Source organism: Panthera pardus, unplaced genomic scaffold, assembly GCF_024362965.1.
Source record: "Panthera pardus isolate Hobbes unplaced genomic scaffold, ASM2436296v1 HiC_scaffold_11, whole genome shotgun sequence".
Taxonomy (NCBI): domain Eukaryota; kingdom Metazoa; phylum Chordata; class Mammalia; order Carnivora; family Felidae; genus Panthera; species Panthera pardus.
Window position 1 is genome coordinate 99,844,599 of NW_026526666.1, and position 139,966 is coordinate 99,984,564.

Consider the following 139,966-nt stretch of genomic DNA (forward strand, 5'->3'; position numbering starts at 1 on the left):
CCGGGCACATTTCCCTTTAGAGACCGCACCGAAGGACTTCTCTCCTTCGGTGCCTGTAGTGCCGGGAGATTCAGGCCGACTGTAACCCCAAGCACAGTCGTCGCTAGATAGACTTGCCTCCCGCCTTCCTCTCTATGGTTTCTGATCTCTCTTTTCTTATTTTATTTTTAACTATTGTCCGGTGCATTTGGAGGAAGCTACTTGACGTTCCCTTTGAACCGTAAACAAAAGAGACCCAGCCATAGTGGGGGATTTATCACAGTCCTAGGAGAAAAGAAGCCTCTTAGCGGCAACTAAGTCCTTGCCTTACTCCTCATGTGACCTCCTGACGGGGAAGTCCTTTGGCCTCATTTTATGGAAGGGAAAAGAGGTCTCAGTTATTAAAGGGGTGCTGGTCAGCGGGGAGCAGGCTCGGGCAGACAGAGGTGCCCTGCAGGCCAGAGGAACACACGGAACTCTTGGGGCCTGCTTCTTTCTACCTCCTTTCCTGCAGAACTTCCCCCCTCCAGAGCCTTCCAGCCTCCGCGGCCTCTCACGGATGCAGTAAAAGCATCGCTGTGCGACCTCGAGTGGCTTCACCGCTGACACCCACACATGCCCACAAGCAGGGTTATCTCAGGGCAGCCAGAGCCAAGCTGAGAACCCCGGGTGCAGGGGTGCAAGGATGGGGAGCCCACTTCCTCAGCCCCTCCGCAAAGGGCTCCGGGCATCTGCCTCCCTGCCCCATCCTGCCCGCTTGGCTGCGGCTCCTTTCCTTCCAAGCAGGGCAGACGTTATCCAGCTCGAACCCTTGCCGTTTTGCCTTGGAGAAACGTGTGGGGGAAGCTTCTCAGAGTACCTGTCCTAGAGCCAGACTCAGCCGTGGAGCTGTGTGACCTCAGGCAAGTGATTTACCTTTTCTGTGCCTCCAGTTCCTCATCTGAAACACAGGGATGCCGATCTTGGCTTTCAGCATTTAGACCTGTTCGGAGAATCGCCTGAGGTGCTACATGTAAAGTGCTTCCAACAGTACTGAGCACAGTGAACCAGCCCCACCCCCCGCCCCCCAAAACGTTACTGAGCTATCCTAGAACACAGTCTCTGTGCTTGGCTCTCCAACAGTATTTCCCCATAGCAGCCGCAGGTTGTGACCTATTAACACATTCGTGTACTGGAAACCCGTTCGGTGGGTCAAGGTTAAAAAACGGAACAGGATAGAAACGGTCAGATTTTAGGTATGTGTGAGTGTGCATTCGGTCAAGATGTAAAATGCATTTCTCACCGTAGGCCTCTTGGACGAGGTCACAGTGGTGGTGATGGAAGGGCCCTGCAGACCGTGAGGGAACGAGGTCAAGGTCAGAACTGATTCCTGGAAAGGCTGACTTCTGAGGACTCGGGCTTGGAGGAGCCTGAGGAAAAGAAGGCAGGGGTCCTTGCAGCCCCCATCCCCAGCCTGTGCCTTGTGGATGATGACTCACAGCTGGACTGAATGATCCAGAAAGACCCAGATCAGCTCAGAGGTGGCCCAGGTGAACCAGGCTTTTCTGGGATGGAGGTTGAGTGTCTGGGCCCAACTAAATACGGGCTCCAGACAGAAATCGAGTTATCCTTTTTGGAAAACACAAACAACTCTACACTCAGGATGCCTCGGGTTCGAATCCCAGCTCAACCACCTACCAGCCGTGCAAAGGCTGGGAGGACCACTCCAGCCCTGCTGACCCGGGGCTGGGGGAGGGTCCTGCCCCTGGTACAAAGTCAGTGTTCCAGAAAGGGCAGTTGGCTTTTCCACATATCTTCTGATGCTGTGGAGGGATTGGGGAAAGAAGGGCACCAGGGTGTGGGGTCATGAGGCTGGATCCGACCTCCTGCCTCCATAAACTGGGGATGACCCAGGTTTTGTAACACTGACTCATTTGGCCCCCATGCCTGCCTGCTACAGTCTGGGCCCTGGGATAGAGCATTGTACAAGCCAAAGACCCGCCCTCCCCGGGCTTATCCTCTGCGGGAAGAGAAACTATGAAGAATAAAACTAAGCTACAGTGTCTTAAAGTAGTAAAGCCCTGCGAAGAAATAGGAGGCAGGGGAGGAGGGGAGAGAGAGGTGCAGGAGAGACAGCGGGGTCTACAAAGATACCTGCCCAGTCCTCGAGACTGTCAAGGTCATCAAAGACCAGGGAAACTGGAGCAGCCATCAGAGCCCAGAAGAACCTAAGGAGTCATGTGTCATGGCAATGTCACTTGGTGACCTGGCTGGGCTCCTGGCACAGAAAGAGGACAGGAGGTAGGAACGAAGGCAGCACGGGTTGAGTTAAGAATAACGTCTCGACGTTGGTTCATTAGTTGTGACAAATGTGCCGTAGTCACGTAAGATATTAGCAAGAGAAGACACTAGGTGTGGGGTATGTGAGAACTCTCTATCCTCTGAGCAGCTTCCCTGTACATCTGAAACTCTTCTAAAATTAAACATTTATTTAAAGAAAAAAATAATAGAACGGGGAGGTGTGGGAGGGGGAGAAGGCGTTGTGTTACAGCGTGGGATACGATGGTTTGGGGCGGGGGTCAGAGTCCCCGGGGGGGGGGGGCGGTTGCAGAAAGTGAGAAGGCGTGGCCCTGGAGCCTGTTGGGGTGGAGAGAGTATTTTTGAACCTTCCCTGGGGACCCTGAGACCCAGCCCTGCCCCACCCCACCCCCAGCCTGTCCCCTCCTTCTTAAGATGGGGTTTATTACCCCAGCTTCAGAGAGCTCGTAAGACCGACAAGAGATGTTTCGGTGAAAGTGGTTTGGAGACAGACGCCGCTTTGCAAACAGGGTGCAGACGAGCGGTGCTGGGTTTTGCTCGCGAGCTGAGCCCGGCCATAATGCCACCTGCATTATGCATCTAGACCTGTTCTGTCTAGATAAGTATCCCTCTAGATAGGTATCGATCATTAAAGGCATTGTGTCTGAGGAGCACCCCCAGGTGAAACCCCAAAAACCCCAAATGAGAAGGCATACGTCTGGTGACTTTTTTCCCCAGACAGGAAAATGAGACGCAAAGAGCATAAATGCTGAAGGAGAGAGAGAGGAGTTAGAAGGAGGACAGCCATGTTCTTCCTGGACGGGGCTGAATGGTGGCCTCCGAAAAGGTATGTCCAAACCCCACTCCCTGAGACCTGGGAATGCGACCTTATTTGGAAATAGGGTCTCTGCAGACGTAATTAAGTGAGGGATCTGGGGATGAGGTCATCCTGGATTATCTGAGTGGGTCCTAAATCCGGTGACAAGCATCCGTACGAGAGGAAGACAGAGGGAAAGTGGAGACAGGGGAGAAGGCCATGTGCACTTGGAGGCAGAGGCTGGGGCAAAGCGGCCACCAACCGAGGAACATTGGGAGCCACCAGAAGTTGGAAGAGGCCAGGAAGAATCCCCCCCTAGAGTCTCTGGAGGGAACGGCCCTTGGTTTTGAACTTCTGAACTCTCCCTGAACTGTGAGAGAATAAATATCTGATGGTGTTTTTTTTTTTTTTTTAGTTAGTTAATTTATTTATTTGTTTGTGTATTTATTTATAATCTCTACACCCAACTCAGGGCTTGAACTCACAACCCTGAGGTCGAGCGTCACATGCCTGGGGCGCCCAGGGTGGCTCGGTCGGTTGAGCCTTCAACTTCGGCTCAGGTCATGATCTCACGGTTCACGAGTTCGGGGCCTGCGTCGGGCTCTGTGCTGTCAGCTCAGAGCCCACTTTGGAGCCTCTGTCCCCCCCCCCCCCCCCCGCCCTTCCCCCGCTCGTGAGCTCGCACGCAGGCACGCGCGCTCTCTCTCCCAAAATAAAATAAACATTAAAAAAAAACAAAAAAAAGTGTCACATGCTCTACTGACAGAGCCAGCCAGGCACCCCAAATTTCTGTGTGGTTTTTGTTTTTTAAACCACAGGGCTTGTGGTGCTTTGTTACGGCAGCCACAGGAAACTAATACACACTCGTTTCTTCGGGGGATTGTCATGGAACCGGTAAATCTGGCTACACGGCAAATGAACCGAAGCAGAACGATGGTGAGCGGTCAGCATGATCATGCTTTTCAGGCTGTCCTGTTTCCTCCCCTTGGAGCCCCCTATGGAGCACATGCTGTTATTATCCTGACTTCACAGGCAAACAAACTAAGGCAATGCTGTAGGTAACTCGCCAAGGTCACCGGCGGGCAGGTGGGAGTGCCCTAAGTGGCAGCCTTCCTAGGCCCCCGACGTCAGGTGACGGGAAGAGCGTGAGGTCTATTGGCCGAGCAGCAGCAGGAGGTTGGGCACTGAACCAAAAACGGGAGGACGAAAGCGTGTCACCTTAACCCTGTGAAGGGCCCGCCTTCTCCCCTGGGCCAGAATTGTCCAGAGGAAGCCATGGCACGCCCACCTGACCGAATGGTGTGCACCCATCGAAGACGGCCTTCTGAAGCCTGTAGCATCATGGGAAAGGATGACGTCGCCAAGCGAACAACGCTCCCTGCAGAATTGCCTCTGTGCAGGGTCGCCCCCCTGGCAGTGTGACGTGTGCACGTGGGTGTAGCTGGAGGGGACTCTTGAGCCACGTGGCTCTCCACACCGTCTCTGGTCAGATGTCCTTGCCTTTACACATGCCCAAGTTGATGGCCCGGGGCTGGTCACCTGGCCCCAGGTTCGCCAGCCAGCGGTTCCCTTAGGAATACAGAGTAGTGATTCCTCGGGTGCCTGGAGCTTGGGTGCTGTGCACTCACGCGAGGGAGCTGTGGGTCGCTTACGCTGCTCAAAAGGACTGAAGCCATCAGAGAAGCTGCTGTGCAGAGACAGAGACTGAGAGAGAATCAGGAAGCAGATGTACAGAGAGGAAGAGACAGTCACAGGTGAGAGATACGATTTCAGGCAACTTTTCAGCTCCTTTCCGTGTATCTTGTTGAGGTTCCACTGCATTCTTGCCCTTGAGTTCTTTTTTTTTTAAGGCCGATCTTAGGGGTGCCCCGGTGGCTCAGCTCGTTAAGCATCCGACTCGGGCTCAGGTCACGATCTCGCGGTTCATGAGTTCGAGCCCTGTGTCGGGCTCTGGGCTGACAGCTCAGAGCCTGGAGTCTGCCTCGGATTCCGTGTCCCCCTCTGTCTCTGCCCCTCCCCTGCTCACACTCTGTCTCTCCCTCTCAAAAATAAAATAAGCTTTTCAAAAAATTTTTAACGTTTATTTATTTTTTGAGAGACAGAAAGAGAGCATGAACAGAGTAAGAGCAGAGAGAGAGGGAGACACAGAATCCGAAGCAGGCTCCAGGCTCTGAGCTGTCAGCACAGAGCCCAACACAGGGCTCGAACTCACGAACCGTGAGATCGTGACCTGAGCTAAAGTCAGACACTCAACCGACTGAGCTACCCAGGTGCCTCTGCCCTTGGGTTCTTCTGAAAGTCGCTTACACCCTTAGGTTTTATTCCCTTATTTTGCTTAAAATCTGTATCCATTTCCCAGGACCGCTGTGTCAATTTAGCACAACCTGGGTGGCTTAAAACAACGGGAAGTTATTCTCTTATCGTTCTAGTGGCCAGAAGTCTGAAATTGAGATGTTGGCAGGGCTGGCTCCTTACAGAGGCTCTAGGGAGAATCTGTTCCAGGCCTCTCTCTTATCTTCTGGTGCTGCCTTCTTGGCGTTCAATGCCTTGTTGATGCAACACTCTGATCTCTCCCTCCGTCTTCACTGGCATTCTCCCCATGTGTCTGTGTTTGTGTTCAAATTTCCCTCTTCTTATAAAGATACCCTAATCCAGGATGACCTCATCTTCTTTCATCTGCAAAGACTCTATTTTCAATTAAGGTCACATTCTGAGTTTCCATGTGAGCATGAATCTGGGGTGGGGGGGATAATATTCAACCCAGTACAAACCCTCTTGAGTTGGTTTCTGTTTTTGTTTTTCAAGTAATCTCTACACCTAACGTGGGGCTCGAACTCACAACCCTGAGATCAAGAGTCACGTGTTCTACTGACTGAGCCAGCCAGGTTCCCTGATTTCTGTTTTTTGAAAAAAAAAAAACAACCAACAATCAGAATTAATACAGAAATGGGCATCAGAAATGGAATGGAAAGAAACAGCTTTTTATTTTTTCTCGTTTTTTTAAATGTTTATTTATTGATTGATTTTTAAAATTTTTTTAACGTTTATTTATTTTTGAGACAGAGAGAGACAGAGCATGAACGGCGGAGGGTCAGAGAGAGGGAGACACAGAATCTGAAACAGGCTTCAGGCTTTGAGCTGTCTGCACAGAGCCTGACACGGGGCTCGAACCCACGAGCCGCAAGATCATGACCTGAGCTGAAGTCAGACGCTTAACGGACTGAGCCACCCAGGCACCCCAAGAAGCCGCTTTTTATTTTTATTTTTATTTTTATTTATTTATTTATTTATTTATTTATTTATTATTTATTATTTTTTTCCAATATATGAAATTTATTGTCAAATTCGTTTCCATGCAACACCCAGTGCTCATCCCAAAAGGTGCCCTCCTCAATACCCATCCTCCACCCTCCCCTCCCTCCCACCCCCCATCAACCCTCAGTTTGTTCTCAGTTTTTAAGAGTCTCTTATGCTTTGGCTCTCTCCCACTCTAACCTCTTTTTTTTTTTTTTTTTTTCCTTCCCCTCCCCCATGGGTTTCTGTTAAGTTTCTCAGGATCCACATAAGAGTGAAACCATATGGTATCTGTCTTTCTCTGTATGGCTTATTTCACTTAGCATCACACTCTCCAGTTCCATCCACGTTGCTACAAAGGGCCATATTTCGTTCTTTCTCGTTGCCACGTAGTATTCCATTGTGTATATAAACCACTTCTTTATCCATTCATCAGTTGATGGACATTTAAGGAAGCCGCTTTTTAAAGAAGGTATTGAAACTTGGGTGACTTGAGAGAGACTTGAGAGAGAAGGGTGATGAGGATTCCCGCTCCCTGGACGAACATCAGCAGTTCGTGCCGGTGGTAACAGATCAGTTCATCTGTCTTCAGTGATCTCACGGGACTCAGAACATGTGCCAACCAAGGGGGACGCTTTAAGAAACTTGTCCGGCATATTAGTATGTGAATTCCTTCTAGCAGCCTTCAGAAGGTGCCACAACATGAGCTTTTGTTCAATTCTGCTCAAGATCGGGGGGAAGGGCGGGGCAAATATTTAACTATGTTGGGGGAAGTCCTTTTTTCTATAGCCAGTGACAACCACGCATCAAATAGTCATGAACCTGCCGCATAGCAGGAGCCACATTGTGCGTGACCCTAAGGTTAATGCACCAAACACAAAAGTCTGTGAGCTTGGCAAGTGGAACAGGGATATTTGGGAAGAGCCACAGGAGTGAATAACCCTCAACCTCTGGCCCTTTAGCCTCTCATTGTCAAGTGCCATGAAGGCAGGTAGGGGTAGCATTTCAAGAGAAATTAGGGGTGCCTGGGTGGCTCAGTGGGTTAAGCGTCCGACTTCAGCTCAGGCCATGATCTCACAGTTCATGGGTTTGAGCCCCGCGTCAGGCTCTGTGCTGACAGCTCGGACCCTGGAGCCTGCTTTGGATTCTGTGTGTGTGTGTTTCTCTCTCTCTCTGTCTCTGCCCTTTCCCTGCTCACACGCTGTGTCTCTCTGTCTCTCAAAAATAAACAAACGTTAAAAATTTAAAAAAAAAAAAAAAAAAAAAGAAGAGAAATTAGATAAAAAGCCTGCTTTCCACCCAAGTTAGATGATGATTTCCTCTCCTCACCTTTAGGCTGAAAGAAGAAAACCAGCCACCATGCTTGCTGTTGAGAAACCCCAGCCCTGGGGGATGGCCCAGTCTGCGGCTGAATGTTCTACTGGACAGGATTTCATGGCAGTGGTTGTTGGGTCAATGACATGACCCAAAACAAAACTGACAGCCAATTAACTAAGCTTCTGTGGGAATTGAAACTCCAGGAAACCCTAAAACCTGGCAAACTGGGGCTCGTGACGGCTTACCCTCTGGGTGATTCCTAAGCCCACGTCCCAGCACCAACGTGAAGCAGGTTCCCGGGTAGCTGTGTCCCCTCCTAGAACAAGGTGTCCCAAGAATCTCTCAAGGGCGGGTCTGCAAGACCCCAGAGAAGGGATCCCTTCCCAGTGGGCAGGACCGGGGGCGGCCATGTTTGCCGACGAAGAAGCCGAGGAAGGTAACCAGTAAAGCAAACCCCGTGAATATCTTGTTCCTGAGGTTTAATTTACTCCTCCTGGCTAGAAGACTGGGATGTGTGCTCTGTATCTTCCTTCCCTTTTCTGCTCTAGAGATCAAGCACGGAAGGAGAGGTTAAACTGATCGCTTAGCCTACAGATGGAGACAGATCCAAGGAGCCACCTTAGATGAGACTCCGTAGAAATAGACAGGACCGGGTGTCAGCTGAAGATACCAGCTCTGAGAATGGAGCCCTGGACGCAATAGTTGGACCTGACTTGGATCGCCTCCCATTTGGCAGGGGGACGAGATATTTGCGGTGGACTTTGTGGCATAACGATTAAGCAAGAGCAATCAGAATGGAGATATCTGGGGAAAGCCGAAGGAATTAAGCGTGTGTGTGTGTGTGTGTGTGTGTGTGTGTGTGTGTGTGATGGAGAGTGGATGCTCTTGGCTGTCCATCTGGCCCCCTCTTCTCGTAGCCCTTCCTCGCTTTGTCATGACAGAAGTGTAGCATATAAACTTGACCGCTGGCCATAACCGATTCCTGCTTCCCGGGGTTTGGGACCCGGACACAGTTCTCTCTGGGAGAAGGGATCCAGGCCACATCAGCGTGGCAGGTGTGACGCAGGTGGGCAAATGGGACAGGCAAGCAAGCGGTGCTGAGAAAGAACCCAAGAGCTCTGAGTTCTCGTGCTCCAAACTGGGCTGGGTGTCTGGGCTCCATGAGAACATCCTGTGCCTTTGCTATAGAGTCTCCTTTCCTGCTTGAGCAGTCAGCGACTGATTTCTGATTCTTGGGGTCACTCATTTGCTGGGACAGCGACCTACCCTGGGGCATGCGGCTGGAGAACAAACTTAAGACATCTAATAATCAAGAGAGCCAACTGGACTAGCCCCCCCCCCCCCAGGGTTATCTCCCACCACCTCCTCCTGCCCTTCAAGCTGCACCAAGGGCTGCGACTTGTGGCTCCGGACCACCCCAAGCTCCCTGACTCTGGGCCTTTGCTCAGGCTGTTCCCTTTGCCTGGACTGCCCTTCCCAACTGTTCCTCTTGCCCTCTCCACCTCTTTCCTTGCCTGGCCGGTTGGCACAGGTATCGCCCACTTGGCCCCTGTCTAGAAGGGTCTTTGTTCCAGGCTGCAGCATCCCCCACTGTAGCACTCGGTCTGCTCGGTTCCGACTGCCAGGGTGCTGGCTGCTCCTCAGAGCGGGGCCTCCGCATGGATCGGGCTGGCATCCCGGCGTGAGCTCGGTGTCGGCACCCAGAGTGTTACAAGCGAGTCTGTGGAAGTGTGGGATGAATGAATGAATGACCCAGTCATGGCTGGACAGGCTTTGCCCAGCAGAAGGGTCAGGGGTCTGCAGCCAAGGGAGAGGAAGGACAAAGGTCCTGGTCCTGCCAGCGTGGGAACAGCTCCTTCCTTTCCTTCCAGCAGGCGCCCAACACCCAGGGACTGGGAGCCAGATGCTCAGAGGCTTGACAGCCTCGGGGAGTCCAGACTCACCTTCCAGAGCGGCCCCTCCACCCCTCATATCACCAGACATGGGGGTTCAGCCTGGATCGGTCCATCTGTAGGTTCTGCTCCCACGTCTAGGAAAAACCAGTGCTTCCAGAATGAGGATGGGAAGGAGGGCGCCTCTGCTCCTCCCATCTGGCAGCCGCACCCCCCCACGCCCCCCCCACCACCCCGGTTTCCCCCACCAGCCTCCCAACCTCCGCTGCTGCCTGTGCTCCGAGCTGGAGACCACAGAGCCCAGAGCCTGGCAGCTGGATGGCACAACGCATGGAATACACTGCTCTCCCCAGCTTCCTGAGGCCCCCACCCCTGGGATCCTCCGCCCCCCAGGGTTCCTTCCCCCTGGAGGGCTTGGGCCTTCACCTTCACCTTCACCTCTCCACCCCCCCAGCGTGCGCTGATGAAAGGGCAATGGTGCAAAATTCGTTGGGGAGAAAAACAGGAAGTGGAGCCTGAGAGCAAGGCTACAGAAACGCTCCCCGGGCGTTGGCCGCCCTTCCACCCGCAGCCTTACAGGAAAGTGGCGAGGGGGCAGCCCCAGCCCGGGCTGTGGGGGCGTGGGGTGGGGGTGCTGGTGGGAGAGTCCAGGAAAGACCCTTCCGCTGTATTTTTAGGGGCTGCGTCTTACAGAGCAAACGCTACATCTGTGTTCTGCACTTGACATCTCTCACCTGTTCACAGCGGCTCCTCAAGGTTAGTACGCCCACCCCCGTTTACAGACGGGCCAACAGACTCAGAGAAGTTAAGCGACTCGGCCAAGGCCACACAGCCTTTCCCACGGCCGGGTCATGGCTCCTTGATTCTTTCTCAGACTTTGATTTCTATTTGTGGTGTGTTTTTGTTCTGGGCCTGTGAGCGGACAGGGGGGCGGGGGGAGGGCGGAGGGGGAGCACTGTTTCTGGCTCCTTGGTCTGAGCACATCGGAACGGGTGGTAAGAAAAGGCTGCCGACTGACGGCTCATCCCTTGAGAGCCTGTTTCCTGCAATGTGTGAGCGGGAAGGTCCAAGTGCCCTGGTTCCTTTGTTAGAGACGGGGGTGGCGGTACCAGGGAGGGGGTTCAGCCGGCTGACAGCCCAAAGGACTCAGAACTCCAGATGAGTCCAGAACCCTCTTTCCCTTTCAAGCCGGGGACTCGGGGTAGCCCCAGTCCTCTAGCTTCACACCTGACAGGCATCGTCAGAATGAGAGCAAGGAGAAGAGGTACCCAGGCAGGGGTGAGGTCAAGGAGCAGGGAGACAACGCCCCGAAGGCCCTCCCCCCCACCGGAGCCCTCACTTGGACCCCAGCTCTCCCGGCCCCGGGACACAACGTCCAGGTCCCCGTCATCCCACAGAGTCGTAGATGGAGCCCCCCAGGCCCACGGAACCAACCTGGCCACCGGTACAGAAGGCACCGCGGCCCCCCACCCCCCATCTCTGAGGTCGAAACCACAATGTCGTGCTGTGGCCTTCACTCACCCGTCACGACAGGGGTCCCTTTCCCAGAAGCCTCTGGGGGCTGCCAGACCACAGCAGAAGCCAGGTATGGACAGGCCCGGAGGCACCATCTGCGTCACCGGTCCCTCTGCTGCTCTCTGGGCCGTGGGTGGGCTCTGCCCTCCCCCCCCCCCCCCCCACCGCTGCCTCCACTCCCCATAGGCCGGGCTGCTGGGTTGCAGACTGCAAAAGAGAGAGGCCCTCCAGCCTGCAGCCTCAAAGGCATGCCCGCCCCTTTCTGCCCTCTTTGGATAGCAGCCCCCCCCCAGTACCGAGCAGCACCCCGGGGCCAGCGGGACGCCTCCTTCCCTTTGCAGAGGAGACCCAGCCTCGGGTCACAAGCCGCTCCACGTAGAAGGGAACTATTAACATGAGGTGTTATGGGGGCACCTGGCTGGAGCCTGCAACTCTTGACCTCAGGGCTGTGAGCTCAAGCCCCACATTAGGTGTGGAGCCCACTTAAAATAAATTAAGAAATAAATTAAATAAATAACGTGAGGTGTTCTATGTAAAGCGGTTAGAACAATGCCCCGCCCTTAGGAAGAGCTCAAAACAGGGCACCTACGGGGCTCAGTCCGTTAAGCATCCGGCTCTTGGTTTCACCCAGGTCATGATCTCACTGTTGGTGGATTTGAGCCCCACGTCGGGCTCCGTATTGACAATGCAGAGCCTGCTTGGGATTCTCTCTCCGCCCCCTCTCTGCCCCTCCATGCTCTCTCTCTCAAAATAAATAAACTTAAAAAAAAAAAAAAAGAGCTCACTATATGTATATCACCATCACCATGTGATTTAATCTCTGCAACACCCCTGCGAGGTCGGGATTACGCTGCTATTTGCAGACGAGGAAACTGAGGCAGACGTGAAGCCACATGCCTCTGTTCAGGCAGTATTAAGTGGCTGAGTACGGATAGAAGGCTAAGTCTGCTGGGGGCTCGGGTTGCCAGTGCCCTCTGGTCCGGAGGCCAGCTTTGGGTGAACCCCACCCCCACCCCCACCCCCAAAGGAGCGCAGGGTGGGACGCGAGGCTGCTCCCGACAAAGACGCCGAGGTGGGTCCGGGGCGGGGCCTCCCAGCTGGCCAGTCCCTCCAGTCCTCCCGCGGGGCGCTCAGCTCGGGGGCCTCCCGCTCGGGCTCCAGGAAGGCATGGGCGCCACCTGGTGGCCGTAGGAGGTCAACGCCACCACCGTCCCATCGGCGCTCAGCGGCGTCCCGCACGCGCTCCCGGCGGCGCGTTGGGCGAAGGCGCCCGAAGAGCCCGCGCGCAGGCAATTCCTTTTCCTCCCTGCCCAGGGTCCTCCGGGGGTGGGGACGTGCGCCTCCACCCCGGGGTTGCCATGCTGCTGCTGATTTGGGGGCACGTATTGCAGCAGCGAAGCTCCTTTTGCTGAGAACATATTGTACGTTCCCCCAGACTTCCTATTCCTTTCTCAATTCCTTCACGCAGGAGGCAGATTGTTCCAGAGCCGCTCTCTGCCTGAGCTTGGTGCTGGGCCGCTCCGCCCCGGCCTCTACCTTCTAACTCTCCCAGCAGCTCCTGTGCCCAGAGAGGGGAGCCCTCCGGCGCTTCCCTCCCAGCTCCCCAGCTCCTCCCCAGCAGCCCTGTGGCATCTCCACCTGGACGCTGGCAGTCCCCTCAACGGAATCTGACCCCGGCCCAATTTCCTGCCCAACCTAGCCCGGTCCTTCCCTTCCTTCCTGCCGCCGTGAAAGCGGTCCCTCTTGACACCCTGGCCAAAGCAGAAACCCGCCTCACGGTTCACTTCTCCCCTCTCCCCCGCTGCCCCTTGCAGGTGTCACCAAGCCTCGCAGTCTGGGCCACCACCAAGGGACGAGGCTCCAAGTTTCACTCATCCATTCAACACACGTTGTCAAATGTCACCAGACACGGTCCTGTGCCCTGAGGATACTGCGGTGACAACGACTCTGCCTGCGGGACATTCAGGTGGGGGGCGGGGCAGATTCGGAAATAAACAAGAAACAAACAAACGCATCTGTAATACCTCCCGTGGCAGTTGGTGCTCTGGAGAACGAAGCAGGGGGGTGCCCTCCTCACCCTGCTTGGGCTGCACCCCCCCACATCACGCAGCTGCTGCCCTCACCACACACATTGCCTTCCTCACTCTCTGGGCGATGACCCCATGCAAGGATTCCCCCCCCCCTTCCTCCCCCAGGCTCTGATACCTCCCACCAGGCCACCCTCCCGTGTGGACTCCCCCCTCACCAGACTGTGGGTCCGACACCCCACCCGGCCACCCAGGACAGCTGCCTCTCCCCCCTCCACCGCCCCGCTCCCCCCTCGTGCCCTTTGGACTGAATTGTAAAGGAGGGAAAGGCAAGGAACAGAAGGGGAGCAGGCAGAGAGGGCGGCCCCTGAACGGGATATTAAAAAAAAAAATTCAAACCCTCCAAAAAGCAGAAAGAGTAGCTCAGCGAACCCCATACACCCTGAAGAAAGGTGTTTTCCGGTAGGAGAAGAGCGGCCTGGTGGGAATAAGGGAGGGAAGAGACAACAGCGCCTGCAGGGGGCGCTACCGCTGGATGGGGTCGCGGAGCAGCAGGGAGCGGGAGCGGGTGCCCCGCAGAGGGGCGGGGCCCCGGGTGTCTGGACAGTCCAGCGACAGGCAGGGGGCGCAGGGGCAGGCGCAGCTGTCCGTAGGCTGGTGGCTGCATCGCGCGAGTGGGTGGACTTCTCTCCTGGGTTTTGTGGGTTTTTGTTCTGTGAAGTAGGAAGCGAGCTCGTTGGCTGACAGAGGAGAGGGGAGGAGATGTTGAGAATAGGGGCGGGAAGTGAGGGTGTGGAAAGTCCCCCCAGGGCCCCCCAGGACCCCCCAGGGGTGGGCCTTCGGGGCTGCAGAGGGCCCCTCGAGGTTTTGTGGTCATGCAGCTAAAGTGAGAGCCAACCGCATGGCAGCTCTTTCCCCCCACTTTGGTCTTTGGTCCGAGTGGGTGTGCACCTGCCCTGTCCCCTCCATCTCCTCTTGCTGCCGCCTTGGGCTGCTGCCCCCACCCACCTGCCCTCACCCAAGGAGCACCCAGCCCAGTTACCGGTCCCCTAGCGACAGGGGTCTGGGCTCAGCGGAGAGAGGCGGTAACCGGAGGCCTCCCCGCTGGGCGCTAAGTACAGAGACAAGTGTGTTGCTGCGAGGTCCTGCAGGGGTGGGGGTGGGGGGGCTTCCCATCCTGGCACAACCAAGCTGGATCCTCTCTCCCCCTGCCCAGGGTCTCTGCCGGCTGAAGCTGATCGGAGTTGGTTTCTCCCACTTTGTCGCCCAGAATGTTTCAGCCGGGACTTCTGACCCCAGCCTCTTGTCTCTGGTCACTAGTGGGTCCTCCAGGGCACTTCTGCCCCGCCCGTCCCCCGTCATGCTCACCCAGTAACAAGCAGCGGTTTGTTACCCGTGTTCCCGACCAAGCACCTTCACACCGCGGACTCATTCCATTCGGGCAGCTTTAGGAGGTAGGAAACAATTCCCAGTTTGTTTGCTTATTTGTTTTTCCAGGAGGAGAGACTCTTGGCAGAGTAATTAATTTACCCAAGGTGAGTGGACAGGTAACTAACTCGCTAGAAACAAGAAATCCGCCCAGCTCTGCCCGTTCCCAGCCCACACCCTCTCCACTGGGGGCCTGGATTCTCCCTAAACATCTCCCCTCACGCGCTGGATATACACACATAAGTTACCCACGTTTGAGGGTTTGCAGACATGTATACGGTACAGAAGGTTACGAGAGAATCTTCCTGCTCTCATTCTTCCCCAGGGTTAGGTGTTGCCACCAGTCAGGACCGGCCACATAATTGGGGGGCCTGATGCAAGATGAAAATGTGGGGCCCCAGGTTCAAAAATTATTAAGAATCGGGGCGGCGCCTGGGTGGCTCGGTCGGTTAAGTGTCAGACTCTCGATTTCGGCTCAGGTCACGATCTCGCGGTTCGTGGGGTTGAGCCTCGAGTCCGCACAGAGCCTCCTTGGGATTCTCTCTCTCCCTCTCTCCCGGTGCCTCCCCTGCTCTCTCTCTCTCTCTCAAAGTAAATAAACTTAAAAAAAATATTAAGACTTTCAAGGTGGTACAGGCAGAGCATTAAGTGGCACGTGGGGCCTTTGTGAACACGGGGTGGGGGGAGGGGGCTGTGTCGCTGCGTGGGTCTCATGCCCCTGAAGCCAGCTCTGCCCTCTGGTTTGCGCCTTAAATACACTCATAAATACGTGCAGGCCTTCACTCGTTCATGAACCTCCTGACGTGTTATTCAGCAAATGGCATTTGCTTGTTTATTTCTGAAAAGCCCCAAGTGACCCTAGGTAGCGGGCACTTCACACGCCTGTGTCGCGTTCAGCGCCGCGAGGTAGGCCCTGCGGGATAGGGGAGAAACCGTCATTTATCCCCGTTACACAGTTGAGGGAACTGAGGCACAGAGAGGAGCAGCTCGTCCAAAGCTACGGTAGAAGCGGCGGACGGAGGACTGGAAGTCGGGAAATTTGGTCTGGAGTTTGCGCACCTGATCGTATTTAATCAGTCTCCTGACGACGGACACCAGGTCGCTTCCAGTTTGTCAATGTCACGACCAAACCCGCAGCGGCCCTCCCAGGCTGCTACCTCTGCCTATTTCTGGAGAAAGGATGTTTCCGGGGATGTGGGCCCCCGGAGCTCGCAGTCTGAGCTGAGCCCCAGCCAGGGGGAATGTGCGATCGTCAGGAAAATGAGAGGGCTGTGCCAGGAGAGACACTTGGCCTGGAACAGCCAGGCCGAGGACGAGAGTGTGGAGGGTCCATTCGAGCCCCACTGGGTGGAGAGATTACTTAAATAAACTTAAAAAGGGGGGGTGCTTGTCTCAGAGGAGCACGTGACTCCTGATCTTGGGGTCGTGAGTGTGAGCGCCTTGGCGGGTGTAGAGATGACTCAAACAAATAAAACAGAAAAGGAGTGTGGGGGTGCCTGGGTGGCTCAGTCGGTTTAAACATCCGACTTTGGCTCAGGTTCGTAGGTTCGAGCCCCGCGTCGGGCTCTGTGCTGACGGCTCGGAGCCTGGAGCCCGCTTCAGATTCTGTGTCTCGCTCTCTCTCTGCCCCTCCCCGGCTTGTGCTCTGTCTCTGTCTCTCTCTGTCTCAAAAATAAATAAAACATTAAAAAAATTAAAAAAAAAAAAGACTTAAAAAGAAACCTTTTGGGGGCCCCTGAGTGGCACAGTTGAGCCTCCGACTCTTGATTTCAGCTCAGGTCATGATCCCGGGGTCGTGGGATACAGCTCCACGTGGGGCTCCGTGCTGAGCAAGGAGCCTGCTGGAGATGCTCTCTCTCCTATCTCTGCCCCTCTCCCACTCTCTCTCTCTCTCAAATCAAAACTAATACTAAAATAAAGCTTTTGGAGCCATAACTTAAGACCTGTAAACTCCATTGGCTGAGTTTTGACAAATGTACTCAACCTTGAAACATGGCCTCTATCAGGATAAAGAACATTCCCGTCATTCCTGAAAAGATTCTGTGGGCCTCTTAGTACCAGTCTCATGTAACGACTGATCTGTTTTCTTATTTTATTTTTTTAATATTTGGCTTTTTTTTAAGTTTATTTATTTTGAGAGAGAGAGGGAGAGGGGGAGAGAGAGAGAGAGAGAGACAGTGAAGGAGGGTCAGAGAGGAGAGAGGGAGAGAATCTGAGAGTGCAGAGCCCAACGCAGGGCTAGAACCCATGACCCGCAAGATCGTGACCTGAGCGGAAATCAAGAGTCAGATGCCCAACCGACTGAGCCCCCCGGGGCCCCTAAGGTTTTGGGGTTTTTTTGTTTTTTAATTACAAAACCTGATGTTTATTGAGGACAAAGGAAACCAGTTGGCACAGAGGCCCGATTTCACGTCCTCAAACTTCAGCCGAGGGGGGCGGCCAGCCCCGAAGTCACCCTCCCTGGGAGAGAGGGGCTGTCAGGCCTCAGGGCCGCGTGGGGTCTCTGGCCCAGGAGCATGTGAAGGAGGAGGGCGAGAGAGGACCGAGGGCCCTGGGTGGGGGCTGGGAGCAGCAATGGAGGGGCTGCTGAGGTGGTGACGGTCCAGGGGGGAGGCGGGGAGAGTGTGGTCCACTCTCAGGGATTGACTTGGGGCAGGGAGCTGAGCTCAGGCAGCAGCTGGGGGGGGAGAGAGGGGGGCTTATCTTGTTGTTATTGTTTTTAAATGGTTTACTTATTTTGAGAGAGGGCAAGCAGGGGAGGGGCAGAGAGAGGGGAACACAGAATCGGAAGCAGGCTCCAGGCCCTGAGCTGTCAGCACAGAGCCCGAGGCGGGGCTCGAACCCACGAACCGTGAGATCGTGACCCGAGCCGAAGTCAGTCGCCCAACCGACTAAGCCACCCAGGCACCCCGACAAAACGTGTTTAGAAGCAACATAAGCCTGCGGCACTTGGGTGGCTCAGCTGGTTGAACGTCTGACTCTTGATTTCGGCTCAGGTCGTGATTCCAGGGTCGTGGGATTGACCCTGCGTCGGGCTCTGTGCTGAGTGTGGAGCCTGCTTGGAATTCTCTCTCTCTCTCTCTCTCTCTCTCTCTCTCTGCTCCTCTCCTGCTCTCTTTCTAAAATAAGTATAAATAAATAAACAAACAAACAAATAAATAAATGCAACTTAAGCCTGCTGCTTACTCAGCATAAAGGCAGAACAGGGGACCTGCTAATTTGGTCTCTTTCTAGACTGCTCGATCGTGCCAGGGGTCACCTGGGGACATTTATATCAGCCTTTTTGTCAAGTCATCAGCAAATGCAGTCAGCAATTTGGCCGGTTTGAGTGAAGGGGCCACATAAAAATGAAATATTAATTCAGCTTCCCCTCTTTACTATTTATAAAGTCAAAACAGAGAAGGCTGTTCCTCAAGCCCGACCACAGTGGGTGTGGAAGCTGCAAGTTCATGGCAAATTGTCAGTGTCTCGGCAAAAAGAAAACTAAATCTTTAGACGAAATCCCAGCTCAGCAAACCCCTCAGCAGCTGTGGGGAGGACTCAAGGTCACAAAATGCCTGGACCATAAAATACAGTGACGGCCGCTCTGTACTAGACTTTGCCGTAAGGTCAAGCTCAGAAAACCACCCCGGTCTTCTTCCTGTGTCAGGTGTGCAGCAAGCTAAGAAGGGGAAACCCCGTATCTCCTTGCTGGGACGGAACACCTAGCAGGCCCAGGGGTCTGCAAGTTGGGGCCCCGCAATGTGGATTTGTGCTAATGTGTAGCATTGGCGTGGATTAATCTGGAAAGTTCCACTAATATTAAATTTCTTTTTTTTTTTTAAGAAATTTTGAGAGAGAGAGCGTGAGTGGGGAAGGGCAGAGAGAGAGGTGAGCAGAGGATCAGAAGCGGGCTCCGTGCTGACAGGCTGACAGCAGCGAGCCTGATGCGGGTCTCGAACTCACAAACTGTGAGATCATGACCTGAGGGGATGCTCAACCCCCTGAGCCACTAGGTGTCCCTACATTTTTTTTTTTTAACGTTTATTTATTTTGAGAGAGAGAGAGAGAGCATGCAAGTGAACGGACGGGCAGAGAGAGAGACTCCCAAGCAGTCTCCACACCATTGGTGCTGAGCCCACGTTGGGGCTTGATCCCGTGAACCTGGGAGATCATGAACTGAGCCGAAACCAAGAGTCCGATGCTTAACCAACCGACTGAGCCACCCAGGTGCCCCTCCACTAGTATTAAAAGGAAGAGTTAGATTCGTTTACAGAAATTATTTCTGTAAAAGGCACCGAGTGGCCCCAGAAGCCTGTCCGTGACCCCTGTAATTTCTCGTGTTTACTAGTTTATTAATTTCCACACAAGATTCAAGCTAAGTAAGTGAATGTTTGATTCAGTTCGGCAGAGGAAAACACCAAACACAGAAAATGCTGCTCTGCACGTGGATCTCGGACTCAGACCTTTTTTGGTTCTCCAAAAATTGAACAACTTTTAGTTAAAAAAAAAAAAAAATCAGCACCTGGGGCACCTGGGTGGCTTGGTCGCTTAAGTAGCCGACTCTTGGTTTCGGCTCAGGTCATGATCTCACGGTTCCCGGGTTCGAGCCTGGCATTGGGCTCTGTGCTGACAGCAGGGAGCCTGCTTGGGATTCTCTCTCTCCCTGTCTCTCTGTTCCTCCCCCACTTGTGCTGTCTCAGTCTCTCTCAAGATAAACTTAAAAAAAGATCACCACCTGAAAACCCTTCCCATCTGCAGAATCCGCAGAACGATAAGACCTCCGTGAAATCTCACCTGCACCCCCAGCCCGGAGTTGGGAGACTTTACTGCACTGAGTGGGGCAGAGAAACAAAGCCCTGGGAGTCACCCCCCAGAATTGTTCTCTGTAAACCCAACAGTATAGAAGAGAGACATCACTTCTTCTGTCCCGGGGCACTTTGACATCGTATGTGCTTTTCCTGGGCAGCAATGACTCAGTTCTCCGAGGTTTTCTCCAGGGAAACCTCCAGCCCCGGGGCCTGCGCCGATCCAGTGGGAAACCTGGTCCCCAGCTCAGGAGCTTTGTTGACATTAGCTTCTTATTTGGCTTTAGGGGTTCAGGACAGATACCCCAAGGGTCAACCGAGGCTTCATGCCTGGTTCTGTGCAGGCTCCGCCCACAGCCCGCATGCTCCCTCCCAGGTTGGAGGTCCATCTCTGGGGGTGACCTTGGGACCTCGGAGGGAGGCCATCCCTCTGCCCCTGCTCTCCTCTCTGTGATGGCCTCCCTGCTGGCCAGAAACCCACTGTCCGGTGAGGTCCCGCCCCGCAGCCCCAGATCCAGCCTGTCTCCCTTAATCTTTGTTAGGGTCACAGCAGGCCGGTGGCCAGACCAGTCGGGCCATTCCCAATTGCCTGTCCTCTCTTCCTCCTCCTGAGAGACTCCCCTGTCCCCGACCGGCCGACCCCCAGCCAGTACCGGTGGGTGCCTCACCTCTGAACGGATCCAGGAAGTCGAAACTGCCTAAGTCAGACCCGTCCCCCAGTGACTTCCAGTAGGAGACTGGAGGTGGGTTTCCACCCGCCCTCATGGCTGGGGGACCATGCACCCAGGGGCAGCTTGTGTCACTTAGCTCTTTGCAATCTGAAATGCTACAGATCCTCAGGACCCCTCCCTCAGACCAGCCCCCCCCCCCCCCCCCCGCCAGGGTCATGGGCGTTCAGGGTATGAAGGGGTTTTGGCCCCTCCCCACCTCTGCCATGGAGATAGGATACGTTCGACCCCAAGCCTCCCTGGGGACCTGGTCTCAGCTCAGCCCCCAGCTCACCCCCCTCCTTGTCTGCTCCTGTTCTGTCCTCCAGTTCTGTGAGGGTCCCACCAAAGCAGGTGCTGTTAAGTCTCCGCTGCAGGTAGCATCTGGCAGTCTCCCCTGGCTTCAGAGACCCCCCACCCCGTGTCCCCTGTCCCCTCTCCTCAGAGCGAGACCAGGAAACACCTGCGCACCAGCTTCCTAGTGGACGTTCGTTTGTTCACTCAACAGTATCTTGTGAGCCAAGGTCTCTGCTCTCGTGGAAGTTACTCCTCCGAAGGGAGGCAGCCGCTGCCTGTAACTCAATGGAAGCAGTAGGACGCTGAGGAGGAGAATGACAGGGGAACCCAGACGGCTGCGGAGGCCTCTGAGAGCAGGTGGCCTGTGAGGGGCGCCTGAAGCTTGCGGCTGGGGGAGGAGGGCTCCAGGCAGGGCTCAGCAGGGGCAGGTGCGCATCGGCTGTCTCCAAAGCACCCAATGCAAATGCTCAAAGCTGAATTTTAAAACTCTCCCGTCCCCCGCCCCGTTTCCCCACATCAGGAGGGGCCCTCCATCCAGCCGACGGTGCACGCAAAAAGCCTAGAGGTCAACCTGGAAACCCCTCCGCCCTCACCTCCAATAGCCAAGTCCTGTGGGTTGCCCCTGCTGACTCCTCCTTTCACTCTTTTTTTTTTTAATGTTTATTTTTGAGAGAGAGAGAGACAGAGAGAGAGCGCTTGCGTGCAGGGGAGGGTCAGAGAGAGAGGTACAGAGGATCCGAAGCGGGCCCTAAGCTGACAGTAGATAGCCCGATGCAGGGCTTGAACCCGTGAACCATGAGATCATGACCTGAGCCAAAGTCGGACATTTAACCGACTGAGCCACCCAGGCGCCCCCCTCATTTCATCTTGGGCTCCTCCAACCCAGTCTTCCTTTTCTGCCGAGCGGCCCTTTAAAAATGCACATTTGCTCCTGTGACTCCCTGGCTTGAAATGCAGCATTGGCTTTCCCTCCCTTCTTAGGGTGGAATCTAAATTCCCAGCCGTCTTTCACGGGTGACCTTCTGCTCTCCTCTCTCCTGGACTCTTGCCACACTAACCTTCCAATTCCTTGAAAGCTGGCCCCAGGGCCTTTGCCTTGCACACAGCGATCTCCCTCTTGTCCTTAAGCTTCACGTCCGGCATCCTGACTATTCACACGAGACACCGTGTCCCATTACTTCACAGCCCCTCCGCCGCGAATGCATGGACTGTATGTTTACCCAGGCCCGCCTCTCTGCTCTGGGTGGGCTCCCTGGAGCAGGGGCATCACCATTTTGCCCACCATTGTTGCCCCAGCGCCTGGCGCAGCCGTGCACACGCTAGGAGCACCCTAATACTCATTGAGCAAATCTGGCCAGAGACAGAGGAATGAAGGAAAGAATGTGCCGTGGAAATCCTGGGACCCTCTCTTCCGTCACCGTGACCCAGCTCTCTCACCTAGTGAATGGGGGGGGGGGGTGTGGAGCATAAACAAAGCCAGCAAGTGTGCACCGTCCCACGGTGGCCCCGAAGCCACGCTGGCTGCACCCTGGTGCCATTCCCCACGTCCACCCCCCCAGCAAAATGTCCTCAGAGTTGCTGCCACCTAAAAACACTCTGCAGTGGGGGAACCACTCTGGACCCCCAGCTGTGCCCTCCGTGGTGGCGGCTCTCGCCTCTGGTCACCTCCGGGAAGGGCCAGATGAACTAGGTCCTGCTGCTCGGAAGGGTCCCCGCGTCACACGACTTCTTGGTAAGGGGCGGTGGGACGCCAACGGCGGTTTCCCAAACTTTTTAAAAGATCAGCAGAACTTTTCCTGACGTTAACAACTCAAGTGGAGCCCGGCACCGAAGTGGGGGTGGTGCCGGGCCCCCCGCCCCCCACCCCCATGTTCTCTCTGCACAAACATTACAGAATTCCAACCCGATCCCTTGCCCATCCCGCCACGTAAGCTGTCTGGTGACTGGTGACCAGGGGAGCAGGTTTGCAAAGCAAAGTCAGCTGAGGACTTTTGGAAGGGAGAAAACAAGCACCAGTGCAAAACCCCAGGACGACACCATTTTCTGTCCTTTCTAGGATGCGAGCAGCCAACACATAGAAAAGCCTGAAATACAGAAGCCGCGGGCCCGTACAGAGAGGTTTCTGGCGGCCCCAGTTCTAAAAGCGGGGAGAGCGGACAAGCCTCCGGCTCGGCAGGCGGGGACAATAAGCCAGAGCCGTGCTGCACGGAGACGGCCTCTGGGTGGACGAGAGCTCCCTCGACGGCACGGAAGTGGGCATTTGACGGAGCCGGGAGAGGAGGAAAGTGACAAAGTGTTGGGTACAGAAAGCCCTGTTTCTGTGAAAGTATATGTATGTAGACACAAGTTTGGGGGGGGGTGGTGGAGAGCAGGCCAGTACTTGAGTTGTGGGACTGCGTATGGTCTTTCTTGCTCGCTATTTCCAGATTTTCTACGACGAACAGGTTCCCCTTTCATAAGGAAACAACAGAAGACGTCAGCAAGGACAACGCAAGGGGACTGACCCTCCGGTTCCCTCCTCAGCACAGGCCAGGGGACCTGGGAGCCCCCAGCTCTTCCCCTCCTTGCAGGGTGGTTGGTCAGGGCCTCGGGGCAGGAGGACCCTCGCTGTCAGTGAACTCCGGGGTCTGTTTGAGGTTCCACCTGCCATCCCAGAGGGCCAGTTTCTGGGAAGAGCGACTGGCCCAGGCCAGCCCCCTCCCGAATGCCCCCCGGGGAGCCACCCCACCCCCACTCCCCATCCTCCCCTTGGGGCTGTGCCCCTGCGTTGTGCTGCGGTTTGATCATCCCCTCACCTGTTACTTTGGAGTTAAACTGAGCCCACAGAAACACAGACCCTGTGGTCACCGGGCAGCCCGAACAGAGCTCATACATAGGACACTAAGGAGGCCCACCCCTTGGGCCCTGTCCCCAGTCTCCTGGCTCAGTCTCTGTCCAGCGTGGCACCTTCAACTGCTTTCTCCAGGCCCACCCTGCACCTGCCCAGGCCGGGCCTGAAGCTGGGTCTGCTCACCTGGGGGGCTGTGAAGCCTCAGCGGCCGATGCCGAGCCCCAGCTGCTGGGAGGACCAGGGGGCCATCCCGAAGGGGCTCAGAAAACAAGGTCCGTTGCCCCTGTAGCTCTGGGGTCATGTTGGGGACTGCTGGTTAAGATGGGCTTTTCTGCGGCGACAGTCAGCACTTTCTGCCAGAGCCCTTGCTCATGCGGTCCTTGGCTCCCTGCTCAGCAAGCTTCTGGTTGCCCCTCCTGGGCAGGCCTGCCCTGCACAGCTGGTCTCCCGTTCAAATCCCTGAGCCTTCCAGGGGCGGCACGCTGCACTCACATCCCCGCCAGCAGCCCCAGGACCCCACCCTCAACGCTGTACTGAAGGCAGGAGTGACTGACTTCCAAGGGCAGCCAGGACGCTTCCCCCAGGTCTGAGCCGCCCAGTGAACAGAACAGACGAGACGGACTAAGGTATAGTTCAAAGGTTGGTATCTTTTTTGGTTTCTTTTTTTTTTTTTTTTTTTTTTGCTTTTGTAAAGAAAAATAAGGTTGTGTTTTTTGTTTGAAAGAAAACATAAGTAAGCCCCCCTCCCCACTTGGCCTCTCCCCGGCCCCTGCGGGGTGTGGGGACCGGCGGTCCCGGGCGGGAGGGGCCGAGGAGAGGGCACTCTTGGGGCTTCCTCAGAGCCACAGAGGAAGGGTACTAGGGAATGGAGTTTGGCTTTGTTAGGCAAAAAAGAAAATTTAAAAACTTGGACACACGTGCCCACTATACAAATGGGGGCCAAGAAGCACCATCTTCGAGTTGGAATCATCTCTGGCAGCTGGACTCAGGGTCCTGGTGCGGCCCCTGGCCCCCCCACCCCCCACGTCCTGGGGCGGGGGGCAGGGCGGGACACAGCTCTCAGGACAGGAGCGGGGGGGGGGGAAGAGGAGCGAGGGAAAGTCAGAGCGACTCCTTCCCCACATGATAAAAAAAATCACTAAAAAAGCACCCAAGGCTTAAAAAAACGAAACCTCCCTGGCAGGGAGAACTGGGGGCATCCTGCTTACCAGCAAAATGCCTTACCTGGCAAAAATGTGTAGAAAAATAAAATTAAACTTTATCCCTGAATGATAAAGACCCTTCCTCTTGCCCTCACCACCACCCCCCGCCCCCAAGTCTCAGGATTCACCAAGGCTGCCAATTCCTCCCCGGGGTGCACATGCCTGTGTAAGACACAGGCTGCCGGTACCTGTGTGCGAGGCCCCGGGTGGCAGGGGCTGCGGGGCTCGGACGGCCACATGCACACACACACTCCCTCCTCACAGCAGTGGGGGGGGTTCCCTGTGCCAGACCAAGGGCCCTCCTTCCTCCTCTCGGGGACAGGACAGGACCCCGGCACGGGTGGGGAGGGGAGGGGGCCGGGCTGTAGGAGCAGCGGCAGGGCCTGAGGGGGCGGCGGAGTGGGAAGGAATGAGAGCTCAGGTGGCCTGGAAACCGAGGCCACACGGAGCCCATGGAAACCGAGGCCACACGGAGCAGAACGAAAGGGAGAAAAGTAGGGTCTCAGGGGCTGAGAGGGGCCAGGCTCATGGCGGGGCAGGGGCAGGGCAGGGAGTGGTCTCACTGGAGACTTGCAGGCTGACGGGGCCCGTCCTGCAGTGCAGGCCGGGGGCTTGAGCAAGGCCCCTGTGGGCGGTGCGCGAGGGAGGGGCCCAGAAGCGCAGGCCTGGAAGCGGGGCAGGGTGGGCCCTGGGTAGTGTTCTCGGGGTAACGGGCCGCTGCCCGGGAAGGTCACGAGAGGTAATAAAATAGGGGCACAAGCGGGCAGAAGGGAGGCTGGCCGGGGGCAGCAGGGTGCTTACACTGGAACTCCGAAGGGCCCTGGCCCGGGGACCCCAAGTACCCGCCTGCCCACCCAGGAGAGCCAGGGGGCTGGTAGAACGGGGGGAGACACGGGCAGGTGATGCCCATCCTCAAGGGGGCCTGCCCAAGGGGTCTGTTCTTCACCGGGCAGGGTCGAGAGCAAATGACACAGGGACCATCCCTCCACCCTCCCCCACCCCCCGCCAGGGAAGCCGAGGCAGCCGCAGAGGGACGGGGAGATACAGTACGAGATGCGGGCACAGCCCCGCAGCACAGGGTCCAGAGGCGGCCAGCTCCCGCTGTAGCTACAGTAGTGGCACTCCCGCCGGGCGGGCCGGGTGGCAGGGAGGGGACCGCAGGGCCCCACGGCCCCTCGGGGATCCCTGGCTTCAGGATCAGGGTCAGCACCAAACACAACTGATCTCGGCCAAGGAGACGGGCAGGGAGGAGAGTGACCGCACGGACACGCTCAGCCCTGCGGTCGGCCAGGTGAGGTGCAGGGGTCCCGGAGGCAGGACCGGCCCAGCGAGATCAAAGGCCCTGGCGAGGATGGCGGAGCCCCTCAGGGGGGCTCTGAGGCCGGCAGTGGTGAAAGCAGCGTGCACCTGGGCGTCTCCAGGCCCCTCCGGGCGCTGGGGGCCGCGGACCGCGGGTCAGCGCAGGACCTGGTACAGGTAGGCCGAAGTGAAGAGAACGTTGGCAGCCAAGCTCACGGCCAGGAGGCCCCGGACCAGGGAGGGCCCAACGCGACCTTTGAGAGAGAGAGTGAAGACACCCGGTTAAAGGGTCCCCGTGCAGCAGCCCACCGGCCCAGCCCACCGGCAATGCAGCTGTGGGGCCCGAGGCCCTGCTCCCAGGAGCCTCCCTGCCCAGAAAGACCCCTGAATCTAGGGTCAGTGGGCCTAGTCCTGCCTCCCGGAAGGTACCTCGTCTCCTGAGCCCGTGCTACCAGGCGAGGACTGGGTGTGCTGTACTCGTATCCCATGAGGGGGCCTGGGGGCATGACCCCACTTTACAGACAGAAAAGAGACACTTTAGAGGAGCAGTACCCTGCCCAGGCTTCCGGACCGGGGTTCCCGCCCCAGGTCTGTGCTCTGGGGACAGCACCCATTTCCTGTCGGCTCCAAAGACAGGGAACCATCTTTGCAGAAAGACTCCCCTCGTGACTGTCCATCCATCTTCTCCACACGCGTGTCCCCTGGGGACACCGGCAGTTGTGCTGGCCTCTGGGTGCTCACAGCGTGCCTGGTGCTTTACCTGGAACCAGGATTTGACCTCATACTGTGCCTGCAGCCCCCGCACTAGCCCCGCGGTGCGCCAGGCTCTCTGGCCAGCGTCTTCCCCCCGTATTTGTGCTGGCGCAGAGGAGCCACTGCCCACACAGGGCAATGGGGACTTGAAACGTGGCTGGAAGAGCCGAGGACCTAGGTCTTTACTGTTACGCAATGTTAACTCTGGTAAATGTAAACAGCTCCCAGGGCACCTGGGTGGCTCAGTCTGTTAAGCGTCCGACTTCGGCTCAGGTCATGATCTTGCAGTCTGAGTTCGAGCCCCCTGTTGGGCTCTGCACCGACAGCTCAGAGCCTGGAGCCTGCTTCGGATTCTGTGTCTCCCTCTCTCTCTGCCCCTCCCCTGCTTGCACTCTGTCTCTGCCTCTCTCTCAAAAATAAATAAACATTGGGGCGCCTGGGTGGCTCAGCCAGTTGAGCGTCCGACTTTGGCTCAAGTCATGATCTCATGCCTCGTGAGTTCGAGCCCCACGTCGGGCTCTGTGCTGACAGCTTGGAGCCCGGAGCCTGCTTCGGATTCTGTGTCTCCCTCTCTCTCTGCCCCTCCTCTGTCTCATGCTGTGTCCCTCTCTGTCTCAAAAATAAACAAAAACATAAAAAAAAAAATTAAAAAAAATTTTTTCTTAAACGTAAACAGCTCCCTATGACCTTCCGCTGATGGGGCCTGATCCCAGGGTGGCCACGTTGTACGCCGGGCGGTAGCTGGACCTAGAAGGCGCTGCGTGGGTTATCTAGTTGCCCTCTGCCACTCGAGGGCCCTGGAGGGCTTTCTCTCTCAGGGTCCCAGACGGACCAGATGACCGCAGCTGCGGACCCACAGCCCCTCCGCCCCTCCCCCGCCCCCCTCCCAATCGGAGCACAGACCTTTCCAGGCGGCGGCCTCCTCCACGCACCCCTGGGTGGTGGTGTCCACCACGCAGGTGGATGACTGAGAGGAATCATCCTCCTTCTTGATGGAGCGGCTGCTGCAGGCACTGCCTCTTTCTGGCATCGACCTCATGTCTGCAGAGAGAAGAGGTATCTCAGCGGGTGCTCACGGCTCACCCCCAGGCAGAGACGTGGGCCAGCTCTACCTCCAATCCCAGGACAGTCCTCAGATGTGGCCAGCCGTGCCCGTCCCAGCCCACCTGCCCTACCCCGGGCAAGGGGAGGCCGGGTCCTCGTTCATATCCCGGCTACGTGGCTGCCGCGAAGGGAGCTGGTTATAGATGTGCAGCAGCCAACTCGGTCGCCAACAGGCGGACGGCGGCCACAAGGAGGCTTCTGGGGGCACAGGGTGGGGCACGGGGTGGCAGAGGCTGGGACTGGGATCTCAACCCATCCTTCCACCTGTCTGGCCAGTGTTCAGACCCGCTGTGGCCGGGCCTTCCGACATTGTAAGAGACACAGGAAATCCACATGTTAACGTGAAAGTTCAAAATTTTAAACGCTGAAGCCTAATTTTAAAAATTTAAAGATGCTTTACAGAACAACATCACTTGAGCACAACAAAAACATCTGTGACCAGACAGATGCAGCCCAGCACGGTATCACGCGCTTTTGACCCATCCCAAGGAACAAAGGACCCTCAAGGTCAATTGCAAAAGAAGAAAATAAAATCAGCCAACGGAAGGCCACGTCCTGGAGCGTTCAAGGTCACCAGAAGCCAGGCCGGGAGCGTCTGGAGCTTGGGAAGAGTGGCTGCACACGCTCGGTAAGAGCAAGGACAGACCCCGTGTGGCCGCCTGCAAGGCCGTCCCAGCGCCGCACACGATCACAGGCGCCGTCACGGCCCTGCTGGGCTCTCCCACCTCCTGGGAGGGTGGCCAGGGGGTGGGGGGGGTGCTCGTACCCACAGTGAGCTTCGTGTCCTGCGCCGGCGATCTCTGTGGGACGTGCGGCGGCTCAATGGGGAAGAGGCTGCCGTTGTGGGGCGAGTGTTCGTCTGAGCTGCTGGGGGTGTTGGGGCCCTCCCCGGGGGGCGACGGGAACAGCAGCAGCTTCTGCCCCTTCAGGTTGAGCCGGGCCGGGCTGATGAGGGGCCTGCGGTGGCGCAGAGAGCCAGAGCTGGAGGCCACGGAGCCCGCCACGGAGGGCGCCGGGGAAGGGAGTGGGGACGAGGCACAGCATCCCGACAGGAGAGAGAAGTAATCTGGAGGGCAGGAGGAAGGCAGAAACGACGGCTTACGGTAGGAATGAAAACAAGGTTGAATGTTTGCTACGGGCACCTTTATCCCTGATACGGCTGCGTGGTTCCCGGTGCTTTTCCTCTGTTAACCGGAGAGGAAAGATGAGGCTGTACCAAAACTTGGGGACAGAGGGGAGCCTGCCAGGAGCTGAGGGAAGGGAGAGGATCTCAGACCCTTAGCCGCGTCCCCCTGCCCCCTGAGGGCACTGACTTAATTACGGTCAGCTAACTCAGCTAATCCCGAGTGTGGTCTCCATCAGTCATCACTGATAAGGGTGACAGCATTATAGCTAATCCTAGAAACCACCACGCCCGTTTCACAGAAGAGGAAACTAGAGGAAACTGAGGCACAGGGCTGTTGGTCACTTGCCCAGGGCTGCAGAGCTGGGAGGCACAGGACTGAGACTCGAACACAGAACCCCGTGGGACCCCAAAGCTCATGTTTAACCAGGCTGCCGTCCCATCCCACAGGATGCTCTGGGGACCCTGGCCCACACTTCCCTGTCCTCCTTACCTGGAACAGGAACCTCTCCAGATCGAGACACCTGAGACGGTGGGCGGCTCCCACTGAACAGATACCCTGAGTCTGGAGAGGAAACAGAAGGGGGACAGGTCAGGCCCGTGGTAATGACAGCCACCCACCCTCTCCATTCTCCAGCCCCCGTTCTGCTGACATCCAGCCTTTGTCACTGAGGCCGAACTTTCTCGAAAACACAAGCTCTCAACGGACTCCCTGAACTACTGTTAGAGATCCGCTTGGCCTGCTCTCGTTTCAGGGATAAAGAAACCGACACCCACCCTCTCCCCCCGTAGCCTGCTCTTTCTGGGGTCTTGCCCCTCCACTACCCTGTGCCTGCCGGCCTGCACTGCCCCTCAGGGAACACTGAACACGCTGCTCTTCCTCAGTCATGTGCACCCCAAGGGCAGAGACTACGCCCCACGTACCCCGCGTTCCCCCAGCGCTTAGCCGAGAGCTGAGTGTGGAAAGATCCAGCGACCACCGTGTGCCATCACGAGCGACTGCTGTTCCACCACCCTTGGGGCTCTGAGGGTCCCTTGGTCACAGCACGCTGCCTGCCCCTTCCCCCCGCCCCTTCCCCCATAAGGCCCAGGGACACAGATTCAGGCCAACCCATGTGTCTGGCTAAGGGTGGTCACGTGGCCCAAGCACAGAGTCCTTTCCAGGACTGGTTGTATGGATGCTAGGAGAGCAGTCTCTTTGCTGGGTGTGAGCTGTAGGGACGCAGGGATGAGCCTGCATCAGGGAGGTGCAGGGGCGAGTAGGGCGAGAAAGAGAGACACAGGAAAGCAGAACCTGGCCCAGTGCCTGAGCCCCAGACCACCAGTGCCTCCTGGTTACCTGAGCCAAGGAGCTGCAGAAATCTTCGTTAACGCCCCCCGGCAGTGGAGACCCTGGGGTCCCTCCGACCACTGAACGTTCCGAGACCAGCCTGTGTCCACAGAATTGCCCTGCTGCCCCTGGGGCGGGGCTGCTCCCGAGTCCCCTTGCCTCACACCTCACAGGGCAACAGGGAGACCGTGGGTCCTCCACGGTGGGTGGGATGCCACCCACCCCTCCCAAGGGGTCTGAAATGGAAGCTCCTCGGCTCTGCTGTCCTGGTGGGTGAGCACAGAGAGTCCTCCCAGGAGTGTCGGGCCCAGGGCAGGGCTGCTCCTGACGCCCCAGGCATCTCCCCTCTCCACATTCTACTCAAGAGCCACCGGGGACAGAGAAGGACGCCTCTGCTCAGGGGAAACGAGGAAAGCCATCCTACTATCAACTCGGGGTACAAGCAAAATGGCCTTTGGCCACCTTGGAGGAGCTAAGCCTCTGGTCGTTGCTGTTACGGGTGTTCTCATCCCATACTAATGCCAGCAGCAGTGTCTGCTGAGGCTTTGTTCTAGAAGCTTCCCTGATATGCCTACCTCAGCCCGGAGGCACGGCCGTCCATATTAGACCCTCCCAGGGTCACGGGCTGGGGGCCTGCTTGGCTGCTCCCGGCTGTTGGCTCCTGGCACTTGGCTGCCACATCAGGTGCTCACAACCACCCCGTGACATGTGTATTATCACCAAGCCTGGCTTACAGCTGGGCAAGTCTGAGCCCCCTCATTTTGCCCCCGTCAGACTGGCAGCTGCTAGGCTTTTCTCCAGAGGGAGGGGCGGTGGGGATGCGCCTCAGTTTCTCAACCCTGCGTCTGCTCTACAGGGAACAGGAGGAGCAGGAAGGTGCCTCTCGGAGGTCCGGTCCCTGCCTTGCACCCTGTGGACATTAACTGGTCTTTTTTTTTTTTTTTTTTTTTTAAAGTAGGCTCCACATTCAGCGTGCGGCTTGAACTCACGACACGGAGATCAAGAGTTGCATGCTCTACTGACTGAGCCAGCCAGGTGCCCCAGTTATTTCATTTTTTTTTTTAAATGTTTATTTATTTTTGAGACAGAGAAAGACAGAGCGTGAATGGGGGAGGGTCACAGAGAGAAAGAGACACAGAATCCGAAGCAGGCTCCAGGCTCCGAGACGTCAGCACAGAGCCCAATGCGGGGCTCGAACTCAAGAACCGTGAGATCATGAGCTGGGCCGAAGTTGGATGCTCAACCAACTGAGCCACCCAGGCGCCCCTCCTTTTTTAAAGAGCAAAAACCAAGGGGTGCCTGGGTGGCTCAGTCGGTTAAGCGTCTGACTCTTGATTTCAGCTCAAGTCATGATCTCGAGGTTCATGAGTTCGAGCCCTGTGTCAGGATCTCTGTGCTGACAGTGTGGAGCCTGCTTGGAATCTCCCTCTCCCTCTCTCTCAGCCTCTCCCCTGCTCACACTAGCTCTCAAAATAAGTAAATATTAAAAAAAAATTCTTTACATAAAGAGCAAAACGAGACTGCTGTCCTCTGCAGTTGGCACCTCTCTCCCCAAGAGGGCCCTCAGAGGGCTCTGGCAGGATCTGAACCCAGCTAGTCCCACAGAGTCCTGGGAGCTTGGGCCCCTGTCCCCACCTTGGGCCCCTTTAGCCCCATCCCCACCTGAAGGCCTGATGGAGAGTTCCAGAGAACACTCCGGGGGAAGGGCTCAGCTGCTGGGCCTCCCGGGTTCCCACACCCAGGGAGTTTCACGGTCGCCCCCACACCCCTAGATGCCGTTCACAAAGAGCCCACAGAGGTCCCACCAGCTCCACGGCCACAGGCAGGGGGTCAGGAACTCTGCTGGATGACCATTCCCAGAGGAGGAGTCAGCTCGTGTCTGGTTACACAGAACTATCTGGAGTCCAGGCATCTGGACTCAGGGCAATCCCACCTTGGATCCTACCCACCATCTGAGCCGTTCCTCCTGCGGTACGACCCACCCCCATCCGGGAGGCCGCTGACCTGCACGTGACAGGGCCAGGAACCTGAGCTCAGGCACAAAGCTCAGCTCCAAGCTGCAGGGGGACCCTGGGCAAGTCACGGGGGTAAGAAACGGGAGCTCAGAGGGGCACCTGACTGGAGCTGGAGCCCCCAACCTGGCCGAGCTGCCGAGGGGCTCAAAGGAGACCCTGGCCGCAGGTCACTGAGCCCGTTCTTTTGTTTTTTGTTTTTCAATGTTTACTTTTGAGAGAGAGAGACAGAGTGCGAGTGGGGATGAGGCAGAGAGACAGGGAGACACAGAATCCGAAGCGGGCTCCGGGCTCCGAGCTGTGAGCACAGAGCACGACACGGGGCTGGAACCCACGAACCGTGGGAGATCACGACCTGAGCGGAAGTCGGACGCTCAACTGACTGAGCCACCCAGGCGCCCCTACCAACCCTGCTCTAACCCAGATGCCGCCCATATTCTTGGAGGCTGGGATACTTCCTCACGGCGGCTTCCCACCCCCAAAGCTGCTACCCCGGGAGCCAGGCATCAGGACCCACCCGGAGGAAGAGGCAAGCCCGGTCTGGCCAAGTGGCTTCCCAAAGAGCTGAGGGCGACGAGGAAAGAAAAACTGGATTTGATTTGCAACGGACTTCCCAGGAAGATTCCACCAGAGAAGGTGAAGGAGACAGAGGGTCTTGAGGCAAGGACCAGGTGGGTCTCAGCCACACCAGAGCCCACGTGCAGCCAGCGCTCGATAAATGCGGCGGACCCGAGCCACCCCCGGCCCTCTGGGTCACACCAAAAGGCTAGGGGCAAATCTTCCAGCCCCCAGGGTCTCAGAACAACGGCAGCAACAATAACAGCGGGAATGGTGGGAAGAGACAGCCCCCAACGTGTGTGTGGACGTCGACCGGGTGCCCGCTGCCCTTCCAGGAACCTTACACGCGTCACCTCACTTGCCCCAGACACCCCCGGGGCAGGTTCTACTCTACCACTGCCCTCGTTTTCTTTGAGGGCAACTGAGGCTCACGGCGGTGAAGACCCTTCACCGGAGGCAGCCGCTGAGCGGGATGCAGTGGGGTTTGACCCCAGCTCTGCCCGTCTCTACAGCAGGAGCTCTAACCACCTCCCGCCCCCAGCCCACCCCGTGCCCGGTGGGCGCCCCCGTGTCCCCCGCCTGCCCACGCTGGAGCGCCTCTTACCTGCCCGAGTCAGGGAGGGTATGGTCCCCAGCGAGAGGGCCCGGCTGAGGCGGCCCGGCAGCGAGGAGGGCGAGGCCCGTCGAGGCGAGCGGAACAGCTGCTGGCTGGCGAGCGGCAGGAAGCCGGGCGGCGTGGGGATGAACAGAGACGGCGGAGGGCCGGTGGCGCTCGGGCAGGGCACGGCCAGGCCGGGGCTCGTGGGGAAAAGGCCGGCCGAGTCTCTCGGGAAACACCTGCGGGAGCCCGTCGGGCGCGGGAGAGAAGAGGAGGGTCAGCCCCGGGAGGCCCTGGAGGCGGCCTCCACACAGGTCCCGTCCCCTCTCCCCTGGTGCCAGGCGGGGCCGGAGTCGGGGTCCCAGGGAGGCGTGCGTTAGTTGAAGCGGAGGAGCGGCTCGACCACAGTCACGCCATTAGGAGCGGGTGGCTGGGAGGTGCCAGCGTGACCCACCCCTCCCGGCATGCCCCCTCGGGTCCCACTCAGCCTCACAGCAAACTAGCTCCACTACGAGTCTCGGGATTAAAGTGACACTGTCGCCCTTGCCAACCTCATGCCGACCCTTCGCCTTGAAGCAAGAACGCCCGACCCCCGCGCCAGGCGCTCAGTAAAAGGCCAAACCTCGGGCTCCCCCTCGCCGCTCTGTGCTCCGTGCCCAGAGCCTCCTGACAGGACGGCTGAGCTCAAGGCGCCCCCTGCTCCCTGGGGCCGGCCTCTGGGAACCCCACTGCTGCTCTCTGGTCTGGGACGCTCCTCTAAAGCCCCTTGCGGAGCGGAGGGGGTGGGGGCGGCCAGGCTGGGGACTCCCCGGGGAAGAGCTCTTGCGGGACGCAAGCCTAACTCCAGCTTAGAGAAGACCCGTCAACGATCGCAAGGCTGCCCAAAAGACGGAAGGTGACAGTGTCTCTTTAACTCGAGAATGGGACAGATCACACGATGGGACCCGGTGGCCCCAAAAGCCAGAATGTCAACCATGCTTCTGATTAAGGCAACCGATTATGGGGGGGGGGGGGGGGGCGGGACGGAGGCAGTTAATACATTAGTCCGCCGTCTGGACGGAGCTGGGGGAGGTCCAGCCTTACCTCAGTGCCAAGGGACAATTGGGGCCATGGACAATGTGCCGATGGAGGGGCAGGCTGGCTCAGGCCCTGCAGCAGAGCCGGGGGCCTAAGGGACCCGCCCTGTGCCCATCACGACCACACTCTCAGGGCGCTGTTAGCCACACTCCACTCCACTGACTCGCTCGCTACTTCTCACCCCCATCCCCTTAAACACCCCTTACTACGAGGCAAGTGTGGGGTCTGCTGCTGCCCTCCTAGAGAATCATGGGACCTTTTCATGCCTTCCGGGAGCACCAGGAGACCACCTGGATGTCAGAACCAAGGGCGGGGCCCTGCATTTGGGGGACATGGGGAAACCGAGGCAGGAACTCATCAAGCCAATCACCAGAAGGGTCTGGACAACCCCAGGCTGGACGTGCCCGCACTCCACGTGCTAACTTTGTCCTGCCCAAGCTTGTCTGACACCTCCCTCCCCACCCCCACAACAGCTGGGATAGAGTCCGCCTTTTAACAGAGAACAGGATTTTGTGTCGTCATTTGCAGAGCAGTGACACCGTATGGCAGAATGGCGCCACCACCTCGGGGATTAGCTGGGGGCGGAAGGGACACTGAACTCACTGAAGATGCCCTGGGACCGTTGGCCAACTTGCTCTGATCACGTGTGAAGCCGTCCCCTGCCGGGGCCTGCACCTCCCAGAGGATGCAACGGGGGCAGGGCTCGCCAGAGCCCGTCGGGCAGGCGGTAGGCCCTGCGCTGGGCTTCCCGCCCCCGCCCCCACTGCCCACCCCCGGTAACCAGCGAGTGAGGGGAGAGGCTCCGAGGTGGGCTGTGGGGTCCAGAAGTGGTCAGCTGTGCCCGGGAGAGGCTTCCAGCGTCTTTCCGGCTCTTCCCTGCTTTTCCCAGATCCTGCTCACACCTGGGGCCGCCACCCCAGTGCTTAAAGCTCAGTCTCTCATCCATCTGGCACAGGTGCTGTTCCCAATCTCTGATCCCACTAAGAATGTTGGCACCGAGCAGGAGACAGTTCTTTGGTCTGACCCCTCTTGCCGTGACACACAGTGACGTCAGTCAACCAGCAGATCCTCATTAAGTGCCAAGCGAGCTCCCATCGTGGCTCTGTGGCGGACGGTCCCTGGGAACCTCCCGTAAAAGAGCCCAATCTCTGCCAGGCTTCGGAGAGCTCACAAGTATCGAAGCTTCCTCTGGCAAGGCCCCCTCCTCCCTCCCCCACCCCGACCACCCTGCACCCACGCACCCCGTCTCAGAGAGGCACTCAGCCCTGAGTCCGAATCTACGTCCACTGGGATAGACGGGTTCCGGGACAGGCCAGGAGGTTGTACCGTGTCCCATCTGACACTGAGGGGGCTGTCTGGTCTTTTTCGACCCAATCCCAGTCCGAGACGGGAGCAGAAGGAGAGAGAGAACTACATTTTACGCAGCAGTTTATTGAGACGGAGGAAAAGACGACCCAGCAGGGCATGTGAGGGCGGCCAGGCCCGGAGCCGCCCGATGCCCACGGCGCCAGCACCCAAATCTGACCCCCCGTGGGCATGCCTGTACCCCCGAGTCCCCTGCCCCCGGCACAGAAACCTCTGAAGGAACGTGAAAGAAAAAACAAAAAAGACATGGTACCTGACGGCCGCCGGTGAAAGCAGAGTCCCGGAGGCATTTATTGAAAATACAGCATGAAAAACAAGACATCTACGGCCAGGAGTTACGGTTACAGCAAGCGTCACCGGCCAATCGTCCACGGTTCTACTACACGACCAGAGGGCAAGACACTGCGCAACAGTCACGGACAGAAGACACACGGGCTCCTCCCGGGCAGGTGCGTCGAGGCGGTGGCTCAGCCCGTGGCGGGGACCCCGGACGCCGAGGGAGAGGACAGCCGGGGGGGGCCTCCCTCGCGTCTTGGAGACGGTCACCCCGACCCCAGGCGGTCTGACAGTCGTCCCCAGTGGAGGGGACAGAGGTCCTCGGTAGGGGCAACACACTTCCAGTTAATAAGCCATGATCCCAGTGATGCCTGCACTTCCTCAGCTGTTGCCAGTAACATCAGAAGGTGCTGGGAATATGCTCCAGGTCATGAACTTTAAAGGACAGACACGTAATTTTAAAAAGTCACACAAAACTCTAAAAAGCGCAGGAAGCCTCCCTCCTACGAGGCTCGGCTCACGAGGGCGTCTTTCCGTCCCCGGAGAGGGCAGGAGAGACATCTGCTCGGCAGGGGCTCCTGGCCAGCACGAGAGCCGGTTATGGTTATTATAAATAATTTAACTTAAATACACACATACACACAGATGTCCTGCTTCTACTCAACGCCAAGAAAAGCAGTAATTAGCATCACGCCATCAGTTTCCTTGAGAACAGGGGATCCACACAAGAGGGTGGCTCTGCCGTCAGACCAGCAGTTCTCCGCCCGGTACCTGCCGCCTCCTCTCCCCCCTCAGGCAGGCTGACTGGGGGAGAAGGGACAGGCGGACGGGCAGTCCCCCCCACCGCCCCGGCCCAGCAGGGTCTGCCAGTCACCTAGCGCCTCGCCCTCTACAGAGAACAAGCAGAGCCCAGCCAGGCAGGGCCCTGACTGAGGCCACGCGGCTAAGGGGGCCGCTCCAGACCCATCCGGATGCCAGGCTGGGCGTGAGTGGTGTGGGCTGGCTTCTTAGGGCCCCAGGAACACGAGGACCATGACGGTGGGGCTCAGGCCCCATGAGGGGCCCGTCGGGCTGTTAGTTGGTGGCCCCTTGCCGAGTGTGACCCTCACACGCATGGCGTCTGCCTCTGTCCTCCCCAGGCTCTGATGTGCTGTAAAGGGGAGAGCACGGGGTCACTCCTGGAGGGAGACTTATACTCAGAGTGACGAGTGGCAGGGCACCCCGGCTCTGGAAGGATCTGGGGCCCAATGTGGGGTCAGCAGAGGGCAGAATGCCTGGATGGAGACAGCCTTGGGCCGCCTGCTGCCAGGGCGGGTGGGGGGCGGGGGCACTCAGAGACAGTGCCCCGGGCTAAGTGCTTCCTCGCACGTACCCACATCAAGGTCAGCATTCAAAGACCCTGGAGAGAGGCCCACCTTGCATTTCACAGATGGTAACCGGAGACTGGGAAGAGCAGGGGCCCGGCCGGGACCACACAGCTACTGAGTAGCAGCCCTGTTCCCCTGGAGCGGTGACTCTGGGTCAGCACTGTCCCTACCCTCCCACCTGACCCACAGAAAGGAAAGTGCCTCACAGGGAAGCACAAAGCAGGAGGCCCGGCACCCTCCACGAGGGGCTCCAGGGGTCAGGAGGGTGGTGACAGGCCAGAGAGGGACAAGGTGACAAATGACCTGCTGCCATGTGTGTCGCTCTTGGGCCCTTGCCCTGTGCTGCCCATAGGGAGCGAGAACTTTCCCCAGGCATCCCGTGGGGGCGAGCGGAGGAGACGGGACATACCAGGCGTGGGGTGGGGGAGCAGGCCGAGGTCACTCGGGTCTCCACCGCCAGCCAGCGAGGGCAGCCTTGGCTCAGGAGGCCTCACCCCAGCCCCTGCAGTCCTGCCTTTTCAGGGGAGAGCCAGGCGCGTCTCGGAAGAGGGAGCAGCGCATGCGTGCCCTGGTTCCGTCTGGCCCCCAGCAGTGCCCAAATCACAGACGAGTAAGACTGCTCAGAACTCCAGCTGGGCGAACCCCCCCACGGCCTGGCTGCTAAGACGCTTGCTGACCACAGGGCCAGTGGGCCTCTCTACGGCCCACTGCGAGGAGAGCCTCGCCCCACACACCCGTGGCCAGTCTGGACCCAAGAACTGTGTTCTCTGTTCCCAGGGCAGGAGGCTGAGGGACAATGGGTCTCAGGAAGGTCTTGGAGGAGGAACTGAGCTATGAATCCTGGGGGGGCAGCGGTGGCGAGCCCTGTGTCCTCTTGGGTCCCCGGCTCCGTGAGGGCTGGCTGGACAGTGGGCAGGACCGAAAGGACAGACCGGGGAAGTGACGTGGAGACAGGGTGGGGGGCTCTGCTCTGGCCCCTGCTCAACAGCACCCGCCCACGCCCAGCAGCCCGAGTAGTCAGGCCACACGGCAAGGGCCCAGCCCGCAGCCACTGTCACCAGCCCCTGAGATGGGGCAAAGTGAGAGGAGCAGCAGGCAGCAGGGACCTGACCCCCACCGCCCGCTCAGGACCGGGGCGTGGCCTCTTTGCACTGCCAGCCAAGGCCCCCGGTCAGAGGCAGGTCGCGTGGGCCACCCGCGTCCCAGTTTGGGGGCAGCGATGGGCTCTTTGGCCAGAGAGGTGCGGCAGTGGTGGGTGGCTCTAGGGCACTTGGGGAGTGGGCGGGGAGGGTGGCTTGCTGGTGCTGGAAAGCACGGGGGGGGGGGGGGCTCTAGGCTGGGCGGGGGCAAGAGTGAGGCAGGTGACAAAGACGCAAGTCACAGGGGCCCTGCTCTGGGCCCATCCGTCCGTCTGTCCTCCCCCCCGCAGTCACTGCTGCTTCTCTGACCTTCGGGGCCGGAACCTCCGCGTGCCTGTCGCCTTCCTTGTGGCCACGGCTGCCGTGAAGCCCACCAGGCAGCACAGGGACGTGGTGCTGAACTTGAGCGTCTCCAGCCAGCCGGGCGAGGCGGCCTGTAGGTACTGCTCCGCCAGGTGCAGCCCCAGCAGCAGGGCCCACAGGCAGGTGGAGAAGGCGTCGATCCTGCGGAGCCTGTGGGGCAGAGTGGGGGCGGCGGTGAGGGCCCCCAGCAGCAGGACAAGAACCCCCCTCCCTCCTGTGTCCACTCCCCCCCCAACCCGGCTCGGAGGACAGAGTCCAGGGCCAAGAGGAGAGCGGGGAGCCTCGGACTCCCACTTCAACACCTCCACGCTGCACGGCTGAGCAGCTCAGTTCCTCCCAGTCTATACAACCGAACCTCCCTCAGAACCACTGAGCCGACACGGATGCCGCTCATTACAGGGTCTGCAGCCGCACAGGGGGCACAAGGGCCCCACCGGACCCCCGACGACCGCAGAGGCAGGTGACTGTCATCACCCGAGGGGGACGAAAGCACGCCACGAGGCCCAAGCGCACAGCGGTGAGGGGCGGGCTGGCTCTGGGTGCCACCACTCCCTCTCAGGCAGGCCACCTGCCTTCCTCTCGCCCCTCAGACTCCCAGCTGCCGGGGAAGAGAGACCGTGTCTGGCTCCAGCCACACCGCGGAGCCTAGCGCGTGGCCGTGTGCCCAGCAGAGCCTCTCGGCTTCAACCCGAGCGCGTGTCCTCCCACCGAGTCCCGGCCCTGCGCGGCCCCACACGCACCTGATGCGGCCGGCCAGCAGCATGGCCAGCAGGCAGGTGAGCAGGCCCAGGGCCACGACGCCCATCTGGTGGCTCTGCCCGAAGGCCCAGGCCTCCCGCAGCTTCTCTGCCGCGTGCTCGGGCAGCAGACCCAGCAGCTGCTGCCAGCCGTCGACCCCGGGGGCAGTGCCGTTGTCAGGTGTGGCCGAGCCGTTGCCACCAGGCGGCAGGGCCGGGGGCAGGGTGGCCTCTGGGGCGAAGGGGTTGCCGGTGCCACAGAACGCGATGGTCAGCAGGAAGGTGCAGGCCAGGAAGGCGAGGGCTCGGAGCGCAATGACCTGGACCGGGGCCTTCGCCGCGGAGGAGAAGCTCTGAGGGAGAAAGACCGGTCGGAGGGGTGGCCAGAGCCGCCGACAGCCATTCCCGGTGCCCACTCTGCACGAGGGCCTGGCCAGCGCCCCCGAGCGCCCGCCGAAGAGTCCGCCTGGTTCCTGACGGTCAGAGGCGGCGTCTTCCTCACGCCTTAAACCCTTACGTAATCCCAGCTTGGTCTCTAGGTTTCCTGCTGGGTTTCACTCATCTGCCTCCTTTCTTGGCCTTCACCCGCTGGGGAAGTCACCCCGGCCGGCAGGGGACTGCTCTACCACGCTCTTCAGAGAAACCCTTTTGGTGGTAGGGTGATCGGGTTTCTTTCAAATAAGTTTTTTAATCATTTCATCAGGTTCTCATCAGAAATTCCCATTGTGATTTTGAGTGGAATTGCAATAAACAGAGAAGAGAACTCCGGCCAAACTGAAGTTAAAAAAACCCAGTCAAAAAGACACAAAAAACGAGTTGTTTGGTCTAGGAACACAGCGGTGAGGGGGGAAGCTGAAGGTCAGCGTCCTGCTGTGCAAAACCGGCCGTGCGGGCCGGTGTTGTGGCCTCGCGGTCAGGGGCCTGGCGCTCAGACTGGAAACCACATGCCAGCTGGACACAGAGCACATCTGGGCAGGAACGTCTCTGGCAGGGGATGGTTTTTACTTCTAAATCCACTTGCTACTACCTCAGGCTTTTTGAAATTTTTTTAACGTTTTATTTATTTTTGAGAGACAGAGCACGAGTGGGGGAGGGGCAGAGAGCGAGGGAGACACAGAATGTGCAGCCTACTACCTCAGGTTTTTTAAACCAGAACGTTCCATTAACCAAGTATAGTGATAATTTAAAAAGTTTTTGGCCAGGTAGTCTTGGGTTCAAATCTTGGCATCCAGCCCTCTGCAAGTTCTGGAACTCCGAGTCTGGCTTCCACAGCTGTAAATGGGAGTCACAGGGCCCCGGGGGGTATCCACCACGAAGGGTGCTGGGGGGAGCGCGTGCCTGTGTCGGGGAAGTGCCCGGGTCCGGTAGGACCCTCACAACCCCTGGCTCAAGCGCCCAAATACACATGTATTGGGGCATCTGGGTGGCCCAGTTGGTTAAGCTTCTAACTTTGGCTCAGTCATGATCTCGTGTCTGTGGGTTCGAGCCCCGCCTCGGGCCCTGTGCTGACAGCTCGGAGCCTGGAGCCTGATTCGGATTCTGTGTCTCCCTCTCTCTCTGCCCCTCCCCCACTCATGCTCTGTCTCTCTCTCAAAAATAAATAAACATTAAAAAATTTGAAAAAACATATGTGCGTATTACAACACTGACCCACTCTTCTTGGGATACCTGCTCAGGCCAGTGGCACGAAGGGGCCTGTGAACAGCTGGGAGAGGGGTCCCGGGGGAAGGCTACTGCCTCCAGGAGAAGGGTCTCGGCTCTGAAGAGCTGCCTACAGTCTCGGGGGGCTCGGCCCCCCAGCAGGGGTTTCCTGCACAAAACCAAGGGCCGTGACTCCCCAAACGCCCCGCGGGGTGCCTTGTTCCAACCTGCGTGTGGGTCTGGTCGGCTTCCCGGCGCTTGAACTGGTGGCTGAGCAGCAGGGCACGCAGCTGGCGGTTCTGGTGCTTGATGTAGTACTCGACGGCCGCCTGGCAGGGCCGGCACAGCTTGTACATCTGCTCCAGGTGGTGCCGATACACCTCGATCTCCTCGTCATACCTGCCCTGCGGGGGGGACGACAGAGGCTCAGGGTCCTGGGGGGGGGGGGCACGGGGGCTGCTCGTGTCGAGCAGGTCAGATCTGGGTTCACTTACGAGGGCGGTGACCACGACTAAGTCGTGCCCACTCGCAACCTGCTTCCTCCGTGCCCAACAGGACCGGTGGCCTCCTACTGCCTGCGGCGATGTTGGCCACGGGGGGCGAGGCCTGGCGCAGAAGCCGACACACAGCGGGGGCCCAGAGGTGACAGGAGCCACTCTAGCCGAGTCCTGTTGCCGCACAGGATGCACCCGGAGGCCAGGAGCTCGGGATGCGGTCCCTGCTTCAGGTTCCGCTCCTGGGTCCCAAGAGCTCCAGCAGGGCAGGTGAGCCAAGGGAGAACCCAGCTCTGGGTGGACGCTACTTAGATGGAGGCAGAGGCCAAGGGTCCAGAAAACACTAGGGAACCAAGGGCTTCAGTGGGAGCCGAAGGGTTCTTTGGGCTCCAGGAATATTTCAGAAGATTCGAGTCCCACACCCCCTTCTCCCAGAGAGGCAGCAACACACCTCTCCTTCCCTGTTGCCAGGGGAGCCGAACATTTCAGTCTGCAGTGGCCAGGAGAGTTATCAGTCTGATCTCTGGCTGGGACTGCATGTGCCACAAAAGCTTCTCTGCTTGCCAAACTGCACACGCCTTCCCTTCTTTATGCAGGTTCCCGGTCTCCCCCTGCCTCCTCCCCTCCCGGCGGGATCATGGGAAAGCCACAGTCTCTGGGCCTCAGCCGGGCTCTTCTCCCGCGGTCAGGGAACCCCTGGCCGGGCGAGGCCTGGCGGGGGCCGAACTCCTAACACCAGGCTGCTCACCTATCTTCCTCTCCCCGGAACTGCAGGGCAAACTGCCTGCCCGGCCAGTGGACAAGACGGACTCAGGGACGCGGACAGGACTGGTCCAAGAGGGCCCGCGTGGGGCGCCCAAGGACCCGACCTCCCCCTGCCCCGGGACACGCCCCTCTGGCAGGCACTGGGGTTTCTACGACAACGTCCCGGGCTTGGAGCCCCGGGGCAGCAGCAACCGCGAGACGGAGGGAGGGCGAGAAGTGTGTTCCAACGGGGACGGGGACGGAAGAAATAACACACCCGGAACGTGGGGCCGGCGCGGGAGGGGGAGGGGGCCGGGGCCCCGCCTCGTGCCCACCTCACCTCGTCACGCGGCGCGAAGGCGGCCAGCTGCTTGATCTTGGTGGTCTGGTGGTGGCTGCACCTGCGGCACAGCAGCACCTGGCTGCTCACCCACTGCTGCGGCTGCGCGGGGGGGCGGGGCCCCGGCACGCTGCTCACCACGTGGTTCAGGTGCTCCAGGTACTGGGCGGGGATCGGCTTGTTGTAGTCGCCGTTCTGGGGGTGGGAGGGGACGGAGTCAGCAGCGGGGAGAGAGACTCAGGAGAGCCGCCACGGATGCCCCGTCCGGCAACACCCCGGGGGGGAGTGGCGGCGGATCCCAAACACCCCCTTTCTTTACAAGCAGCGGCGGAAGACTTTCTTTTAAAGCAGCTTCGCGGGGAGCCCGACAGGCAAGACGCCGCGAGTGCGGCCTGCCGCCTCCCTCGGAATCCTGCCGTGGGCCGGCCGCCTGTGTTTGTGTTTTCAGGTCTGCACCACCTGGCAGAGCAGGGCCGCTGCAAGGACAGCCCGCAAAACCGAAAACACGATCTGGCCTCTGCAGAAAGCCTGCCGACCCCTGGTGTAAGGCAAAGCGGTGGATGGGCCTCAGAGCCGGAAACATCTCGGTCTGAACCCTGATCCGCTGCTTTTCGGGGCAGGGACACTGGACAAGCTGCCTGGGCCCCCGGCCCCGCCGGCCCCACCCGGCCGTACCTCCTGGAAGCCGTTGTACTGCTCGCAGTGCGGACAGTCCCAGCAGTTGCGGTTCCCGTACGGCACCACCGTGTCCTGGTTGCAGAACCAGCAGTTGACGATGGTGTGCGTCGGCTTCATCCTGTGGACGAGGACACGGTGAGGTCAGCCGGGAGGGCGCCGCCACCCGTGCTATGGGGACCAGAGAAAGCATGGGAAGTAGGACGGGGGACCCGGAGCTGAAGACGCCGCAGCCGCGAGAAGTGACAAGGCGAGGGGCTGGGCTGCAGGTTGAGTGCTGGCCAGAAGGACCTGCAGGGAGGCCGAGGCGGGGACAGCGTCTCCTCAGGCCTCCAGGCGAAGCCTGGCCTCCTCCCTCCCAGCGCCGGGGGACAGCTGAAGACGCACCAGATACCGTGGCACCAGCCCCTGGTATCCTGGGGCTCAGGCATGGGGGCAACGCGGACCAGAACCTGCCAGGCCACAGGGCCGAGAGTGACCAGGCTCGAGGACCGCCCTCCCAAGGCCCGCAGACCTCCTGAGCCTGTCCCTGGGCTGTGCAAACAGTGCTCCTCAGGGAGTTTGCAGACGGCAGGAGCCTCCTGTGCTCCAAAGATGAAAAAAAAACCCCAAGAGGGTAAGGTCAAGGAGGCTGAGGGGCGGGGACTAGGGACAGCTGCTCAGACTGGAGCCAACCCTCTCTGCTGGAGGGATAGGGCAGGCAATCCACAGTGGCCCTCGTTGGCCACACATGTGGTGACAGGTGGGGGCTGTAGGATAATCCCGGCCCAGACACTGGGGGATCTGTGCTCTGGGCCCCTCCACCCACCTCACTGGCTGCAGGGTGGAGTGAGGGGGAGGGAGGAGGGGGAGTACAGCAACTGCCCAACAAACGCCTCCAGTCCCAGGGATCTAGAAACAATGCAGGCAATGGGTGGCAATTGCTTGAGCCCTGGGGTCCCGGCCTCATGGCTCCTAATCCCCCTTGTCGTCCCCCAGAGGCCACCTCCAGATCTGGGGCGCTGCCTGGGCCCCCAACGTACTGGGCAGCCGCACCACACGTGTTGCATGACCCCAGGAGTCCTGGCTCTGCCAGCCTCTAGATGTGAGCCCCAGGAGGCTCCTCCTCTCCCAGCCTGGCCTGCCCCTGCAAAACGCGAGCGGTCACAGAACCTGTGCGTCCATGTGTTACAACCATCCACTGACACGAGACACGTAAAGGTGCTGTGCGACGCAAAGGGTCACTCTGTCACCCTCCTGTCCCCGGGCTTGTCAGGGCCTCAAAGGAAGCTCCTGACACCGCAGCTGCCTCCTGGCCGTGCCCCTCCATCATCCCCCACTGAGCACGGGCAGGTTATGAGGGTTGTCCGGGCCTCAGTCTTAACCACCTGCCAACCAAGCACAAGAGCGTGTCAAGGATCGGAAGTAATGCCAGTCTAAATGCCCAGTAAGTGGTAGTTATGGTGAGAAGGGGAGTGGGGAGAGGAGGATATGCATCCAGGCGCCGCAAGGAGGAGCCCCAGGGTCCACAGAGGGCACCCTGGATCACCCCCAGCAACCACAGCGGCACACTCCCTGCCCCTGCTCAGGCCAAAGCCCTCATGAGGGACTAGGGACCGCCGCATCTTGTCAACAGCAAGAGGCCAGAGCAAAGCCTGGCCACGGCAGCAGTGGGCAGTGTGGCACTGTGGTCACGGTTTTGTGGTGTGGCCTTCTGCGGAAACGCATCTGCCTCCCGGAACCTCCACTTCTTTATCTGGCCAATGGAGATAATGATAAGCCTTGCCCCGAAGGGAGGCTGCTGAGAGGGTAAACCAGGGAATTTAGGAAAGTGCTGAGCCCGGCAGGTGCTTGGCACAAGGCAAGCTGACGGCATCCCTGGGCTCCACGCTAAGAGCATTGGAAGGCGGCGCCAGGCAAGGTGAGAGGCGGGGAGACCCGCTCTGCCTGGATGCTGGCACTCTGGCTTTCTCTTTGTGATCTGCACCTGCTTTACAGGCTTCTTTGTCATAGCGCGGCGGGGAGGCGGGGGGCACGTCCCAGTGAGTGACGATGCAGGGTGAGAAACCTCTCACCTGACCCCCGGCTCCCTCCATTCTCACCACGGGCCTCCTCGACATCCCTCCACGACACACTCAGCCTCTGGAGAGAAGCCAAGCAGAGGAGCTGGAGGTCTGAGAATAAAGAGAGAGCTGGGCAGGAGATAAAGACGCAGGGCCCAGGAACCCATGCAGGCCGTCAGGACCTGTGGCTCTGGGCCCAGGGAGCCCCCGGAGCCCCTCCTGCCCCAGGAAGCCATCCTTTCCACTCTGAACCTCCAGCCCTGTTGCTCAGGAAACGAGCCTGGCCTGGAAGCGGGTGGCAGGAAGGGGAGGCAGGGGATTAGCTCTGGTCCCGGGGGCCAGTGGCTCTAGCTTGTCACTCTCAGCCCGTGGTAATCCCTGCCCAGGGTGGCGATGAGGGTGGGGAAGTGGGGGGGGGGTCCACGGGCCACCGAGTCCTCCCCCACAGTTCCTGCGCAGCCAGCCCTGAAAGGGTCCGGGGCCTGGAGCGGCGGACGGGCCAGCGAGCGCTCGGACGCCGGGCCCGAGTCGGCTCCCCCACCAGCGACGCCTCTCCTCGGGCTCCGCGCGTGAGACACGACCTGGGCTGCGCCCACCTCCACCTCTACCTGTACCAGGCCTGACACGGGAGGGTGGGGTCTGTTCTGAGCCAGCTTAGCGCTGGTCCTGCTCTTGCTCAGGAGGTCCCCCCAGGTCCCTTCATAACATCTCCAAAGCGCTTCTCCCCCAGCCACCAACCCCCAGTCCAGGGAGGTTCTCGGACGCACCACTCCGAGCCGGGGAGGAGTTCTGAGGTAACAAGACGGCACATCCCTGTGACACAGGCAAGACTGAGACGGTCCCCGGCCAGGCGGCCTTGGGGGGAAGGTTGGGCCCCGGCAGGTGGGCGGCCAGGAGGATCTGGAAGGGTTCACCCAGCTTCTGCCGCCCGCGTGCTGAGCTCCCCGGCTCTGCTGGAGCCAGAGGAGACCCGAAGCGGCCAGGAGCAGGGTGGGCCCCTTGGGAGGGGAAAGGGGCAGCTACGTGCTCTGGACCCACCCCTCCGCAGGTCCCAAACACACCCCACCCCGACCACGGTATTGCCCCATCAGCCCCGACGCGCATTTGGTTAAAACAAAAGCTCGTGCCCGGGCATCCTGCCATCTCCTACAGATGGGGGCAGGGGTGTCTGCTGTAGGAGGGAGCCCGCCATCGGAGGGACGCAGCTTTAGGTCCCGGGCGCCTGCTGTGAGCCCAGCACGGTGCCGCTCGGAGGAGACACAGGGATGGGGCTTAATCCCTATCCGAGGGGGTTTCGAGTCTGGGGAAGACTGTCGTGTCAATGTTCCCACCAGGCCGTGAGAAGTACCCAGCCTCCCAGGAGGGGCCTGGCATATATATAGCTTCTGACCCTGGGCACCGTGCATCAGCTGGGTGGGGTCTGGAAGACCGTCTCTAGGAGAGTCAGGATGGTTCCCTCAGGAATCAGGAGGTTAGCCTCTCGAAGGGCCCCAAGAGGACAGCCCAGGACAGCCTCACAGGTGAGGGGGTCCTTGCTGGACCCCCAGGAGGCTCCTCACTTGCTCCTCTGTGCCTTGAATGGACAACACACGTGACCCTGCCCACCAAGCAGGTGTCTCCCGGGCTGCGGCACCAGCAGCGCCGAAAAGCTACTTGGTGTCAGAGCGCCTGGGTGGCTCAGGTGGTTAAGTGTCCGACTCGCGATCTGGGCTCAGGTCACGATCTCACAGTTTGTGACTTCGAGCTCCGCCGTCAGCACAGAGGGATTCTCTCTCCCCCTCTCTCTGCCCCTTCTCTACTCACTCTCGCTCTCTCTCAAAATAAATAAACTTAAAAAAAGAAAAAAAAGGCAACTTGGTGTCTCCCGGGGCCTCCGAGGCCTCACACCCAGCCTCAAGGCAAACCTCAGGGAGATCCACGGCAGGACAGCCGACACAAGACAGCCCCCGGGGCCACCTCTCCCAGGGGAGACCTGGCCTGGAGACGGCCGAATGCCCTCCTTCCCCTCGGCGCAACCTGTGATTACGGAGCACACGCCAGGTGTCTGAGAGCCAGAAACAGGCACAGCTCTCCACTTCTGATCTGGACTCGAGGACAAGAACAGCAACTTCGCGGGGCAGCTGGTGACAGATGTCACAGGAAAGGCCAACAAGCAGAGCATTTGCCATCATCCTGAAGAATGGTCAGCAGGGCAAAGTGAGCAGGTGGCATTCAAACAGACGGGACTGCTAGGCCCAGGGGGGAGGGGACACCCCGCAGGGTTCCAGGGAGCGGGCCCCGCAGCCGCAGCCGGCGTGCGGTTCCATGAGTGTGGCCAGAGGTGGGCGGGAAATGGGGACTCTGGGGGCCAGGAAGAGGCCCTGCTACTTAACCCAGGAGGCCGCTCTCTTCGGTCTCCAAACACCAGTGGACAATGCAATAAACACCACGGGAGGGGAGGCCCCTGAGGCCCCGAGCAGACAGGAGCTGGCACGAGATGGACCCTGGACACAACGCTGAGCCCCAGAGTCCAGAGGTGGGGGGTCTGGGGTGGGGGAGGCCCCAGGAGCCATCATGACCACCTGGAGGCAGGGCCAGCAAGCCCACGGAAGTGTAAGTCGGGCTCCCACCCCACGCTGACAGTGCTGGCCTCCCGCGTGTGCCCAGCGAGTGTGGGGCCTGGTTAGGAGCTGAAGGGCTAGAGTGGATCTGCTGCCTTTTGTTGTTGTTTGTTTTTTAATATTTTTAAAAGTTTATTTACTTGGAGAGAGAGGGAGAGAGAGAGAGGGCAAAAGTGGGGAGAGGCAAAGAGAGAGGGAGACGGAAAACCCCAAGCAGGCTCAAGGCCATCAGCGCAGAGCTCGACGTGAGGCTCGAACCCATGAGATCATGACCCGAGGCGAAATCAAGAGTCGGGACACTTAACCAACTGAGCCACCCAGGCACCCCTTTGGATCTGCTGTTTAACAGTCGAGCACTGGAGGACAGGAGCCCAACTCCTCCAAGCCCTGGTTTCCTCATCTGGAGAATGGGTTTCTCGAGGTAGCGGTGTGCAGGTGCCTCCGCGGGTCGTCAGCAGTGAGTTACTGATGATAATCTGGGAAAGACTGCGGCGTTGGGAGGGCTGCAGCCCTTTGGGGAGGGAACTGGCCTCTCCCCCAGACTCGGGGGGGGGGGGGGGGGACAGTCTTCCCTCTATATCCCTCTGTCATCTCCGCCACTGCTGAGCCCACGAACACCCACCTGGCCAAGTCACTTTCCAGAAACAAGTCTCACATGACCTCCCGAGGGTCATTCAAAACCCATGTGTGGCCAAAGCCAACGCTCCCCAGTCACAGCGTTCTCCCTGCCGGAGGGAGAAGGGCTCAGTCTCTGCAAGCCTGTCTTGCCTGTGAATCGTGACAGTGGCCAATTTATGACGCCCAGACAAAAGCCAATGCTTTCTGAAAAATCTCAGAGCATCCTGGGAAAGGTCTGGTCCTTCTCAGCCCAACCAAGAGGTCCCGATGCCACACCGTGACACCCTGGTGTCGTGCCGCTGGAGTGAAAGGCCTTCCAGGTACCCTCGGGGCTCCCCTCGGAACCAGCTTGGCCAGCACTGCACCAAGTCTCCAGACTCCCAGGGAGGAAAAGCCGTGGCTGCTGGCCCGGGCGGGGAGACAGCACCCCTGAGAACAATCATAGCAGCTCGAGGGACGCTGAGCAAACCCAGTCAAAATTCAGCCACACGGAACACAACTGAAGCCTGGCCCAGGCCCTGATCCTTAGCGCAACACGCCCCATCCCAGTGTAACTGGGAGGCAGCGGCGTCCGGGAGACAAACCGGGCCCTGGCCTCTGCTCTGCTGTCCACATGCCCCGGGAAGCAGAGCAAATGGCCACCTGCCTCTGCACTTCAGCTCCCTTGCATAAAATGACCACTCTGAACCCGCTGGCCGCGCTTCCAGAAACTGGGCAGCGACTGGGACACTGGGAGACGTGGGGTGTCAGAGGCCCCCTTGGGAGCTCCTTCAATCCCAGCTATCTTCCCCTGGGAGGCCACCCCCTCCTCCGCCTGCCAGTCTGGCTCATCCTGCAGATGCAGCTGATGTCCCTCCTACCCTTCCTCCTCCAGGAAGCCTGTGACTCAGTCACCCTCACTTCTCTCTCCCTTGGGTGAGAAGCAGTACATAGGGGTGATTAAGGAAGAACAGCCAGACTGCCCAGGTTCAAATCCCAGCTCTAGCCGCTTGCTACATGACCGCAGGCAAGTTCCTTCTCTTCTTTCACCTCATAACCGAGCTCTGCAGGTCCCTTGCAGATCCCATTCTGTCCCCAGAACGTTCGCACAACCCCACCTTTTCCCCCCTGTCCTCCGAGAGCCTGGATCAGATGGGGAAACAGCTGGGCTGCTCCCGAGGCCCTGCCGAAGCAGGAGGCCACTAAGCTTTTTAATCCCTGATCTTGGGGGCCCCATCAGAGAGGCCAGCTCTGAATATGGGGGTCAGCATGATCTCTGAGCCCTGCCAAGGGCTGGGGCAACTATCGAACCAGCTCAGCTCAGCAGCAGCCCCAGCCCATTTAAGAGTATCAGGCTTTCCAGCTCTTGGGGGCAGTATCGCCCAGGGGTTAGGAATACAGGCTCCAGGGCCAGGCTTCGGGTTCACACGGTGGCTCTTGTAATTAGTGGCAATTTAGCTCTTTTGTCCCTCAGCTTCCTTCTCTAGAGGGAGCAAGGGGTTGTGACTCTGACCGGGCCCCCGAGGAATCAGAACAACGCCTGAGACCGCGTATGCAGACCAGAAAGTGCCGGCTAGTGCCCTGCCACCCCAAAGCGCGCCCGAGGAGCAGGAAGCTGGGCTGAAGGTGGAAAACCGCGCAGTCCGATCTCCGCTGGAATCTCCCGCGGGTGTCGGGCGCCGAGGTGGGCGTGGGGCGGCCCTGCAGATCGCGCGGCTCGGCAGGCACGCGTCTCCGTGGGGGAGGAAGTTTGTAACCCACGCGCTGGCTGTCGTCGTCCGCCCCGCATTCCTGGGATCCCCCGGGCCCACCCCTCCACCCCGGCCGCTTCCCGACCCCAGATTCCAAAGCCGGCCCCCACCTCGGGGACGCAAGCGTGCAGAACGGGTCTCCGCGCGGGGGCACGCGGGCCGGGCCCCCACCCCCACGCCGCGGCCTCGCGGGTAGGGAGGCGCCGTGCGGCCCCGGAGCCGGCCGGGGCGGGCGGCGGGCGGCGGGTCGAGGCCGCGTGGGCCGCGCGCACTCACCTCCGCGCGATCCGGTAGAGCAGCACGCCGGCCGCGGCGCACGCCGTGACCCCCAGGCCGCCGGCCAGGCCGGCCGTGGGGCAACGGGCCAGGAGCGCGCTCACTCCCTCCATGGCTCCCCGCGCGGGCTGCGGGCGGCGGGCGGCGGGCCGTGGGCCGCTGGGTGGGGGGAGGCCGATGGCCACGGGCCGCAGGCGGGACGCGGGGCGGCGGCGCGCGCCTGCTCGCGCCGTGACCTTCGCCGCTTTGTAGCCGGCGCGGGCCCGCCCCCTGACTCGGCGCGCTCCCGCCGCGCAGCCAATCGGAGCTCGGGGCGAGCCCGGGGGGCGGGGCGCCGGCGGAAGCCGAGGCGCCAGCCTGCGCGCGCCCCCAAGCGGCGGGAGGTGGGAGGCGGCACGGCGCCCGGCAGCCCCGCCTTCCTCCTTTCCCGCCGCGCACGCCGCCTCTGGCAAAGTCCGCCAACCTTAGCGCCCGGGGACACAGATTGCGTGTCGTTTCTCCCGCCGGTGTGGCCTTCCCAACGCGTGGCCCAGCCCGGCCGTCTTGCAGAGCTGTTTTGCCCTAAGTTGCCGCTCTTTAAGCCACTCCGCTGGACAAAAAATTAGCTTATGGAAACATGAACGTGCACCCATAGGGACGAGGGCGAACAAATCACAGGATAGCCCTGCTCGGGTAGGTAATGTCCATGGGTGTCGTTGGCCTGGAGGGAGGATAGTGTTCAAGAAAAAGGGACACGCATATTGATTTCGCTAATAACAACGTTTGAATTAAGAACCCCCTAGAATATGTGTATGCTTGTAGGGAATCGGAGACTGTTAACACTGAGCTGGCAAAGTCACCCCGGGCAGGTGGATTTAGAGAAGATTCACTTGGTGCCAGTTTCTAGGTTACTGGCTTGAGCTGAATTACTTTCATAACTAAGAAACCTCTAGCTGGTTGTAGATATTTGTGTTTAATTACACAATATACGTCTCGGTGCACTTTTCCAGTGTTTTCTGACGTCAACATCAGAGTTCTTCCTCTGGTGGACAGTGTCGGTGTCCCGGTTATTTAGCAGCAAATGCTTCCTTTGTTTCCTGTTGCCAGTTAATCTGTCCCGCACCCTCGTCATGCATTTACTAGGACCCGCGGAGGCAGGAGGCAGGGAGCAGGGCCTGGAAGCTGAGCGGTGGCCGCACTGGCCCTTCCCTAACAAGCGGGTGTCAGAGCCGGGGCCTTTCCTTTGGCGCGTTGCTGCCTTCACCACAAATGGACGAACGGCAGCCGTGAAACCTCCTTCAAAACTGGTGGCACTCTAAGTACCGTTTTCTTTCCAAGTTCAGAGTCAGTGACCGCATCACGTCCCCCACTCACAGGATGGGCTCAGAGTTCTCCGTTGACAGAGAACGCACCCAACGATTCCGCCCTGGGTGTTACTAGTATCGTGTCACTTGCGTCGGTGGTAATGCCCGTGAGCTCGCGATCCTTAAGTGAGCGGAATGGTCTGCTGGAACTTGGCTTCAGTCTGACCATTCCACAGGCTCAGATGCCCCCTCTACCTTCTGGTCATCTGTTCAACGAAGCCACTATTGGCCATTTTACTACTTACCGTCTCTCGGACCTCGAGCACGTCATTAAACTTGAGGCTCTCTTATTTGTAAACTGTGGAGGGTGGTTAATGCCTGCCTCACAAGGTTGTGTCAGAAAGAACTCAGATGAGAAAATACGGAACCCCTTACACGGTGTGTGGCACCCAATGGGTGAACAATGGGGCTTTTACGAGTCTTAGGACAACTCAAGAATAATGCCATCCCGTGGACTAAGCCTGTGGAGAAGAGAGAAATAAATCGTGGGATCTCTCCCTGACAGCTCAAACGGTGACAATTCCCATTTCAAACAACAAACCCCTTTATAGAGTTTCCTGCTTATTTTCTTCCTATTTCTGGGGCTCACCTGTCTCATGTCAATGTCCTGGTGCAGGAGAAGCAAGCAGAGAACTAAATGATCCTAGGTCAGCATCCAAGTTATTAATTCGAGAACGCAGAAATGAAAATGATTTCCAAACAATTCTTGTGACCAATTAGTGAATATTAAGCAACCTTTTTTTTTAAGGAGGCTCCACACTGAGCACGGGGCCCAATGAGGGGCTTGAGTTCACGACCCTGAGATCAAGACCTGAGCTGAGATCAAGTTGGATGCTTAACCGACTGAGCCACCCAGACACCCCAAGCAACCTAGTTTGTATTTATTTAATATTTATTTTTGAGAGAGAGAGGGAGCGAGCAGGGGAGGGGCAGAGGATCTGAAGTGGGTTCCGCGCTGACAGGAGAGAGAGCCCGAGGTGAGGTTCGAACTCCTGAACAGCGAGAAATGACCTGGCCTAAAGTTGGACGCTCAGCCAACCGAGCCACCCAGGCGCCCATAATTTTTAAACTTCATATTAGATAAAATCTTGAGGAAAAATGCAGGTTTTAATATGAATAATAAAACAGGAAAATGTTGTTAAACGCCACTATCCAGCAGTTAAACTGAGCTCCTGGAATAGAAATCTCCTGACTGCCATGCATTTTATACATTTATTTATTTTTTATTTTTTTTAACATTTATTTTTGAGACAGAGAGAGAGCATGAACAGGGGAGGGTCAGAGAAAGAGGGAGACACACAGAATCTGAAACAAGTGCCATGCATTTTAGAAGCACTGATGCTTGACTAAAGTCATTTATTTTGACTTTTACACGGTTGTCGACAGTTGAAGTAAATTCTACTAGTGAGCTCAAGCACACCGATAACCTTCATGACTAAAGGTGAACAAAATTAAACTCTAATATAAACACAATTTGAGGGACGCCTGGGTGGCTCGGTCAGTTGAGCGTCCGAGTTCAGCTCAGGTCATGATCTCGTGTTCGCGGGTTTGAGCCCCACACTGGGTTCCGTGCTGACAGCTCAGAGCCTAGAGCCTGCTTTGGATTCGTGTCTCCCTCTCTCTCTGCCCCTCACCTGATCACGCCTTAGTCTCTCTCAAAAAAGAAAACGTTGAAGAAAAAACTTCTTTTTAGGGGCGCCTGGGTGGCTCAGTCGGTTAAGCGTCTGACTTTGGCTCCGGTCATGATCTTGCAGTTCATGAGTTTGAGCCCCGCATTGGGCTCTGTGCTGACAGCTCAGGGCCTGGAGCCTGCTATACATTGTGTCTCCTTCTCTCGTTCTGCCCCTCTCCCACTTGCGCTGTCTCTCTCTCTCAAAAGTAAATAAACATTACAAAAAATTAAAAAAAAATTTTTGTTTAAACACAATTTGAAAACATCCTGCTTTCATCCCCACCAGAGCATCTACAACCGGGTCTGAAGCTACTGTGCGTCAGTCGTTGGAGTCCGGCATCTTTCTGGATATTCAGACTGAAAACCAACCTTCGTGAACAAATAAGCAAGTTCCAGGGAAAGAGCTCTTGAAAGACCATTGGTCTTACCCGCCTTCTGTATTGCTTTTTGTCCCTTATTAAATTTCCTTTAGAAGCGGGAAGTGGTGGGGGTGCCTGGGTGATGCCTCAGTTAAGTGTTCAACTCTTGATCGTGGCTCGGGTCGTGAGCTCACAGTTCGTGGGTTCGGGCCCCATCAGGCTCATGCTGGCGGTGCGGAGCCTGTCTGGGATTCTGGCTCCTCTCTCTGCCCCTCCCCTACTTGTGTGTACTCTCTCTCTCAAAACTAAATAAAGTTAAAAGAGAAAGGGGGAGTGGTGACTCAGTGTGGCTAAAATTCTGGTAATTTGTCATTTCTAGGTGTTTAATTTAAAAAAAAAAAAAAAAAACATTTAAATACACCTCTTGTTAAGAATAAAGTGAACTCTCCAAGGGGTGGGCACGCAACCCTGTGTCAGGTTCTTCCCCTCCAGTTCTAGGGAACCAAGAACAGGGTTAAAGACCTGACAGGAAAGGTCTATTACTCACCAGATTCCACATTCACAGCCGACACTTAACAAGGTACCTGGGCTTGACCAGGCTTAACTTCTGGAAATAGGTCCAGGAGTAAGGCAATTGGTACACAGTTCGTTAAAACTCTTGCCTTTGGTTCAAACTGGGGATAAAGGACAGCTTTAGAAACATGTTCACAGTCTAAAACATTTGGTGGCAGAAAGTTTTAATTAATTTATTTTTTTTTTGACTCAGTAGCCTGAAAGCTTAAATTATCAATCTGCACGAGACTTGGAAATGTATAGAAAAGAAAAATGGCTGGGAAGTCTGTCCTGGTCCACCCAGTGCCACCAAAATGTGACACCTCTTACTGTTCAGCAGTGTGGCTTCAGATTACGAAACAAGTTGGATTCTGATTTTACAGGTTCTCTCTGCATTTCTAGGGTTACATTTCACTAAATTCCTTAGCCATAGTTTATAGCACAGTGAACATAAAAAAAGGACACAAACCAAATTTATACTGAAATTAAATAGCATGATTTAATTTAGCTGCTGCTCAATCCTGAATCCTCTTAAGTTAAAAAAAAAAAAAAACAAAACAAAACACCAAAGTTATAATTAACTATTAACGTTAATGAATTTAAACCTTCCAGAAAACACGAATCCAAAAGGAAATGTCCGACAGGTGATACGAGCCACAAATCTTACGGCCTTTCCTGTTTCCGTCCCAAACGTTCTTAAACATCAACGGAAAAAAAAATTCTCTAGAGTTTTTCAATTTTATTCTAGAGCACAATTTTCTGGCCTCTTACTGAGTACGGTCTTCTAACAGGTACACAATTAACTCATAGGTAGACAACACGATGGCAGTATTCGGTATCTGCCGGATGAGCTGGGCAAAGAGTCCCCTGTAAAAGGCAAGGTAACCTTCTTCCCGGAAGACCAGCCGAGCGGTCTGGATGAAAGACTTGTACTTGGTGCCTTCCTCCCGGAGCCGTGTCCTTATGACTTCTGCAGAGAGAAACACATACTTTATGCTACGAACGGACCGCATTATCAGGCAATACGATGAGAGAATTCAAAGCACACGGCCCCAGGACTGTCAACGTACATCTCCGGCTATTTGCCATCTCGGCTCTGTTTGGACAGCACGGTCACTTCGGAACAATGAGAAGTCACAATCTTTTTAGAACCTTTTCTGACTCTGGGAAATGGTCCATTAGGGACATTGCATGTAATACAAAAGTACAAAGTAATTTTTAAGGGATTAAAAAAAGCTTGGTTTGAATGGGACTTCATTTAAAGACAGTCTGTGGTTTTCTACTCTCAATTAAACCAACACTGTAATTTCACGGAAGGTGTAATTTTTATTAAGTGTGACAGTATCATTAACACGATTTTTTTTTTTCATGTACTCCCCAACCTTCTCTCCTACTAAAATCCTTCCCCACTCTGTCCAGCTTAAAAGCTGCCTCCTCCATTCTCAAACCTTTGCACACCTGGCCCTCCCCCGCCCAGGCACCCCCAGCATGACACCTGTCCCTGCTTGTCTCGCAGACCTCAGTGCACACGCTTCTGTCTCCCTACCCCACGGGAGGTGTCCCGCCCTCTTCTCCGTGAGCCCCGTGGGGCTGCTTCGTGCCCTAGTATGTGATGGGAACTCAATTACCTGCTTGTGAAATGACAGGTACATTTGTCATAGCCGACAGTGTAGCAGGCTTTTGAAAACAAAACCTGTTTTTCGCGGTACAATAAACTAAGCTATTTTTTTTAAGTAGGTCAATGGAACATTACGTCTATAATTCCTTAAAAAATGGACTTAGCAGAGTAGCCTTACTCAGCACAAAGTGGAAGCTGAGAGGTTTGTTGTTTTGTTTTGTTTAGTTTGGCACTCGTATCATTTTTTTAAATCGAGGAATGTTAAATAAAATCCAGATTTTTGGCTTCTTTGAAAACATCTCAAGTTCTACAACACAGGGCCCACATTCTGCACAGTACATTTTGGCCACAATTAGCTGGAACGGAGTAGAGCTGAGTTCCTGCCACTCGTGTAACCTACAGACAGCTGAAGCCAGTCCCACACGTCCCCTGTTACTTAGCACCCGCAGGTGTGTGCACTTCAATGTGAGCTGCGGATACGCTAGATAATACCACCAAACGCCACGAACCTCACGGCTGTTCTACTGTTTGGGAAGAAAAAGCAAAACACACCGTGTGGATAAGCAATGCAGGAAGCACATCCTTTAGAAATAGCAGCGGCTGCCATAAGTCCAAAAAAACTCGTGGAATTTTTCTCAGTCCCATTTGTAGAAGAGGCTAATGGAGCTTCTTTCAGATACTTCTTTAAACTTTCATAAATAGCAAAACAGATGATGGTTTCTGAAATCCCGGCATACGAGGCGGTTAATCCCCTGTAGAAGCCACGAACGCCTTCCGTCTGGTAAACGTAGCGAGCACACTGGAGTGTGTTCATCTGCTTGGAGCCTCTCACTCTGTGGACACAAGACCAGCGAAAGCCGTTAAAAGGCACACTCACGAGCCCGGTTCCCGTCCCGAGCCGCAAAAACTGAGCGCTGAGCATAAAGAGAAATGATACGCACGGCAGGTGACATGTGTCTTCCTTCTTCTGTGTTTGGCTGAGCCCTAGCCCACCAGATGGGACACCTGATAAGCCCACAGAACACTACGTGCATCTGTACCAAGAGTCCTAAAAACATGTCCAGAGCTTCTGACCTAATTTTGCAAAGAGCTATACAAAGGAAGATGTTCATCACAGAGGAAAACACAACCGCAATATAATCAGAACAATCCAAATATCTAAAAATAGAAATAGATAAGTAAACCATGATACACACACCAGATTGAAATAGTTGTAAAGGCAGGAAGCTAGGCGGAACCGCGTGAGCAGAGAGCAGGACAAAATTACATGCAGAGTGTAATTACAATCATGGTACAAACAGGTTTTAAGAAAATGCTGAAGGAAACCTCACCAACATTCTGACTGGGCAGTGAGTGTAAGGGAGTGCTTTCTTAACCTGAGTCTCCAGATCCCATTATTTCTCAATTTATGAAATTATGAACATGGAAACGCTGCCCAATAACTAATAAAAGGCCTTAGGCTTGGCTGCTCTTGGCTCATGATAGAAAGCATCCTAAACTGCCCGATGCAAGCCGAATCCTGGGACCTGACCCTGTTTCCACTGGCCCCCATCAAAGACCCCTCCCTTGGGGCTAAAGCCCACCGCTTCCAACCGGTCACAGCAGGCTCTCTCGCTTCTTCACTGTGTCTTTCCACATCCTAGCTGGAGCGACCTTTCTAGCACCGAGCCAACCACACCACTGCCCTGCTTAAAATCCTCTAATGCAGGGCTTCTCAGCCTGGGCACTGACACTCTCAGCTAGATGATTACCTGTTGTGGAAGCTGTCCTATGCATCATGGGAAGTTTAGCAGTACCCCGACCTTTACCCAGTAGATGCCAGCAGCACCCTACCTGAATCGTCACAAGGTCTCCACACACTGTCAAACGTCCCCTGGGGGACAAAGCGTTTCCCACTCCTGCCCTGAACCATGGCTCTAATGGCTCTCCATGGCCCTCAAAATACAGCCCAAGGCCAAATTCCAAGCCCTCCCAGGGTTTTTAAGAATGTGCCCCCCCCCCCCCCCCCCCGCATTTCTGCAGCCTTGGCTCCTCCCCCTGCTTTAGCACGTGCAGGCGCAGCATACTCCAGATGTTTCCCTTCTTTGAGCTCCCTGAGAACAAGGCTTCTCTAGACATTCCCCACACTCCGTTCTCTGCCCGATGCACCTGCCGTGCGGCCCACCCCCAGTTATTTTCCAGAAGGTAAGGGGCCATCACTGCTGGAGGAGGCCCTCCCTGTGCCCACCCTGCCTGGAGTGCACTAGGGACCCTTTGGGGTCCTTACCATTTCCGGTCCCTATCTCGTTAGACTCTAATGCTCTTTATTTCTGTAAAGCTGTGAGCTTCTGGAAGGCAGGGCCTAGGTCTTACTCCCTGCTGTTTCCCCAGTGACCAGTGCACAGCAAGCATCCACGCTCGTTGTTGCAGGACGTGTTAGCAGAGCCCATCCAAACAAAGCTTTAAAATGTCCTCAACGTGGAGCGTTCCCAGGCGGATTTAAAAGAGCGCACATAAAGGCTCTGAGCTGACTTGCACACGGACGTGCGACTAAGCAGGAGTGACTCTGTGTGGCACACCTGAAGTGCGGAGTCATCACCAAAGGTTTCCAGGAGAGGATGCGGCTCAGAAGCCTCAAGGACGAGCAGGTGTTCTTGAGGGACCAGAGGGGGAGAGGGAGTCCTGGCGAGGGACAGCACACGGGGAGACGGACGCATAAGAGCACACGACAGTTTTAGAAAACTGCAAAGGACCTTGGATGTTAAGCCCAGCAGTTAGGATGTGGCCGTGAGAGAAAACAAGACTCCTGGAAGGAGTGAGCAAGTGATCTGTCCAAAATAATGAGATCTGATACATTCTAGAAGGTTCTTTCGCACAGAATGGCTCGGGGGCAACATGGAATCTGAGACCAATTCAGAGGTTTTTGTGGTCACTAGAAAAGCTAAGGCAGACCCCTAGCTACGCTTCCAGGGGATGTTCTAGTTCTCCCTTTAGAGGTGGCTCAGAGTTAGACTAGACTAGCTGAAAGTTTCCAGAGCCCACACGCATTTCCCCACGACACAGTCACACAAGAGTTCTTAGAATTCTAGTACAGGGGCGCCTGCGTGGCTCCGTCGGTTAAGCATCTGACTCAGGCTCAGGTCATGATCTCACGTCCGGCTCTGTGCTGGCAGCGTGGAGCCTGCTTGGGATTCTCACTCTCCCCCTCTCTCTGCTCCCTCCCCCCACTTTCTCTCTCTCTCAAAATAAATAAAAATAAACTTAAAACATTTTTTATTAGCGCCCTGGAGGCCTGACAGCACTTGCTGTCCTACCCTTGTCCTACGCTTGTCCTACCCTCTGCCCACTTGAGAGAGAGGCCATCTGGAGGAGATCCCTCAGGGCTCCAACTGGGGGTGGGGTCGGCCTAGAGACCCACCAACCATCCGAGAGGAAGTCAGGAGCACCTCAGGGGCCACGGGTGAGTGAACTGCTAACCTCTGTTGGGTGTTGTTTCTGTTGGCCTTCACCTCCCCACGGTGCCTGGCAACACACATCTCAAAACAAAAGGGGTTTCTACATAGGCTTATGTTCAGGAAAAAAACCAGGATGGGGATGGCTAAGGACTCCGTACCCATCACTTCACCACTGGAATCGGGAGGAAGAAAAAGATCCCAAGAATATTAAGGAAGGAACAATTGGTAACTTACTTCCGTTCCAGCTGCATCCGGGTTTTAACCATCCATATAGGATTCATTAAGGTATTTGTGACAAAAGCTGGAAGATAAAATCCAGAAGATAGCATCATTGAACACAGTCCGTGTTTATTAAAGTTGTCTATTTCATATGATAAACTTTGAGGTCAGGAGTTAAATGGCTTAATACTAAAAATAGATACGGGCACCGGGATGGTTCAGTCGGTTGAGCATCGGGCTTTGGCTCAGGTCATAATCTCACGGTTTGTGCATTCGAGCCACACATCGTCCCCCGTGCTGAGTGTGGAGGCTGCTTGGGATTCTCGCTCTCTCTGCCCCTCCCCTGTGCTCGCTCTCTCTCTCGAAATAAATAAACTTAAAAAAAAAAAAAAAAAAGGAATAGTAAGAAGCAGTTCTATACTGCAGATGGAAGTTACAGTCCCCTAAAATGTAACATCCATTGTTATGCTGGACCTAAAAGAAATCTCTCAATTTTCTAGAGCCCTGTCAAGTCTCTCCAACCTGTAGGTGGTGCTGTTGATATTTTGGTAAATCTAATCTCTACGGTAAATACGGAAACTATTCTAAACCTCAATTTATAAATTTCAGGTCCAGAAGTATGTTTTAAGAAGCTGGTGATCTAACCCAAAAAGGTCACCTTATATCAAATGTAAAACAGAAGCCACGAAATCTCCACTTACCTGAATTCAAACACCTACATTTTAATACCCAACTCATCACTTCAAGAAATTGAAGTTTTAAGACTGATACGCTTTTAGGAACCATTTTTTTAAAGTCGGTCTTCCTCATCTTAATACTACTGACTGTTCCAGACCAACCAAGACGCACAGTGTCGCGGTGTCAGCCTGACACACAGCGAGTTCTGAATTCCTCGTCCTCTCCACGGTCCGAAGCGGGTTCATTAGGAACCCAGACAGTGGTTTAGAAAACTCCTCCTGGGTCCGCTTTCCTTACCAAAGGTTCCTCTGAGTTAATGTGGCAAAAGTTACAAAACCGATGACAGGGTGGAGCTCCGGGCTCGCTACCGCCCTCGGAAGTGAGGACCCACTGGCTCCCGCTCCGCGTGTCCCCCCGCCCCGGACCTCCATGTTCAGTGGGGTCCCCTTTCTCTTGTGAGAAGCAGCTCTGCGTTCACTATCCTCCTGCTTGGGGTCCAGTAATTATTATCCGTGACTACTCAGATGGGCTACTAGAACTTCCGTCTGGAGCGACAGAGGCAGACAAGACTGGTGGACGCACACCTCACAGGCCGGCAGAAGGCAGAGATTTTTCACAGAATGCCAATTTAGGTTCTCCGAAATACCTTCTATCTACACAAGTCATCAAATGACACTCAGGGGCTCCTGGCTGGCTCGGTCAGTGTAGTGTGTGACTCTCGATCTCGGGGTCATGAGTTCGAGCCCCAGGCTGGGGGTAGAGATTACTTAAAAAAAAAAAAAAAAAAAAAAAAAAGATCTTTAAAAACAAAAAATGAAAACCGCATACAATATCCGTAAAGACGTAGCCTTCCCTCAGCAATCTGCAAGTAGCCTTCCCTCAGCAATCTGCAAGTCCGTGGTCTTTTCCAAGTATTTCCTGGGGGAATAAATCCTGTTACGAATTTTCTAGAGTAAGTGCAATGACTCCCTCAAGAGAATAGATACTATCTGATCTGGTAGGAGCCTTACTCAAAGAACACTCCACAAGCCCCAAGCCCCCGTCACAGTGTCCAGTTGTTAAGGCCAGAAATGCCAATAGTACACAGGGTAACGCTGGACACCGTGGGGAGTCACAAAAAAGCCCTCGAATTTTTCAAATAATTTAATGAAACAGAAAGACATGAAAATGCATTAATATGCCTTTATTTTTATTTATTTTTAATTTTTTTCATGTTTCTGTATTTTTGAGAGAGAGAGAGACAGAGAAAAAGAGTGTGTGTGGGGGGGGGAGGGGCAGAGAGAGGGAGACACAGAATCCGAAGCAGACTCTAGGCTCTGAGCTGTCAGCCCAGAACCCAACGCAGGGCTCGAACGCACAAACCGAGAGATCATGACCTGAGCCGAAGTCGGATGCTTAACCGACTGAGCCCCCAGGCGCCCAATATTCCTTTAAAAGAAACAGAACACTGACCAGCAGTACGCATGGGCACATGTAAATTCTGAGGGAGAATAAAAGTTTTAGTTATCGGGGAAAATGGAACCAAGTTACAAACTATTCTCGAACATTCATGCTTCCTTAGTTCTAACATGAAGCGCCAGAAAAATGGTTTGAGGCAAAAGAGGAAGAGAGCGAATTTCGAATTCCTGGACAAAGCTGCATGGCACAACACGTGCTTCCGGAAAGCGAGAAGCTTGTCTCCACTCACTGGGGGTGACCTACCTGCAGAGCCGGCTGAGAAAATATGCACAGTATTACTGTTAGGCACGAAAATGCCATTGAACTGCTCTTTGGCTTTGGAGTAACACGCAAAGTACACAGCCCTGGTGGAAGAAAGAGAGAACACTACAGACATCGGCATGGCACTATATGCGTCCCTCCACGACCTCTGAAAAGGTTAGGAAATTAGGAGAGAGAAGGTTAACGTGTAACCAAAAGCTGGACCTTATCTGTCAAACCAAAAGCTGCTGCAGGCACCTGCAGAAAGCTCCTGCGTGTCCCTCCAGAAAGTGCCCGGTGATGGTCAAGTATCCAAAATAACTGAGGCCGGTGAGATTTGGGTAATATACAGGGTCCGTTTATATTCTTCATTGTGGATAAATGTCAATCCTTTAAGCATCAAAATACACACCAAACCTTCTAAAATCTCTAATACTACTTCTAAAATACAGCACGCTTGTCCTGCCTTACACCACAATGAGTATGTCAAATGTAATTTGACCGGTTTTTGAGGACTCAGGGTCAGTAGGAACTACCAGCATAAGTGTTTTCAGTGCAGAGCTTCCGCCATCGGACACGCACACCCCCCACCCCCACCGCCACCCCTATAGGTGGAGTCTGGCCTCCCCCACGGCTCTCTGGTCCGGTCTCTGCTTTCCCTCTTCTGACTCGGCTCTTACTGGGGCTGGGGAGTAGGCGCTGGTTGGTATCTTCCCCACTTCTTCACCAGCAATGCCAGGGAAAAATGCTTCTTTAATTTGGCCGGCCAGTGCATCAATCATAGAGTGTATTTTTCAACTTAGGATCCGGACTACTTATCTGTTATTTAACATTAGTCTGCTTTTTATAGGTCCCCACTGTTCTAAACGGGTGTGGCAGCCAGGAACCTACAGCAGGTTAACAGGCGTTACCAAACTATCCACAAGGAGATACAACTCAATTTTCTTTATTTGCTATATGTATCCACCATCTATTAATAATGCAAACCCCATATAATCTCACAGACTAGTACTTGTATTTCTTAAACAGCTTATACACCTATGCTATAAAATTCTAAAGGAACAAAGGGTTTAATAAGAATCTGAATTGTTACAACATTCTCAGGTGATCTGAGTATAAGTTGGGAGCACTGATCTGCAAGAATTCTAGGAAGCTTTTAGTCTTTACCTTGTACAAGACATTTTCGTTTTTGTTCTAAAAAATAATTCCCTTTAAAGTCGACCGGAGTATTATATGAAATAACAGAAGTACCTCACTCGTCACCCAGCTCCCCGCCGGGCCTCCAGGCCTTTTCTAGAAGCAGTTTCTCATCTACTTTTCACAGATATGCTATACACACACTCACCTATTATTCAGTCTTGTCAAACAGACTTTACAGGGCATTAAGCCTTGTGCTAGAAAGGAGGGTGTTTTAAATCAAGTAAAGCCTAGAAGCCTTGAGAATTGCTTCAGATCAGCGGTTCCAAGCGCATATGAATCACCAGGGGATCTTGTTAGGATGCAGATTATGATACAGGTCTGGGGTACAGTCCGAGCGTGTGCAGTTCTAACCGGCTCCAGGAGACGCCCACAGTGCTGGCCACGCACCATACTTGATGTCGCAAACACTTGTCTAGAGGAGATCCCAGGTGACGTGAGCAGATGAATTTTCATTTAAGAATAAAAGAACTAGATTCTTTCACACACACACAGACACGCACACACGACACACGCACACATACCCACACTAAAAGACACACCAGCACTTAGCACTATTCCACGTGTCAGATGTTTATAGGCAAATCCCATACTGAAAAAGACACTGGCCATCTAGAAGCAATGCGCTTCAGTAAGAAAGGAGTCAGTATTATATACTACAGGCAGCGAGCCAGCTGAAAAGTTTAAAGCTTACCTTGATGGTGCCACTCCGACCAAATTTGGACCCAAGCCTCTAAAAAGTGACTTTGGTCCCTCCTTCTCCAAGATCGACCTAAATGATAAGAGAAGATCTTTAAAATCCTGAGGCAGAGCCTAGGCAAAACAATGAGGCGTCAGCCCGCACAGCTCCTTGAAGAAAGAACAGAATGTTTACAAGACCCCAGACTCTTATCGGATTATAGTACAATACAGCATCCGAAATCTGAAGAATACTGCTTTCATATTACAGTGAAAAAGCAGGTTTCAAAAGCATCAGTCTGACGTGTTTTCAAGGAGCCTTTTCCCGGGCTCACACGGGACCAAGATATTCAGGGTCTGTACTCCACACTGCACTCCTAGTAAGGTAGGACAAGCATCTGGCAGAGCATCTCATACAGGGAATGATGCCCTCATTGTAGCAAAATTCACTGAGAAACGGGTTCAGAGATCCCTCTGGATGATATTTCTTTGGGATTTTTTCCTGATTTCTAATAATCCTATCTTCCAGATATTGACTTATTGTAGAAGAGCCCCAACCAGGGATCTACAGAATGGAAAAACCTAATGATTTTCATAGGCTGGATGAACGTTACTTAATTTTTCTTCTTGAACATTTATTTATTTTTGAGAAACAGAGAGAGACAGAATTAAGTAGGGGAGGGGCAGAGAGAGAGAGGGAGACACAGTATCCGAAGCAGGCTCCAGGCTCCCAGCTGTCAGCACAGAGCCCGATGCAGGGCTTGAACCCATGAACCGTGAGATCATGACCTGAGCTGAAGTCAGACGCCCAACCGACTGAGCCACCCAGGCGTCCCTGGATGAATGTTATTTAAAGCCAAAGCATAGTATCTCAGGGTCAAAGAGAATATCCCTTTTGCTTCTTAATTTTTTAAATTCACGGTGACATATACACAACATAAAAATTTACCATTTTAGCCATTTTTTAAGTGTACCGTTCAGGGGCATTACGTATCTCCACAAGGTTGTGCGACCGTCACCATCCATCTCCAAACCTTTCTCATCTCCTACAAACAGGAATCCACACCGGGTTAAACACGAACTCCCTGGGGCGCCTGGCTGGCTCAGCCTTCAACTCAGGTCATGATTTAACGGCCTGGGGCCTGCTTCGGATTCTTTTTTTTTTTTTTTTTTTAATTTTTTTTTTTTAACGTTTATTTATTTTTGAGACAGAGAGAGACAGAGCATGAACAGGGGAGGGGCAGAGAGAGAGGGAGACACAGAACCGGAAGCAGGCTCCAGGCTCTGAGCCATCAGCCCAGAGCCCGACGCGGGGCTCGAACTCACGGACCGCGAGATCATGACCCGAGCGGAAGACAGACGCTTAACCGACTGAGCCACCCAGGCGCCCCCTGCTTCGGATTCTATCTGCCTCTCTCTCTCTTTCTCTCTGCCCCTCCCCTACTTGTGGTCTCTCAAAAAAATGAATAAACATTAAAAAAGAAAAACCACCCCATAACTCCCCATTCTCCTCTGCCAGCCCTTGGCAACCACCGTCCTGCTTTCTGTCTCTCTGAATTAGACTACTTCAGGGACCTCATAGGAGTGGAATTGTACAGTATCTGTCCTTTTGCGGCTGGCTTATGTCACTCGGCAGCGTCACTGAGGTTCACCTACGTCGCAGCAGGTGTCAGAATGTCCCTTTTGAAGGCTGAGTGATACTCCATTGTGTGCCTACCACGTGCGGTTTACCCATTTATCTGTCAACTGCCTCCACCTCCGGCTACGGTGAACCAATGCGGCTACGAACGTGAGTGTCCAAGTATCCGTTCAGGTCCCTGGTTTAAACGCTTAGGGGAACATGCCCAGAAGCGGAATTGCCGGCTCGCGTGGTAATTTCGAGGTTTGATTTTTTGAGAATCTATCTACCACAGCGGCTGCACCATGTTCCATCCCTACCAACAAGCACAGGGGTTCCAATTTTCCCACACCCTTGCCAACACACTTAAAAAAAAAAAAAGCGCCAATGTGTTTTCTTCTTTTTCTCTTAAGTAGGCTTCATGCCCAGCGCAGGGCCCAATGCGGGGCTTGAACTTACAACCCTGAGCTGAGAGCAAGAGTCAGACGCTTAAACGGAGCCGCCCAGGTGCCCCGTGTTCTGACTGCAAGCGACTAAGGAAGGACTGTGTAGAACATTCTTTAGAGGCATTTTCCCACTCCAACATAGGATTCAAATTGAAGAATAAATTTGGTTAAATGTATTCTTTTTAATGGCTCGATTTTCATGGTGTCCAAGAGAAATTTACAGTTACATTGAGGTCTTCTCTAATTTAATCTCCTTTTCTTACTGCAGATTTTTCTGCACTCGGTAATTAGGGCCTCTGATCCGACAGCATTCTGAGTTTATCTAGAATTGTCGTCAACAGTTTATATAATGCTTTACCTTCATTATGACATTGAGAGTAAAATAAAAAGGTGTCTTCCCACTTCATGGAAAAGCTATTGGTAAAGTGAATCCTGCCAATTCTATTTCTGCTACCTTCCACTTTTCCCATAGAGAAAGTGTCTAAAAACAAAGCTGAAATTTTTGGTAAAGAGGTTAAATTGATGTTTTGGTCCCTGGCACGCTGGAAAATGTTCAAGTTTTATCCATTCGTAGCCTTCTTTCCTTTTTCAGGTCAATGTAATTTTTCACGGTCTAGAGTCCTTGAATGTACAAACTTAAAAATAGAAATCTTCGCTTCTCGTCTTCAAATTTTTAGATGTTTATAAAATATTTCAATTGCTTAAAAATGAAAGAATATTTGTACCTGTAAGAGCTGCCCTCAAAAGTAGCAGATCAGCAGTTAGGTAAGAAAAAAGAAATAAAATATCTAGACTGGAAAGGAAAAAGCAAAGCTATCTTTATTCATACAGACTACATAATCTTATTACATGGAAATACTAAGGGGCGGCCGGGTGGCTCCGTTGGTTAAGAGTCCAATTCTTGGTTTTTGGCTCAGGTCGCGACCTCACAGTTGGTGAGATGGGAGCCCCACGCCGGGCTCTGTGCCGACACTGAGCCTGCTTGGGATCCTCTCCCTCCCTCTCTCTCCCTCCTTCTCTGTCCCTCCCCTGCTCTTGCGTGGGTGTGCTCTTGTCTCAAAATAATTAAGTTAAAAAAAATACTAAGGAATACACTAAAAAAATTACTATGGTAAGTTCAGCAAGGTTACAGGACACCAGATCAACATATGAAGCAACTGTATTCAAACACAGCGGCAATGAACAATCTGAATACGGAAATAAAAAAACAATTCCATTTATAACATCATCAAGAAGGGTAACATTCCTACCCAGAGAGATGAAGCAGATCAGTGGTCGCCAGGGGAGGGGTGTGGGGCGATGGGAAGGACTATTAATGGGTACATGTTTCCTTCTGGAGTGATGGAAAAGTTCTAGAATTAGATAGTGGTGGTGGTTACAGAACTCTGTGACTACACTAAAACCACTTGTACACTTTAAGAGGATAAATGTTATGGTATGTGAATAATAACTCGATAAAGCCATTATTTTAATCTTTATTTATTTTTGAGAGAGAGAGAGAGAGAGAGAGAGCGTGAGAGCGTGAGAGCGTGAGAGCGTGAGCAGGGGACAAAAAGAGAGAGAAGAAGACACATAATCTGAAACAGGCTCCAGGCTCCCAGCTGTCAGCACAGAGCCCGACGCGGGGCTCGAACTCACGAACTGTGAGATCGTGACCTGAGCCGAAGTCGGACGCTTAACCGACTGAGCCACCCAGGTGCCCCAATAAAGCTATTATTTTAAATAAGTAATAAACTAGACCTCGGTTCCACCGAAATACTTAAATTACTTCAAAATATCAGGGAGACAATAGTCTTATTTTCTAATCATAGAATGTTTTCCTTACTGGCAGTTATCAACCCAGGCCCTTTTAAGTGATCCCATGACATACTCTGGTTTGTGTGCAGCCCAGTCTAAACCCTCTGGCCACCCCTGAGTATCACATGAAGGGCCTCTGACACACTGGACAACCAGACAGCACATCTCGCTAGAAGTACAATGGACATTTCTTTCTTTTTTTTTTCTTTCATGGCATCTGGGGAATGTCAGAGCAATGCATTTAAAATGAGACCTAGTTACACAACGTAATATTACTCGGCAATAAAAAAGGAAGGAAGTACTGTTACACGACACCAAGGCTGAACCTTCGAGAAACATTAGGTTACATGCAAGAAGCCAGACACCAAAGGCCGTGTGTTGTATGATTTCACTTATGTGAAATGTCCAGAGGACGCAAATCTGGAGATAGAAAGTAGACGGTGATTGGTTGCCTAGGCTGGGGGCAGGCGATGGGGAGTGACTACAAATGGGTGAGGGGTTTCCTTTTCATAGGGATGAAAACGTTCTAAAATCAAATTAGGGGTGTTGACTGCACATCCTAAACACAGTTGAATGGTATTCTTTAAACAGGTAAATTGTATGGTATATGAATTACATCTTCATAAAGCTGTGTTAAACCAAAAAACAACCCAGCGAGGAGGAATGAAAGGCTCACTGAAAAAGGTCTAGGAAGCAGAAAAGATCTTGGCGGGAACAGAGTTTTAAAATTTTGTTCTTCTGTGAAATCAATCACTTATGGTGACTGCTTCACCGGGAGTATGGACTGTAGATCACTTAAAAAGCAGTATATGAATACTGAATGTCTTGAATTTGAAAACCAATTTGAAAATTGGTGACTTGAGGTATAACCAAGTTATTTGTACCGTTTCTGTAACTCTTCCATAAGTCTGAAATTCTTTCAAAGTAAATAGTTCTTTAAAAAAAAAAAAAGGTATAGGTCATAGGTTACAAAAATACCAAACTCTTGACGATAGCTCATAAATTCACAGAAGCAAGGGTTGGGGTAAAGCTGGGTTTCTGTAAAGCTAAAATGAAGCTCATGCCCTCTGAGTAACCTTTCACACTGGCTGAAAGATAACTGGCTCTTAATCGAGACGTGGCAATTTAGTGTTTTCAACTGTAAATACTTCTCCTCTTTCTCAAAACAGCCCTGTGCTTTTATTTTACTTTTTTTTTTTTTTTTTTACTAAGCGCAGCAACTTTTCATCCAGAGAAATCAGGACCGTGCTTTTAAAAAGCCAAGCTGTCTGAACAAAAACTTCTCTCGAGCAACACCTTGAAGTGACCTACAATTCAGAATACAGTATGTAAAAGATTTCAAATGGTCAGCGTGTTCAAACATTTTGCAAGTTTGGACTCGGTCTGTGGCCCCCGTTAATGTGCCCTGGGCAGCCAGGCCCGGGAGTCAGTCAAACACAATTAAGGGCGTCTCTGGCTCCAGGAAGCTGGAAGCCCTCATCTATAATGCAGCAGAGAACGCGTGTCCTCAAGTGACTCAGGCCTTTTAAGAACTGCAGAAAAACGGTCTCCATGGTGACGCATATTAACAGTGGGCAAAAAGTCAAATCTGTTACATAATTCAAACTTCTAACCTATCGGGATGTTTACAAAATTTTTCTGGAACAATCAAGTTTCTACTATAAATGGCACACTTCAAGCTTCATAATAAAGCATGCTGGGATCCAGACTAACTTTCCCACAGGCATATAAACTTTCACGTAGAAAAGAGATACAAAAGGAAATTAGGGTCTTGTTTGGAACATTTCCTTGTCTTCACTGGTTTTAAATCACAGCACGCATACTACGGACTAATCCAGAACAAAGATCTCATCGGAACAGGGACCTAAGTTTTCACAAGATCGAGATTAGCTCGCTAATAAATTACTTTACAGATTAAAAAAGGTACCTGAAAAAATAAAAATAAGGTAATGACGGCATAGTTTACAGAATAGGAGCTCTGACTGAAAAGAAAAAAAAAAGATTAACTCACAAGATTGTTTTAAAAGCAGACCTCAGAGATAAAACGGATATATTAATACTCCGGATATATTAGCAAATCTAATAGAGCCTAAATATGCTAGCATCTTGCCTTTTTTAACTATGAAAAATGTGAAGGTTCCTGGTGCTCAACGGAGGATTCTTTCTTTCCTTACATGAGACACACGCAAACACTGACTTGCGGCTTGAAAAATAAACTCCCCGTAAACAAAGTCTGTTGGCTGTTAAGTCTTCTAAACTGGCACCGCCTGAGAGAGTAAGACTAGAGGGAAGGTGCTGAGTTTTAAATGAATAACCATTTTATTCGTTTGGGTTTCCGGTAGCAGTGCTTCTAAAACCTTGCCGGGCTTTGTGGTCTAGAGAAAAGGCCAGACACCTGTCACTTAGCAGGTCAAAAGCCCTGTCTGCGGACCATCATCGCTGCCCTTAGCTCAGCCGCCCTTAGCTCAGCCGCCTCAACAGAGGAAGGAGGAAGCTACCTAAAGATCTAGGTGCAGGAGGAGGGGGAGCTTCGACCAGGGTGGAGGCGGAGAGTGGCGGAGAGCAAAGTCGTCGGGGTCTCCTGCGCCACCCTGAAAGACCTCTCAGGCCGGCGCTCTCGCTCTCTCCACGCCAGTGCTGAGCAACAGACTGCTTTCGGAACGTGCAACAGGGAAAGACACACACTTCCCCCGAAGAGCAAGTATGCTTTCTTCAGACGAGAATTATGTAGTACGATAGATATTTCCCTTTTTGCCTTGGCCACCAAAAAACCCAGTCGTAAATCATGTTAAAAAAGCACAGGAGGTACCTATTGTGACAGCAGTCGGTATTCTTTTTTTTTTAATTTTTAATGTGTGTTTTGTTTTGTTTTTTTTTTTTTTGAGAGAGAGACAGACAGACACAGCATGAGCAGGGGAGGGGCAGAGAGAGAGGAAGACACAGAATCCGAAACAGGCTCCAGGCTCTGAGCTGTCAGCACAGAGCCCGACGCAGGGCTGGAACTCACAAACTGTCAGATAGTGACCTGAGCCAAAGTCGGACGCCTAACCGACTGAGCCACCCAGGCACCCCAGCAGTCAGTATTCTTTACAAGGCGGGACGTGTGTGTGTGTGTGTGTGTGTGTGTGTGTGTGTGTGTGTGTGTCTGTTGAGCACTTTATACTCCGTATCTTCCCAACAGGCCAAAATTCATTCATTTGATTTGTACTGAAAGCTTAAGCTTACTACGTGACAGGCAACATTCTAGGTGAGTGGCGACACCTCAGGGACCAAAACAAATCAAAGTTCCCTTCTGGTGGGGGTAGAGAGAGAAAATAAACAATATAAATATGTAAACCACACTGTTGGATGGAGGTGAGCGCTGTAGATAAAAATAGAGCAGGAAGAAGGGATGGGGCGTGAGGGGAAGCTGTTTTAAATAGCATGGTCACGGCAAGGCCTTCCCGCAAAGGTGACTACGCGAGCCAGCCATGCAGATGACGTCCAGTACAAAGGCCCTTCCCGGAAAATGTTCCAATGTTCCCAGTTGAAAAGACTGCGAAGGAACAGCAAGGAGGCCAGGGTGGCGGGGTGCGGGCGGGCGACGTCAGAGGTGAAGTAGGAGAAGTCATGGGAGCGGTGGCACCTGTGCGGAGCCTCGTGAGGGGGTGAGGGGCGACTACAACTTTGGCTTTTCCTCGGAGGGAGAGGACAGCCCCTGGAGGGATCTGAGCCAAAGACCTCCCGACTGCTCTGTGGAGCACACACTGAGGACTGGGGTAGGGGCGGGGGTGGGGGAGACCACCAACACCGGTGAGATACGGCGGCTTCCATCAGGACAGTGGCGGAGCGAGGGGCGCAAAGGGGTCAGAGCCTGCACGCACTCTGAAGGCGGAGTTGGGAGGTTTTCCCGTGGGACGGCGAGAACACTCTCAGGATGACTCTGGGCTTCAGATCCGCACAGAAGGAAGGATGGACACCGCCTTCGATGGACACAGACAAGACTCTGGGAGCAGCGGGTTTGGGGAAGTTCAGTGGTGCACAGGTTCCGCTCTGGACGCCCGCTAAACACCCGAGCAAACAGGCAGGGGGACTAACGTGCGAGGCTCGGAGGAGAGACACGGTCAGCTTACAGATGGCACTTAAAGCCGCAAGACTCGGGGCGCCTGGGTGGCGCAGTCGGTTAAGCGTCCGACTTCAGCCAGGTCACGATCTCGCGGTCCGTGAGTTCGAGCCCCGCGTCAGGCTCTGGGCTGATGGCTCGGAGCCTGGAGCCTGTTTCCGATTCTGTGTCTCCCTCTCTCTCTGCCCCTCCCCCATTCATGCTCTGTCTCTCTCTGTCCCAAAAATAAATAAAAAACGTTGAAAAAAAAAATTAAAAAAAAAAAAAAAAAAAAAAGCCGCAAGACTCAATGCGATCCACTCCCGGAAGGAGGGGCTGCCGCTCGGGCAGGGCCCTCCAACATCAAGAGGTCACCGGGAGACTCGGAGGCGGAGCAGAGGCAGCGGCCGGCCAGGCGGGACTGTGGTCCCGGGGGACTCTGGCTGGAACTCGGCCGTCTCCACGCGGCAGCGGCGTAGCGTCAGGGGGCCTGCCGTTGTCTACTCTTAGCTGCTTCCGGTCGTTCTCAGAAACAGGTGAATGTACACGGAACGACACTGAGCAAGTCGATTTGCCTTTCCTCATCATAAAACAGGGGTAACACCACGCCAGGGTGCTAACCTCAGGGTTCTGGTGAAAAATCGATGAGATAATACCACATAAGCGTAGTCATTTTTTAACTTGAGAGCTAATAAATATCAGTTGAGAATCTTAAAACTATATATACACCAAGTTGAGGGCATAAAGCTTAACGAAACAGCTCTTGGGTAAAAAATGCCACTTTACAAATACTTTTCTGACAAAATATCACTATGACAAAAATTTTACTTAATACTTCCATTACTCCTATTTTGATGTGAATATAGAATAAGCGGTTTTAAAAAGTATTCACGTGTCGAGGCGACTGGGTGGCTCAGTGGGTTACGCGCCGACTTCGGCTCAGGTCATGATCTCACGGTCCATGAGTTCGAGCCCCGCGTCGGGCTCTGTGCTGACAGCTCAGAGCCTGGAGCCTGCTTCCCATTCTGTGTCTCCCTCTCTCTCTGCCCCTTCCCTGCTCATGCTGGGTCTCTCTGTCTCAAAAATAAATAAACATTAAAAAAAAAGAAAGTATTCACGTGTCAGTGATGGCTCTTTTCTGTGTAGCTGAGGCTGCACGAACTGATGGCTGCTTTGGGTCCACAGTGAAAACAAATTGTCTTGTGTGTAGCGTGATGTGGGCACTGTTCCTGTATTTTACAAGATGGACAGGCTTTTTTCCCTTTGATTTACATTTTAATACATAATTGTGCCCATTTTGGGAGGGGGGGAGGACATACATATAGAGAGACAGGCAGACAGAGACAGAGCAGAGATTTACAAGAGATGGAGAGACAGATACCCGAGATATAGAACAGACACCCTAGAAACTTCAACTAGAGAAACATCCTCATGCCACATGCGTGGCCCTGCTGATACCCACAACTTCTGGGTAACAGTTTCCCAGTTACTGTAAATATATAAATCTACTTGTCATGAGTTATTTGGCAAGCACCTAAGAGGAAGTTCTTTTTGGATGTCAGTAAAGTTGGCAAATTACCTGTCTGTCTCATTATGTCCAAAGCACTTTGTGTTCCTCAGAAGAAAGGTGTCATCTGAGACACTGCCACCGCCCAAACATATAAGAAGGCAAACCAGGATGGGGATGTTTTCACAGCCATGGATTTAAGGATGCGGGCTTGTCTCTCTCTCTACTGATCTCGAAGTGTTACCTCCACGTCTCTGTGTTTCTCTTTCCCGGGCCTACCTCCAGGCAGGCTTTCCGCCTTTCACGTCTCCACTCCTGTCCTCGGTGTTTATCTGAACTAGCTGATCCTCCTGGAGTCTTGGGGACCAGCCTCCTTTTTCTCTAGCTGATTCTCTCACTTGGGTCCTTGCCCTCAGCGGCTGGTTTTGCTGTCCAGTTTTGCTCAATAAACTCAGAGGCTCCTTCATACACATGTCTGGCATGGACACCTGGGTGACTCATCAGTAGACTTTACAAACAAAATGTCCCTAAAAATAAATGAACCACTTTCCAATTCATTCCACCTTATCTGAAATGTGACTGAATTCTGTCCAAAGTGCTAAGTGATGGGGTTATTAAGACAGAACATTTCCATTTTATGGCATCTTTTTCTGATGTTTCCCCAGTAAACATCTACATTGATAAACAGCATTGTCTTCCTTGAACACACCCTTTCCCAGTGATGTCTCAGAGGTCTGACAACCACGTTTAGCTCAGTTCAACGGCACCTCTTTTCAAGTACACAGCCCCCCGCTAAAACGCCGGCATTGCCAGGCGCCCTTCTGAATTTCTGCTTCTGCCTTAAGCATAGAGACTAATAAGCCAAATTCAGCCGATGAATGTTCAGCCACTTTGTAATCAAATAAGACATATTTAATGCAGTAAAAATAATACACCACGAAGGCAGCCTCAGTATTAAACAAACACGGGAAAAAACAATTTCACCAAACAGGTGTTGCAACTTTTCTGTAAATGTAAATGATCTCCAAACAAAAAGTAAAAAACCTGAAACATTCTGTTTCTGTGTTGTTTTCTCTTAAAATAGTCACAACACTTCTCTGGTGCAGCTTTAACATTTTTAACTTCACTCTGCCACCCCAGATCTTGCTGGCCCTCAAAAGATCTGGGGCAAGAGCAACTCTGATGCAACACTTTCAACACGGATTTTTGGTTTGCTCTCTTAGGTTTACTCTGACCATCGCCGGATGATCACAAGCAGCCCCGCTGCCAGGGGAGGTCAGAGCTCAAAGGTTCTGGTACAGAAACCAGATTCTTCAGTTTGGACAGAGACTGCAAGCGGACCGTCTCATCTGACGGGCCCGATGAGAGCGGGGGCAGGGGTCCAGAAGGGGAGGGAACTTACTTCAGAACCTGGAAGAGCCCAGGCGTCACCGATGCTGGTCTCACCATTCCAGCCCCACTAATGGTCCCCAGATGAACCTGAGGATAATAGACTGTCCGAAGAGCTAATCTGGAAGACTGCAACCGTGTCTTAATGACTTCCAGCGGACAAGTGAAAATAGCACCAACCGTGCCCCCACACCTGTCAGAGAAGAAATCACAATCGCATCAGAAATGCTATACCATTCCTTGTACAAAGAAAATGTAAAATTTAATGTTCCCCTATTAAGAAAAAAGGCACCGAGGTTTATTTCATAATTAGAACATGCTGGGAGGGCAAAAGAATTTGTTGAAATCCCAGCAGGTAAAGAGAGAACCATGGTTAACACATTAGCGCATCCTTTAGGGTTTTCATTACTGACTTTTTAATCCCCATGCCACCCCCCCCCCCCCAACTTACCTGGATGCTGTGACCGTCTCTGTGTGTCACATCCACACCTACATCATCACTTGTAATGACAACGTACTATCACTCTGTGCCAATGTTTAACATTTTAGCCTGTTACTGTTAGTCTTTTCCAACTTCACTTCCATGCTGCAACGAATATTCTAGAAAATGCAGCTTTTCACAGTCGAGTATTATTCAGGTAATGCTACTATTTTGAAAAATCAACGTTTACCACAACACAGACTTCTAATAAAATAGGATTGATTTGGGGGTGCCTGGGTGGCTCAGTCAGCTAAGTGTCTGACTCTTGGTTGATCTCACAGTTCAGGAGCTCAGTCCTGCATTGGGTTCTGTGCTGACAGCGTGAAGCCTGCTTGGGATTCTTTCTCTCTCCTTCTCTCTGCCCCTCCCCTGGTCATGCTCTCTCTCTCAAAATAAATAAACTTAAAAAATGAAAAGAAATAGGATTGATTTGAGGGCGCCTGGGTGGCTCAGTCGGTTAAGTGTCCAACTCTTGATTTTGGTTCAGGTCATGATCCCAGGGAGCTTTAGTTAAGTTCCTTTTTTTTTTTTTTTTTTTTAATGTTTTTTTTTTTTTAACATTTATTTATTTTTGAGACAGAGAGAGACAGAGCATGAACGGGGGAGGGTCAGAGAGAGGGAAACACAGAATCTGAAACAGGCTCCAGGCTCTGACCTGTCAGCACAGAGCCTGACGCGGGGCTTGAACTCATGAACCGTGAGATCATGACCAGAGCCAAAGTCGTACACTTAACCGACTGAGCCACCCAGACACCCCATAAAGCTCCTCTTAATGATGAAGTCCTCACGTGTCCTTCAGTCTCCCTGAATCAGGGCTCTCCTAATCACCCTTTACCATTTGTTCAAATCAAAATATAACCGCAATTAAGAATTTAAGTATTTTTCTTCAAAACAACTCACCTGTTTATCCTAAAATACTCACTTTCACTTTTCTTAATAATATCCATGAAATTAGGAAACAATCAGCAAAACTAAAAGGCAACTGACGGAATGGGAGAAGATATTTGCAAATGACATATCAGATAAAGGGTTAGTATCCAAAAATCTATAAAGAACTTATCAAACTCAACACCCAAAAACCAAATAATTTAGTGAAGAAATGGGCAAAAGACATGAATAGACACTTCTCCAAAGAAGACATCCAGATGGCCAACCGACACATGAAAAAATGCTCAACATCACTCATCATCAGGGAAAGACAAATCAGAACCCCAATGAGACACCACCTCACACCTGTCAGAATGGCTCACATTAACAACTCAGGCAACAACAGATGTTGGCGAGGATGCGGGGAGAGAGATCTCTTTTGACTGTTGGTGGGAATGCAAACTGGTGCAGCTGCTCTGGAAAACAGTATGGAGGTTCCTTAAAATCTAACTACCCTACGACCCAGCAATTGCACTACTAGGCATTTATCCACGGGATCCAGGTGTGCTGTTTCGAAGGGACACATGCGTGTTTACAGCAGCACTATCGACAATAGCCAAAGGATGGAAAGAGCCCAAATGTCCATCGATGGATGAATGGAGAAAGAAGATATGGTGTATATATATACAATGGAGTATTACTCGGCAATCGGAAAGAATGACATCTTGCCATTTGCAACTATGTGGATGGAACTGGAGGGTATTAGGCTAAGTGACATTAGTCAGTCAGAGAAAGACAAGTGTCATATGACTCCACTCATATGAGGACTTTAAGAGACAAAACACGAACATAAGGGAAGGGAAACAAAAATAATATAAAAACAGGGAGGGGGACAAAACAGAAGAGACTCTTAAATATGGAGAACAAACACAGGGTTACAGGAGGGGGTGTGGGAGGGGGGATGGGCTAAATGGGTAAGGGACATTAAGGAATCTACTCCTGAAATCATTGCTGCACTATATGCTAACTAATTTGGATGTAGATTAAAAAAAAAAATCCATGAAATTGCACGTTTGACGTGCTAGTTATAATTAACAACATGACATATCATCTAAAACCATCCTACCCACCACAAATAAATGTTTTATTCTTTGGAAAACACTGATGATCAAGATCCGAGTCTGAATCATCTTTGTATCCCTGGCATCGGGACTCACAAGTTCACAAACAGTATTTGCTAAGCAAAGGAATTATTAAATCGAGATTTCAAGGAGAATGTCTTTCAAGGGATCTAAATGTTTGAAAACGGCACATACTCTCTACCTTCTGTCACAGGCTCCCTTAGCCCAGGAGCTCCGCGTGGGGAGGGACTGTGTATTTACATGTTCTCGCACTTCAAGGACAGCACCTGGCAGACAGGTGGCTCAATAAAAATGATAAGCACCAGCACCTGTGACTGGGAAACAGTAACAACAGGAAAGGACAGGCGCTGGCAGACACAGAATTACTGAAGTTAGCTTCCCTACCCCACCAGAAAGAAGTGTTGGAAATCTGGAAGCGAATCCAGCACCCGGCACAGACCCTGAAGTCGTAAAACCCCACACAGTAGTAGTAGTAGTAGTAGTAATAATAATAATAATAATAATAATAATAATAGTATTACTATTTTGAAAGAGAGAGAAAGCGAGAGCATATACATGGGGAAGGGGGCAGAGGGAGAGAGAATCTTAAGCAGGATCCACATCCAGTGAGGGATTTGATCTCACAACCGTGAGGATCATGACCTGAGCCACAATTTTGGCTTAAGAGTCGCACTTAAGATAAGTCACACTTAGCCACCCAGGTGCCCCTTCACAGGCAGTATTTTAAAATCAAGAGCCCGAAGTTTGATAGAGCAAGTGAAATATAGATAACTAAGAGTTGGAAGCTAACTAGCTTCCAGTGATTATTTGTCACTTTAAATAATAGCATTATTGCCAATGACTGATTACGGTAGGCATTCAATCCTCCAACAAGCCTATGAGGTAGGAGTTATTATTTACCCCAATTTACCATGAGGAGTATGAATGGTAGAAAAAGAAAACGATATATACAGACTGGGGGGTGGGGGCTGTGGGAGGGTGGAGAGGAAAACAGTAAGTTTTGGCTATTTAGGCAAACCTGCTTTAAAAACACGATAATAACACACCGTAAATGACGCTGTTCATGCAGCGGTGTTTTCTGAACCGTGGGCCAAAGCCCACCAACCATAGATGCAATTTAGGGGATCACAATCGGCACGGGAAGGGAGAAAGGCAGGAAGGAGCTGAAGTATCAAACCACTATCATTTGACCCTCACGGACTTTGCAGGTGGCATTAGCCTTACTTTTTAGATGGGGAACATGGGTCTCAAGGAGGTCACACACTTTCTCAAAGTCACAAAGTGACTACGTGTCTCAACGGAGACCCAAATCCAGACCGTCTCCCTCCAAAGTCAGCGCTCCCCTCACTATACTCTTCGGGAGTATGACAGAAAGATGGTTTTGTTGGCTCATTTAGGCTATTTACTTTCACACTCAAAATGGGAAACGGCTGATTAGACAACCAGGCCTTTAAAACTCTGTGTTCTTTTGCATCAAGAAAAAATTGTGAGCCTAACTGAATACTGGCCTGTGTAACTTGCTCTAAGCACTGGAATATATCCAAAGAAAATGGGTCACCACTAAAGAAAGTGGTGGTGGTGAGGTGTTAAAAAAAGGGATAAAAATTAACTTTCTAACTCAGGTATATTCACACAAAATAAATAACCCTGACTTATGAGAAAAATGACCACGTGCTTAAAAGGTGTAACATTTGGAAATACTGGAAAACTTACACACTGCACAGTAAGATAAAGAAGTATCTGCAATCTCTTCATGTTCAATAACCCCACTCCACACCGCGGGGAAAAGACAGAACTTCTGGGTAGTCTTTCATAAGAAAGTCAGTAAATTCAAACACAGGTCAACCACCTTTGCTTTGCCCCCATGTCAGTTACGTTCCTTCCTCGGCCGACCATCAACCAAATCCACCACCGATCAAAGGAGGACCCCCCGGAAGGTGCGCTCACCCAACAAAGCCAAGTGCCCCACTGAGAGCAGGGCGGTGACCTCTTTGAGGGCAACAGACCACACTCAACGCCAGTCACCTTTTGTGTTACACACTGTGCCTATGGCAGGAGGAGCAGGGGTGTGAAAAGGCCCTGGCCTTCTAGACCACTCACCAGGCGCCTCTTCTACCAGACAGAGGGGATGCCGCCTCAGGCTGTTACAGGAAAAGACTAAAGGGAAAAACACTGCCAACTGTAAACAATGGTAAGAAGTCACTACTCTGGGTGAGGCCCTCCCTACCTACTAGGAAAAAAGCCCCTCAGATGAGAGAAATGACCATCTATTTTAAGACTTTTTTTTTTAAGTTTATCTATTTTGAGAGAGAGAGAGAGAGAGAGAGCATGAGCAAGGGAGAGGGAGACAGAGAAGGAGAGAGACAGAATCTCTCAGTGCAGAGCCTGACATGGGATGGGGCTCGGGCTCACAAACTGAGCTCATGATCGGAGCTGAAACCAAGAGTCAGACGATGCTTAACTGACTGAGCCACCCAGGTGGCCCTAAAGTCATGTTTTAAGTCACTAGAAAACATTTTAAGTTATTAAGCTGTGATGGATACATAGCCGCTAAAATACTCAATTTTAATTAGAAGGAAAGAAGTTCCGATACTGAACTGAAATTCCCAAAGAAGATTCTTCCTGAAATTCAGGACATTTCATAGCAGAATTTTTTAAAATACCTTTCAGCTCAACTTTTTTTTTTTTTTTCCTTCATGAACCAGCAAGTATAAGACCTTCACCTGTCTGAGAATATGAATAGAAATGTGGACTTCTCTGAACCGGCTTTCCAACTTTTTCTAAAAATATTTAATCACGTTGGGTCCAAAGCACTTATGATTACAACAAATTAATTACATTAAATGTAGGAAAAAGTTGCTGTCAATTCTCAATTCTATGATACAAAGACGACCTGTAATATTAGCTTGGCTCCTAACCGTGGTCACCTCAGCTCGGATAAAGCCCTGTCCACCGTGACTCTGTATTTATTTTTTTAAATGCTTATTTATTTATTGAGAGAGAGAGAGAGAGAGAGAACACGAGTTGGGTAGGGGTAGGGAGATAGGGAGAGAATGCCAAGCAGGCTCCACGCTCATCAGCACGGAGCCCGACGTGGGGCTGGATCCCACAACTGTGAGATCATGACCCAAGTCGAGACCAAGAGCCAGACACTCAACTGACTGAGCCACCCAGGCACCCCATACAGTATTTTTTAAACTGGGCTCTTCCTGGGTCTCGGTTCAGAAAAAGGCATTAACTCTGTCCACCAGCCCTCTCCCATCTCTGCTCTTCAGGTGCACTCTACTGGATTCCCCCCTTTCTTATCTAGGACAGACACCGTGAGCAGATTCCATGATTTTTCCAGTAACTTTCAGACCCTCAAATTCAGTCCTAAAACTTCAATCCCAAATCTGATCCAAAACGTCCCTCCAGCACCGCCAGCTAGAAGTGTGGCTTGATGGGACTCGGTCTGCTTTTTCTTCCCTTTCTTCCAGGGTGTTCTGGGCACGAGGACAGAGAGGAGCGCGGCGGTCTTCCGCAATTGGTCGGTCTTGCCGCGGGTCCACCTGGCTGTGTGTTACGTTAATGGCCTCGGCAAATGTTACGATTCCAGCGTAGATGCTGTGCAAGCCTGCCTGGAATGGTGTTCGATCTCCACCGCGAGCCCCAACCCCGGGAATCCTCCTACTGGTCCGACCAGCAATTCGTCCCCCGATTTCCTTTCAGCTTTACCTGCAGGCAGCACTAGGCGCCTTTCCTTCCTCTGCTCCCCATGCTCCGTGACGCCAAGCCAATGGGCCCACCAGAGTATTCTCCCATGCCAGTCAGGGGGCAGCAAAACTGGCACTTGGTGGGAAGACACCCCCGTGTCCGCCCTAAGCACACCACACCGGTCCCTTCTCATCCATCTGGCATGGCTAATGCAGCAGCCTCCCACCTGCAGGGGGCACTGGCCATAGCGCAAGGTACCAGTCAGTCCTTTTTGCTTCTAGTCCCCTCGAACTATAGCCCAGATCAGTAGGGACCGGGACAGGGTATGGGACGGGACAGCAAAACCCTCTCTCAACACTCCACATCGCTGACAACTATAACCTGTCTGCTCCGTATATACAGTGTGGGGTGAAGTGGTCAGCGGCAGTCAGGCAGATTCTGCCCCCTTTTTCTAAGTTTTAGGATAGACTCCTCTGGGTTCAGCTGTGGGGCGAAGGCAGCGGACGCATGGACAACAGGAAAAGTCACACCCATGGTGACAGTGTTGGCATCACATCGTCAGGAAAGCAAGTCTGACTGGATACCAATATTTAAGACCACTCGTCTCCAAAGCGGGGGACATGCTCTAAGTGTGCACAGTGGAATACAGGAAAATAATTACAGGAAAAATAAAATAAAATTCCAGTTTATTTCTAATCTCCACCATTTACTTTCTATGTTGTGTATACGCTTTTTAATATGTATGAAATCCACAGAATATAAACATATGCAGATTGCGCAAACATTTTAATCATAGGGCTGTGCGATCAAGATTTGCAGAACACTACTCTAGGCCGGTGGTTCCCAACTGTGGCAATGATGCCCCCACCCGAGTGACATCCGGCTGGGTCTGGAGACATTTTTAGCTGTTGCTCTTGGGGGAGGGGGTACTGGGCATCTGGTGGGGAGAGACCAGGGATGCTGCCACACATCCTGCACGGGGCGCACAGGAAAGCGACAGTAACACCCTGCCCCTCCCCAAAGGATGATCTGGCCAAGGCTGAGAAACTCTGTTCTGTATCAGCAAACTGGACGTTATATTTGAAGGCAGTGGAACCAATGTGGAGGGCACTGCTGTTTGCCTCGCCGGCCTCCACTCCCCTCTTCTCTGTCTTCATAAGACGCCTAATTTCTTAAGTCATGCAGTTTGGACCATATCGAACCCATTTCTGGTTTTAGCCCTGACTCACTCAATCAACGTAATACCATCTATGTTGCCATGTCATCTGTTCGGAGTTGGGCACATGATTCGGCCCAAAATAAACAGCATAATCCCCTGGGAGCAGTAACTGGTTTAGAGATGGGTGCATTAGAGTCGGTCCAATCAGATCAAGCTCAAGACTTTTCAATGGTGGAGAAATACTAGGAGCTTCTGGAAGCCATTCTGCGTTCATGATCTCCAATCTTGGAATCATGCGGATATTTCTGGAACACAGGAATCACTGGGGGGTCCTGCAGTGATGATGTTGAGCCGTTTAAATAAGCCCTCCCCAAAGCCTGTTCTCTCTCTAAAATTTAGGTGTATGTGCCAATAATGAAGCCAGTTGGAAGTGAATTTTTATTACTTACAAATGAAAGCCTCCTAAATGAGCCTAGTCAATAAGAAAAAATTTACACCCTCACTAATTCAAGAAACCACTTACAGAATTTGAGTATTATCAATAATCTTCCAAAAAGCAGTTAGGACTTGTGTTTCTAGGAGGCTATGTTTCTTCCAACAGTTATGAGGAAACTCCCTGGATAGGATTTTGATTTTGCTCCTAAGGTAATACTGCTCTAACTACTGATGCCCAAGTTCAGAGATAACTCTCTGTGGGATATCCCACTCAGTGAAACCATGGAAAGGGTTTGAACAGGGTAGCAGAAAGGCCATGAGCAGCGAGCGGTTAAATTATGTCTTGAAGCGGTCATGAGAGAGAGCTGCTCTCTAGAATCTATTTGCCCAATTTTCTAAAAAATCTATTACCTGGATTTTTCTGTGTCTTCTCCCCCTTACTAATTATTCTTATATGCACCCCCCCCCCCATTCCTTCAGCCCAGAACTGAAGTCTTGTGTTTATCACATAAACATGTATTTAACCTTTTCATTTTACCCACATAAGCCGTACCTGATTATTTTCCCGCTATGGACTAGGTTTCTCTCTTCCAGTTTATGCAGAACAAAGCTAGACTATCACTATTACAACATTCACACTAGATTTTTTTCTATCTTTATTAGACCAGCGACACAAAAAACGTTTAATTATGCAAATTTTTACCTTTTAAACTCTGAGTATCAAGTAACAAGGACGCCTTTCAAAAGCTAGATGTTTTCAACAAGAACCGGTTTTCTACATACACACTCATCCTAGACACTAAAGCCGAGATCAATATGCTCTTTATTATAATTGCTACCCAACTGAGAGTAAACTGTTTTCCAGATTCACAGCTTCTACATAATAGCTACAACGTGGATTCCACCAACAAATGATACCCGCCAGACAACCTGTGATCCCAATCTATGGAGTTTTCAGTAATTCCCCTCTTCATTGGCTACCTCTATAGTCACGACTTGAAAACACTAGTACCTGTTTCTATATAATATTCTGGAATGTCTTATTTGAATACCTGGCATAAGGCTTAGAAGATTTCAGTTATGCAAATTCTGTATTTACTCAAAGCAAAATGCATCGTTTTTATGCAGCTAATTATCTTTTAGATGCTATTTCCTATATTCTGTATCATTTAGAAAGAACATTTAAATAGCACCCTACTTTCTTTTTTTATTTTTGAGACAGAGAGAGAGAGGGCATGCGAGCGAGCGCAAGTGGGGGAGGGACAGAGAGAGAGAGGGAGACACAGAATCTGAAGCAGGCTCCAGGCTGTCAGCACAGAGCCCGCCGCAGGGCTCAAACTCGGGAACCGCGAGATCATGACCTTGAAGTTGGACACTCAACCGACTGAGCCACTTAGGCGCCGGTAAATAGCGCCCTACCGAATGAATAAAAAACTCTACAGTATTTTCTAAACCTGAGGAGAATCATTTTTAGCAAGTCCACGAATCCAAAATAATGTTACTGTATGCCAATTAGAGTTTCAGCAAATCTTAATAGAGAACCATGTTCCCAATTCATAAATAATCAAAGCACTACTTTTATTTGGGACAATTTAACAGAGCACATAAATCTAAACCCCAGATAAGCCACACACTACCTTTTATTCAGTTAGTCAATCATTAAGTAAGTATCGATTAGGCATCTGTAACAAGTGTGATACTGTACTTGACGTGTACCGGTGATGAAAGGTGATGAAAACCGACACGGTTGCTATTCCCATGAAGGCTACTTCCAGCGGGAATCCCTCATACAAACACCACACGGCCTTTAAAACCGTCTGTCACAGGGGTGCCTGGGCGGCTCAGTAGGTTGAGCGTCCGTCCGTCCAACTCTTGATTTTGGCTCAGGCCCTGATCCCAGGGTCTCGGGATTGAGCCCTGCGCCGGGCTCTGCACTGAGCATGGAGCCTGCTTGGGATTCTCTCTCTCCCTCTCCTCCCCCCACTCTGCCCCTCTACCCCGCTCTCACGCACTCTCTAAAATAAAATTAAAAATTAAAAAAAATGTCTGTCACATATGTAAAATACACTGAAGAAGCAAAAGCCAACGTATATTCTCGATATACGTAAGTCTTCTATAAAATATTATGTGCACACTGTGACGTGTCTTTTACCAAAATTTCTTTCAGCACGGCAGGCCCCCTGTCAAACACGTGCCTCACACTCCCAAGGTGACCATTAGCTGATACAGATTACATTCCTAGGCACAAGCAAAGTACAAGTACACCAGGTGACAGATGTCCATAATGCAGGCGGGGGGGGGGGGGGGGGGGGGGGGCCGGGGCGATACTCAATCTTGGACACACCTTGGATTACCTATTTTAAAACCTTAAAGACATACTATAGTCCCACTAAGATACATTTTAAAGGCTATGGTGAGTATGTTTGACGACAAAGGAAAAAACACATGCCACCAAAATAGGACTAAAGCATATAATCCAGGTCATCTGCCTCTAACTCCCGGGACAGCTTAGCCCGGCTCTTCCAGGTGCTGAGCACGTCTACTAAGTCGTCGCCTGGCTGTCACTGCTTCTTCAGCAGCTGAAGGGTGTCACTAACATTATATGGACTGCCAGAACCCCTGAGACATCTGAGACGGAAAGTTTAAAGGATTTTTCTTGTATTTTTTTTAATGCTTATTTATTTTTGAGAGAGAGAGAGAGAGAGAGAGAGAGAGAGAGAGAGAGAGAAGGGGGGAGGGGCGGAGAGAGAGGGAGACAGGATCTGAAGCAGGCTCCAGGCTCTGAGCTGTCAGCACAGAGCCTGACGCGCGGGACTTGAACTCACCTGAGATCACGACCCGAGCGGAAGTCAGACACTTAACTGACTAATCCACCCAGGCACCCCATTAAAGGATTTTTCTTAATAGGTATAACGTCTGGACCCAGAAGGGCCACTCCAAAGGATTTCCGTGTTTCTCTTCCTGAGAATGCTTAAACAGTAGAAAAGGAACCACAGGTTTTGTTATGTAGTAACAAAATCTGTTTAAATATGCTTTTTATTTTGATAACAATACAACCCAGATTTGGGGACGAGAGGGAAGAAAGCAGAAAACTGCAGTATCCCTAAAGATACTAAAAATCAACATCCAACGAATGACGTTCACCCATGCAGAAGTAACACATCGTAAGAGCTGGTTACGAATGAATGTGCAGGTACGTGTCAAAACCTTAAAGATGGGTTTTGCCTCGGTGATTGTACCTTTAATGGTTTATCCTAAGAAACCGATCAGAGACCTACACATACATGTACAAGTAAGGATGTCCAGTTATTTGTTTGTAAAAAATTAGAAATAAGATTAAAAAGAAATTATCATCAGAATAAGTTAGGGAGCCCTGTCATAAAATTACTTTAACATCCTCACTGAACTCCAGTCACTGGGCTTGGAAATTGTGTTCACCTTTTTCATGGCAACCACTGAACAGTAGAGTGACTACAGGTATACTCAGAAAATTCACTCCCGTGCTGTCATTAAAATTCAATATATTACTAAGAAGAAAGCAATTTAAAGAATACCAGCCTATTTTAAAATTAGCTATGAGGGGCGCCTGGGTGGCTCAGTCGGTTAAGCATCCGACTTCGGCTCAGGTCACGATCTCGCGGTCCGTGAGTTCGAGCCCCGCGTCAGGCTCTGTGCTGACAGCTCAGAGCCTGGAGCCTGTTTCAGATTCTGTGTCTCCCTCTCTCTGACCCTCCCCTGTTCATGCTCTGTCTCTCTCTGTCTCAAAAATAAATAAAAACGTTAAAAAAAAAATTAAAAAAAATTAGCTATGAAATTACATTTGGTACACATATACATGCAGAGAACCTTTTCCAAAGAGCTTATTTTTAGGTGTTGCTTTGTGGGTGGTTTTTCCTGCAGTTCTCTTCTTTAAGGGTAACACTGTGTTAAAAAGAGGACTATTACAGATTAATGTAGGAGTATTTTTTGCCTTTGCAAAGAACCCAAGAAACTGTCTTTAAAAACAAAGTGAAAGAAACTTAAAGGACTAGGAGTTGTTTGGGACGCAGTTTTTATTTCCCAGGCTCTAATGTTAATTTTCAACTTAGTCGTAAGCCTCTTATACCTGATAAACATAGTTCTTCGATATCATTAATTACTGATAAGTTAAACTTGCTTGGTATTAGTTCCCAATGGCTATTCACTAAATGGGAGGAACGTGACAAATTTACAAACAAAGGGCTCTGACTTCCTTACAAAGATAATGAATCTTAGAGTTTTGGAAAGATGCCAGCTTCACAACAGTGGAAACTACTAGTTAGAGCAAAGCAGGGAGTCTGCCTTTGGGCCAGGTGGCCCCACTGGGTTTACTGATTTTAACTATATGACAGACTCATGTTCTTTCATAAAAGGAAAGGGAAGTAACATACATATCCTAGGCTAGTGGGAATGTATCAAAATCCAATTCGTTACTGCCAAAACAGCCCTTCGAAGATTCATTCTGTCTTGAGTATCCACAAGAAATCCGGAGCTGCTGTAGAAGATGGAACTGAAACCTGTTAAATACGATGGCTTCAGGCACCACCCTAATCAACTCTATATTTTTAATCAGTCCGTGTGAGTTGTGCCGGCTGCTGCAATCTTCCTCCATCACCAGGGAAGAGGCTGGAGCTCCAGTAGGAGAATTAGCAGCCAGAGGGCACTGTGAAGGGCAGGTAGGGAAATTCATCAAGACAGGGCGATAGATTTTTGCAGTAAGCCTCACAGAAGCTGCTCCAGACCAGGTAACTCTCCTAGTCTGGGATACAAAGAATTTTTTTAAAAAACCACCTCACTAAAAACAGGAAATCAAAATTACGGAGAAAGAAATCATTTTTAAAAATTACCCTTCTTGGCTTGAGAAATGACTTTTGCACGGCCAACCTGTTTCAAACTCCCCAGAATGAAAATTAATACACTAGATTAATTTAGGAATACACCCCCATACCCGTTACTCTCAGGAAACACTGGGGGATGATGTGACCAGATGGAGAAGGAAGGACAGGTTAGAGATGAATGAGAAATTCTTCCTATCTATGAAGAACCAAAACTTTTTGGCTGGAGAAACAAAGTGGGTGATCACCTACATAAGAACAAAGAGTTCAGGAACATTTTCATCCCTTACTTTTGGGCAGGTTAAGTTCTCAACCGTTACTGGTTTGTAATAAGGAGCACGCTTCAGGCCAAGCTGCAACTAAAATACTCAAGTCAAGATGATAATCCACAATAAATTCTATTTTATGCAGACTGCCCCACACTTAAAAAATTGCTGTGCCAGGCCTCTTATTTGAGGTCCTCAAATAAGACCAAATTCCTGGAAGACTGCAAAAGGACCCAAAGCCACCAGCTGTATTAAAAGGAAAAAAAAAAAAATTACTAATACTCAAAAATATTTTCACTACTATTTTCCGAAGAATCGAAAGATCAGCTCCCTTCCTAACCCCCCCTACCACCCAACCTCCCTAAAACCGCGTTGCCACCGCTGAAAAATACAAGGTGCGTGACGATCAAAAAAATGCAGAGCTCTCAAAACAGGGCACATCTTACGGCGGACGCGTCCACCGGCAGGTGAGAAGCATTTATTTCAACACACCGCCCTGACCTCATCCCCCCACCCCCACCCCAAGGCCCCCAGAGGCCCTCCCGCGGGTTGCGGGTCAGCATCGCGGCTCGCCAGCGCTACCTTCCAGGCCCCTGCTGATGCCCAACACCTGCAGCCCTCTAGGCTGGCTAAACTCGCCGCGGCGCGACCCCGAGGACCCCCCCCCCCCAGGCCCACCCCAGCACCCGCAAGACTGCCCAGGCCCTTGGGAAACAGGCCCTGGAGCACAATCCGGGCAGAAGGACAGCGAGTGCAGCACAGCCAGGGCGGCCGGCCGGGAGGATGTGGGGCGGACCGCGCCACAGTGGCCAGGCAGGACCGCCCCCGAGTGACACTCGTCACGCCAGCCTCTGATTGTTTAAGAGGAGAAAAAGCCAGACTCGCCGAGGCGGGGGAGAAAGGGCGTGGGAGCGCGGCGGGCTCGGGGTGAAACCACCCCCGGGGGATGCGGCCCGAGGTGGGGGAAGGCCCGCGCCCCCAGGGCCTCCCCACCGCCGGGACTTCCTCCTCTGGGAGCCGGCGTTCCGGCCCGGCGAGGGCGGGTAACCGGGGGGCAGGGGGCAGGGGGCGCCCCAGGGCGTGGGGGGGGGGGGGGCGGGGACGCAGGGTCTGGACGGGACGCTCACCCGCCGGCGAAGAGGTGAAGCAGCGTGTTCTCCTTCTGCTGCGTGCCCGTCGCCATGGCCGCGCCGGCTCCACGGCCCGCCGCCTCCGGGTGCCCGGGGAGCGAGGCCGCTGGAGGGATGCGCGAGGTGGCCCGCTCCGCTCTCCCCGCGGCCCTCAGGCGGCTGCCGGCGCCGCCCCCATGCGCGCGCGGCCGGACAACCCGCTCCCTCGCCCAGCGCCCTCCGTGGCGTGGCCGCCGGCGCCTCACCGGCCTCTGCGGCGCGAGCCCAGCACCAGCCGGAGCCCGGCGCGCGGCCGTCACGTGGCGGGGGCCGGGCCGTGACGTCACGCGGCGGCGCGAGCCCGGGGCGGCACGCGGCGGGGGTGTGGGCCCGGATCCCGCGCGCCCATTGGCCGGCATGTGAGCGTGGGCGGGGCGACGGCGCAGCCTGGGCGGGCGTCTGCTCCGAGCGAAAGGCTGGGCGGGGCCGGCCTGGGCCGAGGCACCGGGAGCGAGAACCGGCCGACGCCGCTCGGTCCGCGCTCTGATGCAGACAGAGCCGCCTTGGCAAAGCCTAGGGGGACCCAGGGCCGGGACTCTTCCTTTTTTTTTTTTTTTAGTGTATTTTTAGTTTAGTTTTTGTGATACGATGTGCAAAAAGGTGTATAAATTACATATTGCATCCCGCAGCTCTGTATTCAACGTCCAGCTTAGGGAAAACACATAAAACAGCCTAACTTATTTTTGATTTTTCTGTAATTAGCATTATGTCCTGCAAAAACGCTTTTGGCCTATCCTTTCTGATCATCCGCCACCCAGGCTTCTGAGCTCCAAGCTTCTATATTCAAGCTGCTTCTCTACTTGTCCTTGGGTCACTGTCAAACTCAGCTGGCATCTTACCTCCAAGTCTGATAGGCAGGCCTTCCCTGGTCGCCCTGCAGCACCCTCTATCACATGATTCCACTTCATTTGCTCACATAGGCTCCTGCAGTTACTTTGCTGATTTATTCCTCTAAGCTGACCGTCTACCCCTGGAGTGTAAGCTTCAGGAGAGCAGGGATCTTGTTTCTTATTTCTGGTTGTTCCTGACAACGTACCTGCCGCCAGTAATGACCCGAGAAGCTAATGAATACTTGTGCCGAACTGAACTCATCTTTCCATTCTTCCCCTTCCCCAAACCTGCCCTGCCTCTTGTATTTCCTGTCCCGGTGGTGACACCAGCATCTGCACAGACACTAACACCAGAAACTTTCCTGTTACCTTGGACTCCCCACTCTCTGTTTCTCTCAGCAGGCCCTCACTCACCTGGCATTTCTGTCTCCTGAAATTCTCCCAAAGCCATCTCCTTCTCTGTGTTCCTTCCATTATTGCTGCTGAAAGTTTTCATGCCTCTCACCTACTCTGCAGTAAAAAAAATCTGCCCCTTTACCCAGTCTGTCATTCCCCGCTTCCATCCCCCTCCAGAGCACTACGTACAGAATATACCATGTTTTCAATCTCCAGAGTTGCTAAAAGCAGTACCTTGACCTAACCAAGCTGCTAGATGTCCAGTGTGTAAACACAAAGAAAGCTTAAGCAGAAGGGAAATTGTGTGCAAACACAGGAGCTGGGTATTTGATTGCTGGGGCTCTTTAAAAACAGCTTTTAGGAGCAGTCATCCAAAACGCAAATGCAGTGAATACTCCATATTAAAACCATTACTCCCAGGCTTAGAAAGAGGGAAAGCCATACGAATGCTCCATGATATGAGGAAAAAGAGGAAAGGAAGGAAATAAGGCAAACAGGAAGAAAAAAAAATCAAGTTTCTTCATGTTTCCTGGATCTCCCAGATCCCTTGCTTTAGCTGCTTGTGAAGTCAGCGTTGGTCTTAGCTGAAGATGATTTATGGGGCATGAGTACAAGGAAGGAGAAAGTAATACAACCCTGTTAACCAGGAAGGAACCTCTCTCATCTAGGCAGGATTCTAACCCGAGGGGATGCCATCCTTGAGACACAGCCCTCCACATTGGCTGCTCTCACGGAAGTGTCTGAGGCTGGGACCCAGGCTTCTAACACCAGGGCTGGGTGCCAGCCTCTATTTATTTATTTATCTTGGTGGTGATTCCACGCTCAACGCAGGGCTCGATCTCATGGCTCTGAGATCAAGAGTCACATGCTCTATCAACTGAGCCAGTGGGGTGCCCCCAGCCTCTGGCTTTTTTTTTTTTTTTTTAAGTTTATTTATTTTGAGAGAAAGAGAGAGAGAGAGAGAGAGAGAGAGAGAGAGAATGTGGACGTGCAAGTGGGGAGGGAGCAGAGAGAGAGGATCCGAGGCAGGCTCCACACTGTCCGCGCAGAGCCCGATGCAGGGCTCGAACCCATGAACTGGGAGATCACAACCAGAGCAGAAGCTGGATGCTTAAAAGACTGAGCCACTCAGGTGCCCCCAGGCTCTTGCTTTCTTTTGCTCAGCTAGCCTAGGCTGTGCTGGACGCATGCACAGCCCTCCCCACCTCCTTGTTAATAGTAACTCTGCCTTCATGTTAGAGTTTTTCCAAGGTCTTTCAGGTATATTGTCTTGTGGGATACTCACCATGTCTGGCAAGCCCTGTTGTTTTCGTTTCCTTTTTATGGATAAGCAAGACAAATTTGCCCAAGGTCACACAGCTAGTTAGTGGCTGATGCAATGCTCTTTCATGCCTCCGTGCCTTAGAACATGCTGTTGCCTAGGATGCCCCCTTCCTCTGCTGGCCCGATGCCTTCTGGACCTCATTTGAGACCAGCTCAAAAAATCAGCTATTCTGTGAGGCCACTGCTGTTCCCGTGGGGGCATCGAGTGCTTCCCTCTCCTGTTACCTGTCACTCAGCAAAGGGATCATGGCTGTGGCTACCAGGTCATGTTGCTGTGCATTCTTGCAGTGCAGGGCACCAGTGTTCCCTCCCTGCCTGGCATACGGGTTGGTGGGAGTGAAAGCTGGGACAATATTTTCAGAAGGAAGTCTGGACGTTTTGCCAAAATGTTGAAATGTGCACATCCTTTGACTGCCACGTGGAGGAAGAGATTTCATTCATTCATTTATTCAACATCTATTTATTGAGCATTTACTCTGTTTAAGGTAGTGTTCTAGGCTCGGGGTACATCAGGGGTTAAAATGGGTAAAAATCCTTGTCAAAACAGGAGCGCTCAGATCCAGCGACACATGAAAAGGATTATGCATCAAAGCAAGTGAGAGATGTCCCCAGGATGAAAGGTTGGTTAACATTTGGAGGTCAATCAATATAGCGTAGGAACAGAATAAAAGAGAAAAACCAGGTGATTGTGGCAGTAGATGCAGAAAAAGCATTTGACAAAACTGAATACCCATTCCTGAAAAAAGCTCTTGGCAAACTGGGAATATGAAGGAGTTCCTCTCCCTGAATAAGGGCGTCTACAACAAATCTACAGCTAACTTCATACTGGTAGTAAGATTGCTTGCCTGCCTCCCCAAGATCAGCAACAAGACCATCTATGCTTACCACTTTTCAGTGTGGCACTAGAGGTCCCAGTCAACGCAATAAGTCAAGAAAAATAAATACGAGACGTAAAGATCAGAAAGGAAGAAGTAAAATCGTCTTTAGTCACAGAGGATATAACAGTTTACTACGGAGTCCTAATGAATCTGTATAACAAGGAATAGAACTAGTTAGTGAATTTAGTCAGATCACAAGAGACAAGGGTAATTATACAAGAAAGAAAGAATTTTTGCTAGCTACGAGCAATTTGAATATGAAAAAAATTTATTTTAGTGTTTATTTATTTTTAAAGGAGAGAGAGAGAGACAAAAGCATGAGCGGGGGGAGGGGCAGAGAGAGAGAGGGAGATGCAGAATCAGAAGCAGGCTCCAGGCTCCGAGCTGGCAGCACAGAGTCTCGGATGCGGGTCTCGAACTCATGAGCTGTGAGATCACAACCTGAGCCAAAGTCGGATGCTTAACTGACCGAGCCACCCAGGCGCCCCCCAAAAAATTCTATTTACAACAGCATTTGAACAACAGCAACCATAACAAAGAAGTCAGACATAAAGGAATGCATGATTCCATTTATATGAAAATCGAGAAAAGGCAAAACCAACGTATAGTGACAGAGAGCAGATCAGTAGATGCCTAGGGCTGGGGCTAGGAAGGGGGTTGACTGCAAAGAGGCCAGAAGACATTCTTAGGGTGATGAAAATGTTCTCAAGCCTGATCGAGGTATACATACTTGTCAAACTTCAGTAAAATGGTTGCATCTTATTGTACGTAAATTGTATCTCAATAACATTGATTGGAAAGGAAAAAAGCCAAGCAGACTACATGTATAAGCATACGTCCAACATATCAAGTTTAGGGATGAGGAAGGGCACAGACAGATGGTTCTACAGGGAGATCCACTTAGGCGCTAACCCCATTTAAGCCACCACTCCCAGACTTGGTGGGTGGGGGAGGAGAGGCTTGTTTGGGTTTTTTGCAACTGTTCAAATTTTGAAGGGCCTGAGGCTCCCTGCTGACCCGTTGCTGGTTTCTTCTTGCTTTCTTCTCTGATTGGTGGCTGTCAAACCTCTAATTGCTTCTTTAATCCTTGTTTTTCTGCAAAGCTGCCCGCTCCTGGGAAAACACCTCCCACTGCACCCCCACAGGCTGGGATTTCAGATCTTTCCAGGGAATTGTAAGGAGCATTTTGCTTCCTTATTAAGCCTAAGGTTGGAACAGGGCTCTTTTCCCTCCTGAGAGGCCTCACCTAGAATGAGCTGATGTTCAAGGCCCCTGTCTTCCCAGGGGCTGGTGGGTAGCAGGGGCAGGGGGTATGGTTGGGGGGCAAAGGACAATTGCCCTGCAGGCTGCTGCGCTCTTCCTTTTGTTTCTCCTTAAGAAATCCAGCCAGAGCCAAGTTTCTGCCACAGTCCTAATGAGGCTCTGCCAGCCCAGCCTCCTTGCTCATAAAAGGCCTGTGTTGTCCCGGCTCCCGCCTCCCGCAAGGATAAGCGCGGCCAGCAAGTTGCCCTCTTCAGGTCCGCCAGGCTGGAACCTGTTTGTCCAAGCTCTTTGTGAGCCCATCGCCCCTGCCCCCATGCTTCCCTGTTCCTTTCTTAGAAGGAATGCACTGTAGGGGAGGAAAAAGAAATTTGCTTCTACCCCTCTAGGTTCTTGGCTGTGACACCTCCTGTAATAAAAGAGAGATTCACAGGAGAAAAACGATTTAATTTCATACGTTTGGGGCCCCCAAAGACATCAGACCCAAAGAAGTGACCGGAGCAGATAGGTTTTCTACCTTTTTGACAAGGAAACCATAAAATTTGTGAAGAACTGACAAGACAAAGAAGTTTGGGCTTTTTTGGAAATTGGAAAGGAAGTACCAAGGTTTGTTTATCTGGGCTTCAGTACTGAGCAGCAGACCCTGTTACGAGGATTCTTAAATTTTTTTTTTTTTAACGTTTATTTATTTTTGAGACAGAGAGAGACAGAGCATGAACGGGGGAGGGGCAGAGAGAGAGAGGGGGACACAGAATCGGAAGTAGGCTCCAGGCTCCGAGCCGTCAGCACGGAGCCCGACGCGGGGCTCGAACTCACGGAGTGTGAGATCGTGACCTGAGCTGAAGTCGGACGCTTAACCGACTGAGCCACCCAGGTGCCCCTTACGAGGATTCTTCCTCATACCTATTGGCAGCAGTTGAAATGCACAAGAAGTCTAGTTCCAGAGTGGGCTGGAGACAAAGAGGTTAAGGACCTGTGTCACCCTAAAAGAAGGGAGGGTTGTCTTTAAATGACACCCCCAGGGCACCACACCCTCTTCAAGCTCCAAATGGTTTTGAATAGTTCTCCTTCCTGGGATTTAACGACCCCCTGTAAATGGCCTCCCGGTCAGGCAAGGTCAGGGTTTGCCATCAAATGGGGCGGACCAAGGTCAGGCTCGGCGGCTGCTGGGGGAGTTAGCCTCCGGGGCTTCAGGGCCGGAGGCTCCTCACGGTTCCTCCAAGCTCCTCTCACAGATGAGCAGACCGAGCTCAGGAGAGGCTGAGGACGCTACTCCTGCCTGCAGAATGGGGGCGCTTCCCCGCCAAGCTGAGGCCGAGGTGAGCGCGCCCACCCTAGAGTCAGGCCGTGTGGGCTCAAGTCCCAGAATCTGGGGCAAATCAGCCTCTCTGAGCATCTGTTCCCCAACTGCCAGAGGAGATGATAAATAATAGTACCTGCCTCCCGGGGTTGTGGTGAGGATTATGTAAGGTAACTGCGCCTTGGCCAGAGGAACACAAGCCTTGTTACAGTCCTGCTTCTGGCTCCCCAGCCCCTCAGTATGGGATCAAGTCACATTATTGGTGGGACGTGGCGGGCAGCTGGAAAGGCTGTATAGGGCAAGAATCTTTGAGAACCCTTGGTATAGGAAGTGGGGTCTGGGTTCTCGTCCCCAGCGTGGGGCCCTGAACTGAGGAGATGCCCGTTGCCCTCCTCAGCTCGACAGCGCTGAGTCCTGAGGGATGCTGGGCCGGGAGCGTCCACATGGGTGTCGCCGTTCCAGAAGCAATGGTGACCGAACCCTCAGCAGCTTCCCCCCGCTGGGGGGGGGGGGGGTAGGGCAGGGCAAGAGAGAGAAATGGGGTAGACACCCCTCACTCACTCATTCATTCCACGGGACAAATGCTGCCTTGTCCCCCACTCTGTTGTATACCCGGGTATGGCATGGGGCATCCGTGGCGGGTGAACTTCACGGTCCCGCCTGCCTGGAGTTTCAGTCTTGCAGAGAAGAAAATCCCGGGTGGGGAAGAGTTCTTGTTCTCCGGGCAGCTTCACCTCAGCTACACCTGACAGAGTTTTGACAAGTAACAGCTCTCTCTGGCTTTCTGGAAGACAACACAGAGTTGCTAGGCAAAGGATGGAGAACGGGGCCTGGAGTCCCAGCGGCTCAGGGCACGGGTCCCCACCTGGGTCCCGGAACCGTCGGTGAAGCAGAACGAGCTTTTTTTCTGTTTGTTTATTTAATTTAATTAATTAATTTATGTTTAACCTTAATTTTTTTTAAAATGGCTTATTTATTCTTAAGAGAGAGAGAGAGAGAGACAGAGCAAGAGCAGGGGAGCGGCAGAGCGAGAGAGGGAGACACAGAATCCGAAACAGGCTCCAGGCTCCGAGCTGTCAGCACAGAGCCCGACGCGGGGCTCGAACTCACAAGCCACGAGATCATGACCTGAGTGGAAGTCGGACACTTAACCGGCTGAGCCACCCAGGCGCCCCTAATTTATTTATTTATTCTTGGAGGGAGAGAGAGAGAGTGAGAGCGAGCAGGAGTGGGGGAGGGGCAGAGAGAAGAGAGAGAGAGAGAATGAGCAGGGGAGGAGCAGAGAGAGAGGGCAGTGCGGAACCTGATGTAGGGCTCGAACCCACGAACCGTGAGATCATGACATGAGCTGAAATCAAGAGCCAGCTGCCCAACAGCAGACTGAGCCACCCAGGCGCCCCCGATGGGTCCCTTTCCAATGGGCTTTTTTTCCGGGCCTGCCTCCCTCCCTGAGGGAGGGAGAACCAGGCCACCCTTCAGAGGGCTGAAGGGGTGATGTGCCAACAAGCCCTGGGGAGTTTGAAGAATTCATTAGCTCCTGGAAACAATCCCAAGTTCACCGTGCTCCCTGGGGAGCCGGCTCCGGTTGCCGGCCTGACGTTGCTTCGGTCTAAGTAGGGCAGAGCTGGGATGCCGGGGCCCTGGCCCTGGTCAAGGGAGGGGCACAGGTCTGCAAAAGGGACCCAGAATCCTAGCTAACATTTATAGAGTGCCCATGCTTGTGTTAAGTCACCTGACTATTACAACAGCACGGTCAGGGGGAGACTATTCTTATTGTCCCCATTTTACAGAGGAGATCACTGAGGCCCAGAGGATTTCAACCAGTATGTTTTGGTTCCAGGGTCTGTACTGCAACCTCCTCCCAGGACTGGACTAGAGGCTCTAAGCAGAATGCATCCCTAGACTTTCTCCCTCTGACATTCAAGTTAAGCTGATCTGTGAGCCACTTTTCTTGGCGCTGATATGCAAACCTGTTAGAAGTGAGGGAAGAGGGAGGCAGGGGCAAGGAAGGAGAACAGGCTGGGGTCTCATTACCACGGGCTTTATCTGCCATGGCCGTGGCCATCGCCATCAAACTAAAAATAACTGGGGTGGGGGCGGAGCCTGGGTGGCTCAAGTCAGTTAAGCAGCTGACTTCTGCTCGGGTCAGGATCTCGTGGTTCCGGAGTTCGAGCCCTGCATCGGGCTCTGTGCTGACAGCTCAGAGCCTGGAGCCTGCTTCCGATGCTGTGTCTCCCTCTCTCTCTGCCCCTCCCCCACTCATGCTCTGTCTCTCTCTCTCCTTCAAAAACAAATAAAAATTGAAAAAAAAAAAAGATAACTGGAGGCACCTGGGTGGCTCAGTCGGTTAAGCGTCTGACTTCGGCTCAGGTCATGATCTCACGGTTCGTGAGTTCGAGCCCCGCTTCGGGCTCTGGTCTGACAACTCGGAGCCTGGAGCCCGCTTCGTATTCTGTGTCTCCCTTTGTCTGCCCTGCCGCTGCTTGCACGCTGTCTCTTGCATTGTTTCAAAAATAAATTAACATTAAAACAAACAGACAAATAAATAAAATGCTTGCCTCTCACCAGGTGATTCAGAATCCTCCCAGCACAAACCCGCTCTGAATTAGAAGCGGCCCCTCCTGCTTCCTTGAGGCTCAGCCCACTGTTTCCTTATAGATCTTATTTACCTCCGGGCCTCTCCCACTAAAAGGGTGGGGTCCAGGACAGGGCGTAGTGTTCCCCAAACCAGTGCTCAAGGGCACTGGGGGAATGTGGTTTGACTGTTGACAGATAAGGTGGGTCATGTGGCCCGTGGCGATTTTACAGATGGGGAAACTGAGCTCTGGGAGTTGCAGGTTACTGAGCTATACAGCTGATAAGGGCAGAGATAAGACGAAAGCTGTCTTATCATTCCAGATTCCAGGCCCCTTCTGTCCTATCCTGATGCCCACCCCCAAAGGGGTTGTTCTGGGCAGTTGACAATGCGGTTTAAAATGTGGTTCCGGGGCGCCTGGGTGGCTCAGTCGGTTAAGCGGCCGACTTCGGCTCAGGTCATGATGTCGCGGTCCGTGGGTTCGAGCCCCGCGTCGGGCTCTGTGCTGACAGCTCGGAGCCTGGAGCCTGTTTCCAATTCTGTGTCTCCCTCTCTCTGACCCTCCCCTGTTCATGCTCTGTCTCTCTCTGTCTCAAAAATCAATAAATGTTAAAAAAAAAAATAAAAATAAAAAAAAATAAAATAAAATGTGGTTCCTACAGCTCAAATATTGCCAAACTTCCCACTCTGTGATTGAGGGGCCACACCCTCTCCCTGGGTGACCTTACCCAACCTGATAAGACTTTAAAAACCATCTATCTGGCCCCCTATGACCCCACCTCTTCCCTGAGATCTGTTCTGGAGTATTCACTTACACACACAGGTTGCTTTCTAGGTCTGCTCTTAATGGTGTCATTGAATCATGAAAAGTCTGAGTTATATATATGGTTTTTGGGGAGGGTATACCTTTTTTTTTTATTTATTATTTTTTTTTTTTTAGCATTTATTTATTTTTGAGACAGAGAGAGACAGAGCATGAACGGGGGAGGGTCAGAGAGAGAGGGAGACACAGAATCTGAAACAGGCTCCAGGCTCTGAGCAGTCGGCACAGAGCCCGACTCGGGGCTCGAACTCACATACCGCGAGATCATGACCTGAGCCGAAGTCGGACACTTAACCCACTGAGCCACCCAGGCGCCCCCCCCCCCTTTTTTTTTAAGCTTATTTATTTATTTGGAGAGAGGGAGTATGAGCGGGAGAGGGACAGAGAAAGAGGGAGAGAGAGAGAATCTCAAGCAGGCTCTGCACTGTCGGGACAGAGCCTGACATGGGGCTCAAACCCACAAACCACGGGATCATGATCTGAGCCCAAACCAAGAGTTGCAGGCTTAGCCAAATGAGCCACCCAGGTGCCCTGGGAGGGGTAGAACTTCTGCCTGAATTCCTCCTGATCTGGGCACTAGGGACTCAGGTAAGAACAAGGAGTGATTCCCATCTTCGTGGAGGTCAAATTCCAGTTGGGGAGACTGTCAACCACAAAGAAACGAACGGTACATTAAATCATTCCCTGGCGTCCAATACTGTAAAGGAAATAGGTAGGTTCTGGGATGGTTAAGGGTGTGACGTATCTAACATTCCCTTTGGAAAGGGCGGTTAGGGGAGAACACACAGCAGAGGTGCTGAGGGACTATGGGGCCCTCCACTCTTTGGTTCCAGAGCCTCTGCCCCTGGGAAGTGGCTTATTTGGGATCCCAAAAGACCCCTCGCTAGAAAACTCCTCCCAATCCAAGATGAGACACAACAAATAACTTTTATTTAGTTTTAAAAAATATTTACTTATTGGGGGGCGCCTGGGTGGCTCAGTCGGTTAAGCGCCTGACTTCGGCTCAGGTCGTGATCTCACCATCGGTGAGTTCGAGCCCTGTGTTGGGCTCTGTGCTGACAGCTCAGAGCCTGGAGCCTGCTTCATAGTCTGGGTCTCCCTCTCTGCCCTCCCTTGCTCATGCTGTCTCTCTCTGTCTCTCAAAAATAAATAAACATTAAAAAATTAAAAAAAAATTACTTATTTTGAGAGAGAGAGAGAGAGAGAGAGAGAGAATCCTAAGCAGGCTCTGTGCTGCCAACTTGCTCCCACAAACTGTGAGATCGCGCCCTGAGCCGAAATCAAGAGTTAAAAACATTCAGCCGACTGAGCCACCCCGGCGACCCCAATAACTTTTACAGCACAAACCTGAGTTATTCTCGGCTTCATTTATTTTTAAGAATAATAACACGGATGCAACAAAACTTGCCATTGTAACCATTTCTAAGAATACCGCTCCGTGGCATGAAATACACTCACGTTATTGCACAGCCCACACCAGCATCCGTTTCCAGGACTTTTTTCATCTTCCCGAACAGGCACTCTGTCCCCGTGCAGCGCTAACTCTCCGTGCTCCCTCCCGGAGTCCCTGGGAACCACTCTTCCACTTTCTGTCTCTGTGAACTTGACAGCTCTAAGTGGGTGGAATAATACGGCCTGTCTCTTTGCGGCTGGCTCGTTTCACTCGGCATAACGCGTTCCCGAGGTTCATCCCTGTCGCAGCAGGTGTCAGAGCGTCCTTTCTTTTTAAACGCGGAATACTCGACTGCGTCGTATGGGTCAGCCACACTTTGGTTGTCCATTCGTGCGTTGGAGGTCACTTGGGTTGCTTCCGCATTTGGGCTGATGTGAAGAAGGCTGTTAGGAACACAGGGGTGGGGGTGGGGGTGGGGGCTACAAATAATCTGTTCGTGATACAGCTTTCAGTTCTTCTGGGCATGTGCACAGTAGTGGAATTGGTGGGTCACGTGGTCATCCTATGATTACATTCTATGATTCTATGATTACTTGTTTGGGGAGCTGCCATAGTTTTCAGTAAAACCAGGGGAAACCTCCAGGGGTCAACAGGCAGCGAGCTGTGGCTCCCCTCTGCTTGCTGAACTTTATAACCCAGGCGTTCCCATGGTTGCGGGAATAAGGGTGCAGGCGGGGTCTTCCAGGGGCCACGGGCTCTCTGAAGGGTGGACTTTAACCCATCTGCCAGCAAAGGTAGGTGAGGAGGCTCGTCTGTCATCTGGATGCAAGGAGGGGGGAAAAAAAAAGCTCCTCTGGAAATGGGCGTTCACAGGCTTGCCCCCATGTGAGTTTGGGGCTTGAATTTGCACCGCCTTGTGATCCAGAGAGAACCAAATGGGAAAATTGTGCTTGCCTTTGCTTTCCTCCAAAGCACGGATGGGACGGTGATCCCAGGCATTGGAGTGAGATGAGGGAAGGAGGAAGGGGGTGAAGGGGGTGCCAATGAGCTGTTAGCACTGGGGGCACAGGGGGCCAAATCCTCCTGGGACCCCAGGGAGGCTGGGTGGGACCTCAGAATGTCCCCCTGAGGGACCTGGAGGCTGGGTGTCTACCAACAACACCTCTTTCTCAGGGGCCCAAGGTTGCTCCCACGGGGCTGACTCCTGGATCCCTCAGACTGCCGGCGACTGGCCTCCCGGAAGATTCAGGAAGCCACAGGGGCCTGCCTAGGTAGTGTCTGCCCTGACTTTTGGGGCTGGCCGGGGACACAGGTGGGTCCCTGACAATGTTTGATCCATTAAGCTAATAGCCCCGGGGGGCGGGGGGGGGGGGCAGTGCTGGAAGGTCTGACGGAAGCCCCACACCTCCCACAGTGGTTTTATAGGGTTCCCATCCTTCAGCGCTCAGCTGAATGTGAGCTCAAACCCACCATTTCAAAACACAATCTGCCTCTGGCAATATTTCCAGATTCTTCTGTCACGGGACACTCCTGCATGCCTCGTGCCTTCGTACACGCTGTGCCCTCTGTCTGCACCCCTCCCCTTTCCCTGCTGGTCCATCTACCTCAAATGTCACCCCCCCCCCCCCCCCCACGGGGCCCTCTGCTGTTCTGCCCCAGCTCTGGCTAAGCATTTCTCCCCCCTGGGGGTCTCTGGGTACCTCTGCCGGAAGTCCCAACCCGGGCAGGAGCTTTTGTTTACATTTGTCTTTTCTGCTTTAGTTTTTCCTGCAGGGCCTGTGCCTCGGGAAATGTATGGAAATGAACAGACAACAGAGTTGTCTGGTACCTTCTTCAGGCGAGCCTTGCTACACAGAAGCTGGCCAACTTAGTTTCGATAACCCCGTGTCCTCGAAACTCATAGCACTTAATTCTTTTTTTTTTTTTATAAATTTTTGAATTTTTATTTTATTATTTTTACATTTATTTATTTTTGAGAGACAGAGCACAAGCAGGGGAGGGGCAGAGAGAGAAGGAGACACAGGATCCGAAGCGGGCTCCAGGCTCCGAGCTGTCAGCACAGAGCCCGACGCGGGGCTGGAACCCACAAACCGCAAGATCATGACCTGAGCTGAAGTCGGACGCTCAACCGACTGAGCCACCCAGGCGCCCCAGCACTTAATTCTTTAAAACAGTCTGGGGATTTTAGATCACAAAGTGTGGGTATCAATGTTTTTGTTTCTTTTTTTTTTTTTTTAACGCTTATTTATTTTGAGAGAGAGAGGTAGAGAGCAAGCAGGGGAGAGGCAGAGAGAGGGGGAGGCAATCCCAAACAGGTGCCAGGCTGTCAGCACGGAGCCCAATGCGGGGCTCAAACTCACCAACCGTGAGATCAAGACCTGAGCCAAGCTCAGGAGTCAATGCTTAACTGACTGAGCCACCCGGGAGCCCCTTGTTTTTGTCTTAAATGAGCTCCCCCTGCTACTCAGTGGGGTTTTAAAAACAGGCAACTCTGGGCTCAGGACTCAGGGCTCCCCGGGCCCATCCCTGGGACACTGGCTCCTCCTGGCAGTGGCCCAGGAACTCGCTGTTCTGTGACAACAACGTGGAGAAGCTTCTTCCCCAAGGGCTTTCCCCTCCGGGAGGGCAGGGGCTCGGCTAAAACTCTAGGACAAGCCTGGGGTTGCCAGCACTCCTCGGAGCAACCTCGGGGACAAGCCAATCTTTCCACGGAGAGGCACGGCTGGCACTTCAACCCTGGTTGTTAAGGACACCGGGCAGGGACTTGGCCCCTGTCTGTGCCCTCACTCGCAGCCCTGACACTCACAGATCACGTTGCGATCCTGAGGCCTTTAGGAGTTCCTGAAGGGCAGATTCGGTCACAAAAGTCTTCCGTGAGGAGTGAACTGGGAAAGGGAGTTGGAGTGGGTGTTTTTTTCCTTTCAAATGTTTGTTTTTGAGGCCGGGGGTGGGGGCAGGGGCAGAGAGAAGGGGACAGAGGATCTGAAGCAGGGTTCGCATTGACAACATTGAGCCCGACAGACGACATGGGGCTTGAACTCACGAACTGAAGTCAGACACTTAACCGAGCCACCCTGAGTGGGTGTTTTACCCCAAGTCCCCAGGTGGAGAGTGGAGGCAGGGACTCCAATCCCACAGAGACCGCCCAGCTGATCTTTATGTTTTATAGCTCAGATTTGACATCAGGAATCATATCCATCAACAAGGACTGAAACAAACAAAACCCTGATGAATTAGTTAGACTTAGGGTCATTTCATTATACATCTGGCTTGATTATTATTATTTTTTTTAATTAGAGTGTCCTCAAACTATAGCCGCAAAACCTGCTTTTGTACCACCTGGGCTTTAAAAATGGCTTTTACATTTGTAAATGGTTGGTCGGGGGGAAACACTAGAAGAATATTTCACGACAGGTGAAAAGTATAGAAATTCAAATTTCCCCATCCTTAAAAAAATTTGTTTGAGGATTTTACTTTTTTTAAATTATTTTTTAAACATTTTATTTTTATTTTTTTATTTATTAAAAAAAATTTTTTTTTAACGTTTTATTTATTTTTGAGACAGGGAGAGACAGAGCATGAATGGGGGAGGGTCAGAGAGAGGGAGACACAGAATCTGAAACAGGCTCCAGGCTCTGAGCTGTCAGCACAGAGCCCGGCGCGGGGCTTGAACTCACGGACCGCGAGATCATGACCTGAGCTGAAGTCGGCCGCTTAACCGACTGAGCCACCCAGGCGCCCCATTTTTTAAACATTTTAATGTTTATTTATTTTTGAGAGAAAGAGACAGAGTGTGAGCAGGAGAGGGGCAGAGAGAGAGGGAGACACAGAACCCGCAGCAGGCTCCAGGCTCTGAGCTGTCGGCACAGAGCCCGACGTGGGGCTCGAACTCATGGACCGAGAGATCATGACCTGAGCTGAAGTCAGATGCTTCACCGACTGAGCCACCCAGGCACCCCGAAGGATTTTATTTTTAAGTAATCTCTACCTATGCTCAACGTGGGGCTTGAACTCACAACTCCCGACATCAAGACGGCAGATGTTCTCCTGACTAAACCGGCCAGGCGCCCATCGAATTTCCCCATCCTTAAATAAAGTTTTATGGGGACACCACCATGTCCATCCAATTACATAGTATCTGTGGCTGCTTTCCCTACAAAGGCAGAGGGCTGTGTAGTTGAGACATAGATCGGATGGCTATAAAGCTGAAAATAGATACTGATTGGTACTTTACAGAAAGTTCACTGAGGCTTGGGTTAGAATATTGGTGCTAAAAGACTTAATGCTACCCATCCGTAGCACCTGGTAAAATGCTGGGCGACCCTGAGCATTCGGTACACGTGTGGTGAAAAAGAAAGAAAGAGAGAGAAAGAAAGAAACAAAGAAAGCAAGGAAGGAAGGAAGGAAGGAAGGAAGGAAAGAAAGAAGGAAAGAAGGAAGGAAGGAAGGAAGGAAGAGAAGGAAGGAAGGAAGGAAGGAAGGAAGGAAGGAAGGAAGGAAGGAAGGGAAGGAAGGAAGGAAGGAAAGAAGGAAGGAAGGAAGGAAGGGAAGGAAGGAAGGAAGGAAGGGAAGGAAGGAAGGAAGGGAAGGAAGGAAGGAAGGAAGGAAAGGAAGGAAGGAAGGAAGGAAGGGAAGGAAGGAAGGATGAAGGGAAGGAAGGAAGGATGAAGGGAAGGAAGGAAGGAAGGAAGGAAGGGAAGGAAAGAAGGAAGGAAGGAAGGGAAGGAAGGAAGGAAGGAAAGAAGGAAGGAAGGAAGGAAGGATGAAGGAAAGGAAGGAAGGAAGGAAGGAAGGAAGGAAAGAAGGGAAGGAAGGAAGGAAGGGAAGGAAGGAAGGAAGGAAGGAAAGGAAGGAAGGAAGGAAGGAAGGAAGGAAAGAAGGAAGGAAGGAAGGAAGGAAGAAAAACAAGGTAACTTGGTCTCACACAGAGGTTTAAATACGGTTGTCCCCAGATCCAGGCTGCACCCATGCTGGGGCTCAATACAGGAGTGCTGGTCATGGAGGGCAGGGTTGAGCCAGTGTGCTGGGCCTCCGGGCCTCAGGAGACTGCCCTCTGGAGAGTCACCAAGTCAGCTCTGCTGGGGACCACACCTGTGCCAGTGTAAACGCCACTCCCTGACTCTCAGAGCTAGGAATGTCCGGCTACGCTGACATTTGCCCCGCCTGCCCTAACAAGTCCCGGATGCAGGTACCACCAGGTTTGGCTTTCATGGGAGGCCTCTCTGCTTGGCTTGCGGTGGCTCTCTTCTCCCTGTACGCTCCATGAGTGGACACCCCTGATGCCTCTCTCTCCTTGTGAGGACACCGGTCAGTCCTATTGGATGAGGGCACACCTCTGTGGCCGCATTCAACCTTGATCACTTCCTTACGGGTCCTGTCTGCAAATACAGTCACGTTCCGAGGTACCAGGAGTTAGGATTCAACATGAATTTGGGGGAGGGGGGGAGACACAGTCCATTACACTTAATTTTCTTTAAATCAAAGTGTAGCAGGCACTGCAGCCCCCCCTCCCCGCTGCAGACGCCCTAAGGGTGTTCTGAGGCCCAGACCCTGGGGCCAGGACCTGAGGAACTTGGGTCTTGCTGGCAGCTGCCGATCAGCGGCCCTGCCTCCCAGCCACCTTCTTCTGGGGGAAGCCGGAACCCCACGCCCACCTCCTCCAGGCAGTGGTTCCTCGACGGCCCTCGTCGGCCCTCCTCTGCTTCCCTCAGCCCCTAGCCTCAGACAGTTCAACGTTTTTTGGAAACAGAAAAAAAACTCTGAGCTTTGTCCCAGAGCAGAGAAGCCCTGAGTTTCCAGTCTCAGAGCCTGTGTTAAGGTGGGGAGAGAGAGGAAGGGAAAAAGAATGGCAATCGTTCTTCCGAGAGTAGGAAAACAAAATGCTCATTGTTCTGCAGCTCCCTAGGTAATGCCCCGTCCTCCTCTGGGTGCTCCCCTCCGCCCCGCAGTGGCCTCTGTAAATGTCCTTTTTGCTCAAGACCCCACCAACTCTTTCTGCCTCCAGTGAACACTAGCTTGGCTTCAAAGAGAAAACAGATGTTGGGGCTGCTGGCCTCCAATTCCTGGGGCTTCCCGCCAGGGATCCACTCAGCGTCAACCCCTCTCCTTCCTTCCATGCAGTGGGAGGGGGTCCTCCCTGTCTCTGGCCGATCGCTCCCCTCAACCCCCTCCAGCTCCACCGATGATCTCTTCTGCATTTAAGCTTTTTTTTTTAATTAAAAAACATTTTTTTAATTAAAAAAAATTTTTTTAAACATTTATTTATTTTTGAGAGAGAGAGACAGAGCATGAACAGGGAGAGAGGGAGACACAGAATCGGAAACAGGCTCCAGGCTCTGAGCCGTCAGCACAGAGCCCGACGCGGGGCTCGAACCCACAGGCCGCGAGATCGTGACCTGAGCCGAAGTCGGACACTCCACCGACTGAGCCACCCAGGCGCCCCAGTGTTGTTTTTTAATAAAACCTTTAATTTTAGAATCGTTTTAAATTTACAGAGAAGCTGCAAACATAGTACATCGAGTCCCCCCCCCCACCGCCGTTCCCCCACCGCCAATATCTTACATGACTATAGTCTGTTTGCTACGACTAATGAACAAGCATTGATACATTATTAATAACTTAGGTCCATCCTTTATTCACATTTCCTCAGCTTTTACCTAATATCCTCTTTCTGCTCCAGGATCCCCTCCAGGACACATGACATTCATCGTGATGTTCTCCTTAGGCTCCTCTTGGTTATGACAATCGCTCAGACTTCTGTGTCTGATGACCTTGACAGTTCTGAGGAGGACTGACTGATGAGGTGTTTTGCCGACCGTCCCTCCATCGGGGATTATCTGATGTTTGGCTCACGATCAGACTGGGCTTGTGAGTTTTTTGGGAGGAAGACCACAGAGGAGCAATGCCCTTCTCATTACATCATATCAAGGGTAACTGCTATCAGCATGACTCACCACGGTCGGTGTTGATCTTGGCCGCCCGGCCAAGGTAGTGTTTACCAGCCGTCACCACTGCGAAGTTCCTCTTTTCCCCCCTTCTGTGGTGTCCTTGTTCGCAAAGATCACTGTGCATAGCCCACACTTAAAGGGTGAGGGTTATGCTTCACCTTCTTGAGGGCTCAGTGTCCAAATCCATTATTTAGAACTCCTCTGTACGTGTTTGTCTCTCCAATGTAGGTAATTATTCAATCGCTTATTTGTACCAGTATGGACTCACTGAGCTTGGTTTTATACTTCGAGTTGTTATCAATACTACACTATTTACTTTGTTGTTCAAATTGTTCTAGAGCTAGCCACCAGGAGCCTCCAGCTGGCACCTGTCTCTTTGACCCGGCCCCACGGTTTTGCTTTTCAAGCACCTCCTTACTTTCTGAATCTACAAGACGCTTTAACTTGCTCTTACCTATTCCCCCCCCCCCCCCCATCCTAGCACCAGCCACCTCTCCAAGGAGCCTTGGTCCCTGCCGTCGAGGAGACTGGGATCAGAAATCCAGGTCCGGGAGCGCCTGCGTGGTTCAGTTGGTTAAGTGTCCAACTTCAGCTCAGGTCATGATCTCACGGTTTGTGGGTTCGAGCCCCGGGTGGGGCTCTGTGCTGTCTGCACGGAGCCCACTTCGGATCTCCTGTCCCCCTCTCTTTCTGCCCCTTCCCTCACTCGTGCGCATACTCTTTCTCTCTGTCTCTCAAAAATAAATAAACGTTGAAAAAATGAAAAAAGAAAAGAAAAGAAAGAAACCCTGATCCGGGAGCTACGCGTGCTCGTGGCCAATGGGTGCCATTCCCTCTAGCCCTCCTCCGGGACAAAACTGAAGATGTACCCAGAAACACAGTAACCTGTGCATGTATGCGTAACTACGATTTGCGTGTTCATCCATCTGTACTTACACGAGGCTGAACTTGAGTCCCTACTGATGTCTCCAATGCCAAACCCACACCGATCGCCTGGTTTGTTCCACGTTTTCCCCGGGCTTGTCTGTCACTGCCGGTCCATCAGGGAGAACCTGGCTCCCACCGTCCACCAGGCACTGTCTTGTTCCTTGAATCCCGGCACACGCGTGTGATGCTGGAGAACAGTTGGCCCGCACACCGTGAGCAGCGACTTCAGCGACCAGAGGGCAAGGGCTTTTCCCCTGTCTTTAGTCCTGTGTTCTCTGGTGTGTTAGGTGACTCCAGGCGGGCACCGCCCTCAGCGAGCTCGCGTCACAGGTTGTAACACGGTCAGGTTCTTTCCTCACTGTCTACCTTCCATTCTGGGATCCCCCAACCTCCCCATTGAGCTTTGAAAATTTTGCCTCCATTAAGGGTGTCCCCTCGTGCCAGTGATCTTGAAATACAGTGCCACACGGAACAGGTTTGCTGCCCCCGCCCCCCCAAGTCCCCTGTGCGTCACCTACTCAGCCTTCCTTCCAACCCTGGCAACCACTGATCTGTTTTCGATCTCCCTCCTCTGTGTTTTAACTGAACTTGACTTTCCCTGTGGCTTCCTGTCCTCTGGCATTTAGTGTCTTTGAAAAACCTTCTCCCCCAGCACCTTGGGTTCCTCCCACCGTGGCACCACATGTGTCCCCCCCCCCCCCCCGCCCTTTAAAAACATTTTTTTTAATGTTTGTTTATTTTTGAGAGAGGGAGAGACTGAGTGCGGGTGGGGGAGGGGCAGAGAGAGAGGGAGACACAGAATCCGAAGGAGGCTCCAGGCTCTGCGCAGAGCCAGAAGCGGGGCACGAACTCACGAACCACGAGGTCACGACCTGAGCCGAAGTTGGACGGTCAACCGACTGAGCCACCCAGCTGCCCCTTGTATCCCCCTTTTATAGCCAAACTCTGCATGTGGCCTCAGCCTGACTTCTCGCCGCTGAAACTGCTCCTGCCACGGTCACCAATAGCTTCCTTGTTGCTAAACCCAGAGGGCCCTCCGTCCGCCCCGTGGCCACCTCCCGGTGCAGGAAGCCAGCCCCCCCTTCTCGCGCTGCACTGTCTCTCCCTGTGACTCATTTCCTCTTGGGTAATACGCACCCACGTGCTGGGGCTCCCACGTGGACACCTCCGCCCAGACTTGTTTTCACTGAGCTCCTCCTACTCTCCTTGCAGGTGCCTGTGACACCACGGGACCCGCAACAGCCTCAGTCCCTTGTTGCCCGTCCCGATACTAGAAGTCACCACAAGGTGGGCGACAGGGAAAAATTGTGTTTAAATCCAGAATTAAAAAGTCACTTAAAAGTTAATCCGCGGGGGCCGGGGTGGGGGTGGGGGGTGGCGCCTGGGTGGCTCAGTCAGTTAAGCCTTTGACTCTTGGTTTCAGCTCAGCTCCTGATCTCCTGGTTCATGAGTTCGAGCCCCACGTTGGGCTCTGCACTGACAGGGAGGAGCCTGCTTGGGATTCTTTCTCTCTCTCTCTCTCTGCCCCTGCTGTGCACTCTCTCTCTCTCAAAATAAATGAATAAACTTAAAAAAAAAAAATACAAGTGAATCAGCTGGCCAGCAGCCTGCTGCATTCTTCTCCCTGCATCTGGCTGCACGGTCTTGACCTTGCCAACCTTTTCTGCCGTCATTTAACATACACAGACTTGGCTACGGACCATATAGACAAACTCCATGAAACCCAACCCGGCGACCTCCCCTCACCAGACCCTGGAATATGGCCTGCAGTCATTGTAATAAACCCTGAGAGACGGGGCGGGGTGGGGGGGGAAGGGCGTTGAGTTGGGGGGGGGGTCTCAATAGGAAGAAGCAATATTTTTTTAAAAAAAAACTTTTTTTAATGTTTATTTATTTTTGAGACAGAGAGAGACAGAGCATGAGCGGGGGAGGGTCAGAGAGAGGGAGACACGGAATCCGAAACGGGCTCCAGGCTGTCAGCACAGAGCCCGACGCGGGGCTTGAACTCACGAACCGCGAGATCACGACCTGAGCCGAAGTCGGATGCTTAACCAAATGAGCCCCCTAGGCGTCCCTGCCCATGGTTCTCTTAAGGACATTTGCACATTTTCTGCTTGTGGTCCCAAAAGAAATGCAATATTTTACAGACTTATTTACACGAATACTCACAGCAACATTATTCATTAGCCAAATAGCATAAAAACCCAAATGTCCATTATCCGATGAACAGATAAACAAAACGTGCTCTATCCACACGATGGAATATTACTCAGCATAAAAAGGAATCGAGTACCGATGCCCGCTACAATATGGATGAACCTTGAAGACATTACACCACGTGAAAGAAGCTGGACACAAAAGGCCACATATTATATGATTCCATTTGTATGAAATGCCCAGCCATGGGCAAATCCATGGAGATGGGAAGGAAGTAGATTAGTGATTGCCAGGAACTGAGGGGAGACAGGGATGCCTGGGTGGCTCAGTCGGTTGAGAGTCCGACTTCAGCTCAAGTCATGATCTCATGGTTCATGAGTTCAAACCCCGCGTCGGGCTCTGTACTGACAGCTCGGACCTTGGAGCCTGCTTGGGATTCTGTGTCTCCCTCTATCTGCCCTTCCCCCACTCATGCTCTGTCTCTCTTTCTCTAAGATAAATAAACCTTAAAAAAAAAAAAAAGAAACTGAGGGGAGACAGAATTAGGGAGCAATGCCTAAGGCTTCTCTGTGGGGTAGAGATGTTCTAGAATTGATTGTGGCTCTGGTTGCACCTATCTGTGAATATACCAAAAGCAAACGCTACGCTTTAAGTGGGTGAAACGGACGGTATGTGAATTACAGCTCCATAGAGCTGTCGCTCAAAACCAAAACAAAATAAAACGCTCACTGCTTTAAGACAGTCTTCATTTAGAGGAGTAACACTTCTACTCACAACCGGGAGGTTGTCACTGGGTAACTTCTCAGGCTGACTCAGTGACAGTCGTTTTCCTGACAACCCCCCCCTTGGGTGGAGCCGCTTTCGATCAATCTATGACCAGCGGGTGGAGGCCTATTCAAGGGTGTGTAAAACCGCCTGGCCCGGGGCGGGGGTCGGGGAGGAGGGACTGGTGGTATAAACCTGTGAGGTCCTGGAAACTGAGTGGGAATAAAAAGGGAACAGGTTGTGCACAAACCAGAAACAGTCACCCGGTTCAGCTTCCGATTGTCACGTCTCTCCCCTCTAAGGCACGAATTTGGGATTGCAGCCTGGGACAGTTTTGCAAGCTACAGAATTTTCACCCCCTCGGCAGAACCCTTGACCTGCCTTGGAGGGAGGCCACTTTCCTTTCTTCTTTTAAAAAAAAAAAAAATTTTTTTTTTTACATTTATTTATTTTTGAGAGACAGAGAGAGACAAGAGTGTGAGTGGGGGAGGAGCAGAGAGAGAAGAGACACAGAATAGGAAGCAGGTTCCAGGCTCTGAGCTGTCAGCACAGAGTCCGATGCGGGGCTCGAACCCAGGAACCGTGAGATCATGACCTGAGCTGAAGTCAGCTGCTTAACCGACTGAGCCACCCAGGTGCCCCTCTTTTCTTTTAACTGAAAAAAAAAATTTTTTTTTAATTTTAGGGAGAGAGAGAGGGAGCACAAGCAAGGGAGAGGGACAGAGCGAGAGAGAGAGAGAGAGAGAGAGAGAGAGGGAATTTTAAGTAGGCTCCAAGTGTGGAGCCAGACACAGGGCTCGATCCCACAACCCTGGGATCATGACCTGAGCCGAAATCAAGAGTCAGAAGCTCAGTGGACTGAGCCACCCGGTCGCCCCGGGAGGCCACTTTCTGCCGCCAGATCAAACACAGACATGGTCACAGCAGCTGAATTTAGGAAATAGCCACAAAGCAGCCAAAGGATTGGACTGCAGAGGCTAATCTGAGAGGGAATGTCTCTCACACACAGCGTCAGACGCATCCATTCTCATTGAGAGTGACCCATCACAGGGGGGTTGAGGAGAGAGGTCTGGGGGTGGGGGGGAGCTCTCCCTGCAGACCTTTCCGCTTCGTTTGTGACCTCTCAGCACGTTCGCGGTGAATCCGGGCACCGTGTGGATTCCTGGTGCCCCGTTCTCCACGTTCACACCCATCGGACACTGAAGAGGCTGGTTTTAGCGTCTCTTTCCCCATTAACTCACCTGGGCATTAGGCCTTGCGCTGGGTTGAATGGTGACCCCCAAAACGTGTGCATTCAGAACCTGTGAATGTGACCTTATCTGGGAAAAGGATCTTTCCAGATGCCACTAAGGATCTCTAGATGAGACCGCCCTGGATTATCTGGGTGGCCTTAAGTCCAATGACTGGTGTCTTTATTCAAGAAAACAAGACACACACAGAGGAGAAGGCCATGAGTAGGGGAGGCAGAGGTTGGGGACCGTACTGTCACAGGCAAGGATGGCTGGGAGCCACTGAAAGCCGGAGGAAGTAAGGAAGGATCTTCCCCCCGGAGCCTCTGGAGGGAGCGAGGTCCTGTGGACGCTTGATTTCTGACTTCCAGGCTCTGTGGCTGTGAGAGAGTCCATTTCTGTTGTTTGAAGCAGCTCAGTTAGTGGTGATTTGTCACAGAAGTACGGGAAATCAATACGGCCCTTCCGAGCCTCTGTACCTCATTTATAACAAATTTATCTTAACATAAAGCTGCATTCACCACATGCCAGGAACGATGTGGGTTAAGCATTAACCTACTTACGCCATCTAATCCTCGGGATAACCTGCACGGTGGATATGTTTCTCTACTCCCGCTTGGCCGTCGTGGGAGGCAGGTGCACACAGGTTGAGTGGCCTGGCCGTGGCTGGATCAGGACTCGAGGTACCATCAGCTCCCCCAGGCCTCCTGCCTTTGACTGCGTAATCCTCAAGCCCTGGGAAGCAAACACAGACACCCTCTGTCTTTGCCTGTCCCTGAGATCTGAGATGCTTTGTACCCGCTAGTGCTGCAGGGACCCGAGGGGCCAGGGTGGTTCGAGGGCTCAATCCAGGCCTTCAGTGCCCAGCCTGGAGATGATCCCGGGGGGTCTCCTGCCGCCTTGCCCAGCAGCTCTTCCCGCCCCTGCCACCCCCCTGACGTGCCCTAATCAGAGGAGAAATGCTGAGTCAGGTGGGAAACGAGAGGAAGTGACCCTGGGCCCCACCCTCGCCTCGTACACGTGGGAGTCTGGCCCGGAAGGCGAGACGCTTGTTGGCCCCTTGCTGTGTTTCGCTGTGCGTGGGCAAGAGTGATGGCAAGATGTTGCAGGCTTGGCGGGCACAGACGGGGCCCGGTCACAGGGACAGGGGCCATGCACAGTGCACAGGGAGGGGGCGGGCTCATGCCACCCCTGCCTTGGGAACGGAGACTCCTTGTCCCTGCACAGAGACCCCGCTTCTAAAGGTGGATGGCTCTTAGAAGGCGTCCAGATGTATCCCTCATTGCTCATCCTTGCATCCGGGAAGAAAGCAGCATCGGCTGTTAACAAAACACTTAATAATAAAGTAAACAAGTGCGGGTCCCGGGTCCCAGGGCTCTGACGGACACCCATTCAAGGCAAGTAACTTTAGCCGCGTGACCTTTCCCACGCCGGCCAGGAGCACAAGTGCATCCACGAAAGTCATCGGAGCCTTCCCCCCCCTCCTCCCCTCGCGCTCGCAGCAGCCCATGGACGCCAAAGGGGAAAGCTGGGCCTTCGGGACAGACTGTGAGCACCAGCTTCTGCGGGGCCAGGCCCAGAGCCGGTATTTATAAACCCTGGCTGCCGCCCACGCTCCTGGATCAGACGGGTTTGTTTGAGTCTCCGGGGCCAAGTTTTTTCTCTTCTTGTTTCCTTTTCCAACGAGAATCTGAACCTGAACAGAGTCAGGTGAACCCAGAATCGAATCGCTAGATCGATACTTGCTCGCCACTCACCGCCAAGGCCTCCGGGGTTCAAAAGCATCTTTGCCTTCCATACCCTCCCCCGGGCACAAATCCCTTTATGGCGGGCAGGAAGCAGAGGGGCTGTGGGCGAAGGGCCATGGGCTCCCAACGGGCATCTGCTTAGGACCGGTCCTGGGTGGCGTCCTTCTCAGGGAGGGACATAGTAGAGCTTCGTTGTTGTTTACGAAGTAGACGGAGGTTCCCAGAGAAAGGCCCTCCGAGCAGGTGCGCGGTGGGGCTCGAGGATGGGCCAGGACTTCCAAGGGCTCTGGGCGCTTTTGCTTCCGCGGGTCTTTTGTTCTCCATAAAGAAATCATTAAAGGTTATATTTTATAACCGCATCAGTACAAAGACAGACATAATTCAGGCTGGATTTGCTATCACGTATTTATTAGTAACGTATTCACTTTTTCTGATTTCATAAAGTTACTGAAACCTCTTTGTGAGCTCCCAAAAGTAGCAGGGCCTTGTGTCTCCTGCGCTCTGCCCGGAGCTGCGGGGGCCCCTCGCCCACCGCTGTTTTATTCTTTAATGGAGGTTTCCTGTGCTCGGCCGTCTACACGCAAACTCATATTTCTTCGCCACGACAGGCCCCTGGGGTGGGTACCCTTGCTACCCCACCATCCACGGATGTGGAAGCTGAGAGGTTAGCTGACTTGTCCGAGGTCACACACAGCTAGGGCTGACCCCGTGGCTTGCACGCTCCACGAACCCCGCTCGTCTTTAACCTCTATGCTGGATGCCTCTCTACCCACATTTGACTTTGAAAAGTTCACGGGCCCGCAGCTCATTGTAAAAGCCTCACGCAGGTGCCTAGAGGCCTCCGTTAATCAGTAGCCACCTGCACCTGGCCCAGCGGCCACCGCCAGGGCGGAAGGCACAGCTCGAGGAGAACCATGGCGCCGTGTCTTCCTGCCCACCCCCTTCTCTCGTCTTTGCTGGACCCAGTGTCCTCAGTGTGGACCAAGGTGGCTTGTTCCCTCCAGCCTCTGCTACCTCAGGGCCAGGGCCATTGCCCTGAGAGAATCGGCAAATGGCAGCCCTTCCTCAAGCCCCTCAACTGTTAGGAAATCAGTGCAATAAACATACAGCACGGCCAGCCCAGCATGGTGCGAACAACACCCTCTTTTAACGTGTGCTGTGCACATCCTGCCCATCCATACAGGGTGACGCTGCTCAGGCCTCCAAAGTGCCTCAGCGCCATTGCCTGCTTCCAGGAGTCCCGGATGTCAGTGATGATAGGCCAGTCCTGGGAGGAGGCTGGCGACTGAAGCGTTTGCTGCAGGAAGAAGGGGGAGACTGGGAAAGTGACATGGTGGCCACATAGGGACACTGGCCAGCACTCTACTATCCCAGGGAGTTGTACTTGGCATCAGGACCGTCCAGGATAGTGTGCACTGGAGGTGGGGCTTGAAGCCTGTGCCAAGTGCTATAAAAACAAAGATGAAGAGGAAATTAATTCTGCTTGGGCAGAAGGGACAACCAAGAAAGTTTTGGTGGAAGAGGGAACATTTGAGCTGGGCTTTGCAGGATGAATAAAAGTTTGCAGTGTTAAGAATCCAGGATGAACATTTTATTTTATTTATTTTTGAGAGAGAGACTGAGAGAGAGTACAAGGTGGGGGGGCGGGCACCGAGAGAGAGGGAGACACAGAATCAGAAGGAGGTTCCAGGCTCTGAGCTGACAGAACAGAGCTGGACGCGGGGCTTGAACTCACAAACCGCGAGATCATGACCTGAACCAAAGTCGGATGCTTAACTGACTGAGCCACCCAGGCACCTCCAGAAAGAACCTTGTAAAAGGAGTGTAGAGGAGAAGGAATGGAGAAGCTGGGGACTGCAGAGCCACCCCTGTTGTGGCAGTGACCCCCCTGTGTTACTGGTTTGTTTACTCAAATCTCCCTCCCGCTGCACTGTCAGCCCCCGAGGGCAGGGACTGGGTCTGTTGGCCTTGTATCTCAGAACCGGACTTAGGGTCTGGCACAAAGGGGCTCTCAGTACATATTTGCAGGGTGAATGAGCCACCTGTTAATTTGTTGTAGCCAGATTTTAAGGGGCTGGGGGTTGCAGGGAGGACATAAGAGGAAGCAAGGCTAAAAAGGCAGCTCGAGACATCGTGTGGGTCTGGGGGCTCTACCATTGAGCCTGGGTCTCACCATGTAGGGGATGTAGAGTCAACAGAAGGGTGATCCAGACTTGCCCTTCCTCTGTCGCATGGGTTTGGGTGGCCCCCAGTTCAAGTGGGCAGACCCCGAGCGTCAAGTCCGGAGATGCAGAGGAGAGAGGAGGAAAGTGGCAGGACTGTGGGCTTCTGGCCACATTTACCTGCTCTGAAATGGCGGAAAGAGTCCCATCGAGGGGAGAAGGGAGTTCTCCAAATTAGAGGCCTGAGTCAGGAAAAGCATCACTTTCTCCTGGGTCAATTTCATTGGAGCAGGTGGGTGTGGCCTAAGGTGTAGGGGACCCATAACCTGTCACAGGGCTTGTGCGTGAATTATTCACTCAGCACCACAATCAAGTAGGATTTATCTCGGGTGTACAAGGCTGATTCGACATTAAAAAATCAGTTGAGGTAGCCTGTGACGTTGATAGGCCAAAGAAGAAAAATCGTATGGTCATATCACCAGATGCAGAAAAAGCATTTGACAAAATCCAACACTCATTTGTGATTAAAAACTCTCAGCAAACTGGGAATAGAGGGGGACCTTTTTCAACTTGATAAAAAATGTCCACAGAAAACCTACAGCAGGTATCATATTTAATAGTGAGAAATTTGAAGCTTTCCTGCTAAGATCAGGAAGAGGGCAAAGATGTCCCCTACACTATTTCTTTTCAACCTGGTACTGGAAGTCCTGGGTAATGCAATAAGACAAGAAAAGGAAATCAGGGGTATATAGGTGACATGATTGTGTAGAAAATCTGAAAGGGTAGACAAAAAACCCTTCCCGGAACAAAGAATCAATTTTAGCAAGGTTGAAGGATACAAAGTTGATATACATCAGTCAATTGCTTTCTGGTATACCCACCACAAACAAGTGGAATTTGAAATTAAACACCTATTACTATTTACATTAGCACCACCGCAAAAAGAAATACTTAGCTATCGATCAAACCCAGATCTATAGGAGAAAAACTACAAAACTCTGATGAAAGGAATCAAACAGGAACTCAATAAAAGGAGAGAGTTCCATGGCTATGGACTCAACAGCGTCACGATGTCAAGTCTTGTCAAACCTGATCCATCTATAGATTCGATGCGATCCCAACCAAAATCCCAGCAAGCGAGTTTGTGGATATGGATAAACTGATTCTAAAGTTTACACGGAGAGAAGCAAACGATCCAGAATAGTCAACTCATCCGTGACAAAGGAGCAAAGGCAACACAATGAAGAAAAGATTGTCTCTTATACTCTTCCAAAAACGAACTCAGAATGGATGATAGACCTACATGGAAAATGCAAAGCTGTAAAACTATAAAACAGGAGAACATCTAGAGGACCTTGGGCACGGTGACGAGGTTTTAGATATGATACTGATGACGCTATCCGTAAAAGAAAGAGTTGATAAGCTGGACTTCATTAAAATTAAAAACTCTGTGAAAAATAATGTCCAGAGAATGAGAAGACAAGCCGCAAACTGGGAGAAAACATTTGCAAAAGACATTTCTGATAAAGGATTATTATCCAAAATTCACAAAGAACTTGTACAACTCGACAATAAGAAAATTAACAACTCCTGGGGCACCTGGGAGGCTCAGTCGGTTGAGTGTCTGACTTCAGCTCAGGTCATGATCTCACGGTTCACGGGTTCGAGCCCTGGGCTGACAGCTCAGAGCCCGGGGCCCGCTTCGGATTCTGTGTCCCCCTCTCTCCCTGCCCCTCCCCTGCTCACACTCTGTCTCTGTCTCTCGCTCTCAAAAATAAATAAATAAACGAAACAAAAAACCCCCCACAAAACCCTGCACAGAGATGTTCATGACAGCTCTATTCATAAGTGCCAAAACTTGGAAGCCACTGGGATGGCTTTTCCGTCCATCAGTAGATGAACGGAAAAACGAACCGTGGAACATTCAGACAATGAGGGTTCACAAGAAATGAGCTATCACACCATGAAAAGACACGAAAGAACCTTAAAGGCATCACTAAGTGAAAGAAGCCAGTCTGAAAAGGCTCACGCAGTCTGATTCCAACTATGTGACATTCTGGAAAAAGCAGAACTATGGAGACAGTGAAAGGATCAGTGGCTGCCCCCTGGGGGTTTGGGGGAGGGAGGGACGAATAGAAGGAGCACAGGGGAATTTTAGGCAGTGAAACTACTCTGTAAGATGTCACAGGGGTAGCATGTCGTTATATATTGGTCGAGACCCTCAGAATGTAGGACACCAGCAGTGGGCCCCAAAGCGACAGACGGACTTCGGGTGATGGTGTCTGAATGCGGGTTCACTGACTGCAACCAAGGCACCGCTCCGGGGGGGGGGGGGGGGCTGCGGATCGCAGGGGAGGCTGTGCATGTGTGGGGGCAGGAGAACGTGGGATCTGTCTGTGCCTTCTGCTCAGTTTTGCCGTGAACCTCAAACTGCTCTAAAAACGAAAGCGCATTAAAATAAATTATTCACTCAGCCAAAAACCTCTCAGCGAGTCCCCCTTACCTCCCCCATCAGCACCCCCCCCCGCCCCCCCAGCTGGGAGTGGAAGGGAGGATGGGGCTTGAGGGGGACGGTGGGGGGGGGGGGGGTCGCTGATGGTGACTGTAAACCTGGGAAACTGGGCAAGTCGGCGTCTGTCTGTAAAATGGGTGCAGTTTTTAGGTCTCTCATCCGCGCGGGTGAAGGTCACCGCGGTGACACTGGACCCAGCGCCCTTGGAGGATTTGCCGCCGTTCCCCCGGGCGCCACTTCGCCCCCTGGTGGCCACGTCGGGGAGCGGCCGCTCCCGGCTGCTTGGGGCAGGATCACATTCGCCCTTGCAGCTTCCTCCGCTGAGGCTTTGCCAGAGGTGGGCACTACGATATACCGATCAAGCGTCCCCAAAGATGGCCACGTTGAGTCTCTTCCCGATTCTTCTCTCTCAAGTCTTGGGCCATCATCCTCAGGACAGGGTTGGGGGATGCTTGGGGGTCCGTATGCGGGATGGTGTTCCAGACTCCTTCATCCACGCATAACCAACCTCACCTTGGATGGAGAACTTCCTCTCTCCTACGCCTGCCCTTCCCTGTCCCCCGCCTCCCCCATGCCCCTCAGGCTGTGCCAGGACTCAGCCCCAGAGGTGGAGGGAGTCAACCCTTCTCCCCCTGGAAAGCCTGCACCAGCCCAGGCGGGCCAACCCCACCAAGCCAGTTGCTAGGGCTGGATACACAAAGATGTCCTCTCTTGGGACCCTCCATCAAGGGGTAGGAAAGTCCAGGGAAGGGCGCTGCCATTTGGTTTTTGAGTAAGGCCAAGTGCCAAGACTTGGGGTGGGTGATGGGCAAGGAGCGAGAGTAGCAGGGCTTTACCCACACCCCCATCTCCAGCAGCCCCAAATAAGGATGAAAAAAACTGGCAAAGTATGTGTTTCAAATTCCCGAGTTGACGGTACTGTTTAATTCATGAAAGGAAGAAGTTAAGAGAAAGCGATAATCTACTGGTGAAATAATTGATTGGCCATGAGGGGAAAATTCTAGATTCCATTAAAAAAAAAACAACCCTATTAGGTAGCCAATTTGTGAGGATAAAGTATTTACGAATAACATCTTTCTGGATTATTTCCTAGTGCTGCCTTCAGATGACTGATGACACATTTCACGTAGCTCGAGCCCGTTGAAATAGCCACCCTGGAGCCCTCCGTGCAAGGACCCCCTCCCCTGCCCCCATCCCCACCCCAACCCGGGTCTTTGATCTTAGTAAAGGTCCTGAGTGCCACTGGATTCTGGAGTAAACTGGAGAACTGACCGTAAACAAATGGAACCAACCCCCCCAGCTGGGAGAGCAGGGTGGGACCGCAGGGCAGGGAAAACTGGAAGGTACTGTGTGCCCGTGTTTGGGTTCGAGTCTAGACCCGAGCAGGTTGTGAAATCAGGGCATTTGAGCCATGTTTGTCTGAATCTCGAAGGGCACAGTTGGCCCACAGTGACACCTAGGTCAGTGACAACATTTAATGTCATCGGTGTTGTCTTAGACGTCATGATGCTACCAGCACGCGGGCCATGTGATGGCGCCATCAGGGATCAAGAAAGGAGGGTCGTTCTGGAAGGACAGCAGGGCATCCGAGCTCAGGGAACAGGGGCAGCTGAGAGAGAGGGGTCGAGGTCTCCCAGTGTAGACTGTGGCCACACGAGGGGAGTTGAGCGAGGGCCTCACCTGCTCAAACCCAGACTCAGCCTCTTCTGATTCTTCGAACTTCACACCCCTGTGTCTTCATGGACAGAATTATTCTTCACGGGCTCAGAGATCTCAGGACTTTGACAAATTTTGGGTTCAGGTCATTTGAGAGAGGTCCGTTGGGCCGTGCTTTTCAGTTTTTTTCTCTGGCAGTGTCTCAGGTGCATTTTCTGTTTTCACAGATTTGTTTTTCTATGATAAAAGACCTAGAACCATAGAGTCACGGGAGCTGGGGGACCTGAGAGAGAAAGGGCCAGTAAAACCTCGGGAGCTGCAACCGTAAAACTCAGCTGGAATGTGGCTCAGTTCCCTCTGTTCATTAACGTGGCTGCGATCCCAGGCCACTTGCAAATTTAAATCATGTGTTAAGGGGCGCCTGGGGGGCTCAGTAGGTTGAGTGACCGACTTCAGCTCAGGTCACGATCTCGCAGTTCATGAGTTCGAGCCCTGCATGGGGCTCTGTGCTGTCAGCTCGGAGCCTAGAGCCTGCTTCAGATCCTTCGTCCCCTTCTCTCTCTACCCCTCCCCTGCTCATGTGTGCTCGTGTTCTCTCTCTCTCTCTTTCTCCCTGTCTCTCTCTCACAAATAAATAAACATTAAAAAAGATTATGTATTCAAATAGAAAGACACTAAAAGAACAGATCTTCAGTGTTCTCAACACACACACACACGCACACACAGAGGCAACTCTGTAAAGTGATGGGTATGTTAATCAGCCTGATTTTGGTCATCATTCCACAATGTATGCACACATCAAATCTTCTTCACCTTAAATATAGACATTTTTTTTAATTTGCCGATTATATCGCAATAAAGCTGGAAAACATAGGAAAGCAAGTTTCTTCAACAAGTTGCAGGATGAACAGAGAGGCTGTAGATAAAGAGAAATTTGAACGGCACATCAACTAATCTCAGTGGATCCGGAAGCAGATTGTTTGAAAAAAAGAAAAAGAAAAAGAAAGAAAGAAACATGTTTGGCATTGACGCAACTGTTGATAACATGACACTGTAAGTGTGATAATGTTGAAGAAAATTATTTTACGTGTGATAATAGTATTGTGGTGATGTCAGAAAGAGTCCTTATCTCTTACGCAAATATTTACGCATAAATATTTACAGATACGTAATGTGCTCTCTGGGATTTGCTTTAAAATAATACAGATGGGGGCGCCTGGGTGGCGCAGTCGGTTAAGCGTCCGACTTCAGCCAGGTCACGATCTCACGGTCCGTGAGTTCGAGCCCCGCGTCGGGCTCTGGGCTGATGGCTCGGAGCCTGGAGCCTGTTTCCGATTCTGTGTCTCCCTCTCTCTCTGCCCCTCCCCCGTTCATGCTCTGTCTCTCTCTGTCCCAAAAATAAAATAAACGTTGAAAAAAAAATTAAAAAAAAAAATAAAATAATACAGATGGAGGGAACTGTACTGACCTCCATCCATTCCCTTCATCTGTATTATTTGGGGTCAAGATGAAATGAGAATGAGATTGGCCACCAGTTGGTCAATCATCCAAGGGGGGGTTCATGGTGGCGGTCGGTTTATTAGACCATTTCTATATTTAAAAAAGTATTTTTGAGATTCTCCATATAAATGTCTCATAATAATAAAAGTGGGTTTACAAATTAAAAAGGGGGCTTCTTTTGGTGCAAGGGGGCCCAGTCCCCCGAGGTATCCTTGCGGGCTGGGAGGGAGCCCTGGCTGGTCCCTCCAGATGCCCCTTTCTGTGGCTCAGTCCCCAGTGACCGCCAGGGGGCGGCCAAGACCATGTTAACCCACCCAGGCGCCGCCCCGTCCTTCCCGCCCTCCTTTCTGTCTTCCTTTCCCCCACCCTCTCTGAGATCTGCGGAGGTTTCCGACTCCTCCAGGGGGGGAAAGTTGAGGCACAAACCTAAGAGATGTGCATGAGGTCAAGGCCAAGGCCAAGACTGCAGGCACGCGCTGCAAACCTGGACTTGAAAACCGGGCTTTCCTACTGTTTTCTTAGCCCGGGGTCCCTCCGGAGAACTTTATTTCTTCGGCTTCTGCCCCAGAGTTTTTCCAGTCTCCCTTGTGTGTGGGTTTTATTTTATTGTGTTTTTTTTTGAACGATTATTTTGGGGCTATAATTCACAGGTCATACAAATCACCCATTTAAAGTGTGCGCTTCGATTGTTTTTAGTGTATGCAAATACATGAAACTATCACCTCCGTCAACGTGAGAAGTTTTTATCACCTAAAAAGGAAGCCGTGTCGCCTTTAGATCCCCCTGTCTATCCCCCTATGCCCTGCCGCCAGTCCTGCGTAACCACTGATCTACTTTGTGTCTCTAGATTTCTCTATTCTGGACATTCCCTTGTGGTTTTGATGAGCAAGCAGGCTTTTTTTTTTTTTTTTTTTTTTTTTTCTCCCACCCTGGAAATGAGAGCATTATGGGGGCTCCTGGGGCCTCCTGCCCCTTCTCTCAGTGAACTTGATCCAGATCATGGAGCTTGCAGGCGGCCATGATAATCCGTAGCCTGCTCAATGAGACTGGCTTCTCCCAAGTTCGAGTCTAAAGAGTTAGGGTTTGTTGAAGTGGATCCCCCCCAACCCCCACGCACGCGTGCACGCAAAAGGGATTAGATCAGGGCAGTGAGCAGGTACAGTTCAGAAAGTCCCGACCACCCTCACACCCGGCTGGGGGATTGTAAAATGGTGCGGCCACTGTGGGAAACAGCCTGCCGGTTCCTCAAGAAGTTAAACATAGAGTCTCCATATGACCCAGCGATTGTACTTCTAGGTATACACGCAAGAAAACTGAAACCAAATGTCAGTGCTAAAGCTTGCACACAAATATTCGTAGAAGCGTTATTCGTGATAGGCAAAGAGTGGAAAAAACCCAATGTCCATCAACAAAGGAATAGATAAAATGTGGCACAACCATACAATGGACTATTTATTATTCAGTCATAAAAAGGAATGAGGTCCCGATACATGAATGAACCTTGAAAACACTACGTAATGTGAGAAAGCTAGGCACAAAAGGCCCCGTGTTGTACGATTCCACTGATATGAAATGTGCTGGTCATGCGAGTCCATGGGGACAGAGAATAGATCAGCGGCGGCAGGGGTCAGGAAAGGCCGAAGGGCCTGGTTCTTGGACCCCTTCCCCTCTGGTCACCCCCACGTGCCACCCAGCCATCAGTCCAGCCTGAACCGTCCACTGACTCCAGACCCCCACGTCCACCGGTCCCGCAGCCTTGCTGGGATGCCCAGTCGGGAGCTCAACCTTAATTTCTGCAAAACCACTGTCGCCTTCCTGTCTGAGCCTGCTCCTCCCGTAGCACTTCCTGACCGCTGTCAACAGCAATGCTGTCCTTCCAGTTGGAGGCAGCTGTGGGTGGAATATAATTCCCTTGTTACCAGAAGGACCGGCCCCCTTGGGTCCTGTGACGATCAGACGCGAGCATCGAGAAATTGCGGCTTCCGGGGAAAAGGTGAAGGTCTTGGGTTCAAATCCCAGCCCTACTTCCTGACTGTACGGCTGTGTTTGGTTACCTACACCAGCCCAAACCTTCTCTTCCCTGTGATGGTGGTCGTGAATCTTCTAGGATGGTTGTTTCAGAAGAAATAACATGGCAGAGCCCTCTGGTGGGACCTGGCGTGTGGAGGATGCTCCGTTGACTCTCGCGGGGGTCCTGGGCTGCCGGAATGACCAGTGGGGTGGTGGGGACGGGCCCAGGGCTCCAGGGGACCCCCTGAGACCCACACTTTGCTCTTCAGGTTGCCGGCGCTTGAGGCAGAAACAGAGAGATCGTGACACGAGGCAGCTTCCTCGTGGAGCTTGAGGAAAGCATCCCGGGGGCCACAGACACATTCCCTGGGCTTGACTTTTTACAAGATCAAAGTCATAGGAAGTGGTCTGCGGGGAGCGGCCACCACCTGCCCGCCGTCCGCGAGCTCCCCCTCCCTGCCTCTCTCCCGGGTTTGTCTGGAAACGCCGAGGTGGGTTTGCAGCCTGGCTCCTGGGGTTGCGGGTGGGCTCGGAGGAGAGCTTTGGACAGCCGGGCAGTGGGTGGGGTAGGCCGAGGGAGCCGAGGGCAGATGAGGCTGCCCGATGGCGGGAGGGGGTGCTCCCTGCATACTGGGTACCAACCAGTGGGCTTCCGGCCTTTGGTCCGAGCGGAGCAGACACTTGCTGGTTCTTTTTGGGCCGGTGTCCTTGACTTCTCTGGTCCCGGCCCGTGGGGTCACGAAGTCTCATCGTTTCCATGCCTGTTGCTGCCTCAGTCTACCCGGTGCCACTCGTTGGAGCAGAAACATTTCTGGATCACCTTCTCTGGTCCCCTTATTTGCTCGTGAGGAAAGTGAGGCCCTTCCGGGGCAGCCAGCGCCCTGGGACGGAGCGTGTGGGACACCAGGCCCTGGTGGGATGACCCCGTCCGTGCCTGTGACGCGTGCCGGGGCAGCGCTGCGGGGGGCCGGGATGTGCCAGGAGCCGCTGGGTACGGTGCAGACTTTAACGGGGCCTGAGACGCCACCTTTCCCACGGGCCTCGAGGTGATCCAACGTGGCAGGTCGGTGAGTGGCGAGGGGTTGGGCCCTGCGCCTTCCATTCCTGGGAAGACAGGACTGACGCAGTGTCAAAGCCAAACGGCGCCAGGCCTCCTCTGCCCCCCTCCTGGTGGCTACCTGCGCAGCCCGGCACGCGAGACTGGAAGGACCGAAACAGAGGCAACTCCTTTTATCTCCTGGATGGGGGCCCCCCCGGGATGGTGGGTCTTCGGCCAGCTCTTCTGGACCCTTTCTGTGCATCCAAATCCCAGGTGGGGTGGGAGGCAGAGATTTGCAAAAACCCAAGGATGCTCGGGCGGGCTTCACTCCCTACAGATTCTGTTTCAATTGGTCCGGGGTGGGGTCCAGGCCCCCTTGTTTTCCGAAGCTCCCCGGGGACTCGGCACAGCCAGGGCGAGAACCACGGCTCTTGGCGGTAGGGTTGATACTTAACCATTCATGCAATTGCTCGCTTGTTCCTCCCTCCCTTCATTTATACAGGTAGTGAGCATTTTCCAAGATCCAAGTCCTGGGATCTGTCCTGTTGGGAGTGACCACCCCTTCCCCAGTGTTTACTGAGTCCCCCCTTACTCCGGGCCAAGCACTGGCCTAGGCCCTGCGGACACACGGGCCCCTGAGCGGGAGGTAAGAGGACCCTTGAGAAAGAAAAAGCCGGGACCTACGCGCCAGGGTGGTTCTCTGGAAAGGTGACCTCTGAACTGAGACAGAGAAAGCAAGGGAGGGGGTGTGCACAGCCGGGAGGAGCACTCTCTAGCCGGGGAACAGTTTGCAAAGGGCCTGGGGTACAGTGTGTGTTTGATGTGTTTGAGAAGCAAGGAGGGGGGCAAAAATCCAGGAATACGCTCAGCAAAGCAAAATGCAGCACGGTGCGTTCTAAGCTTGCTGTAGCTGTGTATTTACTCGTCTATTTTATTTTATTTATTTTATTATTTTTTAAAAATGTTTATTTAGTTTTTGAGAGAGAGAGAGAGAGAGAGAGAGACAGAGCATAAGTTGGGGAGGGACAGAGAGAGAGGGAGACACAGAATCCGAAGCAGGCTCCAGGCTCTGAGCTGTCAGCACGGAACTCGATGTGGGGCTCGAATTCACAAACTGTGAGATCATGACTTGAGCCGGAGTCGGACCCTTAACTGACTGAGCAGCCGAGGTGCCCCTTATTTTATTAAAAAAAATTTTTTTAATGTTTATTTATTTATTTTGAAAGAGAGCAGGGGAGGCGCAATGAGAGAGGGAGAGAGAGAATCCTAAGCAGGCTCCGTGCTGTGAGCACAGAGCCCGACGTGGGGCTCAATCTCATGTGACATCCTGACCTGAGCGGAAACCGAGAGTCGGATGCTGGACTGACTAGGCCACCCGGGCCCCCTGCCTATTTTAAAATGAGCTCTAGAAGTCTGCCTCGGGGAGGAGTGAGTGGCTGAGGACAGGGGTTGGAGAGAGGCTTACCGTATTTCCCTTGTGTACATCTTAAATCCTGGGCCGATGCCTGCATTGCGTACTCAAAACTAAATCAAATTTAAAAGAAAGAAAGGAACAAGGAGGGGACTAGTGTGGCTGGGGCTAAGGGAGGAGCGGATACCAGGGAGGGAGGGGTGTGATCAAGAAGGCCATCTTAAGGAATGGAGTTTTATCACTGCTGTGTGACCCCGGGAAAGCTTCCTAACCTCTCTGTGCCTTTGTTTCTCGGGTCCCACCTGAGGACTGTGGTGAGGGGTAATGAGCAGCAATAGTGCCTGGCACACACTCGGAGCAGCCCCATGAGATGGGAACCACCAGAGGGTTGGAGCTTCTGTGGCAACAGGGCCCCCTGGCCACCGTGTGAAGAGAGGTGGGGGACAAGCAGGGCCCCGGAGGTAGGGGGCCATTAGAGGCCTCTGCACTTATCCAGGCGGCAGGCTGGCGGCTGGGACCAGTGGGGGCATGAAGGTGCTGTCTGTATTTGAGATAGAGCCGGCTGGGGTTTCTGATGGTCCGACCGGGGCTGTGAGGGGAAGAGAGGACTCGGGGGCAGGGGGTGGTTTCGGCCTCAGCACCCGGAGAATTGGTGCTGCCATTGACCGAGATGGGGAAGCGTAAGAGGGACAGGTGTGCGGTGTGGAATACTCAGGATGGCCACCCCACAGCCACGCAGACATGAGTGGGGAGCAGGATGTCTGGGTCTGGGGTCCATGGGAAAAGTCGGGAGTGATACACGTTTGGGACTTGTCACCGTGTAGGTGGCCCTATTGTAGGGTGAGGTCACATAAGATGAGAGGGCGAGTGGAGAAAAGGAGACTTTCTGAGCCTGAGCCCTCAGGGCCACCAACCTTAGAGGCTGGGAGAGGAGGAGGAGGGGGAAAGGGAAGGAGGAGGGGAGGAAGAGGAGGGGGGAGAAGTGGGGGGGGAGGAGAAGGAGGGGAGGAGGAGGGGAAGAAGGGAAGGGGGAGGAGGGGGAAAGGGAAGGAGGAGGGGAGGGAGAGGAGGGGAAGAAGGGAAGGGGGAAGAAGGAGGGGAAGAAGGGAGGGGGAGGAGGAGGGGGAAGGGGGACAGAGGAGGGGAAGGAGAGGAGGGGGGAGGAGGGGGAAGGGAGAGGAGCGGGAGGGAGGTCGGGGGATGGGGGATAAATCAGTCCAACAAGCATTTACTGAGCCTGGAACATTCTGTTTCATGTGTCCCAGAGGTGCCGGGACAGGGGACGAAAGGCCCAGACCCTGTGCTGGGGACCTTATAGGCTGATGACGGAGACGAAGGAACAAGCTCACTAAGGGCCTAGTTTTGAGGCCTGATCGGCAAAGAGAAGAGTACCCTAACCTGACTTGATATCAGGAGAGGGTCCCCAGAAGTGGAACCCCTGAAGTGAGACTTAACAAGTGTTGGAGGGGTACCCAGGTGGCTCGGTCGGTTAAGGGTCTGCCTCTTGCCTTTGGCTCGGGTCGTGATCTCGTGGTTCGGGAGTTCGAGACCCGCGCTGGGCTCTGTGCTGACAGCATAGAGCCAGCTTGGGATTCTCTCTCTCCCTCTGTCTCTGCCCCTCCCCGACTCATGCTTTCTCTTTCAAAATAAATAAACTTAAACAATAAAAACAACAAAGCAAAAGAACAATCAAGTTTTGGAAAGGGAGGAAGAATGTTCCAGAAGAAGCCACAAGAGCAGCACGAACGGAGAAGTACAGACGTTAGATGGGGTCCGTGAGGGGGCCAGGGGACCCTGATCGGCGGTGTCAGGAGCCCCGTGTTTGCGTCTGATCCCAGGGGTCGTGGTCCCCAGGTCAGCCGATCGCAGCCAGTGAGGCCAGATCCCGACCGCCGTCTGTTTTGCAACACCTACAGCTTAGGTATGGTTTCCACGTTTTTAAATGGTTGGGGAAGGACAATCAACGGCGGAATAATGTTTTGTGACATCTGAAAATGACAGGAAATTCAAAGTTCAGCGTCCATAAATAAAGCCTGTTGTTCAGACACGGCCGTGGCCATTCTTTCCACAGTGAACAAGGCTGCCGTGGCTGTGCCGTGGCAGAGTGGAGCGGTGGCCACAGATGCCGCGTGGCCTGCAAACTTTACGGGGAAATTGCGGGGCTTTGTGATCTGGCGTTTCAGAGAGACATAGCAGAGAACAAGACAGAAATCAGGATTCCAGCCTGCTGGGGCTGTCCGGCTCCAGAGGTGGCCTCTGAGGGCAGGGGCCCTTTGGAAGGTGATCCTCTCCCGCTTCTAGAATTTCTCCAGTTCCTCTTCCCTGGAGCAGAGTCAGCTGTCACGAGGGAGCCAGTGACCTCCGAGACCAGGCCCTGCCCTGTGAGGCTCCCTCACAAATCCTCTGGGAGAGGTGATGCAGGCCATGGGGGGCCACTTGGAACATTCTCTCTGGTCTGGTGTTTATGACGTCACCGGGGCTCCAGGCCGGGAAGGAACCACACCTTCAGCGTGCCCTTCTCCGGAGCACATTCTCTCTCACCGGTGGAGCGAAATCTCCCTTTACCTGGAATCAGGTTTCGTTGTTTTGTTTTTCCCTTTAGGAGCAAACTGTTCACTTAAGGGCAGGTGTAAAATCTTGTTTTCTTTTCTTTTCTTTTCTTTCTTTCTTTCTTTCTTTCTTTCTTTCTTTCTTTCTTTCTTTCTTTCTTTTTCTTTTATTCTTTTTGTTTTTAAGTTTATTTACTTATGTTGAGAGAGACAGAGAGAGTGGGGAAGGAATAGAGAGGGAGAGGGAGAGAGAGCGAGAATCCCAAGCAGAGTCTGCACTGTCAGCACGGGGCCCGACGCGGGACTCCAACTCGGGAAACCGTGAGATGGTGACCTGAGCCCAAACTGAGCGTCGGATGCCTAACTGACTGAGCCACCCAGGCGCCCCTTTCTAACTTAGTGTTATGGCTCCAGGGTGGAAACGGCCTCCGTGTTTGTGCCCTACACATCACCTAGCACAGAGCCTGGCTCGCGGAAGGCTCTGGATGAATGCTGGCGGATAAACGAACGAATGAAACGCCACTCTTCCCCCCAAAGTCACAGACTATTCCCGAAAAAAGGAATCCCTGAGAAGCAATCTTCCACGGTAACCCTGCCACCAAAAAACTTCCAGAGGTGGGCCTGGCACTCTTCTGCGGGGTGGGGGCGGGGGGGGGGGGAGTCTGGCTGGGCACTTGCGGGGTCTCTGAGTGGTGCCAGCGGCAGCACGTGGCAGGACGAGAAGTGCAGGTGCCAGAGGCATGCATGCAGGACGTGTCCAGAGAGACAACTTCTGCTCCCTCACAAGGAAATGGAAGGACTGGCAGAGGAAGGGGGTTGTCCCCGGAGCCATAACTCATCTCGCCTACAACTCGGGTCGAGGCATCGATGAATCTTCACCCTCTGGCTCCTGCGCTCCCTGGCTAGCCGCTTCCCAGGCAGCCCTGAGGCATCCAGCTCGGGCCCACGCCGCTGTTCACACCTTCAATGGCATCCAGGGGGGACGGTCCCTTCTGGGAGCCTCAGAAATAAAGAAGAATGAGCCGAGGAGGCTTCTGGTCCTATCTCTGCCAACGTCACCTTCTGAGCTCCTCTCTGCTCACGGAGGCCCAGACACTGAATCAAAGCTCATGGGGCCAGCTGGCAAGAGGCAGGCAGAGGCCTGACCCCACTGCCTCGGCTTCTCTGCAAATCAGAACCACCCGGTGAGGAAGGGGGGACGACGGACGGATGGCCTCCTCCGACAGTGCGTCCCAAGACATTTGGTTCATTCATTTATTCAGCAGACATGCATTGAGGCCTTGCTGTGGCCCAAGCATTGAGCTGGTCAGCAGTGAGCCGGGCACAGATGTGGCTTGAAAGGACCCCCGTTTGACCGTGTTGGGCGGAGAGGAGGCACGGACGGGTCATTAAAAACACCGCACAGGCCGATGCTGGGACTGAGCCATACACAGGGCTGCGGGGAGCCCCGGATGTGGCTTCCAGCTGGAGGAGAGGTGGGGCAATTAGTCAGGGGAGGTTTTCTGGAGGAGGTGATGCCTGAACCGTGTGATAAAGGATGAGTAAGCATTTGGGGGGGGTCAGGCTGGGGGTGATGAGAGCATTCTGGGAAAAGAAGGCAGGAAGGTGTGTGCCCAAAGGCTGGAGAAAGTATCATGGGTGTGCACGTGTGTGTGTGTGTGTGTGTGTGTGTGTGTGTGTGTGTGAGTTGTGTGGCTGGCATATTAAAGGAGAGCTGGGCCGTACAAAGGATAAAGGAGGGCAGCAAGGGGCTGATCAGGATGGCCTCAGGCTCCTCGCTAAGGAGTTGTGTTTATTCCATAAGGGATGGGGAGGTGCAAAGACAGGAGAGTGAAACAGAGTCACGTCTGCCACGGGGACTGTGTGGGTTCCATGTCACGGAAACCGAGTTTCAACTACCTTGAGCACAAAAGGCAGTTATCAGCTTTCAAAACTGCGGCGTCTGGGGACAGCCCCGCCTTCAGGAAGAGCTGAATCCAGGTGCTCAGCCCGTGTCGGCAAGAACTCCGCCTTTGTCTCCACCTCCCTCCGTGTGGGCTCCATTCTCAGGTGGGCACTCCCCGCAGAGCAGCAACAGTGGGCCCCGGCCATTCCTGTCACCCGGCCCGGACGCCCGCTCCAGGGTAAGTCCTGCGGCTGCTCTCATTGGCTGGGAGCGAGTCACGAGCCCGTCCCTGAGCCAATCGTGGCGCCCGATCACGTGCCAGCGGCGAGCGGTGGGTGGGGCAGCCACGCGGATTGAGGGGCGTGGGGTGGGATGCCGTCCCCAAAGTGAAATACCCGCGCTCCGATCAGGAACAGGGAATTGAGGGGCCGGCCGGTGGAAATAACAGACGTCCAGTCACATAGTGTATGGTTCCACTTATAGGAAGTGTCCGGAAGAGGTGAGTCCGTAGAGACGGAATGAAGATTGTTGGATGCCAGGGGCTGGGAAGGAGGGAGGTGGGGAGGGGACGTTTAATGGTAAGGGGTTTCCTTTTGGGGGGACGAGTGGGAAGTAAGTAGAGGTGATCGTTGCACGACAGGGTGAATAAACACTCTGCGAAATGCCACTGAATTCTTCCCTTGACAATGGTTCATTTTATGTTATGTGAATCTCACCTTAATACGAAATAAAAACACAGCGGATGTCCATCCGCAGGGATCCTAGGATGCGCCGTCATTCCACAGGGCCTGCTCGCTGGTGAGACTCCTTTTCTTCCCTTTACTCCTGCTTGTTCCCTTAAAAAAATTTTTTTTAATGTGTATTTATTTTTGAGAGAGAGAGAGAGAGAGCGCACTAGCAGGGGAGGGGCAGAGAGTGAGGGAGACACAGAATCCCAAGCAGGCTCCAGGCTCTGAGCTGTTGGCACAGAGCCCGATGGGGGGGCTCGAACTCAGGAACTGTGAGATCACGATGTGAGCCAAAGTCATACATTTAACCGACTCAGCCACCCAGGTGCCCCCTGCTTTCTCCCTTCTTAAACCTCAGAGAGTTTGGGGCCTGCAAGCAGATTGTAAGTCAGAGGTAATTCTAGGCACGGTCGCCCGCAGGGCCCCCGCGGAAACCTGGGCCACTGGTCCAGAAGCTGAGCTCATGTATTTTCGTGGGACCTGGAAAAGGAGGCCCGGGTGAGATGCCAAGGACGTCTTGTTCACCAGCTGTACCTGTTTTGCTCGGGGCTCTGGGCCGTGGGACGGAGCTGCGCTGCATGGGGCGCGTGGCCGGGACCCCCGCTGGCAGGGAGAGCGAGCGCTGGGTCTCCATGGTCGCTTGGCACCGAGGAGGCGCAGGTGACGCCAGCACGGGAACGGGCTGGGCCTGGGGAAAAGCTCTTTGCGCTGGAATGGTAAAGGGGAAAGAGGGTTTTGGCTCCCTCTCTGGGCCTTTCCGCATCCCCCATGCTGGGGTTTGGGCAGAGCCCAGAGCTGCCTTGGGGCTCTCCCAGAACGAGCCTGCCTTGGCTCCTTCAGGAACGGGAGTTTGAATCCAAAGCTGGCCTTGGGTTGCTCAGCGCAAGCTGCCTGCCGCGGGCCGAGGGCTCCTGGTCCCCGCGGGGCCCCAGCGGGGCTCGCCTGGCGTGGACGGGGGACGAGTCTCCCCGGCTGAGCTGTGCTCTCTGCTCCTACCTTGAGCCGGAGACGGGCTGATCTCCAGTCCGGGGTCTGGTCTCAATGGATGCGTCTGGGATTCTCAGGACGCGGCGTCGGACCCCGTTGGTACCTGCCTGTGCCGAGTCACATGCGGTTTGGGGCCTTGTTTACGGTGTGGCTCTCCCCTCCCCGCCAGCCAACTGGGTCAGAACCCGCGAACGATTTTACAAGCTCCTTTCGGGGATTCGCCCGCAACTGAAGCTGGAGAAAGACTGGCGGGTGGGACCGTGCTTTGCTCCCGGGAGCTGAGATTTCCCACGTGGCTCCCCTCCTGCTTGGATGTGTCCGGGCGTCAGTGGACACAGCGGGGTGGGTCGTGGCACCACGTGGAATGGGACGGACTGAAGAACAACCACTTTGCCGGTTCCGTTTCCTCATCGGTAAAAAAGGGGATCCGCAAATTCGCCTCCACCCCTGGGACCTCACTGGGAAGTCGGGCCTTTGCAGATGTAATCGGTTAAGGATCTCCTGCTGACATCACCCTGGCCTGAGGGTGGACCCTGAATCTGCCTACTGGTGTCCTTGTAAGAAGACGAGAGGCCACACGGAGAGACGTGAGCAGAGGGGAGAAGGCCACCCGAAAGCAAAGCGGAGAGTGGAGTCATGTGGCCAAAAGCCACGGGATACCTGGAGCTTCCAGGAGCTGGAGGCGGCCAGGAAGAATTCTCCCCCGGAGCCTTTGGAGGGACCGTGGGCCTGCCGGCACCTTGACTTCCGACTTGTGGCCTCCTGAACCCGGAGAACTGATGTATGTTGTTTTCCTCGCCCGGGTTGTGGCACTTTGTCATGGGCCGTCCCGGGAGACAAACACGCCCCCTCAAGGGACAGCTGTCACCGCAAGCATTGGACACACACACAGCACATAGGAGGTGTCCCGTGAACGACCGCGAGCATCACTGTGCTGCCTGTGGCCCTGCAGGGGCCCAGCGGGTCAAAAGGAGCATCGCCAGTGTCCGCGGGGACACCCGGCCCCCGTGGTGCCCTGTGTCACCCCACGCCCTCCTGGCTGCCTGCGGCTGGAGCCTTAGGAGGACCGAGCCGGAGGGAGAGAAAACAAAGAGGCAGCTGGGAAGGGCAGCCGTGGGCTGAGGGTTGAGGTCTGCGGGAGGAATGTTCACCGCCATGAATCACGGCTTCCAGGCCCCTCTCAGCCTGCTGACACATCACGCCCCAGGGGGAGGGCGGCGATGACCTCATGCCGGTGGTCACACACGCCGGCGGGCTCCTCCCAGTACCGCCCAGGGCTCAGCGTTTGCCCAGAGGGAGCTGTCCCCACCCCACCCCTGCCCAAGTCTGTGTGCTCTCTCCTCCCTCACACACACAGCAGGACGAGCTGACCTTCGGAGCCAAGACTTCGGTGGAGGTTTATTATCTGGATGCTTTTGGAACGGGCCAGGCGAGCGCGCTGAACATCTGCGTGGGGAGGGCCTGCTGGGAGGAGCTTCGAAGGGACTCGTTCCCAGGGCCGGAGTCCCACTCTCTCGATGGCTTACAGACGGGGACACCGAGGCCCGGAGGAGTCAAGGGCTTGCCATCCGCCTCCAAATCCGAGGTCTTTTTGGTTGCAAAGAGCGAGGATTGGAATTCAGAATTTATCTTGGGCAAGACTCTGTTCTGCCTCCTGGACCAGCGGCCTCATCTGCTCGGCCGCCGCCGTGCATCTCACTTCCCCGGCTCCCGGTCCCTGGACGTACCCTCTAGAAACGACTCAATTTCCTTTGCCCTGGCCTTCCGAAAAGCAAGCAGGGCTGCTGATAGCAGTGATCTTAGCTCTACGAGCTGCCCCCGTGCGCGCCCCGCCTTCAGAGACGGAGAAAGTTTTTCCCCAGGCCCCCGATTCGGGTTCCTGGCCACTAGATCGCCAGACCACCGTGAGCAAGAATCTTAGGAGAGTCTATTGAGACAGGACATCTAGCGTGGAGAATGGGTCCCTGAGCATCTGGGGCACGTGCAGCCCCTAACCTATCTTCTGTCCTAGCTGGAGAGACCTAGAGACTTCGGTGAGCTGAGCCACCGCGGTGCATGGGCTTTGACCAGGGATCTGGGACAACAGGCTGGGCCGCTTTGAGCTCCCCAAGGCTCCTGCTTATTTATTTTACCATTATAACTCCAAGCCAATATTTAAGCATTACCAAAGCAACAGCCCAAATTCTCCAGCCCTTGGCCCCCGTCCAGCCCCACACGGTGGGGACGGAGCAGGAGGGAGGAGCAAGGAAAATGAGTCAACCATGCCCCCCACCTCCCAACCACCTGGGAAAACAGTGACCCAAAAAGCAGATCTCAGCTTCTCTTGCGGGGCGGTTGTTCTTTTCCGTGGTCCTACGACTCCGCGCTTTGCACCCAAGCAGAACCAAGTCAAGCGAGACCTCGGTCTCCCGGGGTTTTATTTTACTTTTGTTGTACGGTTGGAGCCAGTAGGTTTTTCAAACTTCATATTGGCATTTCATGTGACGAAGAACGTGGACAAGCCATAAGGGTTCAATTTTCTTGTCACCGGCTGGATGCATCTTTCACCAGGACCCAGACTAAGCAACGGCACACGGGCGGCACCCTCTCCCCAGGCCCCCTGGTCCCCGCTCCTCGTTGGGGGTAACCGTTGTGCTCGCCACTCACGGCCTCGCTTAGTTTTGCCTGGTTTTGGACTTTGTATACATGGAATCGTAGCCTATGTTCTCTCCTGGACTGGAGCCAATGGCATTTTCGGTTCTCGAGAGACCTGAGTGGCCCTTCTCGCCAGCAGCTCTGGGGAGGAGCGAACACAGAGAAGGCACCTTCCCTGTCCCACAAGCCAGTAGGTGTCAAGACAGGAACTGGAAAGCATATATAGAAGGGGAGGGGGCAGGCAGTGATCTTGATTTAAAAAGAAAGGCACACCGTCCTTTTGTGCCCTGTGTAACTGGCGTTTCTATCTGGTGTTCGGGGAAGGAGACAGGAGGGGAAGAGTAGAGTCATAATGAGCCCGATGGCTGGGGTCTCCGGAACCTGGCCCCCCCCCCCGCCCCCCCCACATCCTCAGTTTTTCTGGCGGATGCCGGGCTGGCTCCAATAGCCCCTGGGTTTATGCCTGGGCGGCTCAGGGCACAGATTTACCAGCTGCGGCCCCCGTGTGTCCCTGTGGTGGCTCCCCGTGTCGTCCCGTGAGGCTCCTGGGCTCCTGGCCGCCTGATCAGTGGCCCCGTGCGCCCCCCCCAGGGCTGCCTTGGATTTCAGTGTTTTTTGGTCCCAGGACTGGGGAGTGGGGGAGGGGTAGTCCTTGGTGCTTCATAGCGTGGGGGCCACAGGGAGTCTCAAACTATCTGCAGAGAAGGCCCAGCTTAAGAAATGTCCCGTGCGTCACAGACGGCTGCCTTTGTGAAATATGATAACCGTGGCATGCTCAGGAAAATGAAAGGGAAGAAATAAAGGCCATACAGGCCCCCCCATTTCTTTTTTGTTACTGGAGTCAATGGTCACAAAATTGGTCTCACAAGATAGAATGGGACCAACCTAAAAAGGGGAAAAGGGCATTTGGGGATTCTCAGCGTTTACTTTTTTTTTTTTTTTAAGTTTATTTATTTATTTTGAGAGAGAAAGAGCAAGCAGGGGAGGGGCAGAGAGAGAGACAGAGAGAGAGAGAGAGAGAGAGAGAGAGAGAGAATCCCAAGCAGGCTCCAGGCTCCCAGCTGTCTGCACAGAGCCTGACATGGGGCTCGAACCCACGATCCATGAGATCATGACCTGAGCTGAAGTCAGACACTTAACCGACTCAGCCACCCAGGCGCCCTTCTTGGTATTTATTCTTGATCGCTACCCCTGTTTTGATGTCCTTGTGACAAGCTGTTAGCTGACCAACACAGGCCAGTGGGTCACCTTTGTAACAGCACCACCCTGAACACCCTCTGCCCTGCCCTCAGCTGACCTTGTCGGGTCTCCGTGGTTTGTATCTGTCTGTGACCCCTCCTCGTCTCCTCGGCGGCCCCATCTTCTTCCTATTTCTTTATATGTTGCTTCAGCGGAAGTGAAAGAGATGTGAGCCTCTGCCCACCCGTTTTGGGATCCTTGTATAAGACCCTAAGCACACAGGCCACGCTCTCTTCGGTTTCTAGCAGATTCTAAGGAGTTACGCTTCACTTCTTTCTGCCTTTTGTGGCTTCTCTCTCTCAGATGTGGGACAAGGTCCCTCCAGAGCTGGGTTGGAGGATTATACGGTTGACAAGAAGACGGTGCCACACTCCGATCCTCTCTCCTCCCTTTGCGCCCACCCACGTGCTATACTGAATCCTGGCCCCCCAGTGTGACACAGGCACCCCTAGAGCGGGAGGAGGGATCATTTACCCCCACAGTCCAGTCCTGAGCCCACACGTCCTGGGCTTTTCCTCTCTGGAAAGCTCTAGGACCCCAGTGGGCTGGCAGCTTTATTCCAGCCGAGGTGACCACCAAGCCCCCTGTCCCCAGTGCGCCCTCTGCCTTCGCAGGATATCGGTGATCTCAGCGCCTCTCACTGCAGGGAGCTGTCTGAGGTCGCTCAGCCCCTTCCTCCTTACCGTCTGGTCATCTCTCCCACGGCCATCTACTGTGCGACCAGCCTCCCCCAAGGACTCTGCCTCATCTGACCCCAATGTCAGGAGTACGTGTGGGACAACACACGGGAAGGGGGATGGCGAGGAGGGCGGAGTGCGTTTTCTCCAAGAGATTGGTCTAACCGGGGCTTCTTTCGGGCTCGGTGAGGACGGCGTCGTCCCGGCCAGAGACCCAGGCAGAAACAGGCGGCGCTGGGATTTACGAGCTGTCACCGTCCCTGCGTGTACAAGCCGGCTTGCTTTCCCTTTCCTCTCCTCATTATTCAGCTTTGGTTCTGTTTAATAACCCTGGCCGCATACTTCTCTAAACCAAACCAGCTGCTTACTAGCTTTTTATAAGCAGCAATAAAGACGGCGAAGACCCAAGGGCCCTTTGGTCTCCAGGAGGCCGTGGAAGAGGTTGAGGGCCCCGGAGGGGGCCTGCAGGGGACGCGTGGGCGGGGCTCTGTCCTTCTGCCGGCGGCTGCCTGTTCAGAGCCCGGTGTCCCTGCAGAGGATCTGTGGCCGGCGCTCCACTGCTCCCCTTCCTGCGGCCACATCAGAGGACTTGGGGATCACCTGCCTCCTGCGGGATAAGGAGCTGGTGCAGAGGGGCTGGGAGATGATCCGGGCTTGCGAGGTGCCAGGAGGTCACTCTGAGGGAATGTTCTGAGCCGTGAGCGAGCCCAGGAAAAACAATTCGACAACAATGCCGAGTGCCTAGGTGACAGAGAAAAAAAGAGGAGCCTGTTTGGGAACAGATTTCGGTCTCCGCTTCCAATTTACTTGGGAAACTATGAAAAGTCTCTAACAATGTTCTTCTCGAAGCTTTCATCATGGGTTTGCTGGGTTCCGAGTGCAGCCAGCACCCTAATCACAAACAGAGGTGCTCGCCGCCATCTGGCAGAAAGGGATCAGCGCGCTGCGTCCGCGGGGAACCGAGGCCCTCCGCGTGCCAGGTTCCTCCACGCGGGCCCCAGGAGGCCCAGGACGACGGGTCCCACCCAGCCACTGCCCCAGGGACTGCGCACCGCTTGGAGAAAGAGCAGGGGCAGGGCTGCTGACGATGACGGTGTCTGGCCCAGTGCTTTAAACATTTTTCAACTTATTTTATTTTTCGGTGGGGGAAAAGGGCGGGAAGCAAGAGGGAGGTGGCCAAAGATCCCGGTTTGCCTGGAACTGAGAGGGTTTCTGGGCTAAAGAACTTTATGTTCTACAACCAGAGAATTCCCAAGCAAACCGGAATGAGCTGGTCACCCTGGTGGGAGGGGATGTCCACGGGGTAGGAAAAAGCACAGAACTTCGATCAGCATGTACGGTTCCCCCCTGACTCGAGGTTTGTCCCCTCTGGGAAGTCAGGTCACCTGCCAGCGCTTGCCTGTAAAAGAGGTCAGACCAGTGTGAGGAGATGCGAATTCACAGGTCTACAGTCAGGGCAGGTAACCCGTGAAGGGTGCCCTGTCGGGGGTGGGGGGGCGGGTCCTTGGAGACCTGGGGGGAGGGCAGGGGGAAGCTCCGCCCCTCGCCCAGCCACGCCCCCACCCCAGCGAAATGCGGGCCCTGGTCTACCAGACGTCTGTGTTTTTAAAGAATTTTTTTTGCGAGCGCTCCCAAATTCGGAAATGTTGGCTCACATATTAATGACATCCTGTATCGGCCACACAAACACGTCCGATCGCCAAGTTGGCTTCTGGGCAACTGGTTTGCAACCTCTTGACTACGCATTTTCTGTTTCCTGTCAGTTCGAAAGTTCAGTGATTTTATAAACTCCGGCCAGCCATCCCCTCAGTTAACTGGAAATGAGTCACGTGGTTTACTTTGAGAAAGAATAAACACATATATATGTTTCAAAAGCTGATTTCAGGGATTTAATCCTAGAAAATGCTGTCCGCGGTGTCCCAGCCTGGCATTTCTCTCCATTTAGGTAGGGGTGCCGTGGGCTCGGTGTTGTTAAGACGTGCCACAACCTGGGTGAACCTTGAAAACATGGCTGGGAACAGAAGAAGCCAGACACAAAAGGTCACGTGTTGTCGGATTCCATTTACATGAACTGTCCAGAACAGGCAACTTCATTGAGACAGAAAATACATGAGTGGCTGCCAGTGGCTGAGGGCTATGGGGGTTGAAATAACTGTTCATGGGGATGGAGTTTCTTTCTGGGTTGACGAAAATGTGCTGGAATTTGATGGTGGCGATGGTTATACGACCTTGTGAATATACTAGAAACCACTGAACAGTGCACGTTAAAATGGTGAATGTATGGGCTGCCTGGGCGCCTCGGTTGGTTGAAAGCGGCGTCTGACCCTTGGTTTTGGCTCAGGTCATGATCCCAGGGTTGTGGGATCGAGCCCCACCTCGGGTTCCACGCCGAGCTGGGAGCCTGCCTGGGATTCTCCCTTTCTCCCTCTGTCCCTCCCCCGACTTGCACGCGCGCGCTCTCTCTCTGAAATAAAGATTAAAAATAATAAAATGGTGAAGGCTGTGGCATGTGCATTATATCCCAGTTAAAGAATATATTGTTCAAGTGTTGATTCTCCTCACACTGATCTGTAGGTTCTGCGCAATCCCAGTCAAACTCTCAGCGGGCTTTTTGGGCAGAAACTTGGCAAACCGATCCCAAAATTCAAATGGAAATGGGATGGACGTAGAATCGCCCAAACAACTTTGCAAAGGAAGAGTGAAAGAGGAGGTCTCATAGCATCTGGTTTCAAGGCTTATAAAGCAACAGTAATCCAGGTAATGTGGAACGTAATTGTTTGTAACGACAAACAAATAGATCGATGGCACAGAACGGAGAGCCCAGAAATAGACCCACACAAATACGGACAACGGATTTTCAATGCAAGTTCAAAGGCAATTCCGTGGAAAAGGGGTATTCATTTTTTTTTAAGTTTATTTATTTATTTTGAGAGAGAAAGAATCCCAAGCAGACTCCGTGCTGCCAGCATGAGCCTGACTCGGGGCTCGCGCTCACGACCCTGGGATCAGGACCTGAGCCGAAATCAAGTTGGATGCTCAACCGACTGAACCGCCCAGGTGCCCCGGAAAAGAGGTACTCATTTCAATAAATGTTCCGAAATAACTGAATATCCCTATGCAAAAAAAAAAAAAAAGAACATCAATCCATACCTTGTGTCATATAAACATATGAATCCAAAACAGATTTAAATGTAAAACTTAAAACAACTTCTAGATGACAAGACAGAAGAAAATCTTGTCACCTTGGGTTAGGCAAGGATTTCTGAGGTACGGCACCAAAAGCATATCCATAAAAGAACAAGTTGATAAATCGGACTTAATCCAAATTGAAAAAAAAAACAACAACCAACTTCTGTTATTTTGAAAGCTACTTTTACAAGACTGAAGAAGAAAAGCCACAGGCCAGTAGAAAACATTTACAAATCATGCATCTGATAAAGGACTT

At 53.2% G+C, this 139,966-nt stretch overlaps 2 protein-coding genes and 4 long non-coding RNA genes across 12 annotated transcripts; 3 read left to right on the forward strand and 3 right to left on the reverse strand.

The window, feature by feature from the left end:
- The first annotated feature begins 2,079 nt into the window (after positions 1 to 2,079).
- LOC109274079 (uncharacterized) lies at positions 2,080 to 3,475 on the forward strand. The gene is made up of 2 exons (XR_002083437.2): positions 2,080 to 2,259; positions 2,995 to 3,475. It is a non-coding gene; the product is annotated as an uncharacterized LOC109274079 (long non-coding RNA).
- A 318-nt stretch (positions 3,476 to 3,793) lies between these two features.
- LOC109274074 (uncharacterized) lies at positions 3,794 to 11,943 on the forward strand. 3 transcript variants are annotated; one of them, XR_008420885.1, is made up of 5 exons: positions 3,794 to 4,827; positions 7,703 to 8,120; positions 8,233 to 10,332; positions 10,974 to 11,161; positions 11,723 to 11,943. It is a non-coding gene; the product is annotated as an uncharacterized LOC109274074 (long non-coding RNA). The 3 variants fall into 3 exon arrangements; XR_008420884.1 differs by having other exon boundaries at positions 7,703 to 9,694; positions 10,031 to 10,332; positions 11,723 to 11,941; XR_008420883.1 differs by having other exon boundaries at positions 7,703 to 10,332.
- Positions 11,944 to 24,853: 12,910 nt separating this feature from the next.
- Positions 24,854 to 50,885, reverse strand: TMEM201 (transmembrane protein 201). Of its 4 annotated transcripts, XR_002083431.2 has the most exons (12): positions 50,631 to 50,885; positions 43,365 to 43,485; positions 42,690 to 42,884; positions 41,339 to 41,515; positions 39,474 to 39,823; positions 38,680 to 38,883; positions 33,153 to 33,385; positions 29,142 to 29,213; positions 28,292 to 28,591; positions 27,325 to 27,462; positions 26,279 to 26,428; positions 25,836 to 25,922 (listed from the first exon to the last, which is right to left on the reverse strand). XR_002083431.2 is itself a non-coding variant. In XM_019461313.2 (11 exons), the coding sequence occupies exons 1-11, from the start codon at positions 50,741 to 50,743 to the stop codon at positions 25,825 to 25,827; spliced, it is 2,001 nt and encodes a 666-aa protein (XP_019316858.2). In that variant the 5' UTR covers positions 50,744 to 50,885; the 3' UTR covers positions 24,854 to 25,824. The 4 variants fall into 4 exon arrangements, 3 of the variants coding, with proteins under 3 accessions (XP_019316858.2, XP_053754994.1, XP_053754993.1); XM_019461313.2 differs by lacking the exon at positions 26,279 to 26,428 and having other exon boundaries at positions 24,854 to 25,922; XM_053899019.1 differs by lacking the exons at positions 26,279 to 26,428; positions 50,631 to 50,885 and adding an exon at positions 45,419 to 45,494 and having other exon boundaries at positions 24,854 to 25,922.
- Positions 50,886 to 54,734: 3,849 nt separating this feature from the next.
- SLC25A33 (solute carrier family 25 member 33) lies at positions 54,735 to 89,225 on the reverse strand. Of its 2 annotated transcripts, XM_019461312.2 has the most exons (8): positions 87,837 to 87,988; positions 74,930 to 75,109; positions 65,028 to 65,124; positions 64,095 to 64,172; positions 62,207 to 62,307; positions 59,843 to 59,909; positions 56,727 to 57,007; positions 54,735 to 55,526 (listed from the first exon to the last, which is right to left on the reverse strand). In XM_019461312.2, the coding sequence occupies exons 3-8, from the start codon at positions 65,102 to 65,104 to the stop codon at positions 55,324 to 55,326; spliced, it is 807 nt and encodes a 268-aa protein (XP_019316857.1). In that variant the 5' UTR covers positions 65,105 to 65,124; positions 74,930 to 75,109; positions 87,837 to 87,988; the 3' UTR covers positions 54,735 to 55,323. The 2 variants fall into 2 exon arrangements, with proteins under 2 accessions (XP_019316857.1, XP_019316856.1); XM_019461311.2 differs by lacking the exons at positions 65,028 to 65,124; positions 87,837 to 87,988 and adding an exon at positions 88,940 to 89,225.
- Positions 66,305 to 67,646, reverse strand: LOC109274071 (uncharacterized). Its single transcript, XR_002083428.2, has 2 exons — positions 66,868 to 67,646; positions 66,305 to 66,763 (listed from the first exon to the last, which is right to left on the reverse strand). It is a non-coding gene; the product is annotated as an uncharacterized LOC109274071 (long non-coding RNA).
- Positions 89,226 to 128,545: 39,320 nt separating the features above from the next.
- LOC109274069 (uncharacterized) lies at positions 128,546 to 129,397 on the forward strand. Its single transcript, XR_002083427.2, has 2 exons — positions 128,546 to 128,986; positions 129,159 to 129,397. It is a non-coding gene; the product is annotated as an uncharacterized LOC109274069 (long non-coding RNA).
- The last annotated feature ends 10,569 nt before the right edge of the window (positions 129,398 to 139,966 follow it).

Excerpts from the sequence above, each read along its gene's own strand:
- TMEM201 (XM_019461313.2), bottom strand. The coding sequence starts at position 50,743 with ATGGAGGGAGTGAGCGCGCTCCTGGCCCGTTGCCCCACGGCCGGCCTG. Across the intron at positions 43,486-50,630 it reads CTCTACCGGATCGCGCGGAG|GATGAAGCCGACGCACACCA; the intron begins GTGAGTGCGCGC and ends CCTCGTCCACAG. Across the intron at positions 28,592-29,141 it reads TGGAGAGGTTCCTGTTCCAG|ATTACTTCTCTCTCCTGTCG; the intron begins GTAAGGAGGACA and ends CCTGCCCTCCAG.
- SLC25A33 (XM_019461311.2), bottom strand. The coding sequence starts at position 88,995 with ATGGCGACGGGCACGCAGCAGAAGGAGAACACGCTGCTTCACCTCTTC. Across the intron at positions 75,110-88,939 it reads CTTCACCTCTTCGCCGGCGG|GTGTGGGGGCACGGTTGGTG; the intron begins GTGAGCGTCCCG and ends CTTCTCTGACAG. Across the intron at positions 55,527-56,726 it reads CTGCATTGCTTATCCACACG|AAGTCATAAGGACACGGCTC; the intron begins GTGTGTTTTGCT and ends TTCTCTCTGCAG.